Source organism: Leptosomus discolor, chromosome Z, assembly GCF_034619465.1.
Source record: "Leptosomus discolor isolate bLepDis1 chromosome Z, bLepDis1.hap2, whole genome shotgun sequence".
NCBI lineage: Eukaryota > Metazoa > Chordata > Aves > Leptosomiformes > Leptosomidae > Leptosomus > Leptosomus discolor.
In genome coordinates, this window is record NC_141419.1 from 60,737,308 (window position 1) to 60,881,486 (window position 144,179).

Consider the following 144,179-nt stretch of genomic DNA (forward strand, 5'->3'; position numbering starts at 1 on the left):
TATATGCTGAAAGGATTCTTTTTATGATGTTAGAAACATGTTGGTCTGTGTAGACTATTCCACTAGGTAACACTACCTTTGTAAACAGCCCAGATCCACAGGGCTTTCCCATACTCTCATCTGTGCGGTATAAATACCGGTGAAGGTACATGTATGTGTACGCATGTGTACTCCCACATTTGTTCTTCTTGTACTTATGATATAAGGATAAACTATAACCTGAATGTGCTCATAAAAATGGTTAAAGGATGGAAAATAACCCTCTTATGTGGAAACATGTCTGTAAATTTACTACAAACTCCACATCCATGCAGAAGAGAAGCATCAGATTTTGTAATGAGTGTATTATTTTAATGTTAAGATAGCACATTGATGAGAGCTACTAATTTTCTGGTGCAATGAGAAATTGCGTAAATTACTAATGGATCAGTAACACCATCACTGTTTAAAGGCAAGATATTTTGCTTTAAAAGTAGTTACATTTTTTTTACAAGTGTTTTTAGAAAGCGATTATTAGTTGCAATTTCTGAAACGTGATTTCCTTTGAGCTGTACATTTTCAGCTTTACTAATGTGTATATAAATAGAATATCTGTCCCTTTCAGTTTATTGCTCACCAATTTTGATGTTGACAGAAGTCCTTTGCTCTACTGCAATTGTATTTTTGAGGTGATAGATTTCACTAGCAGTGCTACTATAACTACAGAATGATATGAATAATTTTAAGATGTGATGAAACGATTTTCTTATCTTGCTTAATGACAATGCTGCCTATGCAGTGTGCAAAATTACCATTAAGGGATATTTTAAATCACTTCAATAAATCTTAAAATGATTTTCAGATATCACTTAATGCCTTCCAGTTGACATAACAAACTAATCATTTCAGATTTCATTGAAAGCTCTTTAATATATGTCATCAGCCTATTTTGAATAGTTTTAAAATGTGACAAATTGCAGTAAATCGTTCTGAGACACCCCAGCCATTTCTACAATTATAAAGTATTATGAGATGCTTTGTAAACCATTGTAGATTGCATATCAGCTTGTGGTTTTGTCACATAACAGAAGCAACAGCAATAAAAATCTGTCTTAGTGAAACATTTCTTTTTCCGTCATATCACTTTGTTTAACAGTTTCTCCTATTGACATATTATGAGTCTGTAATGAGGAGAAGAGTTAGTTTCTAAATTAATTTGTCAGAAATTTATATTGAATGATGAGATATGAAAGTGCTCATGGAAGAACTGACCACATTATTGTTGCCCACAGAACAATGTTAGAATTCAAACCTAGAAGAGTTATGGCCAAGAAGGAGAAAACACTTCCAAATTCTGTAGCTAATGAAAGCCTCTTAAAAATAATTTATAATCATTAAATGCAATATAAAAATTGCTGCAATTTATGTTTATTTCATCTGGACAGCATATGCAATACAGACTGAGAAATATTTTTATCACCTTGAAAAATTTTTAAACTAGGTAGTACTATGTAACAGCTTTCCAGTGGATTCTGAGTGTGACTTGCCACTATTCCATGCAAAACATACAAAGATTAAGTGCAAATATGCGCTAAAAATATCATTAAGTGCAATCTTATTATTTGTAGTATAACCTGAAAAATAAAAATACAGTAGAGTATAATAAATAACAATCCTAGGATTACCATTCAAATTATGATACATGACATTCACTAATAATACCCACTTTAAAAAAAATAAAAATTGTTTTCTGGTCTATTCTTATTTCATCATCTGCCCACAATTTAATATCCATTTTTGTCTTTTCTTGAACTGGAACTCTGATTAAATGTCAAAACCAACTGAATCTTATGCATATCACTTCACTGATGACAATGTTACCAAAAGATCAATTCTGAAAAATTCCTTTTGAAAACTTTACAGCTCTATCAGAAAACAAGTATTGCTTCTTCCAGACTCCAAAGAATCTCTTCAGATAGAGAAACATATTGAAAGCTATTAGCAGAGACGTAATATTAGAACATAGACGATACAAACAAATGCACATATGCATATAACCATTTCCAAGACAGAGAAGCCTGAGGGGATAGCGATACTATAATCTACAGTCAATACTAAAATAATCACAGAACTGAAATGGCAGGTACAATATCATGCATGCTAGTTTCTTGCACAGCTCTAACAATGTATTTCATTTTCGACTGTGAACTCTTACTTTTCCGGTCCTAAGACTCTCATAAGCACAGATTATCAGTCATGCAGAAATATATTCTGATCTTGTGATGTAGGCAAATGTTCACTGAAGGTTAAATTAAGAATCAAACACACTGCATGTGTGACCTAGTACAAATGTCAACACAAATTGCTAGTGGAGAAAGGCTGGAGCGTGAACCACCATGACATCTAGTTTCTTAAATTTAATGTCTGGGGTTTTGTTTTTAACTGCATTTTCTCTTCTGTTACTCTCTGTCAGCAAAATCAGGGAACTCGTGTCTGCCAGTGTTTTTGGCAAGACATATCAGATGTAAGAATGAGACCAGAAAAAGAGAAAGGCTTACCATTTTTGTTCTACATCTAGGAGAGCCACTCTTACCTCTCAGACAGAAAAGAGGTCTTCCAAGTTACTTTGTCATCATAGACACCTTGCTAGCCTGTATGAATGGAACATTTTCTGACATTTGTGACTTAGGAAAAGAGTAATATGTATTGAATTCAACTTCCATCAAAAGTGTTTCATTAGGCTAGAGGAAGAGTAATACGTTTGCTCCCTACACAATACATCATGTTCTTTCCTACAGAAATCATTTGTACTGTGAAAAACTACTACAAGAGAAGGGTAGGCATCAAACCAACAGCTGCTTTTGAGTATCTTCTGGTAGCGTAATTGGGAGGGAACAGGGAAGGCAGAGGCAAGTGATCTTGTATTAAAAGATCCATTGAATTTGGGTCAAAAAATAGAAAAATGTAAGTGTGCTAAGGAAAGCGTTTTTATTATTCCAATAAGTTGTCAATAGTGAAAAATCTGTGATATCAGGTTCATTTCAATAAACATTGGTTTCAGCATAGACTATGTATATATATTTTACTTTAATCCATTAGACATACTTGACATCTTGTTTTGCTTACAAGGATTAGTGTATCAGTTTTTTCTGGAAATAGCCTCTCTGGTCATTTTGTCCATGATTATCTTTGTAGTAATTTCTGCTTCAGTTTCCCTATGGTTTTATGGAGTTAGTTACCCTCATACAAAAATAATAATAATTCCATCCCTCTTTTATAAAGCCAGATCATCTGACTTGTTCAAACAGTCCCAGTTTGTCAGCTTTTTCTCCCGTCTTGGAGATACACTTTTTAAGTAGTTCTGTGGGAAATGGGGATTTTGCCAGGATTTCCTATTTAAGCTTAACTGAATTCACAAAGTATTCCGTTCATTCTTCAGGCCAGACAAAGACCAAGGAATATAATATTACAGTGACCATAGACTAAAATATTATAATTTCTCAGTTATTAGAAGAAACAGAAAGGGAAGATTTGGTTTCAAGATTAGCTCTGTTTAAGATCTTAAATTATTTTTGTGCAGAAGTAAATAGACACTGACAAAATTCACAGCTATTATTAGTTGGTAATTAGTTGTGAATGTAAATCAGGACAGAAAACAGACGTAAGTGACATATCAGCAAAGTGGGCAAAAATACCCAACAAATTGAAACTGTTTCCTGAGAAAATGAATTGTCTAAAGACACTCCCATTCTGTGTAGAAAATATCAGAAAGTCAGGAACGCTGGGAGAAAACCTAGAGCATATAGCAAAAAATACTGTGGAAAGCATGGTAGGTCAAATTATCACCAATACACTTCCCAATATTTTTATCTGAGGAGGATAGTTGTTTGACATGAAGTATCAAGGTTTTGCCTAGTTTGTGCTCTTCATGTACAGTTATGAATACAGTCTGCTGTTTTGGTGGACTTTTCCTAAGCACATGCCACTCATTGAGAAACTTAAAATGAGATGTAGACTTTGCCCACTGGTGTATTTGTTTAGATGAGAAAATTTTGCACAATCTGCAGAACATTATTGTGTGAGAAGATAAATCTCTGTTGCTCTTTTGATTCATTTTAATAGATTCCTTTTTCTTTAGAGTCCACAAAGTACATGGGAAATTCCAAAAGGTGTCAAGATTAGGGCTTGAGTCTATTATTACCTATGCTGTATTAATTTTAAGAGGACGTGATATATTAAACCAAGTTGAATCAGTCAGTCATAACTGACAATGCCTCCTATTTTAAGATCTTAATTATTCTGTTAACTCTAACATATTACCTGACCTGAATATTTCATTATTAACTTCTGCCCCACATCAAATTAAAAACTTTTAAATAAACAAAAAAGAAAAAAAGGACTATACCACTTCTTAAAGCAAGTCTAAGAGGAAAAGTTTAATTTCTCAACGAGTTTAAAGTGTTTAAAAAGTGCAACAAATTCTTTGAGAATTTTTGGCACCTCTGAGGTTTGAAATAGAAATATATGTGGCAGTAGGATATGAAGGAATCGCAGCTGATTTTTCTACTTACTCTGTTTTACCGATCTCCTCCAGCTTCTGAAAATCTTCATTTCCCACTTGTTTTGTAGAACCAAACTTATTTGCTAATAAAATTTCTGTGTGGCTTATCTGAATTGAGTATGCTTTAGGATGTTGGCACAGCTCCAACATCCATAGTATACTCATGCTTCTGGGCTTGGTTCAGTCTCAGAGACTTACCAGTATTTTGAGGAATGGTTTTTTTTCTGCTCATGCCTCAGCGCTGGCAGACCCAGAGGAAGCTGTGTTGGTCTGGGAGTCCAGACACAGCCTCACAAATAGTTAGTGTCTTCTCTTCAGCCCTGATTCTACAATGTTTTCTCATAATCCTTAACTCATATCCTTGCAGCTGTTGACTGCAACTCTTTGGATGCGGCCATCCAGTCAGTTACTTATCTATCTAACAATCCTTCCATCAAACCCATATCTCTCCAAATTAATGGCAAGAATGTTGTGTTGGACTGAACCAAAAGCCTTACAGGAGTCTAGGTAGATGACATGAGTTGCTCTTCCCTTGTTCACTGATGCAGTCAATCCATCACAGAGGTCCACTATATTAGTCAGGTACTATTTGCCCTTGGTGCATCCATGTTGGCTGTCTTTAATTATCTTCCCGTCTTCCATATGTTTCAACATGTTTTCCAGGAGTCTTGCTCCTTGATGTTACCAGGCATGCAGAGGAGTCAGACTGGTCAGTAATCCCCAGGGTTCTCTTTTACCCTTTTTAAAAATGGGTGCAGCTTCACCCAATAACCTTGTCTTTTGAAATATGATGGACAGTGGCTTAGTAACTACATCTGCCAGTTTCCTCAGGATCCTGGGATGCATCATGTTTGGTCCGAAGGTTCCTCATGTGATCTCATACCTGATCTTCTCTTATGATGGGAGCGACTTCATTTCCTTGAGGTTCAGGGGCTTGAGAGATGTGAGAAGTGTGATTACAAGTGCAAACTGAGGCAAAAACCCTGATGAGTACTTCAGCCTACTCCATGTTGGTTCTCACTAGTTCTGACTTACTTATTAGGAGGAGGAAATTTTCTATAATCTTTCTTTTCTGATTAACAGACCTCTTGAAATCCTTGTTATTATTCTTCACATCCCTTTCCAAATTCTGTTCCAACTCTGACTTAACTTTTCTGATCCCATCCCTCCACATCTGGGCAACATCCCTGTCTTCTTCCCAGGATACATGCCTCTGGTTCCACTGCTTGAGCATTTCCGTGTCATGTTTCAGTTTAATCAGGAGGACTTTACTCAGCCATGTTGGTCTTTTGCCTTTCTTGCCTGATTTCTTACATGTGGAACTTGAGAGCTCTTATGCTTTAAGAAAAATGCCCTTAAAAACCCTCCAGCTGTGTACTGCTCCTTTATCCCTGAGGGCAGTTTCCCAAGGGGTCCTATCCTCTAATTCCCTAAACAACTAAACTTCACTCTCCTAAAATTCAAGGTCTTGTCTTTGCTCTTCACCTGGCCCATGTCTCAAGATTGCAAATTCCACCAGGGCACAATCACTGCAGGCTAGGCTGCTGCCAAGCTTGATACTTTTAATTATTCCATCGATGTTGGTAAGCTTCTCCTCTGGTTTGGCTGCCTATCACCTGGATTAAGATATTATCCTCAATGCACTTCAAGAATCTCCTGGACTGCTTACAACTTACTATGCTGCTTTTCCAGAAGATGTCAGGATGATTGAAGTTCCCCAGCAGGAGAGCCTGTGAGTGTGATGCTTCCTGTAGTTGAATTAAGAATGCTTCAGTAGGCTCCTTTTGATTGGGCAGCATGTAGTAAACACCAACCACCAGGTTTCCTTTGTTGGCTTGCCCCCTGATTTCTGCCCATTAGCTCTCAGCCCATTCATCACTGTTTTTCAAAGATAGCTTTCTGAAGTCAATCCATTCTTTTACATAGAGAGCAACCGCCCTCACTCCTCGTTCCTTGCCTGTCGCTTCTGAACAGTTTATAGCCATTGGTTGCAGCGTTCCAGTCGTGTGATGCATCCCACCAGGTTTCAGTCATAGCTTTCTAGCTGCACAGTGACTTCCAACTCCTCTTGTTCATTACCCATGCTGCATGCATTGGTATAGAGGCACTTCAGTTGGTCTAAGAACCATGTCACCTTTTTAGAGGAACAAGCCCTAATTCCTTTGAGGCATTTCACAGGTAAACATCTGTGGTACATAATATATCTGCAGACCCTGACTCTTTGTTACGGAAAACTCCATCCCGTTCCCTCACTAAATCTAGTTTAAAGCCCCCGTTGTAAGTCTATCAAGCTTCTTGGTGAAGACCTTCTAATGCTACTTGTTCAGATGAGTCCCATCAGCTCATAACAGACTCAGTTTCTCAAAGGTAAATTCATGATCATAGAAGACAAAACCTTAAGCATGGCACCAGGCATTCACATGCTTCATTTGTCTGCTCCTTGAACTCCTCCTTCTGACTGGGGGGATAGAGGAGAACACCACTTGTGCTCCTGATCCTTTTAACATTGCTCCAAGGGACATATAGTCTTTTTTAATAGTTCTAAGTTGTCTCATCACAGTATCATTATACGCTACATGGAATAGCAGGAGCAGGTGATAATCTGTAGGGTTCGCCAGGCATGGCAGCCTGTTTGTTACGTCACAAATGCAAGCTCCTGACAGGCAGCAAATTTCTCTAGAGAAATTGTCTGGATGGCAAATGGGTGCTTCAGTGCCTCCCAGTAAGGAATCTCCCATTGCTAACACTTTACACGCTTTTTCTGGTGGCACTGGTTCTAATGTGGATAGGCGGATTAACTTTGCGTTGTTTGCTTTTCCTGGATCTTGTCTGTTATTCACATGCTTTTCATTTTCCAAACCCAGTGTTATATATTACGTAGTGTCGCTTTAGGGAAGGGGGAAGGTTCTTCCCTCTGCCTCAAGCAGAGGCAAGGGTCTAATCTCCTTCATTTTGTGGGTTACTTGAGTCAGTCAGCTTGAGGCTGAATTCAGGCTTAACTTCCCCTTGTACAGCCTTAACACAGGGCTGTTGCTCGGACTGCAGCAGTGCACACACAATACCATGTATTGATCTCCTACTCATATAATAAATGGATGGAAAATATTTTGGCATCTTATATGTAATTTTTTGACTGTAGCTATTACAATAAAAAAGCTACTTTTCCATATTTTTTCTGATTACAATGTTATTTTAATCAAATATTAAAAATTAAACTGAAAGCCAAAGCACTTGCAACAGTGGTGCCATTGTCTCTTTCTGCAACATGAGCATTGACTTCTTGCCACAGTCAATTTCTTACAATACAACACTAGATGAAGTAGTGAAAGCTGAAAATATGCCTCCAGGCATCAAAACACCAGGGGATTAATACTAATGTTTCATTTACATGCAAGAAAGGAAATGTTATGTTGCTCAACTTCACAGAGCAGCAGAGAGGGAGGGAGAAAGAAATCTATTTCCCTTGCATACATTAAGAAAAAGAAAGAAAATATTTTTTCAGACCTGAAAATATTACCCACAGCAATTAGCATTCATGCCAAAAGATACTTCCACACCAAATTCAGGTCTCAGGTTAAATACTAGGGACCTCATCATGTATTTCTAGGGGGGAAACCCCCCTGCCACCGTCACTGTATTCTTTCTCTTTGAGTAGTACTGTATCCTTTGTCTCCCTTCCCAGGCTTTGTAAAACGCACTGTAATGTCACCAGTCACAATATACCCCTTTTAATCCCTCAAGTAATGGAAGAAATGTGAGCAAGCTTAGATGAACACTTTGTTTTAGGGAGTTTTTAATAGTTTAAAACACAGAAAAGCTCTTCTGTCCCATGCATATAAATATTCTTCACTAGCTTTTTCCTGAAGAGACTGGAAAGCAGACTGTCTGGCTTTTTTTTAGCTAATGCTCTTTACTTTAGCAATGGCTTTTCCTGATATGACAGTCAGATTATGGTCTCTAATACAACATTACAATAATTCTTAGTTCTCATTTTAGCCGCTAGATCCAGAAAATGCATAGCTAATCATTCTTTTCTGCCTTTAGTAGGATCTGGGTTTGTGGGTTTATACTGCCCAAAGATTATGAACAGACAATGAGAATGTAATGTTCCCTTTCTTTGGAAAATAATAGTAAGCTAAACACAGGATGTCCATTTTAATTTCTGATTTTATTTATTGTGTTCCAGTTAGATCAAAATCATACAAATTACAAGGAATAAACATGATTGCTGTAATCTCAATTCTCAGACAGATCTATTTCTATATTGTGAGGCTTTTAGAGGCCTCTTGCCTCAAAAGGGTGCGGCCAAGCATTTTCTGAAGTTTTCAATTCTTGTTTATTCACTGTTGCTTATGCTACCCTCTCAAAATCTTGAAGAAAATTATCCCCCACCTCATCCAAGCCTGCCAGTTCTACAGGTTTCTATTTGGTAAGCATTGATCTTCCTTTGCTTTTTTTAACAGACCTAAATTTGACACTGATGTTTTGTTTGTCAGCAATGCACATTTCTATTTCCTGATATAGAGGAAACCTTATTATATGGAAACATCTGTGATCAACAGCTTGACAGATAGCTACAGAATGGGCTACACAAACCAAAAGATGTCTTTCATTTATTTGTCAACTGCAGCTCAGAAAAGCCAAAAGAGTGAGCACACCACATTGTTTTTGTGGTCCCATAAAAACCTAATAACTTTTACAAATGTTTTCATCTTGAACTATTTTTAAACTACTGTAGCTAGAAAAGTAGTTGAGAGAACTGTCTTCCTGTAATAAATGCGATTAGTTTGCCTCAGATTTGACTTTAGTTCTGAAAATAACCACAAGTATTTGCAGGCTTTTAGGGGAACAAGTTTATTGTTGTAGTCTACACACACATAAGGCATCTGTAAAATTGATCTTTCAACCAGAAATCTGACAAATGGTTTGCTACTTGAATATTTTTTTTAATGGTATGCTTAGGTGAAAATAAAATATCTAGGGGTGGTGGCAGCAATCCTGATTATAAAGTGTCATCTTTCTCCCTTGGGGGGGGGGGGGGGGGAACTAGAATTTAAATTCTGCAGTACATGAAGCTGTAATCTTACATTTGGTTAAGTACAAAGAAAAAGCACTGAAGCATTCAAAATCAAACATTTCAGTAATTAAACAAGAGAACTGGGGCTCTGTTTCTATTCTGATATTGTTTGTTTTTTATTAATATAGAAAGGATTTAACACATCATGAAGATTAACTTTATGTGACGAACTGGTGAAAAAAATCAATCCATTTTTAAGGTTTAAAAATATCTTACAGTCAGTCTGCAATAAAACATCAAACAGATTTTTAACAGTACATAATGGAAAAGTGTATTCTTAAACTAAGCTAGGATTTTCAAAATTATCGAAATCAGTTAGGTCTGAAAAGGCCAATTTTCTTTATAAAATTATTTCCCTATTTTCACAGCCATTTACCATACACTTTCAGTAGAAAGGTCACCTTTTGTTCCTGACATAAGCTCTGCAAAGATGTATGATACCTCAAAGCTTAAACACTTTATTTTCAAAGATTTATGCATACAATTTCCAGTCATACAAATGGGAAGATTTTTGTTAAATACTCTGAGCATTTTGTAAAAGATGCTAGACTCTAGAAGACCCTCAAATTCACTGTAGATTAAATACATTAATTTTATAAAAGGTCATTTCTGACTTTCAGGGTTTTTTTCATCTTACCGTTACGCTGTTTGACAGACAAATATTTTAGCAGTCTATCCAAAGCAAATTATTTTTTGTTGCCTTGAATTCTTTCACTTCTGTACAAAAGCAGATGCACAAATCATTGAGAAATATCCAGTAAAATGACTTGCTTGGCACGCATAGAGATGAAACCTAATGTAGACACTCTTTTGAGAGTTATTAAGCATGCCAATAGGAAAAAAAGTCAAACAGCCAACAATACAATTCATAAATAGAAGATCAGGATGCAGAACCTTTTAGCCCATGTTCCACATAAACAGAATATTCATTAGTATTCTGACTACTGCCCTGGATCTATTCACTGTCATCAGTCACTGATTATTTTGAAAGAGATCGTCCTGTGAAGTCAAGGGGAAAGACTTCTTAAAAAGATGCTCTAGCCCCATGATTTTCTTCATGACTGAAAGAACTCACAAGTGAACAGAAAATAATAATAGCAATCCTGATTTGTTTTTGAATGTTTGCTTTCTGCTTTGGAATGAAATTAAATATTCTGGAAGTTTTTAATAAAAAAGGGAATTGGGCTCTGTAGAGGTACTTTGCACTTCCCCAGCTTGATGGTATTTGATATATGACAGCTACATCAAGTTCCTTTTTAGCCCATTGTCGCAGGGAATATTTTTTTGAGCCAGGCGATTTCCGCCTGGGTGATCATTGCATGAAATACCTGTCTCATCATTAGACTGAGCTTTTAGGTTAGCATCCCAAGAAGGCCAGATAATACTAATAGTAGTTATCACATCACATATAAAATATAGCCAGTAGTCTTCATTCTGTGAAGGTGTGTTCGCATCCATACACAGGCATTTTCCTAGTTGTACAGCTCCTCTGAAGTTGTTTCTTTTCTATCTTTGATTTCCTTATCAAAAGATGTAATGCCAGGACTTGTTCGCATGGCATTAAGAAAATGTTTCACTTCAGTATTTAGAAGAATGAAGAAACATAAAAGCTTAGGATTGTAATTGAGAGCCTGTGCTAAAGACTTTGATTTGTTCCTGGAGTTCATGAGGTTCTTGCTGGGTCCATTCTCTGCCTGATGAAAAATGATGCCAGAGCAGATGCTAAGCAGAAAGATTTTACAAAATACAGCAATAGTTTTTCTTCAACCTTCTTTGTCTTTTTTCTTCCCTGCTAACCCAGTGGGTTCCCGTCTAAACACAAGCTCCAAGTCACAGGCCAGTCAAGTCATGGGCCATGCAGAAACCTTTGACAAGGCAAGGTCAGTGACACCAACTTCTACAGAATACAGCACATTTGTTTAAATAAGACTAATTAAGAAGTATGATAGCAAGGTCACATTTAAACACTGAGAACAAACAGCCAGAAATAGAACAGCTGCTGTGACTATATCGTACACATAAAGAAAGCTGTATTCTCACCATCTCTATTCATCACTAGAAGCAATTGAGGAATTATAACATTTTTCCATTCTTTAGTCTTCCGCCACAAGCAAAGCTTTCCCTAGTCTAATGTCACATGATAAAAGTTCAGCCTGGTAATTTTGTTGCCACCCTGAACCTTCACGAAAGGAAATTAGTCCTGGAAAGTTCATGATGAAATATTCTTGACCTACCTCTCGCCCCACAATGTCAAAAGAGACCTAGGTTCCTGCTTGTAAAGGGCAGAAATTACACAGGTAGACAGGAATAGGTAATCTTTTGTTTTCTACTAAAATTGTGATTAGTCCCTGGTGATTAATGAAATTGTCATCCTGTGCCTGAGACACGGGACAACTGAAAAGAATTTTTAAAATGAGTGCAAATATTCATGGAGCAAAAGGAGCACATTTTGCACACAGAAAGAGAAACTAAAAACATATATAGTGTTCTATGATTTTTTTTTTTTTTTCAGAGCGGCATTAGTTAATGGGAAATCTATTAAAATGTCCTGAATAGTTCTACTGGAGTTTTGCAGTGCCCACTTTAAAAAGTGACTGAAAGGAGACTTGGATTCAAGTGTAGTTAGTGTTTCATGCTGTATGTACTTTGTTCAATTCAAAAACATTGTTCGAACATTCTTATACAAAATTTAAATTCAAATAGAGGTAGAGAGGACTTGTGGTGTAAGATATGAAGAGCAAAATAACATAGTTTTAATTAAAACTTCACATAGTGCTTTTCACACTGTAGCATTGTAGCTGCAGCTCTTTGCTATCTTGATCTCTTAAGAAAAGTGCCGTGTAAAAGACCTTCATTTTACTGTACATTTTTACACATTAATGTTTCCTAAAAAGTGAATAGATTTTAGCAAAATGTAACATCTATTCATCAGGAAAATTCTTAAAATATTTATAATATATTTGAAATTTTCATCGTCTCCAAAGGAGAAATCGTTTGTGTGCTGTAAGTACCTGTCTCAATAGCTTTCCCTCGGTAGATTAACCAACAGGACTCAAAGTAATAGAGCTTCTGCTCAGTCTGCTTTAATTAGACTACTTAACACTCGATCATCTTAATACATTGAATAAAATATGATTGACAGGATACCATTTTTACAGAAATTTGCAATGGGTGTAGAAAATTTCACTTTAAACTCATTAAAAAGAAGGATGTTGCAACTAGAATCAGCTTTGGGCTCACCAAAATGTTGTTGATTGTGTGACATATGAACAATGGTCCATGTATGGACTTATGAATGGATAATGACATATGCAATATTACTTAAATGAACAACTACCTGTGTTTGCAACCATCAGTTTTGCATAGGTTAATATTGTTTTGCATAGACTGTTAATTTATGTATGTGCAGTGACATGAGCAGTGCTCTGCCTCTTACTAGAGTAGGCTTATTGCATATATGAGCCTTGATAATCAAGTGTTAATGTAACCCAGAAAAACCTAAATCCAGCACTATTTTATCAACCGAGGAAATGTAACCGTGAAGTGGTTTTGGAGGTGGGACTTACAGTATGTCACACAGGCAGAAGGAAAGCAACTCTGGATTTAAGATTCTTTGGTAATGCTCTGGCGCATCATTAATGGGGTCTTTATTCAGAATTTATAAAACCCTTTGTAGATAAAGATGCCCCGATTCTTTGTAACACTTATTCCTCAGTACAGAAATTTAAGATAGCTGTTTCTTTAGCCTGAACACCTCAAAAAAAAACCCACCAGAAAAGCAGAAAATGTGTAAATCACTGCTTCCTATTAGTTACGGTTAAGTGAGAGATATCAGGAAGAATTTTCCACTTTAGTGTCGAAATTGCAATGACCTTAAATGATCGCCAATGTTTTTTCCTAGATTTATTTTTTTTTAAATAATAACTATGGCAATACACTGCAAGGTCATTTTGGAGGGGTTATTGCAGTGCACAAATCTTTATAAGAAGTCAGGAAGCATTTAAAGCTTTAAACTAACATATGCCAGGTTAGATTTTTGTATCTAATATGTTCACAATTTGGAACAATTTGTATTGTAGAACAAAGAAATTTTCCCTATTTCCTGTGTGTATACATTTTCCTATTCTCTGTATCAAACTATGACACCTGAAATTTTCACAGCGGAAAGGAAATCTTAATAATTGTTACAAACTCTGTTTCATAAAGGAAAGAAGATGTACCATCTTGCACAGAAGCAGGCTAAGAAGCAGTGCATGACAATTTGTAGAAGATCATGTATTTGATATTTGAATATTCTTAAGTAGCAACTAAGATAATGTTCCAGACAATGATCTATGCTGGATGTAGTTGACTGTGCCTTCAAGTGTGCAGACTCATGAACAAACATAGCATCAAATTGTTTGTTCCTCATCACCATTCTGGAAATATGAATCTAAACAGATTCAAAGCATGAATTAAAAGCACTTTCATGTTTCTCACTTCTGCAGTTTCTGTTAAATTTACAAATTAATGTTTTCAAATATCATTTCCCTCAAGCCAGTATCCCATTAAGTCTCTATATAGCAGCACTGGAGCTTCTGTTGTTGAATTAGTTGTGTGAAGGATCTGACCCAGTAGCATAAATAGCATAGAGAATTAAAAAAAATAAGGAAGAGACAACAGTATTAGTCTTCTGACAAAGACCACCTTCAACTGAAATTAGCAGTGAAGGCAAATTCATTACTTTAGGCATTTTTAGGAAAGAAACCCATATTTAATTTATAGGGGCAAATAACAAATATTGTTACTTTTGTGGAAACTGTGTATGTTCAAATCCTCTTATGTCCAAGTTAAGGAATAGCAACTAAGAAGATTAGCAAAAAAAAGGCTTCTCTCTTTTTTTTTTCTTTCTTTTCTTCTCACTGAATACCCCACGATAATGGAAACCATGTCTGGTAACAAGTCATAACAGTCCTTAGTTTTGAAAGTTGAAATTCTTTTGCAGTTTCCTCCCCACTGTGAAAAAAATAGCCAAATTATAAATAACATTATGCAACCACCCTAGACTGATATTTGTAGTGTAGCACTGATATGCTGTGCAAGTAAGATTTCCATCTTGTTCCACTGTATAAATAGGGCTGAAATCCAGCTAGATCTACCAAAAAATAGCACAGTTTGAAAGTAGGAAAAAAATTAACATAGACACAACGATACTGTGGAGTTTTTTTCGTAGGCTATACACTCCTACAAGCCCTATTATAAGCAAACAGACAGGTCTTGTTTACACCAACATTTTGAAAAGTGGATCTACATTTTTTCCTTTATTATTTAACAAAAATAATTTTATAATTTATTTTCTAATCTCACTTGTTACACACCCATGAAACTCACCTGTTTTATTAATGTGTTTTACTATAATGAATACTGGAAGAAAAGATAAAGCACTGTGTTAACTCAGGAGTACCTTAGTATAAGGCATGTTGCCTGTGTAGCTGGAAACTCAGCAAATAAACAAATACAAGAAAACTGGAAAATGTCGTTGTGCATGATTGCTAAATTTATGGTAAGAATCTTCACATTATTGCTCAATTAAAAGTAGAACGAGTACCATTGTTCAAGGTTTGGGCAGCTTCGTTTACTTTTCGTAATTTTGGTTTTACGTTTACTGTTTTGGTTTTACATTTACCAATGAAATGACAAGACCCAGAATGATACTATAGAAGGAAAAACATCTCTAAGAAAATGTAAGTTAAAAATTAAATTTGATTTTTATGACAGCCATGGTGATCAGACATATGTAAGCTATAACCTGGATAAGGTCATGGGAATACTAGGAGTGAAACAGAAACACTGATGATTTCTTATTTACGTTATCATAAAACTGATTTAAAAAAAAATAATATTAAATACCAACAAAAAAAGATTCTAGGTGAGGCTATGTTTTGAGAGCAAGTTCTTCTATGTTTATACTGCTAACGGCTAGATACAGGTTTTAATGTTGCTTAGGGGCACTAAGAATTCTGTGTTAAATTCGGGTGTTTGAACTTGAATGTTTCCTCCATGTAATAATACAGATGAACCGTGACAGACTAATACATACAAAGAAAGATATATTTAATAATATATCCTCCAGACTTCTAAGGGCAGTTCTTCAAGGCATCCTTAGTCTAACACTGTATAAAACACTAATACTAATTTAACACTGATGTTAAATCTGAAGATTACCGTTTGCATTTGTTAAAGCATACACACACACGCATGCACGCACATGTGTATGTAGCATTTATTTTGAACAAAAACCATGTTTTTCAATTTGCATTTCCAAAAAATGTTCTGTACACCTGTCTTTTTAATACTTAAGTGAAGATGTATAAGAACTTCACAAGCAAAACTGTCCACCACAGAGCTGGTAAAGTTTTATTCTTCATATGCTTTTCCCGTTTACAAGAGAACTATCCACATTAAAGAACTAGCCCCAGTAGACTTGATAATTAAGCCTCGGCTGCAGCAGAAGGATAAATCTCTTTAAGTTAAAGTGGCATTTAAAAGACCTGAAGTACTAAAGTGTTGTGTCAGATTTGTAAAGGATTTCATTAGTTTTGTGTCTTTGTCTGACTAAGAAACAGTTGTCAATACTCATCTGCAGCTCTTCAGTCAGCAGGGAACCTACGTTAACAGAGCAAGACTGCATCTTTACACAGTTCAGGACTCTTGTCAATGAAAATAGAACAAGATAACAAAAACTTGGGAGTCTCCTACCAGAAGTGCAGACTATTTACAGGGTTAATTCTGATTAATGTCTCTGTGCATCGGTGCTATTTAAAGACCCCCTGAAATGTAAATACCTGGCTAAAAAAAAAAAACAAAAGGTAGCAGAAGACTATTTCAGTGTGCATTAAGTGTGAAATCATGTGCTTTTTCATCTTCTTACCTTCTGTGACTGTCACGGTTTGAGGCTGGGCCAGGCGCTAACAAATGACATACGCTTTCTATTAACCCCTCTCCCCTCCCAAAAGAGAAAAGGAGAGAGAACAAGGGCGAGATAGACTTTCCAGTTTGGAAAAGAAAACTAAAACAGCTTTAATGAAACAATAACAATAAAAGAAAAGTAATAATAAGAATAAGGAAATAATGATATATATACAATATGTACAAATAGACACAAACAGATACAAAACCAATACTGAACCCAACTTCCCCCACCCTGATGACAATACATCACCACTGATGCTGCAGTGCTGGCACTGGGGCAGTCCCAGGCTGGACTCGGCCGCAGACAGCGACGGGATGCAGGAGCTGGACTCAGGCACTGGATTCAGGGATGCACGGATTGGAAGGGACAACAGAAGAACAGACAGAGTCCTCCTCAGATATAGGCCATTGAAGAAGAGAGAGAGACCCTCGTGATCTCTCAGCTTTGTACTGAATATGACATATATGGGATGGAATACTCTGTTGGTCAGGTTTGGGTCACCTGTCCGGTTCGCTCCTCCCTGCAGGTGTGACCTTTCACGTGCTTCCGACCCTTTTCACTCCCGGCACCCCAACACAGAGTACGAGATTCAGCAGTGACCTTGGTCACTGTAAGAAAAGTATAAGCAAGGGCCTCTCTGCACACCATTTCTTGGTACGAACTATAAACATCGGGCCTTATCACTGCTAGAAGCAGTCATTGTCTCGAAAAACATTCAGAAGATGCCGTTAGTTAGGGGAAACTTAACTGAAAAGTTAAAGCACTAAACTAGGACAGTGACAAACAGTTAAACGGGAACAGAAAAAGGGTAATTCTTAGCATATATGTTTCAGATACAGCATGCCCTAGCATGCACAGTAATTAAATGTATGTATGTATTTTAGCAAAATGATAAGAGTAAATTTCTGGGATTCTGTACTTTATTTCTAACAGACAAAAATTGTCTATTTTTTGGTTATCATCTTAGACCATCTTTCAGCACCAAAGATTTTTTCATCCTTGTCTACATTTGTTTTGTCCATTAACTAGGAATTCAGTGATCACATTGAGGTCTGTAGAAAATCATTAATTAGGTCTTGGAAAGCTTTGCCTTCCTGTCTTCCAGTGAAAAAACAAAACCAGCAAATGGTGTTCCAGTACAAATTTTGTTATGAGAATGAATAAGTTAAATTCATTTTTCCTTCTTTGGGCATTTTATGATATAATGAAAATAATGTCTCTGTGTTTGTATTTATGTGGATATATTTTGTGGCACTGGGTATTTAAGATCTTCTGTATATGTTAACAAGTACCCTTATCGACCACAGTTCTCTCTTTCACTAGAATAGTATTTATGGTGGAACATAAAATTGACTGGGAAGAATGACAGAATCTGTGCACTGAGAAGGGGGAGGGAGGGCTGTGGGTTAACCCCAGCAGGCAGATGAGCACCACACAGCCACTCACTCACTTGCTCCCCCACACCCCTATTCCCAGTGGGACAGTTGGCAGAGGAAAGGAAGAATAAAAGCAAGAAAACTTGGGGGTCAAGATGAAGAAGAAGAAGAAGAAGAAGAAGAAGAAGAAGAAGAAGAAGAAGAAGAAGAAGAAGAAGAAGAAGAAGAAGAAGAAGAGGAAGAAGAAGAATTTTTTAATAAATGAAGGATAAGTGGAAGAAGACAATAAAACAAACCAAGGCAAGTGATGCAAAGGCAATCACTCACCACCTCTCATGGTAGACTGATGCCCAGTCAGTTCCTGAGCAAAAGATGGTTAGCCCTCCTAAAACTCTCTCTTTTACCTTTTATGGCTGACCATGACGTTATATGGTTTGGAGTATCTCTTTGGTTAATTTGGGCATCTGCTCTGTTGTGTCCCTTCCCAAACTATTCCACACCTCCAATCTATTCACTGTGGGGGCAGAGTGAGATACAGAAATCCCTGATGCTGTGCAAACAATGTTGAGCAAAAGCTAGAACATTAATGTGTTATCAGTACTGTTTAGGTTAGAAATTCTGACACACATGAGCTGCTTTGAGGAAAATTAATTCTATCCTAACCAGGCCCAGTACAGTAGGGAGTTTGTAGTAGAGACCGTTCAGAACTTTACCCCTTTTCTGAAAGTGTCAGATACTGGAATCATAGAGTAATGTGGAAAGCAGGGCTTTCCCCACCCCACCCCCCACCCTAAGTATATGTCTAACTTTCATGGGTATTAAAAAACAACAGCAATAAAAGTAATTATGGCATTTACCTAAATATGGAATTTTCTAAATGTAGTAGTAGTGGAATACATGCATGTGCCAACATCAGAAGGGAAGATAAAAGAAACTAAGATTATAAATTTCAAAAAGCCTTGCAAGTGTTTTTTTTACTTCATGACATTTTGAAGTACATCTCAAAATCTTAAGAAGTTTTGAGTTTAAATTTCAGAGTTTTGCTCCCACAGAAATGGGAACAAATATTTCTACTGATTTGAGTTCACTCTAAACTGTCTGCAGTTATATAGCCATATTAGAATATCAGAAGATTGCTTGAGAATATTTTGAAATGTGCCTAATGGCATTGATTTCCCGTTCAATAACCAGCAAATTTAAACCTTTTTATACTAAAGTATTTTGGAATTATGACAGTCAGATGCAACCTGCAGAAGCTGAAATGAAAACAGCTAAATACAAGTTAGACATTTTAGAAGCATACTGTATTATAAAGCTGCAGAAAATCAACAGTATGATCAGACTTACTATTGTCGCCATCATATACCAAAAGTTTATTTTTATTTACATATGCTAACATGTAGACATACGCAACTTTAGTAGAGCAGTATATACCATGGTAAAGATCTAGAAAGGTCAGCAACATTTTTTATATCAATGTTGACTCTTTTTTTAAATTTTCATTTCTAAAGTTGAAAGTGACACAAAGACAAATTTTAATCTCCTTTAAAAAATAAACTTTCAAGTGATATGAAATATTAGTTACACCTATTATAGTGTGCTGTAGGAAAAAAAAAAAAAAGAGGGGAAACATAATATCTGAATAGCCATGTGTCTCAGTGATTTAAAAGGCTTTTTGATCATAGGTGCACCTATTCTGTGCATATTGTTATTTAGAGGTCCAGGGTCATTTTTCAGTTATTATCACTGAACTAATAAAAGAAGAATCCCTTTGCTCCAACCAAGGCAGGAGATCTTTAAATCTGATTATTATTATTATTATTATTATACACTACTGTTAGTAGTAGTGAGCCTGAATCTACATGCTTCCATGATACGGTGACTCTCCACAAGTTTGTATGAGGCTTAGGGCTACATATCATTTTTCAGAACCAGGCAATCACCATAATTTCACCATACTTTGCAAAATCCATTCACATAAGGTCCACACAAGATTTAATAGTCTAAATGGCTTACTAACTCACTTTTCCAGCTGAGGCACATGTATGTTTTTAAACAAATAATTCTTCTTAGTCTCTTTTCCTGCTCACAGGAAGATTTTTCTGAGGTACTGCGAAAAAGAAGTACTGCCTACAATACACAAAACTAAACTGCAACCTTTAGAAAACATGCTTTATCTACCTAGTGAACAATTACTAACTTCTTTACATTTCTTGTGGGTAATACATAACTGGAGCATTTTTTAAAAGCCCTCAACAGTCAGCATGTTAGAGGTATGGTTCTATATACATCTATTTAAAGTATGTTTCCACAGCACTTGAAGTCAGGAAAATTGTTACTGATCATCTTTCCAGATTTAAACTGACCTAGGTGTAGTGGTTAAGGAAAGACACTCCTCGTAAACCTTTTAGGCTTTTTGTATCTGCAGAAAAGAGATGTCAAACAGACAAATACACTATATTTATATCCCAGGGCACTCATCCTCTTACGAGAAAGAATTACTAGATTAACAGTATATATAAAAGCTCATGTAATGCTGCCTTTTAGCACCAAAAATTCCAAGGTTAGGGGCTTCATATTTTCATGGTTTACTGATATCTATGGATTCCTGATTTTGCTACAAAAAATCACACATTCTGATTTTAGTTTACAAAATAATAGGGCATCAACATCACAGGCATCAGACTTTTATTGTACATGTTATCAAAAATTTGCTTGGGAACAAAGAGCTGGAATTATGATATGGAAGGAAATGAAGATAAAAATCTAGTTTTTTATGCCACCCTGAGCTTGTGAGGCATCAATGGTCATGTTTTGAGGACTCAAATATTGAGTATGCTTCAAAGAATCAAAGAATCATAGAAAGATAGAATCATAGAACAGTTTCGGTTGGAAGAGATTGTCAAAATTATCAAGTCCAACCTTTGTTCTAGCTCTACCAACACCACTAAACCTTGTCCGTAAGTACAACATCTACCCGTCTCTTAAACACTTTCAGGAATGGTGACTCCACCACCTCCCTGGGCAGGCTGTTCCAATGCCTGACAACCGTTTCAGTAAAGAAACTCTTCCTAATATCCAGCCTGAACCTCCCCTGGTGCAGCTAAAGGTCATTTCCCCTTGTTCTATCACTTGTTACTAAAAAGAACTTCCAAGAATGTTATGAGAAGTTCCTGTTTACTACATTTATTCATTGGGACTTATTTTTACCAGAGTAATGAAATATTCAAGAACTTACCTGATGAACTAGTCCTGTAATTTTGTATCTTTTACCCTTCTACAGTGTCATCTTGACAGCCATGAATATTCAGGTATGGGTGTGTGGATTAAAATAGGTACTCAGTCACTCTAGGCGTGCCACAGGGAGAGGAGCTTGTTTTACTGCCAAGCCAGGCAATGGGGCCTGCAGCTTTCCTGCACAGTCTGAAATTCTCTGTAAGACATGATTTGCACAAGGTGAACCCGCAAGTGTTGCTAGAGTGAGAGCAAGCACCTTCAGCAGTGGAGAAGATGGCAGAGCTGGGACTCAGAAGTGTTGTCATGGGCCACTGTGTGGGGGTCCCAGGATTAGTGATTTCAAGAGAAGTGCATTGGTCTTCTCCACTTTCAAAGTTCCTTTTAGGAAATCCTTCTACATGAGTAGTGACAATGGGATCAGAGTGGTTACAGTTTGGGTTTTCATCTTCATCCAGTGACTGCTGGGTGAGAAGGCCCCAGAGACCTACAGATACAAGCTGCCCCTAACCCCTATTCTGCTGAGCTTACCACACCTGGGCTGGAGAGAGGAGGTTTTATGGGACAGGTCATCAGAGACCAGACACAGGACTGCTTATGCTTACCTACACAGGACAGATGTTCTTCAAGCAGAGGCTAAGTACCTCTTTCTGTTCCTAGGTCTTCCATGACAGGGAGTGCTGTCAGAGGAGCCTTTTGCACATATTTGTGGCTTTTAGTTCTGTTGGAGTCTTATTCTGCTCTGTCCTCTACCTTTCTCTGCTGCCCAACAAGAGTTTGTGTTATTGCTTACCATTATCATTAAACTGAATGTCTTGTCTGCCTTAATACCAGCTAGGATCTAGTTAATTTAACCAGGCTAGTTCACCTGTGCCCAGTACTTTGACAAAAAACAACAAAGGCTGCCAACCAACTCATGTACTTTTGCAGTCCTTAAAGTTTTGGCCACCCTCAGTGGCCACCCTGAGCTCCCTGCACAAGACAGCAGATCATTACCTCAGTCATACATTAGGTGCAAGAAAAAGCTGCCACACTGGCACTGGTTTTGGTGATATCCAAATCACACCCTGAAATTGATTGCTGCTATTTTTAAAGCAAGGAGTAAAATTAGTCTGAAGAGAAGAAACAGGAGAAGACAGCTTATTCCAAAAGTCAACAGTAGCAACCAAGAAAAACTGACATATGCATTTGTGCTCCCCTGGTCTCTAGGTCTTGTGCTATGAAAGCCCTACTCTTGGCTTGTGCCACTGGCTCTGTTGCAGCATCTTGTCAGGGTAATGGTGAAATGCCCTAGCCACAGCACTGACTATGGGCTTCTGTGTTTGGAGGCTATCCTGAGGCCCAAAACCTTTTGGTTTTAACATGCATCATTCCCAGCACTGGTTCTCAGATTGGACCTTGTTCCAGGAGATATGCCTATGAAACTCCAGATCCATAAGTCCAGGCACAGTCTTTAAGACAATGATCTGGAGAAAAGCTTCCTGAATGTCCTAAATGGGCCTCTTCCACATGCCCAGATGCCATCAGAAAGTGTTTTATTGTGCGTACTGCTTTTTCTAACAGTACATCGTCAGAGAGGAGGAGGAAGAAAAGTATGTGGTGGATTGCAGTAGGGTAACAAATGAAGTATGAAGACTGTCCTAAACTAAATTAACAAGACAGGATGTACTAAAGTGCAAAGAAGCAGTATTCAAACATGAACTGTGTTCATTTCAAATTTTCGTAGTGAAGGGAGTCCACTATCCAACCCAAAATACAAAACAATACGTTGGAAGAAGAGGGGAAGGAAGAAATTTTAGTCTCCAGTGCAGTTGAAAGATAATTTGATCTAACAGAACAGGCAGAGTCTATGTACCTTCTCAGTGATTCTGAAAAAAAACATCCAAGAAACGTAAGAGGTCTTCCTGTCTATGGCAGAGCTATATGCAGAAAGTAACTTGAACAACGGAGTAACTGTAATGGCAGTGTTGGCTGCTTCAAAACACCTCATTTTCTGACTTTATTTTATAGAATGTATCCAACCCAACTTAAACATATAGAAAACAGTGGAAAACTATATTTGGCATATGTAAAATCTAGTAATCCAGAAGCGAGATGTAATCTTTACTCTTTAGTTGACGTGGTATAGTACTTAACTCGGACAAGTGGAAAAGTCTGTAACTTCATGCATCATAAAGAGACTAACCTTGTTGTAGCTATAGTTGAAGAGCAATAGTACGTAAAGTTATCAGGTCACTGCTGTTTTATTTTTATTTCACAGTTTTGTGTTTGTTTCTGTGAAAAAGAAAAGCATGCATGATAAGCCATGCTTACAAACCTAGTGTGTTATTGTTACAAAATTGTATTTGGCCCTTTTTAAAGAACGTGTTAGAGGTCTAGATGATTAGCTGTTAGCTGATCATTCACTCCTGCAAGTGAAAGAGTGTTTTAATGTGTGGTGGGTTGACCCTGGCTGGACACGAGGTACCCACCAAGCTGCTCTATCAATCCCCTCCTCAGCTGGGCAGGGGAGAGAAGATGTAATGAAAGGCTTGCCAGCCAATGTAAAGACAGGGACATCACTCAGCAATTACCATCACAGCCAAAACAGACTCGACTTGAGGAAATTAACTTAATTTATTTGCCAATTAAATCAGAGAACGATAATGAAAAATAAAAAAAAATCTTAAAAACACCTTCCCTCCGCCCCTCTCTTCTTCGTAAGCTTAACTTTACTCCTGATGTTTTCTACCTCCTCCCCCGCAGTGGTGCAGGGGCATGGGCAATGGGGGTTAGTGGTCAGTTCAGCACACATTGTTTCTGCTGCTCCTTCCTCCTCACACTCTTCACCTGCTCCAGTGTGTGGTCCCTACCATGGGAGACAGTTCACAAACTTCTCCAATGTCAGTCCTTCCCACAGGCCACAGTTCTTCATGAACTGCTCCAGCACGGTCCTATCCTTGGCATGCAGTCCTTCAGGAACAGACTGTTCCAGTGTGGGCTCCTCTCTCCATGGGTTCATAGGTCTTGCCAGGAGCCTGCTCGAGCACAGGCTTCCCACAGGGTCACAGACTCCTCCAGGCATCCACCTGCTCTGGTGTGGAGTCCTCCATGGGCTGCAGCTGGATATCTGCTCCACTGTTAACCTTCATGGGCTACAGGAGTACAGCCTGTCCCATCGTGGCCTTCACCGTGGGCTGAGGGGAATCTCTGCTCCGTTGCCTGGAGCATCTCCTCCCCCTCCTTCTTCACTGACCTTCATGTCTGCAGAGCTGGTTCTTTCACATATTCTCACTCCTTTCTCATAGCTGCAGTTGCTGCTGTGCAGCAACTTTTTTCAGCTTCTTAATTTTATCACAGAGGCACTAGTACCATCACTGATGGGCTCGGCCTTGGCCACTGTCAGGTCCATCTTGGAGCCGGCTGGCACTGCTTCTATCGGACATGGAGGAAGCTTCTAGCAGCTTCTCAGAGAAGCCACCCCTATAGCTCCCCTGTTCCCAAAATCTCACCATGCAAACACAATACTTAGTGTTTAAAAGATATAGAGTACATGTGCAATATAATTTGATTTTGCTTAAAAATCTAACATCTCTAACTGAACACTCAACCTTTTCTTCCACTGATCTCCCAGTTTATTGTCTGAAATCATTATGTGTGACATGATTTAGCTGTTGCATATCATTTAAAAATGTACAGATATTAATGTTCTGACATTTTTATCTACAGTATAACAAACTTTCTAGTATCTATCTAGTGCCCTTACTTTCACTGAAGTTTGATGAGGATCAAAATATTCCTCACTCTGCAAGCTTTTTCCTGTTGTAAACATTCATTATACACTAAATCTTTGGAATTTAAGCAGGACGATATTCTATACACCTTAGAGTACTACCCTGCAGACCTTGGCCAGTGGTCATAACACTTCTCAACATGAGTAAGCTTTGTTGATTTCAACATGTCTCCTTATAGTAGTAAATGCTTACAAAATTGAGCCTTTAGTTTGTATTTTCACTTCCTTTGTCTTGAACAGTAATGACATGCTGTAGAAAACCTGGTTATGTTACAGCAGCAATACATATAAGATGAAATACCAGTCAGACTGCTTAAAGTCAGTAAATATAAGGGAAAAAGTGACCAATTTCCAAGAATAGTCATCTAATACTGCTATGGCAGGGAAACTAGTAGTCCAAACATTACCTGCAGCTAAACTGGGGAAGGTGTATAGGAATATGATGTCAGCTGAAGGAAATAAACTCACAAAGATCAGTGTAAGCATCTCTCTAACAGGTACAATGTTAACCATATCTCATGCCAAGAAAGATCAGTGCCAGGTATGTAACATGTGACTAATACCGGTGTTGCCTTTGCAGGAAGGTAGTTAGGAGAACTCTGAATTTCACCTGAAATTAGGGTCAGCAACACAGAATAGGGGAGGTGGGGCATGAGGGAATTCAGAGCAAAACAAGATGTGGGATTTAAGCTACAAGACTGTTATCTGTTACAAGGATGCTACAAGGATTGTGCTTATTCCATATTTCATTCTGCTAAAGGAGGAATATTATTATTACAATTTTTCTTATATAACATCAGCTATATTGTAATGTATAAAAGCAAGGAGAAAAAGCCATGTGAATATTTCGTTCTTTGTTTTGCCCAGTTATTTCTGGTATTAAACAAATACTGATATTTATACTAAAGCAAACAGACTGAAGTTTGGAAAAGAAAGTGAAAAGATATTAATTGCAAACATATCTTGACTTTCAGTGTTAAAATTCAGCAGTGTATTCAGGTCATGAGCAAGGCACAGACCTCTTGGCAGCAGTGTTACATTTATTACATCTATGTTCAGCTAGCTGGTCAGTACCAGAACAGCTCAAGCATGGGAGTACCTAAACCTGGCATTTGCATATTTGTATCCATAGAATTTTTTATTGTTTTATATTTAATATGTGATACACCTTGGTTCATAAAATTATAGTAAAATTTTTGTATTCCCATACAAGAACATTAACAGCTAGGCTCCACATAGTGTGATTTAAATAGAAACGACTGTTAGCTATGTTAAGTATGGGTTTGGAAGCAAATAGTTCAGTATTAAGAAAAGTATTCTCCCATGGTTTTATTCTCACTCAGGACAGAACATTTTGTAAATGTCACTAAGCCTCTTCCCTTGTGTAAGTATATTGATTGCATATGTGTAGCTCTTTATCTCTTTTGCAAATAAATCTCATGTACTGGAGAAATAGGAAATGCAAAAGACCATCTGGGCGTCATTGACCCACTCTTCTCAAATCTGTCAGACAGTTGTACAGCATAGAGTTTATTTATTTCAGTGTATATATTCCACTATCTTGATACCTCAGAAAATGTACTCAGGGGAACTCTGTATTTTTTTAGTGTGTCAGCACAGAATTTTCATTAGAATTTCACTCCTGAATGAGATGCTTTGTCCAAGTGTGTGTTTTTAACCTTCGGATTTTCAAAGCCTCACAAACAACCCTCAACAATAAAGGCATTTGGTGTTAGAAGCTAGCTGCGGACAGCTGAAAAATGAATACTTAATACCCTGTTTAATCAGTCATTTGTTCTGGGAGAAAATGCGATTAAATTAGTATTAGATGACTGTATTTGGATTTACCTTAAGTGCATACCAGCTTCTCCATTTGCTGGAGAACCAGAGAGAAGTAGAAACATAATTTTATATGTTCTCATCTCCCCTATTGTTTAGTCATATGCTTTAGTTCCCTAGGTTAAAAGTATATTTAGACAAAATTACTGATACTAACATCTTATTCAACAACAGATAAAATTGTGACAGTGTTAAAAAACAAATCTGAATTAAAGTACATTCTGCTGGATTTTTTTGTACTTGGAAGAAATTTAAAAATAGTCCCAAACCCCAAAATGCTTCAAACTCTTTGAATATTCTTTTTGATTGTATGAAAATTAAAGGAAATTCTGAACACGAAATCATTTTAAAATAATATAGCTTGTGAAAAAAAAATGCACTATGCATAAAATGACTGTAAGAAATAAAACATAATTGCCTCTAGACCAAGAAAACCATTATTTGTTTGTCTGTAATCATCACCATTGTTAGTTCATTGTCAGAAATATATGCCAAGCAGACATACCATAAGACTCTGGGACAGATTTTCATTTATGACCTGACTGTTTTAAATATTCTGGTTTTGGGAAGAAAATCAATTCTGGCCATAACACTGAGCAGAAAATTCCACTAAGGTGAAGGAAAGCTGAGAAAAATTAATCTAGCTTCTGCACAATGCAGTGAGATATGGTAGGCCTCTGCTCAATACTAAATCCAGGAAGGGTCTCAGATTGGTTTTATTCATACTGATACTTGCCTTACTCAAGTTCTGTCTGGTATAACTCTTATTTTAGAATAAGTTGGCCTAAATGCTGAAATACTTTTGCAGCATCTTTGTACCAGAAGATAGAATAGAGTCATGTTAGGACTTTCTTGTCCCAGTGTGGGAAATAAAGCTTATCATAGCTTGTCAGTACTGCTGCTTGCACAATTTTTTGGAAAAGAACTGCTTTATTATCTTCAAGGAGCAATGAATTAGGTGGTAAGATTTCTTGGAAATACGGCCCACTTACATATAATTAATTTTTCTTGTTTTGTGTCAAGGGAAATTATGATCTGTCCTGACTGATATTCTTTTATGACATTGTGAAAGCCAGAAAAGACTATAGATGTTACTGACAGATTGGCCAGAAAAAAAAATCAGTAAGCTAAGAATAAAATATGACACAATTACATTTTTACTTTACTGTTAGAAATTATTAAGAACAACAATTTCAGTCACATTTTATCTACTGTAATCTAACGTATCATTAAAGGAGAGTTTTCACTTTGCTAGCAGAAGTTGCTCTCACATAGGATTCTTCCTAAGAGGAGTAAAGTAGTGTGAAACCAGCCAAAAGGAAGTTGTAAAGGATTAGAAGAAAATGCTTTCTTCTGCAGTTTTTTATATTACTGGCTCCATTGGTTTTCCAGCAATAAGACTTCAATACATGACTTTTTTAACGTATACAAAATTAATAGCATAAGTATGTTAATATTCCGGGAGCACAGGTTTCAGAGTAGTAATACTTCAGATGGCTTTCATTCTTGTTTGACAATAGATACTCATAAAACACATATTTGTGAGGCGCACCTGATGAAAAAATGCTTTCTATAGTCATTGTCAAAATGCAACCCATATCAGGATTGTAAATCCTGATAGTCTCACATTTTTGACAATGAAATCATAGCTCTCTTCTATAACTTATGGGAAACCTGAAAATCCTGGGAGTCTTATTCTCCATTGCTTTGCACATAGCAGTTACAGGCATGTTGTTTAAAATAACACACAAAAAATACAAGAAAAATAAAAATAATTATATTAACTATGTCCCATATCCAAGACAAAAACACTCCTGAGTACCTCTATCAAGACAAAAGAGAAAAGAGAGCTTTTAATGTAATATATTATTTAACTGAAGGCATGAAACCAAGAGAAGAGAGATCTCTAGTTTCTTTATGCATATCCTGAACAACAGGTAAATTTACAAGAGGTGTGATTCCATACCAACACAAAGTTTAGACTTTTAGAATAGACAGAAGGTAAGACAGAGGATTCTGCATATTCTTGTGAGGATACGCATCCAGTGGGTGATTTTAAGTACAAATTCATACAGAAAAGGAATACTTTATTCCCATAGGTAGCTATCTCAATATCAAAGGACTCACAAGGGACAGTGATGACACTGAGAAAAGCAAATAGATCCTGCTTGTCAGCCTAAGAGAGAAAATTAATGCTGAAAAAGAATTCAGCATTCCAAACCAGGAAATCTGTGGAAGAATGTCACATGTCTGCTCCATTGTGAGAGGTTTTAATAGCTGTTCTCATAAGCTCCCAGCAAATGAAAGAGAGGAAATAAGTTTAGGACAGCCTCCTAAGGCCTTCTTGAGAAAATACGGCATATGGGCATTCTGAGATCTGGCCACAGACCACACTCCCCTGAAAGACTGAGGCAGCATGTCAATCTTCAGGGCAGCCCACTGAGCTGGCAGAGAGCTCTGCACTGAAATTCTTAGATAGGCTTGCAGAATGCTTTCTTTTCCAAAATCTGTTCTCTGTTTCATTTGAGATCCAACATCGTAACAAGTGGCTCACTCGTTATTTCAGGGGAATTTAGGCAGGAAGATTAATTAATCCAATTCCTTTAGGGAACAATAATGGGAAGTTTCTTATCCCTTGAAATGTTGTATTAAATATACAGCCTATGCAAGCTAACAAAATAAGCTAGCCAGCCTGGAATGACTCATTGCTAAACTAGAAAGAACACAGTGCTTAAAAACTAAAGAATAAATATTCTTTTTTAAAAAAAAGGATGAAATGAGACCAAATGCATAAAATGAAATACATTAAATCAGACTGTAAAATATTCTAGATCCTCAACCATTTTCTAATTGAATGTGGTGCACCATTTTCTCATTGGTGTATTTTCCTAAAAAGGAAAAGGGTATAGTATTACACAGCTTAGAGTTTTACATCCTCCCAGCATCTCCCCAGCATTTGCCTTCTGTTCACACAGAAAAACTGGAGTGTAACAATTTCTATTCTGCTGATGACAAGGAAAATTATTTCCTCTGCTCGAGCTCCCTATTTCTTTGTTAACATCAATTCTAATGTTCTCTTTTGCTGCCTCTGGTGTTATCTTCTGTCCTCCTTAACAACTTTGTTCAGTTCTTGCCATATAGTGACATGAATGTCTAGAATCTTCACTTCAGTTCCCCTTCCTGGGTTTCATGTAAAGTAACACAGTTAATCATACCTTTCCAGATGTGTTTCTGCATAACTGCCAACAAAAACTTTCTGCTTTCAAGAATATCATCTACTTTTAGTTATTTCTTCCTAAGCCTTCTTCAAACAGAAACACTTCAGACATCATAGCACCTGGAAGGTTGTTGTTTTACCCATATTATTTCCAGCAGGCAGCAAGGGTAGGCACAGCACTGCAAAGGAAGGTGAGATGAGAGGTAGGGTAGACAGCAGAGTGCCCCTGTGCCTGCCCAAGTCCAGCCCAGCAGGTCTCTGACAGTGGACAGGGTCACTGGGAGCCCAGCAACCACCAGGCACTTCCACAGTGATGAGGCAGATCCAAGTCCCAGCTAGGAGGCCAGGTCCCCAGGTCAGCATCAAGCTCCTGGCAATCACTACTGAGGAACCTATTCGAATGAGATTTCCTCTGCATTGTATTATTTCAGTATATTTTGATAGGAACTGATTCTGCACTTTGAGTCAGATGGAAAAAAAGATGAAGCAAGAAAATTTTCTTTGGTATGGGATCTGAATGGCAGGGTTGTTATTCTTTGTTTCATGCCGTCTGGCTGAACTCCATATACATGTATGTGTTAACAGAATTAAAATATTCTTTGTTTAAAATAAGACTTTTATTCAAATTTTCCAAAAATATATGTTGACTTAGTCACAGGAGATCCTTAAAGGAATATTAGAAAGCAAATTCAGTAAGTTTCCAAGATAAAATGGACACAAAATGGGGTTGGGGTGGAGAGGTTAAAGACATAGTTTGCTGAGGTCATTGAGATATTCAGTATTCCACGTGGTTTCACTCATTGCAGTGTTACAGGCTACAGACAAATGTTTGGAGTGGTTAGTGTGACATCTCACTTTCATTCTCTGTATCCCATTTCCTTAATTTCATCCATTTGCTCACCTTTTATACCACTAGAGAAGCCCAAATTTAGCAACTGAATTTCCTTTCCCTATTTCTTACTTTAGATATAGAGGTGGTAACAAAATCATCAGAGCTGGAAACACTTTCTTCTCATGCTCCAGGTTTTTCTAGTCAGCTATCTAGTTTCCTGGTCTTTCGATTTTCAATTCTTTTTCTTCTGAGAAAATTGAGATATCTTTGCTCCCTGACCATGGCAACAATCAGTAAAAAAACAATTAGGACTGACTACATTTATGTCTTTACACAGAGATATCACGTTCAGAGTTTCTAAAATATGTATTCTTGAAGTTAAGCTTTCCAGATAAGCATCTAGAGTGTCTAAGGTTTTTTTACATTTAGGAAATCTGGGCCAAGATGTTTCAAATTTGGCTTTTACCTTATTTTCTAGAGTAGAATTAAACTTACTCCACAAGAAACTGGTAGAAAATCAGAAAGAAGTTTCCCAAATAGGCCACATGATATGTCTCTGATCACTAGGACCAGAGCACTTTCAGTCATCTAAGGAGAGGTAAAACCTAAGCGTAGAAACAGCCATAACAGATCTTTCTTTCCCTCCTTTATTAAAGAAGACTTCCTTCCTCGTAACATTGGGCATTGTTTTTCTTATTTTGAGAAATGGCTTATAAAGTCAATTTTAAGAATACTACCCTGCTCCATTTTCAGAGGGCAAGAGAATGCCTACTAGAAGGTTCAAAAAGCAAAAGAGTTCTCCAGGATGGTTCTTGAAGGAAGGAAAAGGGAACAATGGTTGACCATTGTACCATTTTTGTATGACTGCTTCATAGATACGGTGTCTATCCACTGTTTTACAAAACATTTGTGAATCATTCTTGATGAACTAAATGAATGAAAGAGGGGTCATAGCTGTGCCTTGTATCCTCTCAGAGCAATGAACATTTGAGTCCTTCGCAAACCTTTCCGTGATTTGCAGCATCATGCAGCGGGATATATTTATTTTGTGTTAAGCAGAGTTTTTCAGCTATCTTTTGGTCTAGAGTACACAGTGTATGCACAGTAATTTCTACAGAAAGCAATACTAACCAGAAGTGACAACCTTCTGCTGTCCCACGCCAACAGAAATTGTGCACTTTCAGAGCACTGTGGAAATGAATGCATATCACTGTTACAACAACACATGTTACCAAGGGTAAAATTCCAAGGCACCTGTCTGAACCCAGTGTTTCTTAGTACCTTTGCTTTTTCTCATGAATTCTAATGCCAAAATTGAGGAGCTGCAGAGTTGTAGTCATATTTGGGAGCAGATGGTCAAACCCACTGCTGTGTCCAAGTAGGCTGGTGGGCATAGTTATCCAATGTGTTTAGGAATACAATAGCAAGCCAAGCATCTCTCTTTACTCACCACCTAGGGATACACTCTCAAGTAAAGAGAGATCCCCCTCCGAGTAGACTAGTTGGCAGATTTAAAACGTTTGCTGAATGTTTGGTGAATTGCATTTGTCCCTAGAAATAATACTATTTAATATTCTCATTTTCACAGCTACTTTTTAAAGTGCGTTCCTAAAAAGATGCTAAGTGTAAGCTTCACATTAGCACTGTTCTGCATTTTGAATATTGCACAAGTTTTGCCTAAGAAGAGATGCTGTGACCTCTGTTCCATGACATAATTGGACATCTGCTTGCTAGGCCAGCTGACTCGTTTAATTCTAAAAGTGGTTCCTGGTAGAGAAGAGGAAACTACCGTTGGTGATTTCCTGATGAACTTGTCCAAGTGGTTATTCCTAATTTCTGTCTAACATAAGGCCAAAATAAAATTTTATTTTCTAAAACATGTTTATTTGTTGGGGTTTTTTTTGCAACACTTTCCAGCCTCATAATTGTTACTACCTCCAGATCTAACTAATTCAGAGCAGAAAAGCATTGTGTTTGATCTCAACTTGTGGATGACAGTGAGTCATCCAGTCAACAAGATGATAATTGGTTTTTACCCAATTCTATCCATAGAAACCCCATCCCACAAAATAGTAGCACTTGTGCTGTACTTCAAAGCTGTACACTTTTGTTCTGGGAGACATAACTCAGAACTATGGAAGTGAGTCTTGATATGCAAATGTCACTCTAAATGCTCTCTGAAGATATACTACCTTTGAGGAAATGGTGGTATCCACTTGTCTACATTTAGCCTGTACCCAGGGCTAAACTACAACAGTTTCTCTATCACCCCATGAACCCTCACCAACCAAGGAGGGGAATCAAGAAAAAGAAGAGAAAACTCACAGGTAAAAATCACAACAGATTTAATGTAGTCATCACCAGTACAAACAGAAAAATACTTAGATAAATGAAGATGCTGTTGTCAGAATCTACTACAGAGTAGTCCTCAGCAAGAGCCAGAGAAGAAGCCAGAGGAATCCCACAGGAGCTCCCTCTCCTCATCAAACCTCCTCCCTTTATAATGACCATGATATTATGGGATGGGCTACACCTGTAGTTAACTCAGGTCAGCTGCCCTGGCTGGCTTGAAACTGCTAATCGCTGGCCTATGTTTTTATCCCAGCCAAACCAGGACGCAACTAATCAGCCTTTGTGCTGTTCAGAACGTACTTAGCTGCAAAAAAGTTTCTTAAGACTTTATAATCAAATCTGAGTATAAGTGTTTTCAGATAGCTTAGGACTGAAATGTTTTATTTTTAAAATATCTTTATCTAAGACTGTTTAAGGTAAGATCAGACAACATTTGGAAGTGATAGAATCAGTTAAATGGATTTCAGCTACTGTTTAGATGTTCATCCACAATACGTGGAAAAATTATTGATTAACTGTGCAGTTAGAGTTAGAATTATACAACAAATTATGATTAACCTGAGAAGTCAGGTAAATGTACTCTACTTTGCAGGATAGCAAGTTGCGCTTGGAGGAAGCGCTTGTGAGAAGGCTGATTGCTTAATACAGGACAAGCTGTTGATCCATGCAACTTCTAATGACACTCTTGTAACACAGGCCAGCGAAAATTAGTCTTAGTTCATGATACAAGTAGGTGCTTGTGAAAGTTACATTCTATGTTCAGCCTTCCTGCAGCAAAAATCATGTGAATATGCAAGAGCTCACTTTGGCTCTCAGCCCAACCTTACCACACATGACAAAACTGTGTGGAAAAGTGTATATTACAGTCTTTGGTACCAAGACATACTTTGGATTTGCTTTTATTGTGGTCTACAAGAGCAAAGTTTGCAAAGCTCCACATTTTCATTGTTTTGATTGCTTATCTTTGTTTATGAAATAAAACACCAGTAACATTCAATACTCTGTCATTATCTGACATAGCATTTGGCACATAGGAGAGAGCAGTCTGAATCACCTCTAGCTGGTTAGCTATATGAAATGGCACGTTGTTAATTATCTTTAACTGTATTAACATATGTAATTAATATTCTCATTAGAGTAGAAATGCTCTTTTTATGTAAATAAGTGTGTGTGGCCTTACAGCTTTTGGTAATTTAGGAGTATTAGCAGTATTATCACCTTACAGCACAAAGAGGTTATTTGAGCCTTACATAAGCTAAAGTGTGATGTATAGTATTCAACTATAAGCTATCCCATTAGCTAAATATGAATCACCTCCATGCATTCTACAGTAAGGGCTGAGAAAGTAATATGCAGTTCCAAGCACAATTCAGAACAGGTTTTTCCACAAAATCTTGGTGCTTAGAACTCTACAGCTAGTGAGTCACCATTTAGTGGAAAAACCTCTCCCAATTTCCCATTGATGCTCATCGTCTTTCACAAATATTTACAGAAGGAGAATGTGGAATTAATAACACAACAAATTTGTTATGAGAGTTGTGTGTTGGAAGAACAAAGGAAACCCAAGTTCCAGGTTGAAGACCATACTTAAGTCTCTGGCTGTGTGCATAGGATAGAGTGTGAAAACAGTTGTACTGAAACAGATGGATTCAGGCTTCATTCAGCATTACCAGCTACATGCTACATGTAAGTTGCCTAGTGACATATGCTTCCTAAAACAGCTAAATCTAGCCTTCTAACAGAGGGTTCTAAACTGTTTAAAAGGACATTAACTATTTCTCATACAGCTGGGAATTGTGGCAGCCATTCTATCCAAGGGCATACAGCACTGGTAGCACCAATAGATGCAGTTGTAGAACTACTAGGGATAGGCAATTATTGCTTGTGGTGTCAAAACCTACGTCATTTTTCTTGCAAACAGTGATTCAGTGAAAGCCAGAATATCTTATATATCAATATCAGAGTTTTATTTCTGGATTTCAATTTGTTTCTTCTTGTAGTTAAAGCTCTTGTATGCAAAGGGCATGGGACAGAGCATAATCAAGGTAGCACACGTGCATTGCGTATTTAATTGCGTTTCTCAAGGAGGAGCAGGAACTCCACAATGGAATGCAAGTTGATTGTTGTCAGAAAAGGGGTGATTTTCTGTTTGATTTGTTTACTTGTTTTTCTTTCAGTTCAAATAACAAGAGCAAAAGTCGTGCTTCAGCTTTATTTCTTTCCAGAACGGATAATTTTTTTTTAAATGTATATTTATTGTCTTTTGAACAGTTTTCTTAATCAGGACACCTTGAAAGTCTGTCCTACATATTTAGTAGAATGGCAAAAGATAGTTCATGAGTTTCCCCGTTGCCTAAAACACAGAATCGTTTGTTGCAAAGCAAGCAGCATGTTGGTTGAGTCTAGTGATTCAGAGATGAGGAAGCTCATTATAGGTAAATTTACCCTGAGTAGTAGTTACCTTTGCGTCTAGAAAAAAGTAAGAATTTCAATAAACAGTAAAAAGGACTGGCCTTCTATGTCTACAAGTACTGAAAAATCTGTGCAGCTTTTTCAAAAGAAAAAAGGATTGCAGTTGCAAATGCCTTGGTGTATTTGTGAGGCAAACAGGCAGTTATAGAGAAAAAAACATTAGGACTAAATGCCAAATGTTGGTGATCTCATTGAATTGCAGAATTTTTTGTAAATTGCTTTGATTTCATACTAGAGTGCAATTGATAATGAGGGCATTTTTCAGTTAACACATAAAAATACGGATGCAAAGATTTACAAATGGATTTATTTTGCGATTACAAAAAAAAAAAAAGTCATTCTGCAACAAAGTGTTGAGCCTTCAGGTAGCTAACAAATCATTTTTACTCTCTGGGCTGTTTTATGAATAAAGCAGCTACATCTTAAAGTGAGAATTACTGCAGCAGATTTTCATGTTTCTAAAAAATATTTAAAATGATTGCTGCGATAAAATATTCAATTCTACTTTCACCCCTCAACAAATGATACCTTATAATACAAATTTTGATAGAAGACTATGCAACTTTTCCTTTGAACACTAGGGATATTCATACTTATATTACCTGCTTCTGGGAATGTTGTGAGAGATGATTATTAATGCACTACAGCAATAGAAATCATTGTAGTATTGAAATGTGAATACATAGGCAGTTTGCACATTTCTTTATTATGAAAGTGTCAGTTCCTTCTTAAAACTGAGTTGAAATTTGCATAACATAATAATGTATGTCAGTAAATGTTGATTGGTAAAGGAAACTTTTACTCAGATTAATTCATCTGAGTTTTCTGATTTCTATAAATAGCCATTTGTAAGAAAGTATGTTTATATAAATCAGGAACATCTCTGATTAGATTTAGCAATAAATCCAAAAGTTAATTTATGAAATTTCAATTTCTAAACTCATTAATTTCTTCAGGTCATTTCAAGCAAGTAATAAATTAATTTATCCATATTATTCAAATAGGATTTCTTTGTTTCTCAGATCAGATGTAGCAACTTAATACTGTTCTTTTAGCAAAAAAAAAAAACCCCACAGACTGTTTAATTCTTTTTTTCTTCACTCTCTTGCTTGACTGAATGGAGCATAGAAAGGCTTTTCATACAGTGTTTCAACATCTCTCATTTTACCATCTAGGAACCTGAAGAACAAGATGACAATATGGAAGCTAAGAGCAGTGGAGAACTCTACAGAAAATGACTGTTTTTCAAGCATGCTGTACCTCAACCATTTGAAATAAAAGTGTGGTAGAGAGGGTGATATGGAAAAGTACTATAATATGAAACTCGAAACACTACAAAATTCAGGCTAGAAAAGTAGTTTCAAAGACTCCCTTTACTTTCCAACCAAGATGATAGCTGCATACATTTTGCCCTAATTAACAGGATTTATGCAACCTAACTTCAGCTGAATAATGGTGTTATTTCCACGTCCACTTGGGAAGAATTTCAATAGTGCAGGAATCCTCATGGTATTTCACAAGGTTTCATTAGCTAAGCCCATCAGAGAGGTTCAGATCAAAATGGGGTTTTTGTATTTACAAGGTCTGGGCTTTGAATTTCACAAAAGATAGCTTTTGCAAGGTAAACATTGTGGTATTACTGATACATCCATTCAGAGGTAAATATTAGGAACACAGTATTTCACATAGCAGTTCAGCATTTCCCAGATCTTTATTGGTATCAGAATTGGAAGACACAGTGAAGAAAGCATTGACAGGATGACTCGTGCTTGATGAAAGAACCAGTTTCGTTGCAATTTCACACTCATCAACCCTCTTATGCAAATTACAAACATTAGGAGAGAAAAAGTACTGTTCTTTGTTGTTGCCTTACATTAATTTGTTAGGTGTTCATCATTGCTACAGTTCTTCAACCTCTAGTAGAATGTGTTCTTTGAAAAACGTGTGTGTTAACTTTTCTGTCTCTAGCTTGCCACAGCTTGTCAATTTGTGCCCCAAATCGTGCTTGCTAAGCCCTCCTTCAGTCTCATCTTTCCTTTTCTCCATCTGGCATCTAAATGTGGACTATTTTTTTGCAATTCAGATGATGTTCAGCTTTGCTTCCTCTTCACAAATCTTTGTGGTTGGTCTTCCATCACTCACTCTTCCGTCACAAACTTACAGATACCCTATTAACCCAAAAATAACAGAAGATATACTTTGCAATATAATTTTTCCTTCAGTCTTCCTTTACATTTTTTGTTGGTTTTTTTTTTTTTTCAAGAATTAAGAGATATTGATATTGAGTCCATGAGAAGCATACATTCAGGTTGCACTTTTACTAAGTCAGCAGGAAATTTTATCATCAGAGTTGGTGATAGCAGAATAAAGTGAGCATGGGTACACCTGCATTTTTACTTTTAATTTACACTATAAATTTCCCAAGTCAAAACTCTGTCATTACTTGTGAACTACTGTGTGCAACAATCCTAGTGTGTAAATAACAATGCCACTAAATTTTTACTATTATCATATGAAACAGAAATATTAAAGCTTAACAATGAGGTGAATAGATACTTTTTAAGGTCTCAAACTATTGTATTTAATTCCCCAAAGAGTTCTAGAAAATATGTTCTGCTTTCACTGACTCAACTATTATGAAAATTAACAAAGTGAAGTTAAACAATTGTTTTCAGTAATCCAATACTCTCTCTTCTTTGGCAGTATATAACTAGACTGAGGTTTTTTTAATATAAACACAGTAACTGGATAGGAATAAGGATATTTACATAGATATTCACTTCAAGGTAAAATCATGCTCTCACGGAAGGCACTGGGAGTTTGAGGTGCTAGTCATTTTCTAATTGATTCATTTGAAACTAGGTTTCAGCCCTCCAGGCACAATAGTTGGTTTCAGGGGTTAAGGACAGAATGAAAGTTTTTAGGCTATCATTTCTGTACATATGTGAAAAACAGGGCGTTATTTCATTCATAGACGCAGAAGGCAGAGGCAGGGACTGACAGAATGAAGAACCAACCACTGCAGGAGATCAGGTTCAAGACCATCTAAGCAGCCTGAAGATGCACAAGTCCATGGGACCTGACGAGATGCACCCACTGGTCCTGAGAGAACTGTTGCTAAGCTACTATCCATCACATTTGAAAAGTCATGGAAGTCCAGCCAAGTTCCACTGACTGGAAAAGAAGAAACATAACCCCTACATTTAAAAAGGGGAAATACTAACACGTGGGGAACTACAGGCCCATCATCAGCCTCACCTCTGTGCCCAGCAAGATCACAAAGCGAATCCTCCTGGAAACTATGCTAGGGCACATGGAAAATAAGGAGGTGATTGGTGACAGCCAACATGGCTTCACTAAGGGCAAATGGTGCCTGACAAATTTGGTGGCCTTCTATGGCAGGGTTATAACGATGGTGGATAAGGGAAGAGCAATCGCATCAAAAGAAGTGTGACAAGCAGGTCAAAGATGGTGATTCTCCCCCTCTACTCCACTCTCCTGAGACACCACCTGCAGTACTGTGTTCAGCTCTGGGGCCCACCAGTGTAAGAAAGACATGGACCTGTTGGAAGGTGTCCAGAGGAGGGCCACAAAGATGATCAGGTGGCTGGAGCACCTCCCCTATGAGGGCAGGCTGAGAGAGTTGGAGTTGTTCAGCTGGGAGAACAGAAGGCTCTGGGGAGACCTTAAAGCAGCCTTCCAGTACTTCAAGGGGGCCAACAGGAAACATGGGCAGGGACTCTTGATCAGGGATTGTAGTGATAGGATGAGGGGTAACAGTTTCAAACTGAAAGAGGGTAGATTTAAATTAGATCTTAGGAAGAAATTCTTTACTGTGAGGCTGGTGAGACACTAGAACGGATTTCCCAGAGAAGTTGTAGATGGCTCATGCCTGTCAGTGTTCAAGGCCAGGTTGGATAAGGCTTTGAGCAACCTGGTCTAGTGGACGGAGTTGGAACTAGATGGTCTTTAAGGTCGCTTCCAACCCAAACCATTCTGTGGTTCTATGATTTCAATCAACTCACCATCCAACTTCTGATCTAGTATTACAGACTTAAAAGTTCGACTTAGAACACAGATTATGGAATTTTACTCTGTAGATGAATATTTCCTTAATCTTTAGCTATAAAGGAAGAGAAACAGTTGAAATACACTACAGAAAATGGTGTTATTGCTTTATTTTCCTTTGATGGTAAGGGATTGTATTTTGAATTAACTTCTTGGTCATTCTGAATTTGGATACAGTACCAACGAAATAAACACATTTAATTTGAAATCTTTAAAACTCCTGGACTCACTATGAGACTTGAGAGATTATTTATTTTTAAGAAAAGAAAACATGGAAGTAGGGAAACATAATAAAATATTTGATGGAGACTTGAGCAACCTGGTCTAGTGGGAGGTGTCCCTGCCATGGCAGGGGGGGTGGAACTGGATGATCTTTGAGGTTCCTTCCAAACCAAACCATTCTGTGATTCTATGATTCTATGATTGAGTAAGAACAAAAGAGGAAAGGCATTTTGTCACTTAACACAATTGTATATTACCATAACTCTGGGGAGAAATGGAGAACAAATAAACAGCATGCAGTCCTTCTATTCACAGAAGGCTTCCTACTGCAAGATGAGCTTTAAAAGATACACCTTGATTTGGGTTCTGATAAGCTGACATGTCTGAATTACAAAAATTGTTTTTTCAACTCTTGTATAAATCTGACTAATCAACTGAAGCAAAGGGATAACCCAGCTAATTCAGACAAAGATTTAATTGTGAATAAATAAAATATTGAAAGCCACACTGATCAGCTAGAATTTCAGAATGGGCTGATGTGAAATATATTGCTAACACATCAAGGTCTTTACTGAAGGATCATTACCTTATAAGACTTCTAAATGGGGATTCTGCTTACAATATGTAAACACTTCACAGAAAAATTTATGAAGGAAAAATTATGAAACAGGTTATGAACCATGAAATACTTTATAGAAAAGTCAAGAGATGCTGGGATCTGGCATCTCAAGTATAGTATTCACATTTTTCGATATTCTATATTAGCTTTTAACCTTTACTGTGTCTGTGTCATTAGCCCCAATACTGTCCACTGGTCCCCCCCAACCTGATGTCATCTGCAGACTTGGTGCACGTGCCCTCCATCCCTTTCTCGAGGTCATTGACGTAGATGTTGAGCAGGACAGATGCCCAGACAGACCATGCAGTACCCCTCTTCTTACCTCCAGGAAAAGTATGACCCATTGACCATGATACTCTGAGACTGACTGGCCAGCCATTTTTTCATCTGGTTACTGTTCCCACACCCAGACTTTAACATCCTAGCTTGGATCCTAGAAGAATATTGTTGCAGACAGTGTTGAAAGGCTTGCTACAGTCTGGGAAAATTGTTCTCCTCTTGTCCACAAATCCAGCCCTTTCATCACAGAATGAAATCAGGTTAGTTAGGCACAATTCACCCTTGGCAAATCAATGCTGTCTGTTTCCACTCACCTTCTTCATGTGCCCATAAATACTACTCAAGAATATTTGTTTCATAACTTTCTCCAGGACCAATATGAAATTGTCCAACCTGTAACTTTCTGGTTTATTCATTTGGACTTCTTGGAAGATGAATGCAACATTTGCCTTTCTCCAGTTGTTGGAGACATTGTGTTTCAAATAACCATTTACCATCGAAAGCATTTAAGAAAAAATTATGATGAAATTTATACTCAATAAATTGAGTCACACATACCTTTTTCTAATGTTCATTGGAATCCTGTTCCAGAAGTTAAATTTTATTTCCACAAGAATATGTTACTTTTGACTTTTTTTTTTCCAGAAACAGAAAAAATTTTCAAATTCTGCTTTACAGTGTCTTTATCTCCAGACCTTTTTTCACTTTTCTTCACAGTTTCTTCTTTTTTTTTTTTTTTGGTTTAATTTGGAGATATAATGTCTAGCTTAGACAAGAGTTTGATTCACTAAAGAGCAGAGCCATGGTCATAGCCTTGCATCTGATTGGGCAGAAGGGGCAAATGAGAAGTTGGAGTGTATGGGCATATAAGTACTAAGTTATTTAAGAGCTTGCTTTCCTCTATATTATACTTGTAAAATAGTAATTCCATGGATTTTTTTAAGAATTAGGACAAACGAGAAGAATCAGAAAACAAACAGCATTTGACATGAGGGGGAATCTCTGTTAGAGGCTAGTAGTAGGGATGAGTAGTATGACAGGAAATATTTTCTCTTTGCCATCCAGGCAATTTTTTGACTCCTGAGATGCAATACTGAGAATCAGTTTATTTCATATATGCATTGTGCTACATGAGACACAGCTTGATGAATAACTGCATTAGCTTTAAGAAGTTTTAGTTATTTGATTACATTTGAATTTCATTTGATTTCATTGGAAACTCTTATGTCCATTTCCGGAACCAAAAAATGCGCAGATTCATGGTAATATTTTGTCATGAAAGTTCATCTTCAGTTGAATTTTAGTTTTCTCTCCTTTCCTTTCTTTCACTCGGAAGTGTTCTTTCTCTTTGTTATCTTTCTCATATTTTTCCCTGTTCCAGTATATACATAATTTTTCAGTATATGTGTAAAGGAGTCTTTCTTTCTTCAGTTCTTTCCATTCTTCTGGTTACTCTTCCTCTTTCTTTCACTGTTTTCCTCTTCTCTTCTTCCTTTGTCTTTCCCAGTCTCTCTTGTTTATTCATTTCCCCTCTCTAAAACTGTTTTAATTCTTCCCCCTTTTCTACTTCTCTTTGCACGCCTTCAGTTTCATTCTTGCTCTTACTCTCTTTCTCCCTCATTCCCAATTCCCTTCCCTTATGCACATGCAATCTCTGTTCTCTTCTTTCATTCAAAATTTATTTTCTGGAATTCTTCCATCTCTGAAGATTTCTGTAAAACCCTGAAGAAGTCAAGCAAGAGTCTTCATTTCCACTCATAGATTTGGATAAGGCCTTATGTCTCAGAAAATTCTTGCCTGTGAAGGACTCAGTTATTTGTTTAGAGTGTTGAGCAGCTTAAATTCAGTCTGGAATTTAAGCAGCCAGACATATCATTATGTGACCTGTGCCTTTCATTCTCCCCATGCTTTCTTGTGTTCAACAGTTCTCTTGACAGCTCATGGTTTGTTTCGTCTTAGAACAGGGTTGTCTTGTAGGACGAAAGTTTTAGAAGTATAAATTGCATAGATTTGAAAATGCAAATAAGACATTTCAGTATTATTTCAGTCTCAATAGGCCTGTAGTTCCACTCCAGCCACAAAAACAGAACCTGAGGTATGACAAGTCTGATATTAAAATATTTTGCTGTGGATCCAGACTAAACACCTGATTTTCAGTTTTCTCTTGGGACGTATTTGCACAACTTGTGTCAAAAACTAGTGCTTAGGTCAGATCTTCTCACATTTTTCTCTCAACAGCTGCTCTACACCAGGCAAAATCTACAAAACCTAGATGTCATGTAGCTAGGAAAGCATCTTAAAAGGAATTATAAAATAAAAGTTATATGAGAAATTCATGGAGTCCCAAACTGTTTGGTGAGGTACCTGTTTCGCAGTAGTGCAAAGATTGATGTTGACTTTCATACTGATGTGGCCGTCAGAAGAAAAGCCAGACTACCAATGTGGATATCAAATTTTCAATATATTCAAAAGTGGAGCACAAATGTTTTGTCTCAGCAAAGAGTTTGGGCAGTAAACCTCTCTAAAAATGAAAGCTTCCTTGATGTTGTATTTATGTTAATGGTTGGACTTGATGATCTTAGAGGTCTGTTCCAACCTACTGATTCTATGATTCTATGTCTTCTCTTGAAACTATGGACAAAAATGTCTGCTAGTGTCAGCTGTGAATCTGTAATGTAAGAAACTGCAAAGAAGCTTTAGTAAGATCAAGACATTTTATGGTGGAAAAAAAAATGAAACAGCTATGAGACAGCAGTTACTTTTAGTTACTCTGGCAAATGTTTGAAATTGGCTGCTACCTATCCCATATTTTAACATTACTCCTAGGACAAGCTATCCTTTCCTCTGTTCCCCAGAGAGAGCAATTCAAGAAAACACAGTTTGTTTTTTGTCAGGCTGATACACAGACCCCAGCTACAGTTTTTACTACCATGTTGAGGAGTTTATTAAGCCTTTGTTTGCAATATATTCCCCTTATAACGTAATTGTTATTTGACTGTTGATTTGAGTTTTAATTGCCCGAAAAATTGAGTGTAAAATCCTATAGTAGGAAAGGAAATAGGAGAAAAAGAGGATGGTGCTCTGGCAATTCAATGTAAAAGCATTTTTCTCCTTATAAACAGGAAACATTTATATAAATTTGAGCACAGGGACTCTGCAGTTCTGGATGGCACTACTTTAGAAAGCCAAAAGGGTAGAAATCTACCCTTTTGAATTCTTCCATTATGGCTTTTCACAGTGCTAGTTGTTTTGGCTATTCTTAAGGAAATTATTAGAAAACAGTATTTGCTGGTTATGCCATCACTGGGACCATGTAAATTTTATTAATATCCTGCTGTTTTCATTAAGGACCTGTTCACTGATCTAAAGTAAAATGCAGTGTTGACAGTTTTTTTACATATGTAGATACTGCCTGTACAAAAGTTTGCTTGGGAAGCCAGTCAATTTTGAGATATAGCCTTTGAGATAAAAAATTATAGTCAACATTTAAAAAGCCCCAGGATCTGCCACATGCTGTAAGTTTTTATTACTCTTCTGTTTGTGTATTATATATCTGTGTACATTATTATTGTATTATGATTATTATTTATTTCTTAAAACCAGAAGCTTCTTTGTTTTATGCCGTTTGGAATTTCTTACTTGATTTCATTTTTTTCCCTTGGGACTGTGGAAGCTGGTTTTGTTTCGTTTTGTTTTGTTCTGATTGTGACGCGATCTGTCTGAACTCTGTTTCCACATATTAAGGAAAATACACAATTCCATATGCCTCATGATTTATTTGATGATATATACGTATTCTTTATGTGTATGGAAATGTAGAAGATATGCATATGTTTGATAGGTATGTATGTGTCTTGTCAGAAGTGAATGGTTTACTCTGTGCTGGAAGAACAAAGAGACCTGTATGTTTACATCATAGTATTTTCAGAAAAGAACACAAAAAACCCTCTCCAGCCTTCTCTCCATATCTTTCTAGAGCATATCAGAGGTCCTCCACCATTATCTTGAAAGGGAGATGATCAAACTTTGTATTTTGAAGATAGAAGAGACAGCTGGAAAACCATTTTCTGTGAAATGCATCTTCTTTCCCTTAAGATATGTCACACAGAAGTCATGACTCCAGTTTGTTCCATACTCTGGGTAAAAGATTTGAAAGAATGGAGCAATTTATGTGAATCTTCATTATGAACAAAAAACCCTTCATGGCTCTTTTTCAAGCAGTTGTGAGCAATAGAAGGTGAAGAGCTTAGGATATACCAAATAAAGACAGGACACACGACTTGTCTCCTTCATAGGGTGATATGTATGATCCAGTCATCTCAAAGTATGTTAACACTTCAGTATGTTATTCGGTACAGTACTGATCTATCAAGTTTATGAGCAGATCGCTTTAAAGTTTGCTTTGATGACTGCTTTCAAAGGACATCCAAAGAATAAAGCAAGAAGCTTGAAAAACAGCTGTGTAGAGAGGCATCAAAATAAAAGGGGGTTTCCATATTTTCACATGCATCTCAGAGAATCAGCTAATGTTTACAGTTCCAGAAACCATGAAAAACCAGAATGGTCTGTCTAGAAGATCTGGTTTAACTCTTATAAGAAAGCATGAGCTTTCCTAATTGGCTCAGTACCTGTGGCAGTACATTTTGATTTTGACTACCTCAATGAATCCTCTCAGGCTTTCTCAAAGACTGAATGAATGTGTACTCTTTTTGTATTGCATCACCCAAGCCTCGCTAGTAAGCAAACAAAATAGATGTAAAGGTGTTTGATTTATTAGTGGCTCTCTCTTGCCAAGTTTTCACTAAATAGATGTACTGTTTCAGCCTCTAATCAGCAAATTATTATACTAAAAATTACTTATGAATACTAATATATATCCACAGGAGTAAATACTAAATTTTTTTCACACAAATACTAAAATTACTCGTAACATAAGATTGGCTGAGATATTTTATCATTGTACTGTATCTGTTGTGATCTCTGGTGCTTTTCTTCTGCAGACTTCTGAATTCTTTGTGATATTGTCATCCAGAGCTCCTATATTACAATGTACATCGAAACAACCACACCAACCAGTCACTGCAGTGCATTTAATTTGAATTAGGCCTTGTATTCTTGTACATATCACAAAAGCATAATGTATAATGGCACACGGATAAAAGACAGAGGAACACAGCAGGAATGTTATATTCGAGTTTGCTTATTTTCTGATGGTAAACTACAGCAATTTTGAGTTTAAACCAGCACTTCTCCCTTACCTGTTAGTAGTCCATTGATCTCTACAAGCCAACACGAAACAGCTGTGTTATTCTTCACAACTGTTTTTCACTTGGGGAACATCATTTCTGAATGCAAAGGAAATAGGTAGGCAGTTAGCATTGAACACTACAAACTGGAACAGAAAATATCATTCTCATGCCTCTAGATTCCATAATTTGCAAGAATTTCAAGATGTTATCTGGAGCGGTCATGTTTACTGGAACTGTGGAACTGTTAGCATGTGGCACTGTAAAAGTGACTTTTCTGTTTGGACATGTGTAGCTATGTAAGTCTCCAAATGAAGTACAGACATCCTCCTAGCAATTCCAAAGTCCTTCTGGATTCTCCAGGCTCCTTAGCTGCATACAGCACTTCTGTTCTTTGCTCAGGCATCAGCTGTTTCCAAGAAAATTAGTGAGAAAAAATGGATCTATCTTCTCAAGAACAGGACTACTCTTTAAACCCTAACAAATCTGCTACATATCTCTGATGATGATCAATAGCAACACTTCAACTGGAAACACTCCCAGGGATGAACAATCAGGTTTCACATCGTATGCCTAAAAAAAGGCCAGCACATTTTCTTCAGTCACCGGATAGCAGGGGTTGGGCAACACACAGTCAGGTGAGGTGTAGGCCACTCTCAACCACTTCAGAGTTGTTGCTTGGAAATACCAAGCTGTGTTGAATGTGAAAGATGACACCATTTGTACAGGGGACTACTATCAGCAATAATTTATCTTGCCCAAACAGGTACAACATGAAAGGCTGTTTAAGAGAGCTACCATTTCTGATACTTCCTTAGCCTATGCAAAGTTTGCAAACGCAAAGGATTCTGGCAGGTGATACCATTGCTGCTGTCTATGTCAGTTAGACTTGCTGTTGCCTCTTACTGTCAGGAAGGGATAAAGAGTACGGGCCTCATGAGCAAGGCAGGACATTAATACACCGCTACCCAGCAATGTCATTCCCTTCCACATAACAGGTGTTCATTTAACTTCACTTTCTGCAGCACGGACTGCAGATCCAGGAGAAGGTGAACCTCCCTCCCAGTGCATCTCGTTAAAGACCAGCCTCCTCTGCCATTTTGTGGAGGCACTGCCTCCTGCAAGCCATCATAATTCATATAAATAGTTACTCACTGTTAATTATGTATGCACATATTAATGGACTTCTGCTAACGTATTTTAATACTTGCATTCCGGGTTTTGAAATGCAAACATGTTTTATAACTTATAGAAATATGAAGGGGGCATGCATGGTGTGTTGCGTGTTTCCCATCTAAAATGAGGATATTTTTGACGGATGCAATATGGCAGAATATATTAAGATAATTAATTTATGTTCATTCCAGGGTTTTTTTCATTTCTCAGCAAGACCTCTGTTTCATGCATAATGGAATGCTCAAAAATGTGTTATTTTATAGACTGAAAACAGTTTTATCTTCCCATGGAAAACTTATCTAGTCTAAGTTGGTTTGTACGTTGATTGATGGAAACCATAATAATTTCTTTTACTTGAGTCAAACACCCTGACTAAAAAATTTCAGCACAGTCACAAGGTTTTTGTTGTTTTCACAGCTTTCTGATCAACTACTTTTATTTCCACTTCTTTTCTCCACTTTTTTTCTTCACATAAATAAAATCGTTTCCAGGACCCAACAGCTGGCACTTTTACTGGCTGAAGGAATGAACAGAAAGACAGCGTGTTCGCAGGATTACAGAACAAGCTGAGAAGGAAAATTTATGCAGAGTTTTGTGAGCTTAGTGAGGCAGAAAATAGATTGGGGTGCAAAGAAGAAATGATGTGTCAGTCAAAGCTGAGCATACAGACATAAGCTTCCACAACACAAGAGCAGTCATGTGCTTGCTTAGGCTTTGTGACTTCAAGTTACTTCTGAGTTTGGGTAGAACAGCAGACAGATGTTTTCTAGAGATCATACTCTTAAATGACTTTTTGCAAGTCTTTCTTGAAGCCTGGCAAAAGCAAGAACAAACCTGCCTTGAAAGACATGAGAGATGGTAGAATGACTTCAAGGAAGGGTCCTAAGGAGGGAAAGAACTTCGGAGCTGAACACTGTAGCTTGGACATTCCATTCCCTTGTGTAAACTAATTTTCTTTATAATTTCATCTCAATATAATAATTTTTTTTCTGCAACTTGGTGTATTGTAATAGGCTTTATCAAGTCAGGATACCGAAACTTTTTCAAGCCTTCCTGTGTGGATATTTTTGTCTAATGGCTTCTGCTGGTCTCCTTTCTCTATTTGATTTATAAGCAAGAATCTGCTCCCTGAAATGGCTAAGAACGACAAGATTTTACAAGCGAGATTATACTATGAAGTATTATTGGCACTACTATGCAAATTATCAGAAAAGCATTAGACTGCAATTTAACTAGCACCTAAGAAAGAATGTCTGATACACATGACACACAGCAATTAAAGAACCTGCTCATTTGCATTCAAAGTATCTGTTTCATTATTTTACTTGAAGCATATTCTTAGCTGCTTTTGAGATAATGATACTCAAATTTCATAACAATATAGAAGAAAGAACAGCCTGAAAGGATCCCTTTTAAAGGTAAATGGGCAATGATCTGCTGTCTTTGCTAGTCCAAACTACAGACAGGGCTATCAGCTGACTCCAGTTATATCCCCCTCAGTAACAGTTTGATAGGTTCTGTTGAATGCCTGATTAAGATTTATTTTCTATAGAACACAATGTTCATTTAATAGTACCATCATTATTAAGTCAGGTACCTTATTGATACTTTTATGGGTTAGAGCTCGTGTGAACATAGAGTAAGCGAAGTCACTTCACTGTTATATGGTGGTTAAGAAATAATAGGTCATCCAATTTCCCAAGACATGTTTCTCCTATCTCTTAACAGCACACTTCTATCAACATATTTAGATATTCGTGGCAGGTTAATATGGGCCGTTTTCACCTGGCAACAGCAACAGCCCTTAGCAACAGTACATATGTATTCAGACCACCAGCAATACTGAGCCAAAATGGAAGATCAGACTATAGAAAACTTCGGAGGATGTATGTCAGGAATTTTCAGGTATTATTTCACCTTAGCAACAGTCTTATTTCTTTACCTAGCAACGTGAATATAAACTCAGTTTTGCTTCCCTGCTCAAAATTACCTCTTGGGAACAACTAAGAAGATTCTCTTGTTAACTTTAATGAAATTCAGTGTTTCACTTATTCTTAGTTTAAGATAAGTGGCAGAATTCAGTATTGCCCAGTAGTGCTCTAGATCTATGCAGTATGTCATGGCTTGAGAGTTATGAAAATTAAGATGGTAGAGCAGTACTTGTTATTTTTCTTTATACATACTTGTATAAAGCTGTTATTTCACAAATTTTTATTATAAATGTACAAAAATCGTCGCTTTCATCCATCAAGCTTCTTGCATCCTGCTCAAGCAATCTTTTATATTGTTCAATAACAAAAGTTTACATATTCTTCTATTGGAATCTTTGAGGAGAAAACACCTTGTCCCTGAAGGCAGTAGTAAGTCTCCACTATTATTTTATTGTTATCCATATGTATCCCATCTACTTATTCGTTGGTACAGAAGTATCACCTAAAATTATACAGTAAAACTCTTTCTGACGAACATCACCTTTGGTTGTGGTTAGATGTCAGCAATATTTCTGTAGTGTGGCAGACAATTATCTTGTGGTAGATACTTATAGAGCAGTGATTCCTCAGTGTATTAGCATATTAGCATTAACATGTACAATTTTCATTTTCTGCTAGTATCTCACTATATTGAAATTATCCAATTTCTCTTTTTCTCTTTAAGGAGCCTTCAGGACTCTGTATTTGATTATTTAAAGAAACATGATTCTATATTGTGTTCTTAAGAGAGAGTAATTGACGTTGTGTTAAAATGTATTTGTGTATACAGTAGAATTAAAACAAGAAAAGGAAAGAAGGTAATGAAAAGCAATGTGAGAAATCACAGAGCTTGTCAGTTCCATTTGTGTCTTCTGGTTGTTACCAGTTTCCTTGTCCCACTGCAACAACAAACCATACATATATATAAAGGGATACAGGTAATGGTCTGTGTTGGATACAAACTTTGTCTTTTTTTCAGTGCTGAATTTTACTTACACACTAAAATTCAGTGCTGAATTTTACTTACACAGCCTTGGTAGTCTTCATAAGAGTTTTTTAAACAATGAAATGATTTTACACACTCAGAGTATGTGTGCTTGTAAGAAAGTTACTGTGTCACTGTTAAGTGACTTGAAAGAAACAAGAAATGTGATCCACAAACACAGCAATTTTTCAGGGTGTTTTGTAATCCAGTCTTTAATTCTGTGACTTAGGACTTGCCCACATGCTAAGTAATATTTTTCCTCTTATCTCACCACACAGACTGATCTGTTTCCAAATCTTATTTATAAATGGTCTTCTTTTATACACTATACACACCGAAAAGATATACAATCCCTTTCTGCATATGCAGTCACTTCTACATATCCTTTCTGCATCATCCACCAGACACAGAGGGCACTGCTTGTTGTTATCATGGGTATGCTTTGAACTGTCTCCATTCCCCACTGTCATTTCCACTTAACAAGACTTAATTTCTCCTTATTAAAAATAGGGTCCTCTTGATCATAAAATAGCTCCATAGCAACAATAAGCTACTGTACAGAAAAAAACCTCAAATTCTCTCTTAATTAAAAGTAGCACATTTGTTTGAATAAGAAAATATATGACAAAACGTGGTGAAATATATTATTTATTATCAATATTGTTATACTTCAGTCACTCATATTCTTTTTGTATGCTGTTCTTTTTGAGGTATGGAAATTCTGCTAGTGTATCAGACAAGAATGTGATTTCTTGTATGACAGTTCTATATATGTGTACAGTGTTAATATATCTGATTATGTCCCATGTTCATGTTGCCACATGAAGTCACATTTTTCAGATGAAACAAATATACCAACACACACAATTATGCACATATATAAATATATTCTCAGATACACACAGTCTTCAGATAATCAGGAGAATCAGTCAATATATTGTGAAATCTGACCTCAGGAATTACTCATGAAGAAACAGAAGTCAGAGTTTAATGATATCTCATTACCATAGAACCTACTACTTCCTCTATTCTTTCTGTAAGAACTTCACATTTAGTTTAGCTTCAGAATACCAAAACTACAAATTTTGCATGTCACATCTTTAATGAGAATCAAGGAAATGATATCATGTAATCCCTCCTCTGGATATAAAGTCAGGTTAAGACACAATTAAATGGTAGTTTATCAAAAGAAATAGATAAAGCCACAAGTGTTAAAAAATGGCAGAGGTGTTTAGCACCACTTACAGAAATAAGTGAGATGCCATATTAAAAAATTATTCTGATTAATTTATCTTTGAAGAAAATATTAGAAAGAAAATGTATTGGATATGTGATTAGTTTATCACTTTGGGGAAAACAGGTACAATAGCTTTAGTCTTTCATAACAGAAAAACTGGAAAACTACTATGTGGACAGAGATTTCTGGCATGGCTGTGAAATAGAAAACTGATTTAAAATTAATTTCTGGTGTCAATTAGAGGCCTGATTCACACCCCCTCTTGAAGCTCAGGGAAATTCATTCATTGCATTCAGTAAATTTTGGAACCAATCTTATGACATCTCTACCACAACAGAAAAATGCTGGATATAATAATGCAGATTTTAAAAAGCAGTTAAAAAGGAAGGATGAAAGATTAAAATGCTGATATCATTAATATGGTGACAGAATCTTAAATCAGGGTACAGACATTTATTTATGTATGTATCTGCAGTTACGAATAATTCCCAAACTTGGAGAGGGTACTCAAAGATAGTTCTGAGATTTCTCTTGATTATAGCCAGATTTGGGGAGGTTCATCACACTGGAAAACAGTCAGACAAAATAACACAATAAGAAGATGGAGAAGTACGTAAAACTTCTAGATGACTGGAAACATTTTTAAATGGGAAACATAGGCAATACATTTTTGCAGAAAATGAACCAAAATAGTAATTGTTTTCATTAAGTGGAAAAGTCTTGCCATGTTCTACACAAGTCGGCAAAACAACTGTTGCTGTAGAATACTTACAGACATTGTTCTATAATGCCATATGCCCCAAGAGATTTAAGGGTTTGAATGTCACTGATCGGATTGCAGCTAACATGAGTAAAATAATTTTCCTGGAGTGGATAAACTTTGCTGCGGTGTGTGTTGCTGTTGTTAATCATATATTCAATAAAGTTTATCCCTATGCGGAGGATCTGTCCAATACCCAAGGAGAGAAATTAAAACTTGTTCCTGCAAACACTTAGGCATCTGCTTATTTTTGCATGAGTAAGGAGGTCTTTTCAATTTTAGCAGGCTTGCTGATATATATAGACTTCAGTGTTCATAAGTGTTTCATAACATCTCTGAATATAACAGTCAAGACTGTGTTCTAAACATGTCATGCATTTATCTTATACTGGCCTTCAGTTTAATGGTGAATTTGCATTAAGTAAACTGTTTGTTCTTCAGAAATATAAAAAAAGGTCGATTGCTTGATTCCACATATAATATACATTGTGAAAACTAAAACCATGATCCTACAGTCTGAACTTTTGACTCAGAGGAAATATTTTACTGGCAACAAATGGACAAACATGTAAAGGCATAATACCACTGAAATTAATGGAATTGTAACTGATACTGTATCTAATACTAGACTACAACAGCTTAATTTGGTGCAGTGTTTTAGAGAAAATTATTGCTTGAAGAAAAACTGCATCCTTGGATTTTTCCAATAATAAATATAATAAAATATGAATAATTGTTGAAAAATTTTGGAGTATCAACTCTTATGTGCAATACTGTCATTGAAAGCCTGAAAGAGAAAAGTGGGTTAGAAGGCCTACAAAAAAGGACAGGTATCTTGATACTGAAGACAGAATCTGGGTGGTTTTTTTTTTAAAAAAAGGGTAATTTACAGAGAGCAGGAGAAAAGGAAAGGATCAGAAAGGCTGAGCTGCTCCAAAGCCAGTTAATATTTTTTAACTGGTAGTTGCTATGAGTAGAGAGAAGGAGAGACCTATTGAAATATGAGGTGAAGAGAGAAAGAAAAGTCTGATGAATGATAAAGAGAACACATCACATCATTTTTACTGGAAGAACTTCGTATGAAGTAAACATCCAAAGGGCAAATTCTGATGAAACTCTTCAGTAGTGGAGGTCTCCAAGAAGAGTTGAACTGGTGCTTTGAAACTATTTTGACAAGTGGAACAGAAAATTCTCTGGGAGCAGAGAAAGAATTCTTCATTTATCTTAATTACATTTTAGCTCTCAAGTACAATAAAGGCTGTACTCACTGTTTGACCATTAGATATTTTATTTATGCAATTGCAGCATACTTAATTTACTTTTCTAAAAATACGTCTTCCCACTGAACTATTTTTTAAATACACTTGTATTATTTATTTTTATGGTTTTGGAAATACATGTCCTAAATTGCCCTAGAGATCAGTGACATTACTTTGCTCAATATATTTAACACTCAGTTGGTCACTTGTATTGAATGCTTACTGAAGGAGCTAAATCATGTATAATTTATGTCTCTTACACTGTCAGAAAATCTTCACTTTGACTATTCACACGTGAAAAATTACTCATTCATCTAAATATGTTCAAAATATTCCCTTGAGGTTAGAGGGTGGGAGGTATTTTGGGGGTCAACTTTTTTTCTCTGTTTTATTGAATTTACTGATGAAAGGAACAGCTGGAGTAGTAAAAAGCACTTTTTTTGTCTTTAAATGGGAACTACTGTTTATGACATATTTCACTAAAGCACCTGGAAGCATGTGATGAGAGGGTGGAAACTGCAATGAAAGCAAGAACCATGTTAACATGCTTTCTGAAGAGAGAATATTAAAAATAAACTTACCTAGATGTAGTGCTAACTTTAAGTCTTTTCTTTTGTATGAATTTACCATTTTAACATTCCTGAGAGAGTTTTTTTCTCTGGCAAGTATCAATGAAATATTTCTGTGAAGAGCAACTTTTACATGTTCTCTCTTTAAGGATTTCATGCATCTCCTAACAGCATTTCATCAAAAACTAGTATAAGAGAACTGGCAAAATGTACGGTAATAAATGGTTAATATTAGTTTAGAATAGTGTTCCCTTAGATGTCTTCAAAAATACAGTAAAAGTACTGTGGAGACATAAAATCAGATTCTCTTCGGGATCTGGGAGCCAGAGCTAGATCCAGGGCCAGATTAAAATGAACAAGCCATGAAGCTATTTTGTTGAGCTTGGCCTGGCACAGAATCTTCCATCAAAAATGAAACTACAAAGAACAAAACAGAACAAAAAAATGTGTTGATGGTGGCAGTGTCTCCTCTTGAGCCCTGGAGCATCTGTTGCACAGAGAACAGATGCTTGGATTTGCTCCTTTTGATTACCTTCTTTCCATTTTTTGTATCTGCTACTGCAGTCCCATAAACTGAATGAAAATTGGCTTTATCCATATCTCTTCTGTTCATTCTTCTTCTTTGGCCAGTAATGTGGTCAGAATATGGGAGAAGGGAACATGGTGCACATACGATGTATCCTCTGTTTCCCAGCTATGGGCAAGGTTCCAGATGAAGAACCAGCAGGATGAGGTATACCTAAGCCAGCCCATCCTCCACTCCTGTAGAACAGGAGAGTAAAAATAGTCAGGGAAGGCAGGAAGACCCAATTGCTCTGTGTTGGACATAAACCTACAAGTATCAGAGGCCTTCTGCAAGAATAAAATCATGCCAGCTCCACTTCTCTGCACAGGATTTTAACATTCACTGACCAGGTATCCATAGCATTACTTTAATTTTTAGAATTTGAAATATATTGCTAAGGAAAACTGCAACAATCTTCTTGTTTCTATACAAAATGTAGGAAGTCGAGGAGTTCTTCAACCAAAGAATTTGATTGCTGCAGAAATGTCCAGCAACAGTGTAATGTTAAAGTACCAGCTCTCCTCTCTACCCAGGTTCTTTTAAGATTAAGAAAATGCTAACAACTTTAGTAGAAAATTGAGGTTGAGTAAATCTTCTGCTGCAGAAAATATAATCAAAGAAAGATTTCTAACCAGCATAAGTCCTTGTCTGTGTTATTTACAAAACCAAAAGTCTCTTCTCTGTTTCACTGCCAAAACTTATGGAGAACAATTCTGTAATTGTCTTTCAATTAAATAAACAAAAGGACACTGACTTTAAACCTTCAACTGCAGTTCAGAACACGAATTTAAACTCAAGATATTCTGCCTCTGTCTCTTGAACCTGATAAATCCTCTGTCATTGTTACATCCTTTAGAAGGAAATATATCTGCTTAGTAGAAATGTGCAGCATCTTTTAAGAGTAACCGCCACTTCAAAGCTTTCTCCAGACATCATAGAGGGAGCCTCTGTAAGATTTTTCACTACATTAACAGTGTATGGGATCAGGTTCTTTATTCTACATCTATTCTTATCTTTATACTTCCTCAATTTGAAATTGAAAATATTGATTGCATGCAAAGAACAAGCATAGTACCTGATACATTCTAAGCATCCAGTCTATAAAAAATGCTTCTCTTCCCACAGACTACGACACTGAGTATCCATTTTGATGCACTAAAAAAGACTGAGTTTATGTTTTTATAAGTCATAACTGGAAGGATAATTTTTCTTATCTTTTGTATTATACAGATTTACTGTTACATAGATTGAAACCAGAGAAAGTATGTGTCCTTTTAAATTGTTTGTTTGTTGTCTCTTTATTAGAGATTGAATATTCAATACACAGGATGTTCTCTTCACTTGGATACAGAATTAGAAAGTAAAAATGAATCTTGCTTGTGACAATTTTTAACTTAAATTCTCCAATGGAATAATACATTATGCATTTCACAAAGTTTTATCTTGCCCCTTTGTTTTTTCTTAGGTGAAAAATTCAGTGGACAGAAGCAAAATCCACAAAGAATCAAAGTAAGATTTCACATGCGCTCGCTTTCTAAATGTTCATTGTTACTGATTTTTGCAATGTTAATTACCTCTTTCTAAAAAGTCTATGACTTCTTTTGGTTTGTGTTTTGTGTTATAAACCACAAACTTTCTTCTACTTGGCAATATTTAGTATATCTTGGAAAGTGTATAGCTTTTGAAATTCTGAGAGGTTCGTTCAGTCATGAAACAGACCATAATGCTTGGATCAGCAGATCGTGTAATAAACTCTTGCAGATATCTCCTAAGGTGCAGGAGTGAGATCATAGTTCAGATTTTGCAGTGTTGGAACAAAAGAAAGTCTTAGTGCTATGGTGTGATTCCTAAAGTGTGTTAAATTAAATGGGAATTTAGGGAACACATTGAATGAGTAATAGCAGTAACAACAAAGTGTACTGAGCACTTCTAGCCTTTCTGTTTCATGTGATATCTCACACTATCTTTTGTACAGTGAATAATACTCATCTGTAAAGGCAAAGTAAGACTGGAAATCAGTTCACTGATTCTGGTACGAAGGTATTCTACAAACTACAAGTGTATGAAAAAGATACGTCAAACCTTTAATACTCTTTCTTTTGTACAAGATGATATGATGTTTAAGCACATATGACCTGACTTATCTCTTTTTTGATGAGTAAGGCAGGGTATCCGTTGACCTGGCTATGAAGTAGATCAGTTCCTAGTGAGAAAACACTTTATGGCTACTAAAGCATCACAGCAAATTTGTGATTGTTTTATACATGTACAGAGAGTTTGGCAATTTATGATACATTCTATGTATTATATAATGTATGTGTGATAATATATAGGAAATTTGGCGTTGTTGATCACATTATAAAACAGCTAAATTATTTCTGTATTGAAGGTGTGTCTTCAAGTTTCATACATTAACCCACTATGTTTAGCACATTGATAGCAGAACTGAAAAAGGTGGTGAAACATAATATCGCACATTTTTCTGGAGATATTAGGCTATTTAGAGAAGTAAAACTGCTGACTTCATTGTGGATAAAGACAGAAGAATCCTAAGATGATCAAATAAATGGACAATAAATTGCAGATGAAATTCAGCATGCAATAAACATGAACTGATGCTCCCTAAGAAAAACAACCCTAACATTGCAAGCACTCACAATTTGAAGGTGGTTAATTTCCATTCAGAGTTAGATAATTCACCTCAAAATTAAATACAGCAGAATTGGGCAAGATAAGGAGCAGGAGAAAAAGGATAATCAAAGTAATAAGACAATTTTTGTATGAATAATGACTATATACCTAACATTCTTCAATCTGGAACAGAGATAAACTGAGGAAAGACCAGCCAGATGTTTAGAAAATCATGTCTGGTGTGTAGAAAATAAAAGAAGGGAACATTCATTTTTTCTTCCAGTACAAAAAAATGTAGTCCGAAAACTGAAGTATACAGCTTACAGGAAGGATATGAAACTCCTTGCAAAAAGTTATTGGGAATTCAGAATTTTCCATAGACTCAAGGGAAAGCCAGAAAAAAATGTAGAAGAAAATCCCACAAAGCTGTAAATACACTCATACTCCTCTGGCTTCAGGAAGTCCCTAAGATGCAATTACATAGATACATGTCCAGGAGTAGTATCACTACATATTTGTGCTGTTCCCAGAATTTCCCAAAATTTCCATTAGTAGCTACTCAATACCTCATGGGAGCTATTGTGTTGCAAAGATGTTTGGCCATTCTTGCTTTTATGGTGAATCTTATAGAATATGCTATCAATTGGAAAGTAAAACATAGAAATACAGCTAGTCAGTTAAGTAAGTTACCAGAACACGTATTTTAGCCTGTTTCTAGCCTCCCTGTTTTGATGTAATTTTACACTTTAAGTCACTCTCAACCTTGTGTTAAATAGCAGTGGCAATACCAGAATCCTAGAAAAGGCTTTCTGTTAAGTATCAAGTTCCAACACGATTCATACTTGCTTAGTTAAATTGTGTTGGATATTCACAGCAAACACAAACTATGTTTTGTACTGACCTCAGCAGAGGAAGCCATAAAAGACTTAATGAAATGTCAGTATTTTCTTCTCAAACATTCCTCACTGAAATGTCTACACACAATAATACAATGGGGAAACTGTTACAGATAAGGGCTGCAAGATGACGATTGGGGGACCAAATCCCTCCCACTGTAAGAGATCAGGTTCTAGACCACCTGAGGAAGCTGAACAACAAGCCTATGGGACTTGATGAAATGCATACCAGAGTCCTGTGGGAACTGGCTGATGCAGTTGCCAAGCCACTCTCCATGATATTTGAAAAGTCATGGCAGTCAGGTGGAGTCCCTGGTGACTGGAAAATGGGAAACATTGCACCTATTTTTAAAAAAGTGTAGAAAGGAGGACCCTGGGAATTACTGACCTGTCCTCTGTGCCTGGGAAGATCATGGAGCAGATCCTCCTAGAAGCTGTGCTAAGGCACATGGAGGACAGGGAGGTGATTTGGGAGTGCTAGCATGGCTTCCAAAAAGGCAAGTCTTGCCTGACCAACCTAATGGCCTTCTATGATGGAGTGACTATATCCGTGGACAAGGGAAGAGCAATGGATGTTGTTTAGCTGGACTTCTGTAATGCCTTTGACACGGTCCCCCACAACATCCTTCTGTCTAAATTGCAGAGGTATGGATTTGATGAGTGGACTGTTTGGTGAGTGAAGAACTGTTTGGATGATTGCATCCACAGGGTAGTGAACCTCTTGAGGTTCAACAAGGCCAAGTGCAAGGTCCTGTGCCTGGGTTGGGGCAATCCCTGATATCAGTACAGGCTGGGGGATGACGGGATTGAGAGCAGCCCTGCTGAGAAGGATTTGGGGTTACTGGTGGACATAAAGCTGGACATGAGCCAGCAATGTGTGTCTGCAGCCCAGAAGGCCAACCATATTCTTGGCTGCATCAAAAGAAGCGTGGCCAGCAGGTCAAGGGAGGAGATTCTCCTCTTCTACTCCGCTATTCTGAGATCCAGCCTAGAATACTATGTCCAGCTCTGGAGACCTCAGGACAAGAGAGAGACACGGACCTCTTGGAGCGGGTCCAGAGAAGAGACACAAAAATGATCAGATGGCCAAAACACCTCTGCTATGAGGAAAGGCTGGGAGAGTTGGGCTTGTTCAGCCTGAAGAACAGAAGGCTCCAGGGAGACTTTATTGTGGCCTTTCAGTACTTAAACAGGTCCTAGAAGAAAGACGGGGGCAATCTTTTTAGCAGGACCTGTTGTGATAGGGCAAGGAGTAATGGTTTTAAACTAAAAGAGTTTATTAAAGATTTATGCACTTATTAAAGTGCATCTATTTTTAGACTAGATACAGAGAAGGAAGTTTTTACGATGAGGGTGTTGAAACACTGAAACAGGCTGCCCAGAGAGGTGGTAGAAGTGCCATCTCTAGAAACATTCAAGGTCAGGCTGGACAGGGCTCTGAGCAACCTGATCTAGCTAAAGATGTGCCTGCTCACTGTATGTGGGTTGGACTAGATAAAATTTGAAGGGCCCTTCCAACCCAAACTAGTCTATGATTCTATGAAAACAGACCACACCAAGTAAGAAAGGTTCTTGTGGCTCTAGGAATAAAATGGGGCTTATGAATATGAGAAAGAGAAATTGAAAATGATAGACTAACAAGAATAAGCAACCTAACTAAAACACACCTCTGTGATCAAAATTCAACTGATACTTAACTTTTGAATAGAAAAATCATTCTTCAGAGTTTTCTTTTTAAGAGGTATGTAACAACTGGTTTTATTTTAGAGGGAGACTCTTTTGTTTGTTTGTTTGTGGAAAGAAGTGAGTACTAAAAATCACAATATGAAAACACTGGATAATATGTTCTTCTCACAATACCTCTCTTGCTTTTTACTTTTATTTTGCATATTGGCACTAGCTAGACAAGTTTCTGTTCTTTCTGGATTATATATTGACGAGGCATTGATGAGCACACACATCACTGTGCTCTTGGACAGGGTCTGTCCAAGGGCTGTTTATCTGCAAGGGGTGCTACTTAATAGCGTCAACCTTGATTAGTACAAGGCATGAATTTAAAATTTCTTCTCTCTGTCTCTTTGTTTCAAGTCAGAAAGAAACAATAGACAAACACTGGAAGATGGTGTCTATAGCTAATTGACTAACATATTTAAAGTGGGTTGTGGTTGCTTAGAAACATTTATAGCCTTCAACAGAAGCCTGATTATTAAATAGTCTGCAGGGCAATGTAGGACAACATGTTTTTACAAGAGCAAGAATCACAGTGAAAGATGGTCTGTGGCTTAATATTAAAGGGAAACATATTTACAAATAGTATTTCTTTAAAGCCAAATTAAACATTACTGAACAAATTTTGAACACTTACGCTGGTGGAGTAAACTGAAACTCAGTGTCATGACAGCTGTGGGCCAACTAGCTGTTTATTCTGTAAGACCCTCTGTTAATTGCAGCAGTAGTTATTTCTTCTCTGTAGCTGATCCTGAGAGCTTGCAATTTACTTATTAAAGTGCATATTATGTAGGAAGAAGCTAATTATGGAAATCAAAGGACACTAAGATGTCTAAAGTGCAGCAGCCTTTGATTATACAACAGCCTTACGACAAAAAATCTCACAGTGAAGGAATACTCAAAGTCTGAATTCTGTAGAGGTTAGGATAAGCCTACAAAGGTACTGATATTTCCAGTACAGATGAGTTATTAAAAGTATCTGAAATAAATCTAATCTGTAACCAGCTATATTTATCTGTTGAAATCTCATTGTCTAATTACATATTTCAAAAAAATATAAATAACATTTGTGATGTCATTTCTTTTGGACTCCTCCATGACAAAAATATTCAGTGTTTCTAAAACAGGACTCAAATTTCTTCACATAACATTGTTGAAATCTCAGGGAACTTTGATGCCCCAAGTAATGTTTTTCTATTTCCTGCTACACATGAAACCATTCATACTTCTGTTGCAACACTGAGGTCACTTAAAACATTGAATCTTCACGAAAGACATGGATATTGTAAAAACTGACAGCTTTATAGTAGAGTTTTTTCTTTCCTGTAGCCTAGCACAAAATATTATGCAAAAGGTAGGATGAGAAGAATTCTCTATTGTCTGGCTGAGATTTAGATTTAGACTGAAGTTTTGTCAAGAAAAATTAAAATCGTAGGAAGATTACAGGAAGTCTAGCCTGTACATGAATTAGCAATCAAGGACAGTGATTTTAACATGGACTTTTGTACTAGGCAGATTATTCCACTGTTTCTAATTAAAAAAAAAATCTAACTATTCCAGAGCAAATTAATAGCTGTTAATATCCATCACACAAAAATAAGGTAAAAGGAGTGAGAGGAAGACAAGCAGCACAAATAATTAACAAATCAGAAGCTTCAGTGTTAATCAAAACATACACGATCAGGGTTTCAAATTAAATGCAATCATTAAAATATGATTCTTCTAGCCTTCTTAGTTATCTGTCTTGAGAAGACATTATAAATGATGAAAAAAATTCAGTAGCTTATTATTCCTTTAGTTAAGATTCTGTAGAAATAGCCAGCTTTCTGAGCCCTAGGCACTTGTACTGCAAACTTGCTTCTACCACCACTAGCTGGGACTAAGTCTGCAATGAAAACAGAAAGAATATTTAACCATAAAATGAGTGATAATAACTTCACACGGAACTCTGCCACACACATAAAATGCCGTCATGTATACAAAGTAAACCACTGGAAAACTGGAATTCAAAACACCATCCAAACTCCCTATTAATCAAATCGTTATTTGTTGCCACATTATACCAACAATATTCAGTAGCAAACTGTATTAAAGACCATAGTATGTTTTTAACAAATATTACAGAGTAAACAGCAAAGTAAAGTGGATCTTATTTCCTGTAGATTAAATCCTTTTTGTTTTCTAATTTGATGAAAGGGCATTAAATGAAACTATTATTGGAAAAGATATAATCAGGAGCTCTATTTAGGAGAACTGCAGTTAAAAGCATATTACACCTCTGGACAGCAGTAAAGGAAATGGGCATGACTCCTTCAACCTCAATGAGTCATATGTCCTTTCGGGCTTGAAAAAATGATCATTTTCTGCAAAAGGTTAGGGGTTGTTGTAAGATAACTCACTGGGGTCATAAGATATTTCAGAAAATATAATCAGTCTTATTGTTTAATATTATTTACTTGGTATTTTCACATCAAGAACTTCATTAACCAAGTTAATAGATGTAATTACTGATTTCCATCAGAGAAGTTATTAGGCTCCCAGGATTACAGTACTGAGTTACCTGGCAGTTACCAAAGAGGAAAAACTCTTCACATGGTTTCTGTAGTTTTATATAATGTATTACTCCAGTTGTAAGAGTTCAGTGTGGGAATTTTTTGCTTTATAAGAATGGCATATTCGAAGATGACTTAACAGTTTGTGGGATAGTAAGTAATAACTATGTTCCACTCAGACAATTTTTAATTTTATTTCTACTGGATCAGAGCAAATAAATTATTTTTGGTGATTTAAAAAAAAAAAACAACAAAAAAAAAACAGTTGGAAAGGACAAGGAATAATATCTTTTCAGTCCACATAAAAAGATTTACAGTATTGTGCTTAGATTTCATGATCACTTTAGTCTTTTCCTGACTATGAGAAAGTTTCCAAGTTAATTACCTTTACAAATAAAAACAGTGTAAATATTTTTGTGTAAAATAAGTTGGAATTATGTACCTTAATCTTTTGGAGATATTCTTACATTGTTGTTTTCCATAATTTGAACTAATTTGACTATCCTAGAATGAACTGATAAAAACATTTCTTCAATGGCTACTGTAATAATAAGATTCTAATTATCATTATTATTTAAAAAAAATACAGTAAAATTTTGTAGGCCTTAAAGTGTACCATATTTTATTCCCTCTGTCTTAAGCTAGATGGTTAATGGAAATCCAGTATTGAAAAAAAGTCTGTAAACTGTACCATCATCCTACAGAAGGGATTTTATCTGTCTCTTCCCTTGAAATTCATAAAGAATTTTTTTGTCGACTGGAAATTGAGAAGAAAAAGATTTCAGATTGATTTATTAAAAGGGCATGGCTTGTGATTTATCATGTTAAAAATTGGTTGGAAAAGACCATTAAGACAATTAAAATAGGAATAAGTACACAAGAACAAAAACAAATGGCAAGTTGTGCCCTTTCCCATGTTATTGATTAGCTCATTATACTATATTGCCTGTAGTGCATGACCATTTACATAACTAAAACCTCTTCCTGTCTAAGTTTGCATAAAGGCACCAAGACCCCATTTCTTCAGCCATTTTACTCTCATTACTGAGTTCTGAATACATGATGATACAACCAAGGGAGACATTGCTCTCCTTACACACATTTGAGTTCAATATGAACTCCCCATTTGCACAGAAGTAGAACTGACTTCCTGGTAGGATAAGAATTGCTATAATTCTCCTTCTTGTATGAATATGTAACTTTTATTACAGTGAATATCTAGGTATGATCTACCTTTTCATCCCTGGGCAAAAACACTAAAGTAGATCTGATGATACCTTCAATGGATACCAACATGAAGTAGTTTACAAGCAACCGGCAGAAGTTTCACAATTGCTAGCCCTTGTCCTCTTGGGGGACTTCAACTTACCAAGCATCTGCTGGAAATACAAGACAGCAGAGAGGAAACAATCTAGGAGATTCCTGGAGTGTGTGGAAGATAACTTCCTGACACAGCTGGTAAGGGAGCCTACCAGGGGAGGTGCCTCACTTGACCTGCTGTTTACAGACAGAGAAGGACTGGTGGGTGATGTAGTGGTCGGAAGCTGTCTTGGGCTTAGCGACCATGAAATGGTAGAGTTCTTTATTCTTGGTGAAGTAAGGAGTGCTGTCAGTGAAACCACAAACATGGACATCCATAGGGCTGACTTTGGGCTGTTCAGGACACTGGTCAAGAGAGTACCTTGGGAGACAGTCCTGAAGGGCAAAGTGGTCCAGGAAGGCTGGACAATCTTCAAGAAGGAAATCTTAAAGGCACAGGAGCAGGCTGTCCCCATATGCCATAAGATGAACTGCCAGGGAAGACAACCGGCCTGGCTGAACAGATCTAGAACTCAGGGAAAAAGGAGTGTTTAACACTCTTGGAAGAAAAGTCAGGCAACTCAAGAAGAGTATAGGGATCTTGCTAGGTCATGCAGAGGGAAAATTAGAGACGCAGAAGCCTAACTAGAACTCAAGATGGCCAGTGTCATGCGAGATGGCAAAAAATGTTTTTCAAAATGTATTAACAACAAAAAGAGAGCCGAGGAGAATCTCCACCCTCTGTTGGTTGTGGAGGGAAACATTACCACCAAATATAAGGAAATGGCTGAGGTACTTAATATTTTCTTTACCTCAGTCTTTAGTAGTCAGACAAGCTGTCCTCAAGGTAATCAGACACTTGAGTTGGAAAAAGGGGACGGAGAGCAGAAGAAACCCCTCATAATTCATAAGGAAGCAGATGCTGACCTGCTATGCAACCTGGACATCCACAAGTCTGTGGGGCCAGATGGGATCCAACCAAGAGTACTGAGGGAGCCAGCAGAGGAGCTGGCCAAACCGCTCTCCGTCAGAAATGCTGGTTAACAGGGGAGGTCTCAGATGACGCCAATGGGATGCCAATCTACAAGAAGGGCCAGAAGGAGGATCCAGGGAAATACAGGCCTGTCAGCCTAACCTCAGTACAGGGCAAGATTATGCAACGGTTCATCTTTAGTGTGCTCACATGGCATGTGCAGGACAACCAAGGGATCAGGCCCAGCCAGCATGGGTTCATCAAGGGCAGGTCCTGCTTAACCAGACTGATGAGGGGAAGGCTGTGGATATTACATACCCAGACTTAAGTAAAACCTTTGATACAGTCTCCCACAGCATTCTATTAAGAAACCTGGCAGCTCATGGCCTAGACGGGTGCACTCTTCGCTGAGTAAAAAACTGGCTGGATGGCCAAGCACAGAGAGTTGTAGTGAATGGAGTTAAATGCATCTGGCAGCCGTCACAAGCGGTGTCCCCCAGGGCTCAGTATTGGGGCCAGTCTTGTTTAATATCTTTATTAATGATCTGGATGAGGGGACTGAGTGCTGCCTCAGTAAGTTTGCAGATAACACTAGGTTGGGTGGGAGTGTTGATCTGCTAGAGGGCAGAGAGGCTCTGTAGAGGGACCTGGACAGGCTGGATCGATGGGCTGAGGCCAATGCTATGAGGTTTAACAAGGCCAAGTGCTGGGTCCTGCACTTGGGTCATAACAACCCCATGCAGCGCTACAGGCTTGGGGAGGAGTGGCTGGAGAGCTGCCCGGCAGAAAAGGACCTGGGCGTGCTGGTCGACAGGTGGCTGAACATGAGTCTGCAGTGTATCCAGGTGGCCAAGAAGGTCAACAGCACCCTGGCCTGTATCAGAACTAGCGTGAGCAGCAGGAGCAGGGAAGTTATTGTGTTCCTGTACTTGGCACTGGTGAGGCCACATCTCGAATACTGTGTGCAGTTTTGTGCCCCTCACTACAAGAAAGACATTGAGGTGCTGGAGCGTGTCCAGAGAAGGGCAACAAAGCTGGTGAGGGGTCTGGAGAACAGGTCTTATGAGGAGAAGCTGAGGGTATTGAGGCTGTTTAGCCTGGGGAAGAGGAGGCTGAGGGGGAGACCTTATTGCTCTGTACAACTATCTGAAAGGAGGTTGTAGTGAGGTGAGGTTTGGTCTCCTCTTCTAAGTAACTAGCAATAGAACAAGAGGAAATGGCTTCAAGTTGCATCAGGGGAGGTTTATATTGGACATTAGGAAAAATTTCTTTACTGAAAGATTGATCAAACATTGGAACAGGCTGCCCAGGGGAGTGGTGGAGTCACCGTCACTGGAGGTGCTCAAAAAAAGTGTTGATGTAGCACTTGCAGACATGGTTTAGTGGACAATGGTGCTATTAGGTTGACAATTGAACTTGATGATCTTAGAGGTCTCTTCCAACCTAATGATTCCATGATTCTATTTATTCCATTTAAGGACTGTATCAGCACTGACTGCATAATTGCAAGACATAATCCAGAGGTTCCAGTGATTCTGAATTAAGCTGACATGTTATCTTTGTGTTTACCAGACAGGAAATTAGCTGAAGCTGTGAATCTAAACATGTTTGGGACTGATTTCATGCCAGTTTTATTAAACTTGTCATTAATATACTATTTCCTTTTTTAGATGGATTAAACTTTTGGGGACTAAAAACCAAATTATGGTCTAGACACCAGCAATTAATGTTGCGAGTCCTGTTCTCTTGCTGTGGGCACTGTGTATCTTAATAACATGTTTAAAGTTTTAGCTTATTGTTTCCCTTGGTTGGATGCTGCTTTGGACTATTTTTTTTATCCTGCTGTAATCACAGACATTAGTTCCTCTGACTTCTTCTCAGCAATCAAACTGATTATTATTAGACTGCTTAATAATACATTTTAATGCTGATTTTACTATTTGTTCATGGAGATATTTTTTTTTTCCTGTAACTACTTTGTCCCAGTTTTGTGTGAAATAAAACATTCACTGAAGCAAGCTTTCTGTGATTCAAAAGCAGTACATCACCAAATATTTTTTTATAACCATTAAACAGTGTCTGTTTGATGTAGGAGGGCAGGGTTGTCAGCCCTATAATATGAAACCTAATAACAAGAGAAGTCATCTTCACTCTTATTAAGGTCTTGTATTTGCTCTGGACAAAAAGGCCTGGCATCTAACTAATCGAAGAAGAGGGTAGGAATTTATGTTTGGTCATAAATAGAGTGTATGCTGAAGTGCTGTAAATATGAGCAGGTTAATGAATTGCTAGTATGGATCAGGTGAAATGTTTTCAGAAGAAGCAAGTATTTAAACACTAAGAATGCCTTGCAGAGACTCCAGTTAGAGTGCTACGCAACTCTCAATGTGAGAAAAATTGTGTGAATTTCTCCGATGGGGCACCACTCAATTTCTACTAAAAAAGTTTCACTACTAGAATCCACCATTTGGCAATCCAATGCCCACTTCTCCTCATGAATCTGTATGCCTACACTCCATACCTAAGCATGTTTTGGAGTCTTTTACTGAAAGGTAGATCAAACACTTCACTTTGTTTGGATTAGTATTAGTTATCCTAAAGAGATGACATAACTCAGACAAAACAGCATTTCCCTCAAGCTGCAATTTTCTGCCAATATCTTATTGACAGATTATGACAGATATATAGACTAAAAATAGTAAATAGATGCAGGTGTGAATGAGTCTCTAACACAATTAGGAAAATGGACACCTCTCTCTTCAGTATATACTAAAAAGTATTGGCTTGTTAAACTTAGTACAATAAGGACTGAGAGGCCAAATAAATTTGTTATAAATACACTAAATAAATGTATGTAGGGGATCAAAGCCAGGTAGGAAAAACTAATTTACAAGTTATAATCCTGACATAAAATGAAGTAGAGTTTAACAGATCAAATTAGTATAAAAATTAGTAGGTGTTTGTTTTAGAGTTTGTGTTTTCGTTTTTAACTGTCAGATGTGTGAAGTCCTGGAAGAGCCACCCAAATAGTGATTGGGAAGAACCAACACAGTTTCAAGACAGAGTTCACTAAATCTTTGAGTGGCTGACTGACAGAAGAAGGGACATTCAGGCTGCTGGTGTGAGACTTCAGAAACTGGGTTTGTTGAGCTCCCCAAAGGGGAAAAGGCAGGATAACTGATTGTCTCACATCTTGCATTACTTCAGAAATAATGAACACAGATTTTGATGCACTGTGTTGTACTAATCTCATGCTCCTTCATTTCACCACTTGTGAGAAGAGGTCAGAAAGATGCTGATCTCTGCATCCCTCATGTTGCACAGCTTGGCTTTGAGGCTCGGGAGTATAGCATTTCAATTAATCAAAGAAGAGCAATCAAAGAAGCAGTGATTGCCCAGTCTCAGGATTTTCTTCTCCCGGTGTCCCTCAGAAGAGCTGCCTGTTTGGCATTACTGTTGGGAAAGCGGTCTGAAGCTGAATTATGAAGCACAGGGAAAAGTGTGGATCAAATTTAAGACACATTTGCAGACAGCTTTTTCTGATATGGCCTATGCCTTCCCTTTCTTTTCTGTTACCTTACCTTCTTACTACTTACACATACTATTTCAGAACACAGACATCCTTATCACCGAAAACCTGTTTTGCTTCCTCTAATGGCAGTAACACTAGTGTTACTAATGGCAGTAACTACTAATGCTTCTGATGTACATAGAATTTTTTTTTCACTTGATTTCTGTTAGTCATGTTAAAATCTAGGTTATGTGTTGGTCTTTGTAGAGAAGTGGTTAGTTATTCAATTCATTATATATGACAAGTTATTTTGGTTTAGGCTCAAAATTAGCAAGATAGTATTGCTGTCAAGTCTTATCTCTGGCTCTCATTATTTTACATTTCAGCTAAAGGCTTTCTGGTTTAGAAAATGGAAAAGTGAATGACCATGGAAAACAAAGCAGCAATTCACAGTTATGATTAGGAGAAAAGTGGTCACTCATTTGTGTATATAAACACAATCTACAATTCCTGAATAATTGCAATATTAATATTAGCAATGAGGGCCATACAGGTTTAACATGGTTACCATCTGTACAGAATTTGGAGGACTACATAAGGACCTTGATCTACGGTAGTGTTACACTATAAATTATTCATGTCTTCCTGTCATATGGAATACTTCCTGTGCTCTGACCTTCTGTAATTACTGATGCTAGTATGTCAGAAAGACTCTCCTGAAGCACAAAAAGAAAATACTGTAGTTTTAATCATTCATTAAAAGACTGAAGACGGTAAAAACAGTCCTTTGACCTTAGTTATAATAGCTGAGCATTAGATATCTGCCAGTGTCTGTATGAAAGAACAAAAGCTTTGAATGTCAGTGTTTCTGATTATAAAACACACCTCTCTCTTGAAAAAGGTAAAATCAGTAATCTTCAAATAAATGGGCAACTATTTCACAGTGAAACAAAAAAAAAGATGTAGGCATGTTTACAGTGCCCAGTGGGTCACAGTGCCAAGGATGCCTGCACAAGCAGAAATTGCCATCAGGAAGTCCATGGTGCACAGTGCAAAGAGGTACGGGTGAAGTTACTTACCTCTAAAAGCAGAAAGGCATGTTCATGCAGCATTGCCCCTGAGCTATTGAGCTCTAAAAAGTGCCAGGGCTTGCTAGCTTACAGACTGTGCCTTGCTAGCAGAGCCATACTGCTTCTAGATGAGAGTTGGCTTCTGTGCAGTTCCCATGCTCCCTGGTGCTGCTACCATCACATTAGGATGGGTGAAGTGGATGCAGGTGTCTTGATTGCTACAGTATGGGCAGTCTCGTTCTTACAGAAGAAGAAGATCCTTGTGCTAGTGCTTAATAAATGCTGTACCACAGCAGAAATGGTATCTCAACATTGAATTAAAATGATCATCGGCATTTGGTACAAATACCAAATTAAATAAGCAGTGTATTTGAAATAGCCTTAAATGATGTATAACTAATTATTGGGCTATGAGTTTTTCCCATGTGTCCAACCAGTTAAATGATTTGAAGAACTAGACAGAAATTTAAAATTGCATAGCATCTATTTATTCATATATATATAGATGATATTTCTTACCTAGAAGTATATATTTAATATTATAATTTCATTTAAAAAAATCAAACATTCTTTTCAGAGTTAAAATTTTTACAATATGTTTTTATTAAATTTAGTATTTTGTATCAACATTATGTTTCATAACTGAGCTGCAGAAAGCAATTTCATCTTCTAAAGAAATTCTTTCTTTAAGTATTATAGCCACTGGCTACTCTTAATTTTAAGATAGGTGTATTCTATCTTAGAATATGTCAATGTATTATTTATTCCTAGAAGTACATATTACTGCTACTGGTATTTCAAAATATTTAATGAAATACAAGGAATAAGAATAATTTTGAAGATTAAATGTAAAAAAATTCCCAGAATTATTTTCCTAAACTAACATTTGTCAAAAATTCTGTTTCAAAACACATTTTATAAATAGTTATTCTTACTCAAGCAGTACATTGGGAAACACCTGAATATCTTAATCTGAAAGCAGAATGCCAAGATAGGACTGGCGTCTGTTGAGCTCCAGAAGGGAAAGTATCAGTCTTCCTCGAAAACTTTCTTGTGTTTCCCTAATAATATTTTAAGTAACAAATATCCATATTTAGTAGAGTATACAGAAATAAGTTTATCTTTTTCCATTTAGAAATTGGAATTGACATATTTCTTAAATTGCTTTTGCTTGAAAGGCTAGTTTGTTGTGGTAGATCTGTCTTGAGACAGGTGTCAAGAGGATGATAAGGAGAAAAATATGGTTTCCTAATTTCTCCACTACAATTCCTTAGCTGATGAGAACTATCAACTATCTTTTCAATACTATTGTTGATCTGTAGACCATTTCAGTACTTACTCTTCTAATTATCTCTGTGGGGTTCAAAAAGTAGTAAGAAGTTTGGAGTCTACATTTACTGCCTATCACATGTGTGCCTCTGTGTGTGTGTGTATTGTGAGATCGTTTTTTTCCTTTGTACTACGAATAGTTACAGATGCTTTTTTGTTGTGCTTTCCAATCTTTTATGGTTCAAAATGTATGCTAAGGGAAAAGTGTGGTTTGTATTGGAGACTCAGATTTCATTTTAGGTATGAACTTTAGCTCCACTCACTAGCTGGCCTTTAAAGGGTAAGATAAATACCCATAAGTGAAAAATGATGCATTTGTATTATTTTTAAACGAACAGAATTACGTGTTCTTAAAATCAAAGGTCATCTCTCTTTCTAGCAGCATTTCAGCTTTTCTACTCTTTCTTCCATCACAAACCTAGGAGTTATATTCCATTACCTAGTTTTCATTAGATCCAGTCATTTTTTGAGCCTTATATACATCATTAAGACCATAAGAATTTTGTTCTTTAATTTTCCTGGAATTGCCAAAGTGAAAAACTTGCAGCAGAAATCATTTAATGTCAACTTAAAACAAAGTTAATGCATTATAAAAAGTCGAAGAGCGTGTTTTGTTTAAACCAACAAATTTTTCCAATGGAAAACATTTTCTTCTCACATTTTTCTTCCAAGTTCCTTTCAGGTGAGAAAAGCAGAAAGAAAAACAAAACTAAGCTAAATAAAAAATGAAACAAAAAGCAAACCAAACCAACCAAACAAACAGACAAAAACAACCCCCCAAAAAACCAAAGAAAAGCCAAAACCTCCAACCAACAAAGCTTTAGCCTTATATAAATGCATTAAATTCAAAAGAATTAGCACTTATTGAAAGTATGAGCTTATTCCTAGTACTCAGTCAGTCCCATATGTACTAAAACCTACCATGCCTTCTTACATCTGTTCGCATACGCCGAGTGCACCCAGTAAGACTGTACCATGCTTCACTGAAACAAAATGCAAAGAATGTGTCCCAGACTTTGAAAGCCTTTCATTGTCTAAATAAATAAATGGAATAAAAATTAGTATTTTGTAGTCACTAACTTCAGCTGAAGCTGCACTTACAGATCATGGCAGACGCTATCTTTAAAAACTAATAAGAGCTGTCACCTTGGATCTTTTAATCCTGCTGCTCTTTTTCTTATGTAGACAGCTACTTCTGTACGAAGTCTTATTGCACCCTGGTGCAGAAATTTTCATTAGTTCTCAGCTCTCTCCTGCCTTTTCCACTGGTTGCATACTTAGAGGGAGTTTATTTGAACGCTTCCAATCCAGAAATCACTGTGTTAGAAACAACCTTTGAAAGGGGTACATACTGGTTCTTATTTTGCCTAACTAAATTGGTAGATTTCTACCTTTTTTCTACAGGGATTTTAGGTGGTTAAGATCCAATTGTTCCTATTCAAGCTTGTTAAGCACAGAGGCTTTGATTTATGTGTTCAAAAGTACTGTCAATCTAAGTCCCCATCTATAGCATAGCTATTCTGGTCCAGGGTCTCCTGTTGCAAACTTTGATAAAGTGCAAAGTCCCTGGAGAAGGGGGAATTAGAGAGAACAGAAGGTTTTATTACTGAAATAGTCAAAGGAAAACTTCAACGTTTGGTTCCTTTTTGCTAACCTTTGGAAAGGAAAGGAGGATGTGCAGCACAGAATATCAATATTTTGTTCCTTCTCGCATTCCTCTAAACACTGACACAGACAATAGTGATTGAAACACTTTTTCAGCAGAAGCGTTGTCTAACAGTAACTTTGGTCCTGTATTTGTATCTATCAATACGGACACTGTAAACAAACAACACTATTGTGTAAAATTTTTCAGAAGGAAGAGCACAAGACAGTTAAAAGGTTAGTACACACCATATTTCTCTCAGTAACTATCAGCATTTATAACTATACTGAGGTTTGTAGAAAACATTTCCATTGTAGTTTTGTTAATCCCAAATTAACTTTTTAATGAGGGAGGAAAAAAGGACATAAACTACCTCTAGTATGTTTGCTTATTTCTTTCTGAATTTGCTGTTTACAGAGTTATTGTAATATGAGAATGTGGGGAGGTTAATAGTTCTTTTTTCCTCCTAGTAAATACCATTAAAATAGATCTGAGGATAAACTATGCAGATTTAAGAATGGAAGAAAAATAAATGCTGTTTCCTGATGGTGATAACACTGTTATGAGGCTTTTCACTCCACAAGATTCCATTTAACTACAATTTAAAAAATGTTGGAATAAACTGCTAATCAGAGGTATACAGGCACATTTTCAACAACACTTTGAAGTTTAGACATCATACATACTATTTTTAATTACTATACCAGACAGATAAATATCATAAAAGATGTGCAAAAAGAAATATTGCTCACTGAAATTATTACATCATTTCTTGTCATGCATTATTGTAAAAATAGTAGTTCATTTCGTTTTGTAATTTTTATCAATATATGTAAATCACATATAGAATAACATTTCTGAATAAGTGTTGGCTGTTCTCATTAGTTGTACTCTATACTTCTGAATTGTATTGGCATTTTGGCAGGCAACTGGAGAGAGTAAAATAGCAATTTGCCAGCCAAAGTCTCAGCAGATTTCTGTCCTAGTGCTGATCTTAACAGGCATCTAGGTAAGATCCCTTTCAGAGTCTTGTCCTTCTCAAGCTATATTGTTATAGGTTAGGAGCATTGCCTAACCTCAGGAACTTAGCACCACAGTACCTTCATGTCAATTGTATTATCATACTAAATACAAGTGACCAGACAGTACAAGAGTACTGTTACAGTAGACAGTGTGAAAGATGGGTTTGAATTAAAACCAGGAGACAAATTTTCACTCTGGTCAAAAAGGCTGATGTATTAGATGAACTGTTAAAATCTATTTTCAGTACTGTACCTTCTTTATTCTGAAATTCTGTATTGCTGCTTTTTTATTCACAAGTTTCATAGTCCTTAGTCTGGCATTCTCCTATGGAGAGGGACAAAGAAGAGAGAGCAGTGCTCCCCTCACACAACAATTATTTATGTAGGTGGACTCAGAGGCTTATATATAAACACACTTTATGGCAAGCAGGGTTTTTAATTGTCAACAAGATTATTTTTGTTTCCTTGTGCTTTTTCAGGAACCTGCAGCCATCTAATATTCCTCCGTAAATTGCTTCATCTCTGTGAGAGCTCTCTTGTTGTAGCTTTGATCTGTCAAGACAATTAGTGATCTGGGACCTGCTTCAAATGTTTGCTATATGTTTTACCACGTGACGCGTTGCTGTTTGTCACAGAAACCTCAAACTAGAGCTCATTCTAGTGTTCAGGCAAACTGAATAATTGTCCCATTCTACACTCCACAAAGTAGAATTTAATCTAAAGCAAGGTTTCCTCATTTCTGGCATAAAATACTAAACTCCATAAAATTACCATGGAGGAATTTCTGTGATGCAATGCTAGTGAATAATGATGTGAATTCAATTAACACACTTTATTTAGTCATAAAACTCCTCATTAATGACCAAAGAACTGGGCAACTATGCCCATGTTTCACATTAGATTTGGTTTTTTCACTGATGCTGTTTTTAGATGAATGGTTATACCATTGGACTTTGTAGACTTTACAAAACATAAGTTTCTGACTTATTTAATTTCTTTCTTTCCAGGACATGAATTGACTACTTATACAGAGAAATTAAGGTTTAGGGAACATAAGTGGTGCTAGAGAAAGTCGCTTTTGTTTGTTTTAAAGAATTTATTTTAAACACCTTAATAAATAAATATCATAAATATAAATGCAAATTAATAGGTTTTCATGTAGAGATCGGAGGATTTTGCATTTTATACACATTCCATTCTAAACAGATACTTGGGAAAGATAACTTTTTTCTCCTGATGTTTCCAGAAAAATATAAAATAAATCCTAAACAAAATTTCCCAGAAAACTCTGGAATTCTCTGTTTTAAAAAAACACACCTCCATCTCTCATGCATATTTTGTTAAGCTAGAACAAAAATGTTTGTTTAATGCTTTATGGGGAAGAGGGGTTTGGTGAGTAGACCAGCTTTTTAGTAAAATTTGCTGTAGCTTTCTCATGAGCAACCTGACAGCTTTGATGACAAGGAGCCTTCATAGACTGCTCTGTGCATAATAAAAGTCCCTCATTTAAGAAAGGACTATCAGGTAAGAAACTGACAACAGTCAGATATATCACTATGTGAACTTTACTACAGTAAGATTTTCTTATTTACAGAGGATAGTATGGATCTTTATTCTCTCTCTTTCTCTCTTTTTTCCAAATATCAAATATATCTTAATTAACAGTACAGCACACTGAAGACCCTGCCCCTCTTTCTTTTTGCATGTCAAAAAACATTTACAAAAAGTTGTTTGCAAATTAGTCCCCCCTACCTCTGAGGCAATCTTAAGAGATTGCACCAGGACTTAACTTCCAAACCACTGCACAGCCTCCAGCACAGAGGATAAAATATGCTGTGATTATAGTTCAAATAGTCTCTTGCATGCTGAAGGCCCACCTTTTAATTGCTGCTCTAAAGGATGCATAAATGAATTTTAACAATGAAATAGCAAACTCATCTAGCAAATAATGCTGTTTCCTGCATGTAATAATGAGTATAGCAGCTGGCGGACAGTGCACATGGCACTAGAAATTAGAATATTTTAGCTTTCTTATTTGGCCTGCTGTAGAGCAAGACTTCAGTTCAAAAGGAATTCTTGTATGCTTAAACATGCACCTACATAAACAGCTAAAACCATACACACTACATGTCCATAAAAATATTTTACACTTGACATTGTTCCATCAGTATGCTTATTTATCAGAGTATCCTTTCTTTTGCATAAAAAAAGATGTACAATCCTTATATTCCTTATCAAATACTGATACTTATCAAAGCTTGAATTTTATCCCAGGATAAATTTCTTATGCATAAATATTTTCATTCTAGTTTATGTAATCTCTTTTCCATGATATTCTAAAATATATTCCTTTTCCTTTTTCAAGACGTTGTTTTGCAAAAAAAAATTTGGAAGGATGTGACACACTTATTGCTTATAAATCTTAGTTAACATTGCAATCTTTACGACAGCATAGAATAAGTAATTAAAGAACTAACTGGCAAAATTCAACACAGAAAACCGGTTCAAAATTACAATACTTTTTTAATAAAGTTGCTTAGAAATTCACTTCAGAATGATAACAATTCTTCTACTTTTAAGTATTGTTTTAATACTTCAAAATATTTAAGTAAATATTTTAAAAATACTTTGATACACTGTGATTTCAATAGAAAAAAAAAAAAAAAGCCTATTTTACAGGGGAAACCTGAACAACATTTGAAAAAACTGAGAAAACAGGTATTGGTTAATTGAAAAAAAAAAAAAAAAATACATTCAACATTCTTTCCTAATGCAGGATAAGTTGGATAACAATGGGAAGGTCCACAAGATATCATCAATACATTTTTCCCTTCTGGCAGTACTGGACTATGAAAACAAGAACTGCTTTAAACAAGAGATTTGGATTTAATGAAGTAAGGCTGTGGATCCGTAACAGATGACAGATGATGGTGTGCTTAATTACTTACATTAGCATTCAGTGATCTAAAGATACTGCTGTTTCAAATAGTTGATGTTCTGTTTGTATAGGTGTTATAACACACTATGCAGACACAGGGAGAATATGGCCTGCAGAAGATCAAGATGGTAAAAACAGAATCAAAGAGTTTCGAGTTGGAAGGGACTTTAAAGATCATCTAGTTCCACTATCCTGCCATGGGCTGGTACACCTTCCCCTAGATCAAATTGCTCCAAGTCCCATCCAATTCTGCCTTGAACACTTCCAGGGAGGGGGCAGCCACAGCTTCTTTGGGCAACCTGTTCTCATCTCTCAGCACTGTCACTGTAAAAAATTTCTTCCTTATATCTGATGCAAAGCTACATTCTTTCAGTTTAAAACCATTGCCCTTTGTCCTGCCACTATAGGCCTTGGCAAAAAGTTTTTCCCCATCTTTCTTATAAGCTCTTTTCAGTATTGAAAGACTGTAGTAAGTTCTTCCCAGAGTCTTCTTTTCTGCAAGCTTAACAACCCTAACTATCTCAGCTTTTCTTCATAGGAGAGGTTTTCCAGACCTTTGACCATTTTTGTGGCTCTCCTCTGGGCCCTACCTGACAGGTCCATCTCTTTCTTGTGCTGAGGACACCAGAACTGGATGCAGTACTCCAAGTGGAGCCTCAGTAGAGCAGAGAAGAAGGGGAGAATCACCTTTCTCAACCTGCTGGCCACATCTTTTTTTTTGCAGCCTAGGATACAATCAGCTTTCTAGGCTGCAAGTGCACATTGCCAGTTCATATATAATTTTCATCTACCAATATCCCAAGTTCATCTTTGCAGGGCTGCTCATCACCCAGTCTGTACTCATACTGTTGATTACCTTGGCCCAGGGTGCAGGACTTCGCATTTGACCTTGTTGAGCTTCATGAGGCATTTATCAAGCCTGGCAAGGTCCCTCTTGGTGGCGTCCCTTCCCTCTAATGTAACAACTGCACTGTTCAGCTTGATATCATCTTGCTGAGGATGCATTCGGTCCCATTGTGTATGTCATTAATAAAGATACTGAGCTGTACTGGTCCCAATACCGACTCCTGACAGACACCACCTGTCACTGATCTCCACTGGGACATTGAGCTGTTGACTGCAACTCTTCAGGGGTGACCATCCAGCCAAATCTTTACCCACCTAATAGTGCATCCATCAAGCCCGTATCTCTCCAATTTAGTGGCAAGAATGTTGTGGGTGACCATAACAAAGGCTTTATGGAAGTCAAAGTAAATTTCATCGATTGCTTCTCACTTATCCTCCATCATTACCCAGTGCAGTGGGTGCATCGTAGAAGGCCACCAAATTATTCAGGCACAATTTGCCATATTGGCTATCTCTAATTGCCTTCCTGTCTTCCAAATGCCTTGACATAGATTCCAGGAGGACCTGCTCCATCAGCTTAACAGGCCTAGAGGTAAGGCTGACTGGTTGATAGTTTTCAGGGTCCTCGTTTTTACCCTTTTTAAAAATGGGTGCAATATTCCTTTTTCTCCTACCACTGGGGACTTTGAGTGACTGCCATGACTTTTCAAATATCATGAAGTGTGGCTGAGTAACTACATATGCCAGTTTCCTCAGGACCCTGGGACGCATCTTCTTGGGTCCCATGGACTTGTGTATGTTCAGTTTCCTCAGATGGTCTCAAACTTGACCTTCTATGATGGGTGGGACTTCTTTCCTCCAGTCCCCACCTTGAATTGTTGAGTACCTTAGCCTTGTCCACATCAGTTGTCACCAGATCCTGTGTCTTATTTATTGGGGGCTACAATTTATTTTGTCTACCTTTTATGAGCAATATACCTGTAGAAGCCCTTCTTGTTATGCTTCACATCCCCTGTCAAATTTAGCCCTAGCTGTGCCTTGGCTTTTATGATCCCATCCATACACTCCCAGGCAGTATCCCAACTTTCTTCCCAGGATGTATGTCCTGCTTCCACTGCCTGTGCCTTTCCCTCTTATATTTCAGTTTGACCACGAGGTCCTTACTCAGCCATGCTGGTCTTCTGTCTTCCTTACCTGATTTCTTGCACATGGGAATCAAGAGGTCTTGTGCTTTAAGAAAAATGTCCTTAAAGAGCTTTCAGCTCTGTTCTGCTTCTTTATCCCTGAAAGCGTGTTTCCAGGTGGTCCCATCCACTAGTTCCTTAAACAACTGAAAGTTCGCTTTCCTAAATTCTAGGATCTTGACTATACTTTTCACCTAGCTTATATCCCTTAATTCCACCATTTAACGTCCCATGAATTCCACCATGGCATGATCACTGCAGGTCAGACTACCACCAGTCTTGACCTCTCCAAAAAATTCCTCTATGTTGCGGAGAAACAGGTCCGGAAAAGCATTTCCTTTGTTGGGCTGTCTATCACCTGTATTAAGAATTTATCCTTGATGCACTCCAAGGGTCTCCTAGACTGCTTGCAGCTTGCTGTGCTGCTTCTCCAGCAGATGTCAGGATAAAGGCTTGTGAACAAGATGCTTCATGTAGTTCAAAAAGAACACTTCACCAACATCCTTGTCTTGATCAGGTAGCTTTTCGTAAGCATCCGCCACAAAGCTTTCATTGTTGGTTTGGCCTCAAGTTTTCACCCATAAGCTTTAGACCTGTGCATCGCTGGTTTTCAATCACAGCTTTGTTTTTTGCATAGAGGGTACTTGATCCCTTTTTTTTACATCGAGGGCAGCCCCCTCACCTTTCCTTCCTTGTTCCTCCTGAACATAGAGGGAAATCATCCCTCCTGTCTGTCCTGAACAGTTTATAGCCATCGACTATAATCATATGCTCCAACCATACGGTTCATCACACCAAGTTTCAGTGATAGCGATCAGATTGTAGCTTTCCAGCTGCAGTAGTGGTTTCCAGCTCTTCCTGTTTGTTACCCATGCTGTATGTACTGGTGTAGAATGCTTCTGTTGGAATGCTAACTGTCTCACCTTTATCCACCTTGTTGCTTGTGAGTAGACAATTGTCACAGCTTTGGACCTCGGTCCCCAAGTTCATTAGTTAAAATATGATTCAGTAAGTCAGCCAATCTGCCATAATAAATGAATAATGTTCATGTAATACTGCATATCCTGTCTGTGTTTAACTAGCAGAAATATTAAGTTATTAATGACAATTCTCTGCAATTTTTAGCAGTTTGTCACTGGTATTACCCATCAAATTATACAGATGATTTTTCTTTCATGTTTCATGTTATTTAGAAGCATATTTTAGTGTTTACACACCTACAGGGATGACACTTCTAAAAATTAGAAAAATTCTCTGTCTTTAGTATACAATGATACTTCTAAGTTAAATGAACCAGGTTGTAAAGTAAACATTAAAAATTAAGAGGCAAAGCTTAAAAAAACTAGATATGTACCTGGTTAAGTGTCAGCTGAGCACTGGTTTTGCATGTGTCAAATGAGGGACCTCAGCACTTTAACTCTAATCTTCAAGGGATTGATACTTTCGGTATCATTTTGATTCTGAAAATCCCTGTTTGTTCCCTCATTCTACTTAAAACACTACATCCACAGAAAAGCAAGATGACATAAACAGTGCAACAGACTGAAAACTGTCTGCATGAAAATGCTAAAGAGTAAGCAGAAATTACCTTTGGCAGTTCAAATCTGAATATGCCAAAACTCTGAGTTGGAGATTTGTGTCTATCAGAGATTTGTGTCATAGCGTATCCATAGTAGATGACTATCTCACAAGCTGCGGATCTCCTTCATTCTTTCCCTCTCCATCATTCCAGACTCAGGGCTTCCCAAATGTTTAATTGCCAGATGGTTTATTGACATCCTGAGGTTTGAGTCTTGTTCTAATCTATTTTATTAGAGAAAGTGCTGGTAATCTTTTATTAATTTCTCTAAATCAGGCCCAGGAGTCTGCTTTGCTTCCAATCCCCTGACCATTTGCACATTCACCTGCGTGGGCCATCCCTTGACTTTTTTCGAAAGTGTCTCTAAACCTAGGATTCCCCACCTTCACCAGAGGATGTACCCACGTGATTTTGTGAAATGCCTTGAAGCCTATAGGTCATTTCAAAGAAGGTTAATGGACAACAAAACTCTTCTAAAACTAAGGCAAACCCATTTCCAAGAGTTGTATTAGATTTTTGGCATCTTCAGTGGTGCCTTAACCATTTAAAAAGAACTTGGGTACTTATTTCATCTGAGGTCGTTAGCACTTCTTGTTCAACAGCAGCAGTGAAATGGTAGACCTAGACAAGGCAAACCTAGAGAAGTCAGGTCACAGGATTACTCACAGCATTTCATAAATACTTGTTATCATCTGTATTTCTGTATTGGAGTCTACATTCCTATGAAAATTGCCCAGGAGGACATTTTTGCCGCTTTGACGGAAGAAGCTGGTGAGGGATAATGCCTGCCCCAAACATTTGGCAGAAAGTCACATTGTTGATGAGTTTCCTTGATTCTTTCCTTCTTCATTTGGTTTTTAATCAAAAGCCCTGGAGACAATGGCATGGAGTGGACACCATGTCAATGGTGACTTTCTCCTCCTCTTACATATACAAAATTCTTCCTTTTCCTTTACCTGCCAGCAAAGCTGTCTGAAAAAAACCCCATTTTTCCCCTTCCAGTGCTTTCCTCCTACTGAAGCAATTTCTTTCTTCTTCATCACATCCTTGCTCACTATGCAGCAAAGAGCAATGCAGTCCATTTTTCTTCCTGAACAGTATAACCACAAGCTTAAGAAAGTATGCCCAGACATAGATGCAGTAGTTCTTCTCTAAAAGAACAGTGAAATAATCAGGTATGGAATATTTATCATCAGATTAACCAAACAAAACAGCTTATTCTTTTATTACTGCGCCCACTAACCACATTAATAGGCAACAAGTGCAAATTATAATTTAAGATGAAATTACAGGCAGACAAAGAATAGAAATATTAATGTCATAAGTTTTATTTTAAAATTTTAAGCATCTGCCTTAGATCTAAAGCACATGTGACAGGATCAGGGAAGAGTACAAAGGCAAAATGTGGACTGTCTTGAGCAGAAAAGAAAAGTGGAGAATGGTATGGTAAAATTGCATAAGTCAATTACGTGTTTTGTGAGATGCCAGGTTCTCATTCTCAGGCAGAACAAAAAGTAATGCTGCTTTGGACTCATCTATGCAGTCTAACACAAGTGCAGAGTATTCCAGCACTGTGGCACAGAGCTCATTTTAACTGCCATTTGGGTTGCCCTTGGCCTTTTTCTTTATATCTGCTGCCTAAGCAGAACGTGTGTAATATTTCTTTCCACACAAAACCTTTCATCCTGGAAGAAATAAATGCAGAGTAATGGAGATGATCCTTCCAATATTCAGACAAGTCTAGTTTTCTACTTTTTAGATAATACACAGTATCAAATAGGTAAATGGCAACATGGCCAGGAAATACAGTTCTTACGGCAAGAACTGTTGGCAACCAGAAACACAGTCAACCCCTGCTCTGCAGCTGCTGTGGTAGCTGCTGAATGACACCTGGCAGTAGTCAAAGCTTCATGAGCCAGAGTGTCATACTCCATGCCCAGATTCATCAGCCAGGCCATCAAGGGGTTTGCCAACCATTCTCAACAATGTGGTTGTGCTACTGGCTTTGCACAGCAATGATACATGAAAATTGCTAGGATCATGCTCTCTGGCAGACCACTTGGACCAGATGACAACAGTGATAAAATTCCTGTGGTACTCCACAGTGACTTCCAGGACATGAGAGAGAAGCTCCTTCCCTTTGGTGCAGAACCCAGATATGTTGGCAAGACAGGGGACAAGCAACAAATAAGCATATACATCCTATGAGCAATCCTTTTACATGAGGCAACCTCTTGAGAGTTAAGCATCTGTATCTGTGACCCACAGATGGCATAGACCATACACAAGAGCCCAGGCTGGTCATCCCTCCCATATTGTGGTGATTTGGCTTTACTGAATTGTGAGGTAAGGTAGTGGGCATTTGAAGGCTGCTGACATTTGTATTTTTACTGCCACTTTATTCTCCATACTGAGTAGATTAATACTGGTTGTGTGGCTAATCAGAAATATGGGTAAGTTCATGAACCGGGATTCATATTTGAATACTGAATGGGAGTCAGTGGTTCAACAGCTATAGCTATGACTCTGCTAAAACATTCCACAGTTTGAAATAGCTAGGATAAATACATAAAAAATAAAGACTCTTCAACTCTGTAATAATAGAGGCCAGTCAAGAAAACGAACTATTACAAACTATTTCTTTTCTCTCTAAGCGTTATTTGGCTGATTATTACATTATCCAGGAATCACTTATCACTATACTTATAAATGGAACTGAAACATACAGAGATGAAACACAATTGTTAAAAGGAGGAGGCTGAGACAAAGTGACCCTATGGAACTATGGCTTCAACGATACTCAAGAAAACACAGATCTATGGTACAAGAATTCCAGCTCTAAGATTTTGTGTTCTGTTTTCTTCTGTGTTCTGTTTTCTTCTACAACTTAATGCCACAGACTAACATTAATTTTGAATGTATGGTTAGGTTAAAACCGTTCCCCTCCTCCCTAAATTGCACTTTGTACTCTGTTGGTGCAGTGAATTATGTTTTTGGTTTGAATTAATAAGTCTGTCTTCCAAATATTATTGAACAGCAAGTATATTGAAGTCTTCGGTTTTCTAGGCATTCTTTATGGCTCTTTTTCTATCGCAGTTAAGGTGAGCAATCTAAACTGATATCTACAGTGGGGCATATTCAAGTTTCTGAAGAATTAACTATTATGTTCCAATTGAACATTTTCTTCACTTCTTTCTTCCCTGTCCTAAAGGCAAACCACCTAGCCTAAACAGCTTGAACTTTCTCTGTACTCTTAAATAACATCTTCAGGGATTGTCAGATGTAGGCCTAGTCAATCTTCCATCTATTCAATCAGACCAGATGTTTTTTCTTTCCCTAGCAATGGACCCTGCCATATGTATCACCTTCTAGCATAATTCCAAATTACTACATTATAGTAGCATGACCATTTCCACCATTTGATTCAGACAACAAAATTATGTATTAGAGGGATGTGCATTATGAAATAGCACATCAATTTAATGCCCCAGAAAACTTAGATTTCACAGCACCATGCCCTCAAAACAGACTAAAGCCAACATTTCCAGAGGTAAAAGCTTGACGATGCTTCAGCTGTTACAGAAAACTGCTGAGCATGTGGGAATTGAGTTCATATATATAAATATTACATACCTTAAAATTCTGTGTAAATATCAGAAAGAATGTGACTTAAAGTAATAAAATCAAGGAGTTTCATGTTACGGAAGACACATCCCAGCTCACATTGCTATGAATAGGAGGGTTAGTTAAGGACAATCTTAACTATGTGTTTTCAAGAGTTTGGGCTTTTTTTTTTCCCAGCCTGTCAGATCCTTCATGGTACTTAAACATAGTTTAAAGCATTTAATTTCCTTGGTGGTTTCCTTAAAGTAAATCTTTCATGGAAGACTCTACAAGTATTGTATTATTTATCTAAAGCTAATCTCCCAAACTGGTCTTTTGGATGCATATGCAATGGGACATACTTTTAAACCTGACTTTTATTAAATCATAATTCATTTGAAACCTCCTTTGCTCACTTCCTGAGCAAATCATCATGTATATCAAAAAAAAAGAAAAAAAGAAAAAAAAAAAAGAGCTGTACTATTGGTAAAAGGCATGTATCAGGTACTTCCACAAAGTATATCATCAGACATTGGAAGAAAAATATCAAATTTTAGCCTTAAAGACTACAGCAGCTGAGATTGTAATTAGTAATTGTTTTATTGACAGAGTATATTTTATACCCGTTGTTTTTAACTATGTCAGCATAATTTTCCCAAGATATTATTGGAATCAGATCTCACTATAGCATGGATTACTGCTCAGGTAGATGTCATTTATGAAACTGAATGGTCATATTTCCACTTAAGTTTCTGTTTTCTCATAACCAAAAAACCGCAGTAATTAAAGGCATAGTAAATATATCTTCAAACACACATACACAGGCAGTATTCCACAGCTGGGGGAAGTATCCATTTATTGGACTTTTTTTCTGTTAGAGGAGTAGCAGTCTGTCTGCCCTAGTTCTCTGAATAGACACTTTCTCTTGGCATCCTTTCTTTATACATAATTACTTTTGACATTAAAAGTGTAACTTCCCATGGGAAAATGAACTTCACATTTCAGCAGTCTGAGGAGACAGTATAAAATAAAAATGATTAACACTTTAGGGAAAAACACAAACATATAATGCTTTTGTTTGTCAGGGAGTCCTGAAAACATTCTAAGTAGCTTTGGGTTTTTTCCTGTTGGACTGAGGGCTCATTCCTGATTACACAGTGTCATAAATTTTTTCTAGATTCAATGTTTTCGGTAAGAATTAACTCCAGGAATTGCAGAGCTTGATATTTAGTTGGTTTCATACATATTTTAACGTGAAAGCTTGTTTCTGGTTTTTTTGGCTACCTTTTAGCTGTTCTCCTTCTTCTTATGTGTTTCCTATTGCTCTCCTCTTTGAACATCTAAGGACTCTCTCTTGTAACCTATTCCAAAAAGCCAGACAAGAAGGAATGAGGAAAGTTGTTACTCTTACTGTGATTAAAGACTACCATTCTACAACATGTTAAGAGGAGAAATTGAGGTTGAAACTTTATTTCTGTCAACTTTGCTACTATTTGTGATGTTCTTTTAAGGTAAATGTAGCATAGGAGTGCAGGCGGGTATTATTATTTAAAAACAAATATTTAAAAGAGCATGCCAAGTGGAAACATACTGGCAAGACTGTAATTTTTAAGTCTTCATCATGGATCTTCCCCAGCTGATGTTTACAGCTGAGAAACTGACAATAGTGTGATATTGGTGACATCCCTTCATTTCCTACTGGATAGCACCTATAAAGGCTGGCTGTAAGTCCTGCACAGGTACAACAAAATCCTGAGACAAGAAAGACAGAGGTTTCAGGGAAGTTTCCTTAGAAAAAATGAAAGCTGGGGCTCATGAGTCTTGAATTACTCCTTTTCCAGCTATGGAAGACCTGGGGAGATAGCAACAACAGATCTTTCTGTTCTTCAACACTCTCTTTGTTCTTTTCAGTCTGCCCTTGTCTTACTTACCTGGTTCCACTCTCTACTGCTTCTTATTCCATTCCTCTCTATTCTCATTTTACATTCAAATATCTCTACCACAGCCACTCATCCCAGTATCTCCCTTCTTTCCTACCAACTTTCAGTCTTAATTATGCCTTTCAGTTTGTTCCCACTACCATCTTACCCACCTCCAGTCTACCTCTCATTTCTCTACTTTGTCTCCCATGCAGCTTTGGTACCAGCAAAGAGACATTGAGGGCTTTAGTGAGGCAACTTTTCTGCTCTTCACACTGATACTCAGGACCAGCTTGTCTGCAGCAGAAAGCAGCTCAACCCCTACAGGCTTAGACTGCAGATGGCATATTTGGAGAATTTGATTGCCAAGTTCTTAAAGTCAGTCCTAATGATAAATGAACACAGATTTTTCAGATCCTTATAATTTAGACAATTTGCTTAATTTTCCTAAAGAGCAGCCAAAGAGTTGTCCTTAACATTAACACATTCCCTTGCCAGTCTTTGACTCTTGCTCTGAAACACAAGCAAGATACAAGTGAACAGCAGTGGTTTTGGGATTTTTTCTTCTTCTTTAAAACAAAGTAGAAAGCATGTTATCTTACAATGTGCTTTATAAAATTTTCCATCAAAGACAGTGAATTCTTAGCTCTAAACAGTAAAAAGTTTGCCTAAGTTTATTAAAGATCTGGTAAAACAATCCAGCAATAGGATATCTTACACTTACATAGCTGTAGGCTAAACCTCTTAAGATTCAGACTGCTTCTTAGCCGAGGACAATGTACAAAGATGAAGGAAAAACCTTTCTGTCTTGCAGACAGATCCAACACTGTGATAAGGAAGCGAGTACTCCCACTACAAGTAGCTTCTCTAGAGCTGAAAAGACCATGCTTTTTCAGGACAGGAATCAGACAAAGTCTCATTGGAACTTCTTTTCTTCAGGACATTAATTTCTGTTACCATAAAAGTGTATGCCATGGGTATAGTCTAAATTGGAAGACTGTGTCTTGACCAGTCCGACATTTTGAAAAACACAAGAATATGAGATAAGGTCCTTTTCTCCTGAAGAGGTACTATACGTCACTAGTTTAAGCTTGTTTTGGGCATACTGCTTGGTCTTGCTCAGGAGGACATTATAGTAAGGGGACAGAAATCTTGAGTCATGTCAGGCTTTCACAAGCCTGTATTTTACAAGCTTGTTTAACCTTGTGAGTTTTTTCACCTTTGTCTACCTCTTCCTGAGGGTGTTTGGTAAACTTATGTTATTATTCCCTACACAGTTTTTAAAACTACTGCTAAAGAAAAATCTGTTGCCATTGATTACACAATTATTAATTATTTAGATATTGTAATATGGCTATTGCTGTGAATAGAGTCGCATTTCATCAGCAAAACAAAGTACAAAAGTTTGATTGCACATCACAGGTTTTATAGTGCACACATTCTGAACATCATTACAGTAGTATGAAATCAAAACACATTTTTTGTGTTGTTTCCATGACATAATACAAGTAACAAGCAAAACTGATCAGAACATTTTTTTTTATAATAATACACTAGTTATGCAAAAATAAATATTTACAGTTTGAACCTGGTATAAAACTTCTTAATGTCATTTTAGAACATGATGCATCACCTTTGACAAAGGGAATGGATAAGAGATGAAATAAAGATGAGATTCACCAGAAAATAGCTTTTCTGACCTCATCTGGCTTTTTTCTTTCCCTGCAGAGCTGCATTTCCATGCTGTCCAGGGTCACTGTTAAAACAAATTGACCAACTAAAGAAAACTTACATACAAAAAATACTAAGATATTCTTCTTTATGTGTGGGCTGCACATAATTCGTTTTCCTTAGTCTGCAATATAAATATTTTAAAGTAAATTTGTAGAGGTAGATGCATAACTCCATGGGACATAATGTACCTAAAATTCCCAATCTTCTTGCACCATTCACTAGGTAAAAGCATGATGCTGCAGTGACTCATAGCCTTTACAAGTATGTGTAATCCTGTTTTGCTGCTGTCCACAGCAGTAGAGTTAAACACAGAAGAAATGTTTGCAAGCTTCAGGCTCAAGAAAATGCAAGCCATACTTACGTCAACATAGAGAGAACTTAAAATAGAATTCTTATGTTAAAATAGATAATATTTTTCTATCTTTTTAATGGACATATATTGTATTATATTTTATAAAAGGTGGTGAAGAAAAATGAGAAAGCCACAATGAAAATGGGGAAGAGAACAGAATCTTTTCCCCTTCATCTAACATACAACAGCTGTGATTTTCCCCTTTTTCAATGTGCTGTCAAATGATCTTTTCTGTTGATTATTTATGTCATTAACAGGTATGGAAGAGGAATTTTTAATTATTTTTCTTCTATCTGTATCATTAATGTTTCATGATATAGTGAAAATTTAAAGCTGGGAAATTCTAGAATGTTTTGATCATATACTTCCAAAAGGTGATGCTTGAATTCTCTCCTTATCTACAAGATCATTGTGATCTTAGTTTTGACAAAGAAAACCTATGTTTATCATCTGGTATCTGTTTTAATTAATTACTGTTTGCCACATCTTTTGTAGCTCCCTGCAGAAATGCTAGTTGTGATGCAATATATCAGCATTGTTCAGCCCTTCTTGTTAAGTACTCTACATAATAGGACAGGACATATGTTTCAGCCTTCCTCTGCCTCATCAGTATAGCTATTGTGCCTAAAAAGCAAGGTTGCTCTGCATGTGTGCTGAAGGCTCCCTAAAGTATGGGGTTTATTTTACGTATACACAGAAGTCCTCTGATTTGCTCCTCATAACGAGAGTGTGATTTGGCAGCTAGCTTGCACAGAGAGAAAAAAATCATGCATCCTGTTCTATCTGCCCTCTTTTTTTAGACACGTGCAAGAGAAGTAAAGGAATAGATGAATTGCCATGGTGGTGGCATCTGACAGTCAAATACAAATTTCCTGGGGAGTGAAAAAGGATTTAGCTGTGCACCTCTGCACAGCTCTGATCAGTAAGCCCAGTATGACAAGATATGAGCTGAAATGACCCTGAAGTAAGCAGTGACCAAAAGCAATTCACCTACTTCTCATTAGTCCTTAACCCCTTTAGGATCTTTGGAAGAAAAGAATCTTCAGGCAGCAGAACCCAGCTAGATAAATTACATCTGCAGTTTGCAGATCACCCAGGATGACAGGCGAAGAACCCTCAGTACCCTATGGCACTAAACTTTCTTGAGAGGTGTGCTAGACAGCCTCTCATGGAGGATTTTGAAGGTCATGTACTGCTACTCTTCTCAGTGACATGCCCATCTCACAACGAGTGATGTTGTGGTCTCTGTCATATGACAGAAGTAGAAGCAAAATGCTCTACCATCAGGAGTGCTTTGGTCACATATCACAAATTTGTCCCTGGCTCATCAGCACATTGTGCAAGCACCCACCACCAGACTAGGTCTGACCAGGCATTCACGCATAACTTGCATACACTCACCATTTTACTGCACAGGCATGACTATGTTTGAAAAAAGGCCTGTGGAACAAAAGTGGGCTGCAAAAATAATTCACTGTGCCTGCTGTGGTGCAAATGTGAACTAATGCAAGTAGAGCAAGCTGCTAACTTACACAGCCATGTCTTTTCCTCCTTGCAGTTTAAAATAGATTTCTTAATGCTAGCTAATCCTCTAAAATTGTAAATGCCAATAGATTATAGACTGCATAATGCAAAAAAAAAGTTTATCTACTCTAATGTCACAGTTTAACCCTGGCCAGCAACCAAGCACAACACAGCCACCTGCTCAGTGCTCCTGCCACCATGGTGGACTGAGATGAAGACAGTTTAATACATAAAGCAAAATCTGTGCACACAAGAAAAGCAAACCAAAGAATTCATTCACCACTTCCCATTGGCAGGCAGATGTTCATCCATCTCTGGGAAAGCAGGGCTCCATCATGCTTAACAGTTACTTGGGAAGACAAATGCCATAACTCTGAATGTCTCCAGCTTCCTTCTTCCCCCAGATTTATATGCTGAGCATGATGTCGTATGGTATGGAATATCCCTTTGGTCAGTTGGGGTCAGCTGTTTCAACTTCTTGTGCACCCCTCCCAACTTCTTGCACATCCCCAGCCTGTTTGCTGGTGGGGTGGTCTGAGAAGCAGAAAAGGCCTTGACTCTGTGTAAGAACTGCTCAGCAGTAACAAAAATGTCTCTATTTTCATCACAAATCCAAACATCAACACTGTTTTCAGAAAAAATCCAAAACATAGCCTCATACCAGAAAATTGCCTCTATCACATCCAAAAGCAGCACATCGAGCAAAACTGAAAGGAAGACTTCTACTTTTAGGTTGTTAGTTTGATACATTTTTTCTTCAAAAGGGAGGTGACATTTCCACTAGCTAATACATAGCACAGTTAAGTTTCATGGTCTGTAGATTCAATGACACACAGAGTTTATATTAATAACATTTAGGCCTAGCAAGAGTGCCACCAGATACCCCTGCAAGGGGTTTGAGCATATCACTTGAAATGGATAGGCTCTGAGACACCTTACAGGGAAAGGAAAAAAGGTGGGTTGGCAGTGGAAGTAGAAGGATACACCACAGATCTAGTTCAATTTTTGATTTAAAACTTTGGAAAATGCAAGTAATATTCAGTTTTTCCAATCACATTTTTAGCAGCCATGAAATATACTGAAATCTCATCAAAGCTCACAGGTTTGCATAACTTTGTCAGTAGTCTTATCAGAAAATACTTAAATAACTTCAGTAATGTTGCCTGTGTTTGTACAGCATATGATAATATAGAGGCATATAGTATATAATGTTTAAAAGTATGGGCTAAAAGTCAGACTTCTTTTGTGGTATAAAAATATGATGTTTTTATGAGATAATATATGAGGACTTCATGGACGTAGAAATATATGTGTTTTAATATAATTTAAAATGTCTCCCGTGTTCTCCCAGTATCCCTGCCGAATTTACCCTGGTGTATTGATAAACATTCTTCTCTTTTATATACCAGGGTATCCTGGTTAATTGCATTTTTGTTCTGAGGTGCTTTATAAAGGCATTTCAAATATCTTTGAATTGAAAAAAAAAAAAATAAAGTGCTGCTGCTGGCAATTCTGCATATCTTGTGTCCATGGAGAACATGGAAATATGGTACTGCATGAAAACAAAGTTTCAACTAGGTCAAAAGACTTGTTTTCTTGAGAATCCCATCACTTTCAGTGTCTTTTCAGGTTCTGAAGGCTACAGAAGATGACTCCTGAGTAAATAAAGTTTAAAACATAAAATAACCAAATGACTGCCTTGGTATAACAGAAAGAGAAAAGGAATACATGTTAAAAAATGAATAGACTTTATTAAATGTATCATTCCTGAAACCACCTATTCATGTAAAATACATGAGTCCCAGAAGCAAATTCTATTCAGGGATCCAAAGTGCTCCTCTGGGCAAATGTCCCATTCAGACCAAGTTTTTATGTTTCTGCAGAGTTGTTTTGACATGTACACATTGTGCATGATTCTATATTCATCAACACGACAACATAATTCTTAAAACCCCAAACCTATAAAAAGAAATGGTCCAGTTACAGGTTGCTGATCATTGAGAAGAATGAGAACCTTAAATACTGGTTCACCAAATATATACACTAGGATTGTTCTTAATATGTCACATGGAACAAAATAGAGATTGTAATTTCACAGATTTCCTTCCCTTATTTTACTCTTTTTTTTGATTTATTACTAAGATAGTACTTTATTCCTAAGTAGACATTTCTACAAATAAGCTCTTACAGTCAGAATAAGATTAGAAATAAGAACAGCAAAAATATAGCATCAAAAATACATCCCAAAATGTTTTACTCTTGTTAGCATACTAATATATACTAGTACCGTATATATTAGAGATGAGATTTCTATAAAAGTGATGTGCTTGATTTATTATTACATGTTAAAAAATATTTAAATATGAAACATAAATCCATAAGGCTCAGGAGGTAATTGCAACTTTGTTACTGGAAAAAATACAATATTATTAAAATACAGTTATAATAGTTAAAATATACTGTTCTACAGGTACTCTACATGAGATCACCTGAAGGATTTCATACATCATTGATGTGGTCTGAAGCATTCCTCACTACACTGTTGGATAAAGCCCAGCCTGTTTTCACAGGTTAGGTGTTGAGTCGTCTCTCACTAACCATATCATTGAAACATTCAAGTTTAAAGAAAATAAATAAATTGAAACATTAATAAATAAATAAACAAAAGTAAAACTGGGTAGTAGGAGAAGACCAAGTCTCCTTTATAGCACAGACATGTAACTCCTTGATGTCATGAAGAAGAAACAAAAAAATTCAACAGAACGGTAGGAAGTATAAGTTCTTATACTGACTTTGTTTTAAGTGAAATTCTGTAACACCTTCCAAGGTGATTTAGGCATAAACTGTAGATTTTTACTTTTTAATCAAAGAATATGAATGCAGTGATTAAAATATTTGTTGCTAACACATGTTTTTGATGTTTATAGGGTTCTATTAGTGTAGGGAGTTGGTAAAATTGTGAAAAATCTTGGTGCTTCACTTTGGCTTTCCATTTGCTATAACTTTTACCTCAGAATTTCCTTTAACTTCTAAGAAAGATATGTTTAATTTTGTTCTAAACTAAATGTAGTGTATCTTGACAATTATTTTTTTTAAATTTTTCAGCTATGAATATATTTAAAAAACATTGTTAGGCTTACCTAAACAATTTTGAACATTGTTCTAGAAATTCAGTAAACCAATAAATCAGATTGGTCTTGCAGCTTTGCATGTATTGTAAACAAAAATAAACCTAAGATTGCAATTAGGAACTTCCCTGAATTAAAGTTTCAACTAGCAGCCACTACTGGAGAGAACCATTTTGTGTAATGGAGTTCACTAACAGACATAAAGCATGTAATTTTCAAAACCTATTTGTGCACTGTGAAAGCTAAAGATATACAATTACTAGGGTTATTGATTGCCATCTTTAAGCTTTTGCTGACCCGACCTTGTTTCAAGCACAAAAAAGTTTAATATCTGCCAACGGTATGGAGGTAGCATCACCCAGTTCAGTTCTGGTGAGCCACCTCTTCATGTTGCTGTTTGGGCATGCTATGAGGGCTGCACTGCATTCTATTCTGGCTGCGCTTCCACCACCCATATGAATTATAACACATTTACCTATGCTATCTCTCATAATTTAGTATGGCATTGTCACCTGAAATTGTTCTCTGGCCTACATTTAACTTTTGCTGTCATGGCAATGTTGTTCCCGGTACCCAAGGTGGCACATTTGAAGTTGTCTGTGATACTCTTCCCTAAGTTCTATTCTGCAGTCTCCAGTGTAGACCAATATACTCTCAAATAACACCAAAATACTCTTCAGTGTCTTTTGAAAATGCAAGATCTTTAACCCACTTTGGTATGGGAAAGCAGGCCAAATGAGAATGTACTTCCTTTCTTTTGCTTCTTATCTATTTTTGCTGTATCACTTTGCATAGAGCTACATCATCTTTGTAAGAAGTGCTGACCCACCAGCCTTCTACTAAAACACACCACATGCCAGGGCTGAACTCTGAAGATGTGGTTTATGCAATGGTGGGGCTGAAATGTGGAGGAGGAGATCATTGCTATCAATTACACTTGAAATGCCCAATTTTATTTCTTCATACTTGGGGATATTATCATATTCTAAAGACAGCATCTGATAGAATTAGCTTAATGTTGCATGATGATGGAAACAGCAAAACCGAGAGACAGCAAAACTGACAGCAACTGCGTACAAAACAATCCTTACACTGGAAGAAGCACACACCGTTTTCATTGTAGGTGTAATGTTTCAGAGTGTTATGGGATTTTTGGATATTGACTGTGACCAGAGAATTACTGATTAGAATACAACAGTAGTATGATCTATAATGTTTAGACTGTCTAAAAACAAGTAACATAATACAGTTTGATTCACTTCCCAGAAACTCAACTGATAGTTTACATTCTAAAGGAGAAACATCAGTGCTGTACACATCCTCTCCAACACTACATTTGCCCACTTATATACCGGCATTCTTATTGCAATCTGACTAGAAAAGACAGAAAACATAATGCATGCAGCTTACAATTTGCATGTGAATAGGGGCTGTCAATTTGAGAACAGACCATGGCCTTGGACATTGCTGAAACTGTCAAAAGAAAAAAAGATGGCTAAGGGATTTATGGTGTGATCAGAATAGATTATTGAATCGAGCAAATCACAAGAAGCAAGGAAAATAATTAGAAAAAAATGAGAAAGCCTGGGAGGTTAAGCAAAGTGTAAGTATAGGCTAGGAATACAGTAGCTGTATTTGACCTAACAGTATACACAAGACATCATTTCTAACATAATATCTTTTATGAAAAAATGACAGTGTTTGGGGGCAAAAAAAGGGTGCATACTTCCAGCACACATATTTTTGGGAAGAAGTGTCCACCTGAGTGCCCAAAAGATTGCTATTTCTGTTACAACTGAAACAACGTGTTAAGGCTGTTAACAGATGGCCCAATGAAAATCCTACATTTTCGTAGAAGCCCAGCTTTGCTGAGGTAAATTACTTAAGTCATTCTGACAAAGGATACTTCATTATATTTGTAGAAAATACTAGGATGTCATTATAGGATAGAAGGAATCTGGGTAATATTTTTATCCAGCAGTGTAAAAAGAAGGTGTGAAGTACTATAAACTATAGGCTTGTCAGTTCTCTTCTGATCTTTTAACTTTTTTTATAATCTTTGTTCCCTTTAAAAGAAATTTAATTCTTAAATTCCTCTGTAAAAAAACAAGATTGTCAGCTTGGTAAGAACTCAAAGTCAGATGCTTAAGCAATTGATGTAGGACACTGTCAGAAACACGTATTAGCATTAAAAATGGTCCTAGAGTGCTCTTTGGCTCCAACGGTAACTTAAAAACACTGGATCCTGGCTAAATTCCATCACTATGATAATTCTAGGAAAGTTCACACAAATCAAATGATAACGGAAGTCAACTCATTAATAAATCTGTATTTCCTTTCTTCATAAAAGTGTTGAGGTTTGCTAGTTAGTTAAGATTGGAACAGGAGAATTCAAGGTAAAAGAGGGTAAATAGCCAAGTATCAGTGTATCAATTCCAACAGATTCACAATAAAATTTTAAGTAATATTTCAATTTGAACTCCAGAATCTCACTTCATTATAACTTGTGTCTAATATGGTGTTTCCTTCCCACAAGCTCCTCAGCTGAAAAATCTGTTATTGAATGTGAATGATATAAACTACTGTCTTTGAAATAAAAGGTGGAGAATGGATGAATAAAAATTTCTATCACTTTCTAACATTAATGTTCCTCCTTTTATAGAAAAAGTAGTCTTTTTTTCCTGTGTAGACAGGAAGGGACAAAGACTGTAAAAGAAACGTTTTCAGAATATCTTACTAACTAAGGATCTGCTTCTGGAGAGTTTTGTTTCGTACAGTAACTCTTCTTTATCACCTGCACTTATTGCGGCTTCTTATATATTTTTCATTTTTCTTCAAATCCAAGGATTGTGAAAAACGCTGAGTGTTTGAAGGGAAGTGAAGCTTGATCTTTCTCTTACATGCCCCTGTGATGGCTTACTCACACAGTAGCTTGCTCTGAAGCCTCTGAAGTCCACTGGAGTTTTGGCAGTGACTCATGCTGGGCTACATACCTGCAGTGCATACATACACAATTGCAGTTTCTCAGAAAGAGACACACCATTTCCATCCAGAATATATGGTCACATAGTTTTGTCTATTATAATTATGGTTTTGACTATTATAATTAACTTTACTCAGGCTTGTTCACTTCTCTTTCAGTGAAAGGGATGAGGTTTTTAATTTTCTCAGGGGTTTGGTTTTGTGTTTTGAATATGTGCGATTGTGTGTGCACTTATTTACATAAATGTAATGTGCTATGCCCTTGTTAGAGAAGCTACATCAGAGAAATTTTATTGCAATACAATAGATTTGTAAGAGAGCAGTGTATATGACCTTTACCACTTTGGAGATCTCATTTTCCCAATTGTTCAAATTCAGGGATAGGGGGAAATGGGAAGACCACTGCTATTAGCTTGTGGTATTTGTCCAAACATGCACATTATAAAATAGAAGTAGCTGATCAGACGCTCTGTCTTTTGTCATCAGGAGCTGTAAACTGCTTTATCCCTGTAGTCCTGAATAGTCACATTGGGTCACATTCTCAGCACACTTCACACATCTTTATGCGATCTGTAGAATAGGCAATGGAGTGATAAAGCTGGGAAGTGGCTGGCTGAATACACGTAGGTTTTAATTAATGAAATTGCATTTATCTTTGTTATAAAGTTAATTGAATGATATTGTGCTACATCTTGGACAGGTATTTTTAGAGGGGACCATTGAAATGTCTATGTTTATAACACTTTAATCGCATCTCTAGCCATTAAACATGTAAGCGAGATAGCACTATATTTAAAAAAAAAAAAAAGAAATTTAATCATGACTATTTTCTCTTCGTCAGCTATTTTAGCAGCCAGTGTTCTGATCCAGTATTTGCTACACCCTACACTCAATTAGTTGCTGCTGTTCCATGTAGCAGGTCATACTGTTACTTCTTGTGAGATAGTAATTTTTCAAGTAAAGCTTCAATACCCTGTTTTATATGGTAGGAACTTTATGAAATTTTATTTCCTGAAAATTCATCATTAGAACTACAATTTTTGTGAAGCCAAATGAGGTTTATTTTCTGACATATTAAAGAAGAAAGAAATATAGAATAAAAATATAGAATTCACTGTAGTGAAGCCATTCGCTTAATGTCAGTTTTGAGCTAAGTAGAGTTTTGTTTATTTGACAGCGCTTGCTGACTTTCCACATGCTGTTTTGATTGGAAAAGAGTAGGCTTGTTATAAATAACAAATAAGTATGCAGTATGCATTTATATATATGTGTTTACAAGACACAGATTTCTAGTCAAATGTGAAAGCCTGGGTTCCTAGAAACGAAACTTCTATCCTAACAGAACTGTTTTTAACAAAAAAAAAAAAAAAAAAGAAAAAAAAAAAGTTATTTTCAGCAAAACACTTGCAGGTACCACTGAAATCAAAGCACAGGATGCCATGATATTTTACAACATGAAAACGTGGGTGCAGGGGTGGAAGAGTCAGTAACACAACCTTTGCACTATTAGCTTATTTCTGGTTTGTGTCTTTCTAGTCCATTCAATTTTCTCCTTGCTCTGCAGACACAGTATAAAAGCCAAAGATAGAAGAAAACAATCTGGCAGTATGTATTGTTAAAAATGCCATTTATTTTTCATAGAAATTCCAGCAATTCTAGATGTTGAAATTTCAACTCTTTGTCCCAGTCAGAAGAAATTCCTGTGTCAATGCAATTAAATATACCAAATAGTACTTGCATGTAAATACACACTTATATAAACACACAATAATATCATCTAACGATTCAGAGTAAATGGGAACTAAAAAGTTAAAATATTTTCAGGCATTGGGGAAACTATACAAGTAGTCCAGGAGAGATATTAATTTGAAAGTCAATAAAAATAAATCAAGGAATCAGTCACAGTAAAGGCAGTTAAGACCATGTCCACAAAGAAACCTGCCAGATTTGATATGTGTATAGGTGGTCTAGCCATGGAGTAAAGGGAGTGGTGTACATATATAAGCTGATGCCCATCTTAATAAGATGCACCTCCAGATAGCAATTTGGGCTACCATCTTTCTAAGCTAACTTTTGGAGATGCCTGTTATTAACTTAGACCATTGTCTCTGTGAAAGTCTTCATGAAAGAACTTAAAAACTACTTTTATGTCTTCATGAAAGAACTTAAAAATTACTTTTATGTCTTACATACTTCAGTAAAGTACCTAGTATCGGGTGAAATGACTATGAGTCTTTATTTAGAGGCAAAATGGGAATTTTCTACAATTGCCTCTTCTCTTCAACCCCGTTACCTTGTCCCTGGCAATATTTTTTACATAATCTGTACCCTGCTTAATTTCTGTGAGGATCTTCATTTCTGCCTAACCCAATTGGCAATCCATATCTATCTCCTATGGCTTCTTTCCTCAAAAACAGCTGTTAGCATACTGTTCATCTTCAAGTATCTCCTGTATAACACAGATGTTAGTTTTTATGCCAGATATGGGGAATTTAGCTCTTTAAAATGTCATTATAGCTGGCTTCACTTAATTCAATAGCTGAGCTTTGTATTTCTGTAACGAAAAATTTTTATTGTTTGTTTAGTAAAATATAATTTCAAACTTAACCTCAGGGAATACTTCACCACGTGTTTTAATATTTTCCAGTCTAACACTGAAAATTCTAGAATCTTATTACCTTCAGATACACTTCAGAAACATTATATTATTATCCACTACATTGCTTTAAAAAAATCCTTCAAGAATAGCAACAAACAAACAAACAAAAAACACCACCAAAACCCAACCAACCAACCAACTCCAACCTTGAATTATCGCAAAATAACTTCATTTGCCTAGGAAGGTTTCAACAGTAATCCAAACAGAATGAATTCTAGGGAACATTTCTAGGAATTATAAAGGTTTTTAAGATTGTCTGGAGTGTTTTGTAGACAAGCTTTTAAGCCAATTTTAACATTTTACTGAAAGTTCATGATGGTAATTTCACTGTATTTTCTGTTCTGCCACAACAAGACTTGCTTTTTCTACTTAGTTGTTTTTCTCCGCCCTCTTTTAAGTGTCACATGTTTTCTTCTAAGCCCACGAGCAGTATTAGTTAGATGGAACTCTTGCAGAGGTTAAACTTAATATGCAATCAGTGAAATTTATTTTGTTTTAATCAGATTTGCTGTATATGAATAAAACATGTTGTGAAGTTACTCCTGTGGTACTGTATTTCTGTTTGAAAAATTTCGTGCAAGTTGTCTTGGAGAACCGAGATCCCATATCAGGTTTTTACTCCCTTAACCATGTTTGTATCATACACAAGATAAAAGAATTCTCTGTAAAAAGAAATGTTCTACTCTCTGGTAAGAAAAGCCTGCCTATGTACACATATATATATGAACTCATACAATACTAGTAAACAGTTTTTCAGAACATACTTTCGATGCACGGCTTGCGCAGTGTATTTCCAGTCAGCTTTCAAGGCCCTTTTGCCTTTTCACAGTTATCTCAATGCGTATTTTTTTTTTATATTGCTGCATACTTGACACTGCAAATAAGGAAACTACAATTACAGATGTATTCACTACATGTCAAATGTTTCCAGGGGCCAGCTAGATACATATAGATGTCATGCATCATCCGAATTATACCAGCATCTGGGGTTCTGATTTCGTGTCTGTCTTTACTCGGAAAGGTTATGTTCACCAGGTACTGGAAATTGTGATGTTCTGTTCATCCAGGGTGGGGGAGAATGATACAAATTACTTAAAAGTAGCCTTCCCTTACACTGCTGTGGCAAATATCTTCAACTCTGAGTCGACCAAATCTTCTAAAGTGGCACAAAAATGAATTTCTGACTCTTCAAGCCATAACCAAAACTAAACAAATCTTGCAGCTAAAAAGACAAATAGCGTATTTTAGTATAAGTAGTAATTAAAACAAATTGAGATCCTTCTTAAATTTAGATAATCTTTTAATGATTTTTTTTCTGTCAACAGGATGATTTCAAATTTTAATAGAAATAGGTTTAACAAAGAAACAGATCAAAAATCCACTAGGTAATCTAGTCCTTTCACCTACAGGTGGATTGGTAAGTGAAAAAAAATTTTGATTCTGCTACTGCCTAGACACACACTTGTCTTTAGTACATACACTGGTGTGGAGGCTTTACATTTGCAAGGAGTATTTACAAAATCAAGGTCCGTATTTAAGCATTAAAATTTCATTAACATTTATTATACTTTAAATAATGGACCACATAGAGAAAAACTAGTATGTGCTCCCAGTGTTCTCCAGGGTGGCTTAGGATGGGTTTTCCACAGGTAAAACACTATGTATTCCTGTCTCTGGAAAGGATTATCTATATTTAAGAAGGAACATAGATAAGGTGCTCTGGGAATCCAGATTCTGTTCCCAGGGCCTGTGCAAACACACTTTGCCACTTTCCTTTCTCTTTTCCTTTCCACATGCTCCATCTTGACAAATTAGAATATACACCACTTAAAGCCATCTCTCATATAGCCCAGGGAGCTCTTTTATGTTGCTGTAGTATGACAAAAAAAGCATCCATGCAGAAGGAAATTGCACTCTGTTGTGGACCAAAAATTGTGGACCGGGGAACAAAAAAAATCCTAAAACAGTGAACTTTGCCACACAAGACTTGCAGCATTTCGTGTTTGCTTTCATTAGGCTGTCTAGACAGCAAGTGATGAAGACTCTAAAGGAAATATTTTCAAAATATCTTACTAACTAAATAATGTCTTTAAAAACCTTATCTTAAGGTGTGTTTTACTAAAAAGTCATCATGAGTGTGTAGTGTTGTGTGAGAGTTGGTGTAAGCCTGAATCCCTCTTAGAGCTGACCTACCGCCTATGTGATCTGCCCAGTGCCCACCACTGCAGACCCAATCTTAGATTCATCTTTGAGAGACCCCTTTGAGAGACTTGTCTGTGATATGCAGCCAAAAAGACACATTGCTATTTTTTATCTACTTCCAGAGTCAACCCTGCATGCTTTAATGAACAGAGCTGTGCTCTATTTGTATTTCTAGACAAAAGGGTAAAATCAAGCCTATAAATTCATACTTAAGCATCTAAACATGTGGTTTGTTTCCAGAGTTCTGAGCTTCGAGAAGCTCTGATTTCAATAGCATAGCTGACTGTTCATTTTTAGTCAGTTATTCAATTTGTTTCTTTACATTTATCAATGACCTGGATGCAGGAGTTGGATGCACCATTAGCAAGTTTGCTAGTGATACCAAACTGGGAGCTGCTGTTGACTCTTTTGAGGGACAAGAGACCTTGCAGATGTATCCAGATAGATTGAAGCATTGAGCAACAATTAACGGCATGAAATATAACAAGAATAAATGCTGGATTCTGGGACAGAGTTACTCTGGGCGTACAGAGAAGTGGCTGGAGAGCACCTCTGCAGAAAGTGACCTGTGGATGCTGACAGACAGCAGGCTCAGCAGGAGCCAGCAGTGTGCCCTGGCAGCCCAGAGGGCAGACCACATCCTGGGGTGCATCAAACACAGCGTAACCAGAGGGTCAACAGAGGGGATTATCCCGCTAGATTCAGTGTTGGTGTGCCCTCACCTCGAGTACTGTGTGCAGTGACGGGCCCTACAATTTAAGAAGGATGTGAAGGTCTTTGCATGCGTCCAGAGGAGGGCAACAAAGCTGCTGGAAGGGCTGGAAGGCATGTCCTGTGAGGAGCAGCTGAGGAATCTGGGCATGTCTAGCTTGGAGAAAAGGAGGCTGAGGGACGGTCTCATTGCTCTCTACAACACCCCCTCCTGAAGAGGGGACATGGAGAGGGAGGTGCTGATCTCTTCTTCCTAGGATCCAGTGCTAGGACATGTAGGAATGGTTCAAAGCTGCGCTGGAGAAGCTTAGACTGGACATTGGGAAGCACTTATTTACCACGAGGGTGGTCAAATACTGGAATAGGCTTCCTAGAGAGGTGGTCGATGCCCCAAGCCTGTCAGTGTTTGAGAGGCATTTGGCCAACGCTCTTAATAACACAATTTAACTTTCGATTGGCCCTGAAGTGGTCAGGCAGTTGGACCAGATGATCGTTGTTAAGTCCCGTCCAACTGAAACACTATTCTATTCTATTCTATTCTATTGATTCTATTCTATTCTAACAGTCACACACAATATTTGAATGTTGCCCATTATTGCTTCTACAGTGCTTCATCCCTTTCCATTCCTTCTCTTCCATAAATGAGAAAAGTTGTGGTTATCAGCTTTGCATTAAAGTCTTCCATGAGCTGTACACATGTGGGAAGATGTGCATGTAGAGGAGAGAATTGTTTGTCCAGGAAACTTGAGTATCAGGAATACTTTCTTTGTGTTCTGTGTAGTACTTAGCCTGCACACCTTGCTTGTAAAGGAAAGTACACATCTTTTACTTCAAGGGGAAATCAACCAAAGGGGAAGCCTTTGGAATGGTTTGGGGAAATTATCTCTATTTTTCCTTGCCTTTGAATTCAAATAATCTATAAGTCTTATTATAGATTACTTGTAATATTATATTTCACATTCTTCTTGCTCATCTGCCCACTACAATTTCCTACACACTTGGCAAATCAATTCAACCAGCTCTAGAAATGCTCCTGGAGAGAGAGTTATAATATGAGCCTAAAGAATATTTTTAAATTAGTTTATTTTCCTGCTTTATGTGTTTATGTGAAGTCAATGTGTGTTCTGAGCACATGTATCCCTGTGTGAATGCAAAAGGCCTACTGTTTTTATTATTTTTTTTAGAAGTCTGTAGTGTGAAGGATGTTCTGATTCTACCTCCATATTTGCAGTTATGCCACATGAGAGATATTTATTTCAATATGCATCATACATAATCATTCATATCATTCATCTTCAGTCACTCACATGAAGTGAATATAATGTGTTGTTTAGAAATACATTTGGCGTCATTCCTGGAAACAACAAAATTTTGAATGTAGCTGAAGCTCTCATTATGCCATACTGTAGATACACACTGTCAAACACTGTAAATTCCCAAGTTACAAATATCTTGAAATTTCACAATAGTTCTCTCTAAACAATGCTTTTTGGTCTGTTGGTTGGTTGGTTGATTTAGAGCAAACAGTTCAAATCTACATTTACAATAAATACTGGATATTTGTAAGTCCTCTCACTCTGTTATATATTATATTTCTTTTTTTTTTATATTTTGCGTTGGAAGTTTTTGCATAGACCAAGTTTATTCAGAATGTATGAACAGCAGCAGTTATTGATAATAATTTGCCCACGTACCTGTTTATCTTACAGAATGAAACATCTCTAATCAATGTATTTGTCCTGAGAAGTCTTTTTTTTTTCTCTCATGTTCAGAGGTCACTGTATGTTCTTGACACCAGCATTTATCGTTGTGTGAATATCTGAGTATTTGTCCAGCTGGGCAATTTTGATTTATCATCATTTAGGAGTAACAGTTACAAAAACACTAGGTGTATCTGAAAGATCAATTTCACTACAGCAAGTTACTACAGAGACCAGGATAACTTGAACACAGTCAAGGATAAATGCAGATAAAAAGAATTTATCTGTTCCGTCCTACATGAGTGTACCTATTTGTTATCTATCCCACAAAAACAATGTTTCCCACATCCTCATTTGTAACAGTTCCTCCATACAAAACCATGCATATATTTTATCGCAAAACCATGAAGAAACTGTAAAAAGAACAAAAGGGGAGACCATTATATTTGTTCCTGATGGGAGAAGCATGTAATTCTGAAATAATATCTTCTGTACATCTTGGAAATACACGAGCAACAAATCTTGACTCCAGGAGCAGAGCTTCCAGTTGACCATTTCCTGGAAAGGTATTTATTGAGGTTATACTTTTAACAACATCAGAGTCAGAGATAATTTTGATATTCTCAAAATTTAATTTATCCTCTGCAGCTTTTTAAACAGTAGACAAACCAGTGAAAGTTCTAACAAAGGCATCCAAATCCTTTAATTGCCTTCTTTCCAAATGCATTTGGCTTAACAAACTCTTTAGGATTTCCTAGCACACCTTACAAAGATTAAGCATACTGTCTTTGCATATTAAATAATAAATTCTTATTACCATCATGGCAAATTACTGAGCCAGACTGCCTGGATTTAAATATCTATTAATTAGCATAGTATGGTAAGTATGTAAAAGACTGTAAATATTGAGCATCTTCTCAGTATTAGTCTAATACATTTTTAAGTGAATAAACTTTTCTGCTATCATGGGCATATAAAATCCTCAAATACTGCACTATGCTGTATTAATAAAGGAACCAAGAAAATATCATTGACTTACAAACATGAAACGTGAGTCTTACTATCTAGGTTAAAAATTATGTAGAAAGAAAAAAATCCAGAAAAGAGACAGAAATAATAGAAGGAATACAAAGATATCTATATCAACACGACACAGACAATTATCAGTACTCAGTAAATTTCAGAGGAAACTGTGCTGAGGACTTGCTTAGGCATTTTTAGAAACCCTACCTATGTGATCAAGAGGGGAAAATATTGCAATATCATTATCAGCAATATATTTCTCAATATATTCCTCAATATATTTTCTCAATATATTGCTCACAATGATAACACATTTATATTCATTTACACAAAATAGGATTCAAACAATAGCTAATTAAATTCAAAGGGTTAAGAATTTAAACTGTTGAAATATCTGTGCATATGCATCTGTCATATATATATATACCAGTATCTACCTAAGTTGATATATATCAACATCTAATGCATCTATCATGCACAGTGTAAGTTTAAACCCCATATCCACATTTTTGTAATAAGACAAAGGTATTATTTAGATCTGGATTTAAGATTATATATTCTTACGAAGAATAAGATTTTCTTCAATTCAGTGGCTTATACATGAATTTCTATGCAATATTTATCTTTATTCTCAGAGACATAAGCTAGCCATTAACTTCACAGTTTTAGAACAAAATTTTATTTTAAAGATATGTTTTCTCAATTAGCTCCATCAGATCTTATATATCTCTTTTGAAATATACATTTTTCTAGAAATTATACAAGAGACTCAGAATACAGGACTTCATGGAAAATTGTTCTGAATTGCTGTGGTCATACATATTTTAGCACCCAGTTCTCATTCCTCATAGCTCTTACAAAAACTATTGTATTACTGCCTCATGCATCAGTATTTTACAGCAAGATCTAAAGAACTAAAGAAGAAGCTAAAAGTGAAACAAAATACGGTAATAACAAACACACAAGAAAGACATACTAAGTTGAGATTCTTGAGTGCTGCAATGAAGTCTGTATTCATATACATAAAAGACAATTGAAGGGGCAAGTTGACTAACTGTTTAAATGCACAAATGAGCAAATTGAATAGTGCAGTACCCAGATGGTAATGTCCATGTTTATTTTGCCAAACCCTTTGAATTGTCAAACATCTTAATGCACTAACTTTTTCCAAAACAGTGAAACAGCTGTAGGATCTCAAAATTTTGGATAGATTCACAGCAAACACTGAACAGTTGTCTGAAATGAGTCTTAAACAATATCTGTTCAGTGTGCACTCAGAGTAGTTCTCAGCAGCTACCACTGAGCTCCTGAAAGACAGAATAAAGAATCCACTTGAATTTCACCAGATGTTAGTGATTTAAACACTTCTCTTCAAACATCTTGCACATCCTGTAGTGCTGCAGAAAATTACCCCTGTTGCTTCTCCACTGGGAACAAGTAGGCAGCATGCTAAGAAAAGTATATGGCTTTGAAATCAACCTCAGTGTGATAAGTTTTTGAATGTTTCTTGTTACTGCAGTCTGTTGGCAAATGTCAGAATATAGTGAGTTAATTGCTACTTCCTTTGCGGCATGGGAATGAGTCGCTAGAGTCCATCCTGATTTGGAGCAAGGGAAGAAAGCCCTACCGCAGAAACATATAGTCCAGGCAGATATTGCGTAATTGGAGTCTAAAAGGAAGTGAATTAGGGAAAACCAGCACAGTTAGGATTCCTGTTACATGATAATTCTGTTTTTCAGCATGACTTCACTTACTGAATGTATCCAAATCATGCTGGTTCTGAAGATTTGTAATCTTAAGTGGGCACACAAATTGTTAAAACACTTAGTAGCTCTAGGATCAAGTTTTGTACCCGCTGGAATATTAGTCATTGATAAGAGTTTCAGCAGGACTGTATATCCTCTGGTGAAAAACATAGATTTGCAAACACCAAAACATTTTGTCCATTCGAATGTTTGGCAAAACAGCTCATATCAAAAATTGTAAAAGCTGAGGGTTTTTTTTTAAATTAAATATTTGAATTAATATTTTGGCTTTACATTTCCTTTATCTCTTTAAGCCTTTATAAATGCTCACATTTGAAATCAAATACTCATTTTGCAGTAAATATTTCATATCATCCCAAATAATTCCTGTTTGATTTGCTATTTGAGCTGGAGGATGAACTAAAATTCACCTTGCAGTGCCTGAATTGCTCTTTTCTGAATTGCCAATGAACCAAGAAATCAGTTATTTGTTCAAGTCTATAATTTAGCTATATATAATAATTTTCTTAAACTGTCTTCCACTCTACAAAGATCCCCCTGGTGAGTTTGCTTAATCCTAAAAATGAAAATGCTTGTAAAACTCTGAAAGACAAAGTTTTTACAAGGCTGAAGAGAAAAAAATAAATTAAGGTGCATCTTATGTTATTTTGTTAGATGGAAAAGATCATTGGTTCTAAATTTTTGTTCACTCTGGATCCCTGACAAGATGTGGTGGTAATTATAGACGTTCTCTGCCTCTGTTAGCATTGAAGGAAACAACCACCTAGACTTAGTCCATCACAATTCTTTTGCATGTGTGGTTTGTGTTCCCATTGTTAAACTAGATTTATTCTGGTTCACTTAGTGAAGTATAGAATATATCTTTTTGTGATAGTTGTGGAGAATACATGTTAGAGAGGTTCACCTTAGTTTAAGACAGGCAATTAGTACAGGATTACTATAATAATTTTGTTTTATATCCAGTTCAAATTTTATTGTGTTTATACTTTAATAAATGTGTAATCTAGACTATTATTTTTCAGTAGCTAGTTTTTCAGATGTAAGAGCACTCACCAACATGTATAATGTGGCAGAGTTAGTGCAGGGGCCAAATAACCGCAGCATTTTTAAAATACATTACAGTATTTCAGTTCTTTCAGTTTTATACCTAACATCTGACAACAAACAAAAAGCTTCAGTGTGCTCTGAATATTAATACATTAGCTTGGGTGACTTCATTACTCATGCAAAGTAAACCTGCTATAAAATATCAAGGCCCAGCATATACACACTTATGTTACTTATTTTACCAACATTATACTATAGAAACCTTTAAAAGAGTTACATTCTTTTTATTGATGACTTGTAAAGGGAGGTCTTTGTGCTGTGAGGAGAAACTAAGAAAAATGTCAGAAAAATAGTGTTTTCAAGACATGAACTAAAATAAATTTTCTATTTAAACAGCCGTTCTTAGAACCGTACTCTGTTTGTCCTGAAAAAAAAAAAAACTAAATTGAAGTTTCCTGCTTTTCCAGTTGGATAATGCCAGTGTTCCTAGCTGAATTAGCTTGTGACTACCAGTCTGACATGCATGTACTACTTAGTAGAGAACCTTTCACTAGACTGTCTGCCAGCGGTGCTTACTTTAATCTGACTCAGGATCACAGTTGTCAAATATAAGGATGGAAAAATGGCAGATAGAAGGACACCATTTTAAAGGTAGATTATTTTTAGATAACCCAGAAAACGGTGAGTGTGTAACAGCTACTTATAAGACAGGAGCCTTAGCACTGATGCCAGTTCAGATTAGTAAAGCAAAATGGAAGGGAAGGAAGACATTAGATTTAAAATATAACATGAAAAATATTTTTTTTAAATTTGTGTAGCCATTCATTAAATCAAGAAAAAGAGAGTAACCAAATTAATTCATCATCAGCTACTTCTAGAAATATTTCAGTGTATCTCACATCAAACCAAACTGACTTCTAGGCACTTTCTATGCCCTTCTGGTAAAATAAAGCGATTTCAAAAATTCAAAATTAAATCTCAAACACTCACTTGGAGATTTACTTGCACACATTTCTTCTCTTTTTCCTTAGTTATTTAAGATATAGTGTTGCATGAGAGTAGAAAAATTGTGCAGTTCACCCACTTCATCAAGGTTAAAGGACTTTTAAAGACTATATTTAAAAAGCCAGCTATTTACTATTGTTAGCATGGCTGGGAAGCCGCAGAACCTGGAGACAGCTTTGCGGTACAGCTTTTGAACTCATCTTCTTACTTGTTTTTACTTCACACTCTCCAGGATGTGGTTCATTTTCTCAGCCCTCCTCTTCTCTTCCCACCTGTGCATCTTCCAAGTGTGTCTGCATGTCCCATAGAGTTATGCATAAGTGTAGAAGAGCTATCTGCTGGCAAGATACTTCACCAAAGTCCAGCTCTCCATATAAGATGATCTTCAAATGAAGTTTAGTGAGGAAGTAGGGGGGAAATTGGGACAGGGACAGGGAAATTGGGACAGGGAAGTAAGAATAAACAAAATATAGCTTAATGCTAATTCCTCACACCTACAAGTTGCTTAAAATTTCTGCTCTGTTTTTTTTTTGTTTGTTTGTTTGCTTGCCTTTTGTCAAATGATGTATCTAAGATAAATAGCACTGCAAATACCCCAACAAGCAGTAACTGCAGTGTTATCTGTGTTCTCTCCATGCACTGGGCAGAAGATTTTTAATTTCATACATCATTTATAACTTGCTGCAGTGATCCTACACAGTCAGTACCTCTCCTTATCACAAGGAAAAAGAGACTGGTAGCATTTTACCTCTGATCTCAGATTCCCTGGTTGGAGACTTCTTATTAGCACTTGGGCTGCAATCCAGTGCTGACACTTCAGAAGGGCACGGAGTCATCCAAATAAGATAGCAAAAAAAGCAGCCTTTAGCTCACCCCCAATGATTGCCACAAAAGTGGACATCAGCCAAACTGCATTATCTTCTGAGAAAGTGAAATATATTTGTCTCCAGACTTGAAAATCCCGTTCTTTGTCTATAACTTTATATTTATTATATATATTATATATTTACATGTTAAAAGTATATGTTTATATTAACCCAATGCTAAATCTAGTCAAGTGCCTTTCTAAAACAAGACCTGATATGTCATCTGTCTGTTAAAAGCAGACAATCTTAAATCAATTGATTATTCAGGCATATTTGGATAGAGCATGTGCCACAGGAATAAGTAATATAGAATAATAAATAATAATTATTCCTGTTCACCTCCAAAAGTTATTAGGGAGTGCATGCTTCTATATAAGCTCTGCTGTATGTGGTAAACACATTGGCAAATAGTTTTCCACATTTGTTTCATACACTATACCCTATATTTCTGATCTGTAATAGACCCAGTGAATCTGTTTGGAAGATTTCATTACCAAGACACAGAGCAACTGCAGAATTAGTTTTAGGAGAAATCATGCAAGTCTGGGAGCAAATGCAAGAGACGGAATAAGATTGTGGGAGTTACTTCAAGACATAATCTTAAAGGACAGTAGAGGAGCGAAGATATATGAAGCTTACAATGCTGACCTTGCATGTAAAGAGTGTAGAAACCAATAAGTGTTATTTTCCCTGATCTGTTAATGACAGAAGAGATTTTCCAAGGCACTGGAAAGGGTGTGATATAACCCATCATAAAAAGAGAGCAGGGACAGATAACTTACAATCGAGGCTTTTTGGTGGTTTTTTTTTTTTTTTCTTTCATTTGTTTGTCTACTTCTGTGTTAGACCTTCATTTACATTAGCAGAGTATTGGCAGAAGGCTAAACTACCAAGAGAAAGGAGGCAGAGGTTTTATGAGATCAAATAAGATGTTTAAGTACTGTTAGTTGTGATTTTAGTTTTGTTTTAGCAGGTACAGTTAGAATTGACATTGTAGTTATGTTCCAGTAACATCTAACAGCCACATAAGAATCTACAAGATTTTTTAAGTATAAAAAAATCAAATATTAGAGCTTCTGCAGCTCAAGTAGTTGTCTAAGATGAGTGACAGTGCATGAAATAGGATTGCCAAAATGTGAATCATCTGTCTGTGTTGCCTTAGAATAACAACATTGTGGGATAGATCCGTGGATAGAAGACGTCATGCAAAACGTTTTCCGGCAAACCATACCCTGACAATAGCTGATCGCATTAATGTCTTTCTTAAGAAAGGCTACACCTTAGTTTTATACTTAAGAGGAAAATTAAAGCTCTGGAGCAAATCCCACAGGTATTGAACTTAAAGACAAAATTGCTGAACCTTACAAGGTCTTCCAGCATATTGAAGCTTCTATGAATAGCAGCACTGCCCTCCAGTGTATTAACCTTTCCCCCTCAGTTTGATGGTGACCACAGACTTGCTTGGACCCCACCACCTAGATCTGTAATAAAGAACGTCAGCTGTTCTCCCCCTATCCATTGAGCTGGATAGGGGGAGAACACCATAGAAGGCTACCAGGTTAGTCAGGCATAATTTGCACTTGGCAAACCCACAGTCTGTTCCCAGTCAAGTCTTTGTTCTTCAAGTGCCTGGAAATGGCTTTAAGAAAGAGTTGCTCATTCATCAGCTAGGGATTGAGGAAAGCTCATCGACCTCTAGTTCCCCCAATCCTTCTGCTTGCGCTACATAAATGTGAGTGAGACGTTTGCATTTCCCAATTGAAACTTCCCTGACTGACATTCAAAGATGGCAGGAAACAGCCTTTCAGTGACATCAGTCAGCAGTCCAAACACCTCTGTCCCATCCCCAAATGGGTTGTGTTTCTTGCTCTACTTTATTCTGCTGTAGGTACTGCTACACAACTTCTCTCACTAAGCTCAGGAAATCGGGGAATGAGATGGCAGATGTTATCACCAAAAAATATGCAAAACAAACACCAAGTACCTCAGCCTTTTCTCTGCCTTTGTCAGTAAGTTCACTTCTTTATTGAGCATCAGCCCCACATTTTCCTCAATCTTTCATATTATTGTCCTTCATTTCCCTCACTAGTTTCAACATTTGAGCTTTAACTTTCCTAATTCCATCCATGCATGATAGTTTGTCAAATAGTATGTCTGCACACAGTTGCAATATCTATGTGTTTATAAAGAAAAATTGCGTCTTACTTGGCAGTATCATTTGATCATACTAGCAATGCTGAAACACTGAAAAATGCTGCATGCAATCACAGAAATTGGCAGTTTTGTTCTGTGTACATCATCTGGTGATATAAGTGATTGCATTCCGTTTACATACTCTGGTGTTGATTTACAACCTGCTAGAATATGTTCTTCTAATTTACAATGCTTCCAAAGAATGGGAAAGTTACTTTTCAAAAGAATTGTGATAATACTTGTTTTCATATCCTAGCATTTCTTTCCAAATCTAGCTAATTTGAATTACAAAATGCAATTAAATCTCTATTTTTCCACTGCATACAGTATCTTTTAATTTTTCATCATTCTCTGACCCTTTGTGGAATAAGAAATCGAAGATATCATAGGTAAAAACTATGCAACACATATCTTAGGAGCATCAGGGAACACAAAGTAGTAACAGGCAGGTTGACATCAGCTAGATCAGCAGCAACAGGAACCACATGGTAATATGTTTGCTTTGTTTCTCAGAAACAGTAGAAAAAGATTTTGTAAGCCATATGTTGCATTAGTTCTGTCTGGGCAAGCTCAGTAGGCTTTATTACTGGGAAAAAGGTGTCTCCATGATAAAATAACTCCCGGTGTGACCACAACAGAGGTCTTGATTCAAGGAGCTGTGATATGGTTATTGGCTGTTGCAAATATTACTATTTTTACCTCAGCCGTCCACCATAAAAAACATTCTCAGAGGATATCTTGAGAGCTGCTGGCAGTGCTGTGGACAGAAGGACTTTGCTTAATGAAGCCAGTGTGAGTGTCTCACTTATTAACAGATGAATTGACAAAATGTCCCAAATGTTATCCATCTGCTCCTGTCTTTCCAACCTGTTCTAAAACAAAGAATATACACCTCTTCTCTAGGGTTTACCTTTATTGACAGAAACAAAACAAAACAAATCAAAAAACTTAAAACAAATCAAAAAACCTAAAACAAACAACAGAACAAACAGAAAATCCTTCAGTTTACTCAAAACTAAGTCCAGGATATTGCCTCAGGGCAGAGCTTTTCAGCAATTCAGATTTCATTTGAACAATGACTATAATTTTCTTCCCACACATGCAGCCTCTTTAGTAACTATTTGTCTACTAAGCCATTACCTGTCTTGAAAATCTGAAGAACCTGTGCAAGAATCATGAGGAAGGGAGGAGTCTTGCGAGGTTATCTAGCCCACCCTGTGTATGAAGGCAGGACATATGCAGCATTCCTAGCAGATGTTTGTGTCATCTATTCCCAGAGACTTTGGTGACAACCTTGCTAAAAAAATATATTTTTAAAAATTATTTCTACCTTTTTTTTCCCTGTGACCTGCATTGAAACTTGTTTGGTGCAATGTATACTCAAGTCTATTTGTCCAATCAGGAATGGACATGGAAAATGTGAAACAGATTCTTTCTAGAAGGGTTTTTTTCCCCTCTTTTTTAACGTATTTACAAACCAGGCTGTCTCAGGAAAAAGAAAATGTCATTGGATTCTCTTCTATGATAATAAAGTTTTGACAGTTACAAAATACTGAACTTTGCATCAGTTAAAGATTCTACTTTTCTAAGAAAAACGTATTTGTTCTACTCTGTGCATGTAGGTGTGGGACGCACGAGGAAAAGATTGTGTGTATTACTGAGTGCTTTGTAATTGCTTACATTTCTCTTTACTGATATGGTATGTATTGACCTTGTCATGTAGAAGCAGTCAATCTTATATGAACTATTGAGAGAAAAGTCTGATAACTTATTTTAATTTCTGAGTCATTCCCATTTTCTGGGGACGTGAGACACTTCCAGCACAGAGCAGATCTGTGGTCAGATTTGTACTGTTTGCTTTTCCTGTGAAATTTCCTATCTAAGTGCATAGCCCAGAGTTGTTAAAATCAATACTAAATCTTAATTGGCATAAGTGGATACTAGATGGGCCCTACATTTTTGTATGTAATGTATGTCCAAGCTGATACCAAATAGGTAAACTATACAGACCTTCTTTATTGTTTCTTTGTGATGGCAGAATTCTAGAGCCAGAGGAAAAGACCAACTACAAATTCAACATGAGATTCAGCACCTCAATCTTTCATGTGCTTTCTTGTTACAGGAAAACACATCAAACGACGACTTCATGTACTGTTTTTGTAAGAAGGCTACATAGATTCCTTCAGTGACAGTACAGCAAGATGTAGCTGCTACTGGACTAAACTTTTCTGTATAGAGCTAACAATTCTATAGTTTGCAGTTTTCCAAAGCCTTCTAAATGTGATAAAAATCAAAATTTGTTGAGTAAGGTAGGTTGTGAGCACTTTCCGTGTTAAGCTGCAAAGATTGTACATGTCATATGTAGGAAACCAAGAAACCCACCCAGCAGAGAAAGTGCAACCAGGATCTCAGCAGGACTTCATATAGAGAGCCCAACATTCAGTTTGAAAAGAGAGACCCCAGACCAGTACATTTTGTAGTGAATGAGAAAAGTAAAGCAGAAGTACGAACTGCTTCACAGAGCACAGGAATACATGAGCACAGCTGAAGTATTAAAAAGAACATTGGTCATGAAAGATGGGAGACTCTTTCACAATGAGGCACACTCATCCTGATATGTTGTGCTGCCCTTGGAGGAGACTCAAAGCAAGGGATCTGGAAGGCCACATACTCAAACTCACATTAAAGATCTGGTACCTGGGCCTGCACTACACCATTTCACTAAGAATAACCACAATGCTGGCAGTGCTTGTTCTATTGTATAGTATGGTGTTTTCTGCTACCACTTATTTCTGTATCTGCTTTGATGTCTCTCTGTTGCTTGTTTATGGAAGAACATTATGTTGTAGTTGATATTGGACATAGTGCGTGTTGGAAGAATGAGAGGAAACAAGATTAACAGGCAACAAATTTAAAATACCAGATCTAGATAGCTGTTAAATCAGATGGTGTTTAGGTGGACTTAGGGCACTCAATGGTTATTCTGCTGCATTAGAATATATATTGCAGTTAGGCAAAACTAATTGCCCTAAATTGCAGTTCTTGCGCTTATCATAGTGAACCTCTAACATCAGTGTCTTGTAAACGTACATTCCAAGTTATTATTTTAAAACTACAGTTTCTCAAATCAATATAGATAAAGAAGTGATCAGAAATAGTGTCCAAAAATTATTGAAAAAGAAATAAACAATGTTAGTACCTTAGCTACTCAAAAAATTGTATAATTGAATGCTGAAATGCTGGCATCAGGCATTGTAACTTCAGAATTATTTCTCTGCTTTGTCTCTTCTGCTTTTTCCAGGAATTTTTGTTTTCCTTCTAAACTTCTGGGTTTTTTTGGGGGGGGGAGGACACACACAAATAAGCAATTAATTCCAAGGACTGTTGATTTTTCTTTATTGGGTGGGTAGTCCTGAGCAACCAACCAATCAGAACTTCAGCTCAGCTGTAACCAACATTGGTTAATAGATGTCTTGCAGAACTACTTAATTATAATCTCCATCATAAAAAGAGAGAAGCTTTTAAGGAAATCACAAAATTTTGCAGATTATATTTGATTTCTTAATTTTTGGTATATTATTTAAAATAATGAAATTATTTTTATCCTCATTGACTTATTAAATCAAGAATTAAAGTCCCTCATTAATCATCTATTTCTAATAATTGTTTCTCTTACAACAAAGATTGAAATAATATTGTAGAGAAAATGTTCATTTAAGAAAAAAATTACTAGTGTTCATGTAATATACAGCTAAAATATTTTTATGTGGAAACATTTTCCTGATACTAAAACAAATTGCAAACAGAAGTAAAATTTTGCATCAAATTAGATATCTAAGTGGGAAAATTATCTGTGCACTGGTCATTCAATTGATAGGCAACAATTTCATGGAGTCTTCCACAGAGAGAAAAACATGCATGAAATAATTATAAAATTATTATTTATTTATATTTTATTTTTATATGAAATTTTATATGAAATAAAAAATTTCTACATGAAGATGCTACTTAATGAGCAGGTAAAGGTCTGACACTTCATATTTGATAGTAGTGACAATTAATTTTTATTGTATTACAGAAATTAATCATCAAACCAGACAATACGAAACCTTTTAAACATATCAATTAAGATTTCTGTAGCCTGCGAGTATACACACCCTTCTTAAATGTACTCCTAGAACTGACAGCAGCATTGTGTCAAACTGGATCAGCAAACTTTTCCCTCCACTTCCCACCTATTTTGAAGACTGTCCTCCCCTGGAGAAACGTAACTCTCCGTTTAACACTCCTTTAAGAGTGCTGCTCCATTTCTTTGGTACCAGCACTGCTTAATGTGCAGCCTACTATCTAACCTCAAGACAGCAGAGGATCCCATACTTTTTAGTGTTCATCATCTCCTATGATGTGACTTCACTGTGTCTGCTTGTCTGTTTATCGGAAGTACAAAGAAGCACAATGCAAACAGCTGGCCATAAGCAAGCCAAAGTACAGAGCACATTCGTTCATGCACAGTACCTCATATTATGTGTGACTGGTTATAGAACTGAGTAGCTAAGTCAGTTGAGAGTGAACTGAACTTCCTGATTGCAGAAATTTACTCCCTCAAAGTTTTCTGCCAAGTTCTTTTTTGGAGTCACCCAACTCTTTCCATTGACTATAGTGGTCTAACAACAGCTTTGTAATGTCAGTGAACTGCTGTAATATTTTTTAGATTTACTGATGCCAACTATGGATGCTCTTAAGCACTCACCATGGCTCAAGCTCTTTCAATGAAACAGAAAAGACCAGAGAAACTTAACTGAGTGAGAAATGTATCAAGGATATTCACACACTTAAATCTAATAACAGCATACTGTAAGAATCTGCAATATTGGCAGAAAATGTAATAAAAACGAAGTTTGACATGAGATGGATTTCTTTTGTAATAGGCTTGTACAATCCATATATATCTATGAATAGTGAGTAGAAAAAATTTCTGCATATTCTGTCTGCCTGTCGCATTACACTGTAAATACTCTTCAGTGAAATTCAAAGAGGTGATTACTGCATTGCTGTCAAGGTCAGTGAAACCTGAGGTAATGGTTACGTAAGTGATAATCATTTAACATAAATTGGCCTACAGGGTTATGGAGAATGGTCATTCAGGAGTATTTCTGAGATCCCACAAACGATAGAGAGATTTTTACTTTATTTAGCTCCTCTCAGCTATTTTTTCTGACTAATATTGGTGTGTTGTCCTGCTAGCAACTGTGCTCTTGAGATTGCTTAATAATGGTCCTGTTATGCATCCTGGTCCTACCATGCTCCACTGCCTTTGATCTGTGCTGCATTTGCTCCCTGACACAGGAAAAGAAATAGAGGAGAGAGGAGTGGTTTTGTTTTAAGGAGCTCAGTACATGCTACAGCACTGTAATCATGGAGTGAGGAAGCTGCTTAAAATGACCCATCGCTTCCTTTATCTCTTGAGCAGTAAGAAGCTACATCATGGCAAAAACAAACAGTAAAACAAAATCAGTGATACTAACAGTGAAAAGAAAAGGAATGTGTAGGGGTTGCACAGTCCAAATTTTCTACAGAAGCCAAAAACAAAGTAGGCATTTACTTTGCAGCCTATTGTCTTGAGGAAACCAGAAAATAATGGAGGTGGTCGCATTGTTCCACTTCTATAAAAAATCTTTAGCTTCAGATAAAGAGAAATAGCTGAATGCCAAGTATGTTTCAAAGGAAAAGAAAACTTTATTTTTTGAAAGAATCTACAAAAAAAAAGTGATTAGAAGAAGATATCCAAATTTTGCCACATTCTTTCTGAAACTAAACAAAGATTAAAAGTATAGCAGATGTATACAAGTCCTTAGTGTGCTAGTGATGCTTTTTACTTGATTTCTGAGACTGACAAAACGGTAACTGAGGTGCTGTAAAGAGAATTTTTGAGTTTGGCCCAGTATATTCCTGTCAATACAAAGGGAGTTAAATCAATAGCATGTTTAACAGCATTGCATTTTAAACATCGCTCTTTATTATTAAAGAAAGAGAAACTGGCATAAGATTTAATTTTTTATTTAATTGGGCAACAACAGACATGGCCTGTCTTAGGCATACAATCAATCCCAAACTGTAAAAGACAAGAAATAAATTAAAATGAAAATCAAGAAATGAATGTGGTGGCAGGGGGCCCTTTCTGGGATAAATAAGACCTGTATCTTAAGCCATTAACCTTACTTACACATTTGATTTTATGGAAATAAAGAAAATTTAAATCTTTGGTTACATTTAAGTGTATCTCCCCTGCTCACTCCTTGTCTAAACTTCATTTACACGGTCAGCTGTATCGAAAGAGGATTATATGGTTTTAGTCCAGTAAAATTAGCAATATCAAAGCCTGTTCCACACAAAGGGGAGGTCCAGTGACACTTTGTGTTGGCTGGCAGTATTGGTTTACTTGCTTTAAATCAGCTTTAGCTTCAGTGCTTGAAATGTAGGTTCAGTGGATGGAGACCAGGGTGAAAATGAGATATTGCTATGAGTGCCTGTCTCAAGTCTGTGCCCTGAGTCTCATGCTATCATTAAGATATTATACTGCTGGTGAAAGTCAGAATAACTCACACTGATTTTTGTTGAATGGCAGTTCAGAAATATAAAAAATGTCTGTCAGATTGGCTACACTCCAGAGCTTCCTTTCAGGATGCAGGCTTTGCACTTTGTTGGATATCTTTAGGCAGATAAAATAAGGAGTAGTAGCCTATAGCACCTGACAGACAAAGCTTTGCTGAAGGATTTAACCTCCTTAACATTGACACTCAAGAATAGCATGTAAAGAGTTGCTGGTATAATTTCAGCTGATATAATTATAGCTGGTGTTTTACTGTAAGCAGAGAGTAGCAGGAAACTGGCGGTGATCACTAGTGCGATAGTTGTTCAAAACAAGAGTAGGGAAAGATGCTACTTCTTCCTAACTTTGTGTTAGTGAGATAGGCAATGACTTCGCAGAATCACTGCAGCAAGTTGCAAATGATGTATGAAATGAGAAACTCTGCCCACGGCACAAAGGAAAATCTATAGTTAGTATTGTGCAGTGGCTGTGGAAGTGTGTGGTGTTTGCTGCAGCATTAAACTTGGTCAGACTGATCACAGCCATACAGAATTTTAAGGAACAAACAAAGTAAAACATATAAATGAGTTTTTCAATTTCCTGTTTTCCCCCTGCTTTAACACAAAGCAATTGTCATTCTGAGGTAGCTCATGTTACATGACCATTTAATATTCTACTCGTCTATACTTAAGTGAAATCTATCTGGATACACCAATTTTCTCTTAAAATAAATAACAGCAATATTCCACTTCTTTTAAGAACAACAAGAAACCAGCATTACATTAAAAATATATCAAAAATTACAAAATATCTATCAAGGTTATCTAAATGTCATGAAGAAGTTATGCTTACTAGAGAGGGGAAGGGAATTATTAAAGTGTCAAACCCAAAAAAGTCTGCAGATGACATCAAGCTGGGCAGAACTCTTGATCTGCTTCAAGGTAGGAAGGCCTTGCAGAGAGATCTGAACAGGCTGGGGATCGATGGGCTGAGGCTAATTGTATGAAGTTTAACAAGGCCAAGTACCAGGTCCTGCACTTGGGTCACAACCACCCCTCGCAGCGTTACAGGCTTAGGGAGGAGTGGCTGGAAAGCTGCCCAGCAGAAAAGGACCTGGGGGTGCTGGTTGACAGTCGGCTGAACAGGAGCCAGCAGTGTGCCCAGGTGGCCAAGAAGGCCAACAGTATCCTGGCCTGTATCAGAACAGTGTTCCTCAGCAGGAGCAGGGAAGTGATTGTGTCCCTGTACTTGGCACTGGTGAGGCCACACCTCAAATACTATGTTCACTTTTGAACCTCTCACTACAAGAAAGGCATTGAGGTCCTGAAGCGGGTCCAGAGAAGGGCAACAAAGCTGGTGAAGGGTCTGGAGAACAGGTCTTATGAGAAGCGGCTGAAGGAACTGGTGTTGTTTAGTCTGGGGAAGAGTAGGCTGAGGGGAGGCCTTATCACTATCTACAACTGCCTGAAAGGAGGCTGTAGCAAGATGGAGGTCAGTCTCTTCTCCCAAGCAGCAAGTGATAGTACAACATGAAACAGCCTCAATTTGTGTCATGGGAGATTTATATTGCATATTAGGAAAAATTTGTTCACCGAAAGGGTTGTCAAGCATTGGAGCAGGCTGCCCATGGAGGTTGTGGAGTCACCATCACTGGGAGATTTTAAAAGACGTGTACATGTGGTGCTTAGTGATATGGTTTAGTGGTGGACTTGGCAGTGTTATGTTAATGCTTGGATTCGATGAGCTTAAGGGTCTTTTCCAACCTAAATGATTCTATGTTAGAGATACAAGCATGTATTAGGTAAAGGTTTTTTTTTTCATAGAACTATAGAATGGTTTGGGTTGGAAGGGACCTTAAAGATCATCTAGTTCCACCCTCTCTGCCATGGACAGAGACACCTTCCACTAGACCAGGTTGCTCAAAGCCCCGTCCAACCTGGCCATGAACACCTCCATGGAGAGGGCAGCTACAGCTTCTCTGGGAAACCTGTTCCAGTGTATCATCACCCTCACAGGAAAGATCTTCCTAATATCTACTTTAAATCTACCCTCTTTCAGTTTGAAATGGTTACCCCTCATCCTATCACTACACTCCCTGGTAAAGTCCCTCCACATCTTTCCTATAGGCCCCCTTTAAGTACTGGATGGCTGCTATAAGGTTTCCCCAGAGCCTTCTCCTCTCCAGGCTGAACAACCCCAATTCTCTTAGCCTGTCCTCATAGGGGAGGTGCTCTAGCCCCCCTGATCATCTTTGTGGCCCTCCTCTGGACCCACTCGAGCAGGTCCATGTCTTTCTTATGCTGGAGGCCCCAGAGCTGGATGCAGTAGTGCAGGTGGCATCTCACCAGAGCAGAGCAGAGATGGAGAATCACCTCTCTCGACCTGCTGGCCACGCTTCTTTTGATGCAGCCCAGGGTCTGACTGGCTTTCTGGGCTGCGAACACATATTAATGGCTCATACTTTTTCATCCACCAACACCACCAAGTCCTTCTCCCCAGGGCTGCTCTCAATCCACTCATAGCCCAGCCTATATTTGTGCTTGGGATTGTCCCGCCCCAGGTGCAGGACATTGCACTTGGCCTTGTTGAACTTCATGAGGTTTGCACAGGCCCACCTCTTCAGCCTGTCAAGGTCCCTCTGGATGGCCTCCCTTCCCTCCAGCATGTGGACCACATCACAAGCTCAGTGTCATCAGCAAACTGCTGGGGGTGCACTCAGTCCCACTGTCCATACTGTCGATAAAGATATTGAACAGCACTGCTTCTCCTTCTCTCTCTTAATTATGAAATAGTTAAAAATTCTTCATGAAAAATCCTTTGATATTATGCCTCTAGATTTTAAAGTTGTGGTATTCAACAGTACTACCATGTATCACAAAATCTAGTGTACATAATAACGGACACTAAAAGGTACACCTCAGCTGTACTATTGCAGAGAAAAGTCTAAACTGTATATGCTGGGTAAAGAGCTCCTAAAAGTCCCAGATCTAGCTGCCAAAGTGTTCCTGTAATGCAAGGGATGATGAAGAAGATAACCAAGGCTATCATAAAAGATGAATCCAGTCCCTCAAAACACTTGGAATTTTTTAAAATCATTAAATTCATTACAGTAACAGATTATGGATTTCTTTAATTGACACCTGATGTGCATTCAGTTCACATTTGCATATTTCTTCAGCCAGAAACCTTTTTTAAGAAGACGGGTAGATATTTCATAAATGGCTTCATTATGTGAAGTAGGTCTTTGAAGAAATTACAACTAGTCTGTGTTCTAGTAAAAAATTATAGAGCTGGTAGATGAAGGACTTTTTTACCAGGAACACTTAGGAAAATGAAGACAAGACTACCAAAATTGCAAAGGTTAAAATGCTTAATTAAAGCACATCAAATCTGTTTTGATATTCTCACTTGTCCTCGAACAAGAATTAAGGTATAGCCCTTTAACATTGCTTTACTTCTGAATGATATAACACACTTCAATCATCCATATTTATCCTCACAACTTTACCTGATTTTTCTGAATGTTCCCAAGTAGATAGGGTTTGAAGGCACTTATGCTATGCATCACGTTATATAATCATTAGGAAATGCTGGTTTCCTAAACAAGCATAACTTCTAAATTATGACTTCTGGTTTTGACCTGCAGGAGGATTTCTTTACTTCCTTGGATGTCTGCAAACTCCTTTTAAGGATCTAAGTTAAAATTTTGTTGTATTAGAAACAAAAACAGGGAGAAGGAAGAACAAAAAACCCAGTGTGAATGAACAATGATTTATAGGTGGGCTCTTTCTCTCCAAGACATATGTGAACATATTTTAATGTCACATTCCTTCTAATATGATTACACAGCTCCAACATCATCTGTTTTTTGTGCCCAGATATACTCTCTACTCATCTGCAATTTCCATGTTCTCTTTCCCATATCATCTGCACTACATAAAAGTTGCCAAATGCAGGCAATTTTTACCTACTTAGCAATTACCTGAAGCCATGTTGTATTTAATCTATTTTTTTCAGTTCTGAAAAGACGAAATGAAAATTGCAAATCTATTCTCCCAGGTACTTAGTCTGTTTAGTTGTAAGTGAAAGCTAACAATCATTGTAAAGAATGACAAGCACAATGAAAAATGTTATTTTTTAAAAACATTCATCAATGGAATTTTAAATCTAAAACTAATTATAGTATATTACTGCTATTATGTTATTATATTTTATAATTATTCTAATTTTATTACTGGTTTTTGATATATCCAAGAGTTAAGAGAGAAGCAGGGAAAGGTCATGTTGTTTCAGTGTATTTTTATTACCTTTTCTCATCATCTCTACACCGAAAATCAAGAATGCTCAGTGTCACGCCCGTTTCCAAACCTGAAATCAGAAAACTGTTAATCTATAATCAAAAGAAACTTGAGGGAAAAGTGGCCAATACTGTCAAAGAAAACCAGACATTTGCTCAGTACTATAGCACTGAATCTCACATAACGGTCACTATACTGGGATTTATTATGGTTATGATTTTTTTAAATATAAGTTAGTCATCAATTATGACATTTTCTTCAGGGCATTCATTGACAGATTATATTATGATAAGTAAAACATTTATTTTCTGTATTTGGCTTTTTCCCTTACCTAAACCCACACTTAGTCAGGGATCAAACATATAATGCAGAAAATAATTCCTCAAGTCAGTGACCGTCTTTCCTTTTTAAAAATACACAGACGTTGCACTTCATAAAAAAGCTCTTAGCAGCTAACCACCATTTGTTTCCTAGTACTTCTGTGACAGAAATCGTCTTGAGTGACTTATTTATTTGCTTATTCATTTCTTGCATTGTAATATTCTCTCAATTTGAAGATTAATGCTACAAAACCTCAATATTTAAAAACAAATCTGAAAAATATTTATCTAATGCTGTCATGTAACACTTCCTCCCTTTGTCAAGTACTATGGAACCTATAGTTCACTGAGGAAGTAAATCAAATCACAGTTTGGTAGTATTGTTATTTTGAAAGGAAATTTCATTCTAGAAGTCTCGGGCCTTCATTTGATTAACAAAAATAAGCATCAATTTCTTAAAATAAGTTTGCAGCAATGTGTTTTATTTTCTTTTACATGAAAGTTAATTCAAATGTGTTTTCAGGTAATTTTAAAATATCTTATGTTTCTAGGTTCCACTTGATTCTGATCCTCAGTTTCATTTGTTCACCTATACCTCTTTAACACTTAAGCATTACTAAATACAAGTATCTTCTTATATATTTATAAACATGCATTTAGTAATAATAATAAAAAATTCTTCTTCAAAATGCAGAAGTTATTTATGACAAGTAAATTAGGTGGCATAGCAGAGAATGGAGATTTAATGGACATTATTTGAGAAGCACCCTAATCATGAAAGATGATCTGGTCTTCTCACCAATCTTTTTAGTTGGTGCAATGTAAGAGTAAGTGACTGGATCGTGGCTGCCTTTTGCATCACAGGTAAGGGAAACTTAAATTTAGTTTCCCAAGACTCTCTACAGAAATAACCAGGATAGACTAGCAAATAGGAAAAAATTGCCGATATACATGCATTCACATATTTAATCTTCTGTTTATCCTTACTCAATTTGAGGGACAGTCAGCTCACTATCTTAGTTGTAGTATTTTACTACACAAAAATGAAATGCACAGCTAAAAATATTTCCTCTGTGAATGACCAAATATGATTACGCGCAAAATTTTTATGAGTTCCCAAAGCATTGTTCCAATCATTCCAAACAATTGTACAATTGTGCAATATATGTTACCATTAAGAATGTGGTGTATATTATAATGACAACAGCAGTATTTATCTGCCTCCTCTGCCTTTTGCCTGTTTATCCCTCAGATCCTGAACTACTCTCCAACTTCCAAAAGCCTATTTTTTTCCTTTTTAAACAACTCCTTGGAAACATACAAAAAAATAATTCTTTAAACCTGAAGTTCCTCTTTTCCCCCATCTAAGCCAAATAAAGTCCATTATTATCAAATTCTGCAGACAGGCAGAGTTTCTTACAGTCAGTCTTAAGCATCTTAACAGCTTTCAAAGAAAAGTTGTAGAAAAATAAATTTTCACTACTAAGGCAGAGACTTCCAGCACTCTGGTGGACTACCTAGCATTTGTTTCTAGGAAAGCATTATGATTAGAGCCCTAAATGAATGACATAATTTTATATTCAGAAAACTACTTTTGCACAGGATAATGGTTTCTAACATACAGGTTGAGTTTAGAATTCACTGAGACTTCTGTAAGTCACCACAGGGCTTTGAGGAAAGCATGGGTTATGGTAGAGGAATATTGTAAATAGTAACACATACAGAATACTAGAAAAAAAAAGCCCTGTTATGAAACAGATAGCATATGTGCAATGTAAATAGGTGTGGTATTTTTATCATATTCCTTAGAAAAATAACAAGAATTCAGGAAGCTTTTTTTATTGTCAGGAACTTAAGAGCTCAATCTATTAGTTTATACGGAGGGAACTAAAACCTGATTTCTCTGTGGCTCTTAAGCATGTAAGCGAAGATTTTTGATAGTGATAGGTGTCAAATTCTGGTGTCTCAAAGCCACCAGAAAGACAATCTGAGATGAAAAATTACAGACTCACTTTAAGGAGCAAGGCTACTCAGACACTACAATGACTTCTCCAAGAATATTGTGGATTCCCCATACAGCAAGTTTTTAAATAAAGATTAGATGCTTTTCCAAAATACATGTTTTTGCTAAGGCAGTGCAATGGTATGAGACAGGACTTGGGGAGAGAAATTCTGTATCTTCTTTTATGTAGTAAGTGAGAACAAATTATCAAAATGACCTTCTTCTGAAGTTCAGGTTTATGGATTGACAAATTGATTGCATGTAAGTAATATGACTCAGTAACAGTTCTGCTATTTTAAAAGTGTCATCTTTAACTTTGTCTTTTCCAGTGTATACCTGAAATTTGTTTTTGCAATAATTTTTTAATATATCGTGGAGATGATAAACCATAAACTGGCAATAGCAGTTTCAGGCTAGCATGCAGAGGAAGTGAAGGGAGCATGTTTCTCTGTGATTTGTGCTAACCATTCAGTTCTTGAAACGCTATTTGAAATACAGAGATTTAAATGGTATTTTTCCCTCTTTTTGCTTTCCATCACCTCTTCCTTCCTTCTACTTTGTTTGTTTATTTGTTTTTGAAGGCAAATTTCTACCTTAGGTACCTATGCTAACAAGTGTACACTTCTGTAAACCAAATGCTGACATTTAAGTTTGTGCCTTCATCTGTTAAAGCAAAAAACTCCCCATGCATTGCTCTGTCTTGGAGTTGTTCAGGCCTAGCATTTGGGATTGATGAACTGTGCGAGCACAGACCAATTTTCAGGTGCCTAGGTCATTCCCCACATGATGATTTGGCTTAAGCATAGCATGACTATCTTTGCTGAAGGTCAATTACAGCTTCAAAGTAATTCTATCCATAGCAGGATTTTCCTGAATTAGATTAGATTTGCTATTGTGTCCTGATCTGCGGCAGAGGCTGACACCTCTGATCCTTTTTTCGTATTTCCTCCCTCTTCACCTTTTAACACCATTACTCGTCATTTATAAATGAGTGAAATTGAAGTTGGCTGATTGAGAGGTTTTGAGTTTGAACTCATTGAACGCAGTTTTTGAACTTGGATGTCATTCTTCATAACTGTTAGCTATAAATGCTTGTTTTACAAGACCTAATAGCCTGCAGTCAGCAGAACAATGTGCTACAAACCTCCTAAGGTTCTGCTTTTCCAGAATTCAGAGTTTTCTTCTTCTAAATTAAAACAAAAATAAGTACCTACACCCCTTATTTAGTTGCCTCGTAACTCATCCAGGAAGTCATAATGCCTCCAGGAAGCTGATCACCGCGAGCTGGTTCTAGCATTACTGGGTTAAAAATACCTGAGGTATACCTTACAGCAGTCCTCTCTTCTCATGTAACCTATTGCTGGTTATCCCTCCTCCTTCAATACTAGGAAGATGTTAATAAATGTGCAGTTCTGTTAGTAAATTCTGAGGCACAGTGTGATACCCATTAGTCTGTGATGGGGCCATTTTAAACTCAGCAAGCATCTTAGATGGATGCTAAACTTCCAAACGACCACTTTTCATCATTTCCCCCAAAGAACCATAAGGAGTATGTTGATGTTTATATGCTGTAACTATTTACAAAGCAGTTTATTAAATATTTGACTGGTTTGCCTCTTTAAAGGAATTATATTTACTTTTAAAGAGTCATGACTAAAATATGATCCATGTACTTTAAAATAACTGTTAATTTTAATCTACCAAATAACATTTGAACAAAAACTTCATTGAGAATCATCCCAAATCTCAACACAGCAACAGTTCAGACAGGATGACAGAAATAAGAAATAACCAAAGGATGATCAGGACAAAAGATCAGGATGCTTGGTTTATATTTTGAGTTTCTAAATTTATAATGTCACCTCAGATGATTGCATGGAAACTGTCAGAGTAAACTACAGAGGGCAGCAAATATTAACCAGATATCACATGAAAGCCAATGCCCAGAAATAAGAGGACTTCCCCTTAGTAGTGCTTTAGTCTATTGTATCTTGCAAATTTTGGAAACTATTTGTCAAGACTTGTTACTAAAGAACTGATTATATTTAGAAACTAATCAAATTATTTTAATATGGTTTAGATGTGTGTTATGCAATTAAAAAGGGCACTGGACAGTACTTTGTTTTCAAAGCAGTTTTTTCTCTGCAACACCTGGACACTTTCACTTAATTGTTTCCATTATTCTGTTAAAGACTTATAAAAATCGCTTTTTCCTTTTCTATTAGCTTCGCATCCCAAAATTTTAAATAATGTGTTATGTTTTGCCAGTATGCACATTTACATAGTGAAATAGTGAGTCAAGTCCAGACTGTCTTATATATAAGAGTTTTTCTTACACAGAAATATACTTTTTCTTCTTTAAATGTTCTTTTCCACAGAGACTTGTTTTCATAACATGGATTGTAAACTTAGTATCAGCTTTCTGGTTCATCAACAAATGTAAGACTGAAATTCAGACTATTGTGACTGTATCGCAAGAACAGTTTGAACCTAATAAATGTAGCAAGAGACATCTAAGTTATTTTAATATTTTGGCCCTACCATGTGTGCACTTACTGATCTTTATAAATACCAAAACACAAGACACAGTGTTTGGGGTTTTTCTGACAACTAGTTTATTCAGAAAACTTAATCTGTAAAACTTCCTTCTTCAAAAGAATAAAGTTAGTAAAATGTAGTGGCTAAATTTGTTAACATTGTGGTTCTGGACAGCTGTTTCACGGTTACAACTATGCTTTCATTTTTATTTTATTTTTATAGAACAGATTTTTCAAATGCTGGAGTATCTGTTGGTATTTTCTGTTGTATATGCCATAGCATTAAAAATCCTATAAAACTTATTGAACTGGTTCTGTAAATCAAAGAGGCTTTGTCTTCTTTTTAATTTAATCTTTTAAATTACTAAGTGCATCCATCAAACCATACTCCTGTGCCTTCTGTTCCCCTCATTAAATTATTTTTGCAAGTGTCTATAGGAAACAATTACAACCGCTGCTTTTAGACACCCTACAATTCAGAGGGACCTAAAAATATCCTAAAACATAGCACTTGTCTTGCATTTCTTATTAACACAAGCAGTCTCATTACAAACACATTTGCAGTTTGAAAATCTTGCAAACCACATCTGCGTGTAACTTGTCACCTGACTATATAGTTGCCAACTAAAATTCATGTCAATACGCCCATTTCCAGAATTATTCAGAGATTTTAAAAAAATGTATCACCTTGTCAACATAATGTTTCATCATGGAATTCTGATGAGACCATACATCACATATATACACACACATATGCAAGATGTAAACATACATAAAATGTATTTACAAAATATAAATAGATATAAAAACCAAAATACACACACTTATATGGAAGTTGTTATGACAATCCCATCTTGTAATTTTCCCTTGACCACTACTGGGATTGCCTCTCTAGCGTGTAACACCTAGCACTAAGCAGGTGGTAGAAAAGTAGAGTGTCAGAGATGATCTGTCTTTGGACAAAGATGCTATCAAATGACAGTATGGAAGAATAAGAAAAGATTCTCTTTGTTAGCCTGAGCTCATCAAGCCTTCATGTCAAGGAATAAATTTCCTTCCACTAGGAAGAAAAACACTTCCACTTTGGAAAAACAAACAGAGCCAAGTGATACTTGAACAGATCTGACAAACAGCAATACGCTCTGACTTAGGAAGTGCAATTTTGCTGTATTTTTAGAAACTCACAGTTCTCTACCTCACTAGGTAGAGAACTGTTTTCAGGTTTAACTTTTGCCCGTAACGCCTTGGGCATATGTCATGAGTCTATAGAACACAGATGACAAACCAGATGTGACCTTTCATTCTGAAATTAATTTTATTGGTATTTGCACAGGTGGAAGTAGCATTGTATCTGAAACATAAAGTCCCTGCAGATATATGGGCACAGTTTATGTTAACGGTATGTCAAGTTTTTTTCTCAGAAAATATCACAAAATGTTAGAAATCACAGGACGTTTTCAAAAGTGTATATTGTTAATACAGTCTTCTTTGTCTTGTAATGTTTTGATGGAGGAGGGTTTTGATTTGGTTTGTTTTGGTTTGGTTTATCTCGTTTTCTTTTTTTTTCCTGACTTAGTGTATTGCCAACTAGTGTATTGAGGAGGGAACTTACCGGGTCACATCCTCTCCGTTTTGTAAGGCAACAAGTTCTACTATTCACGGGAAACATATAAGGTAGTCTTCCTAGGTAAATGGGTTTTTTTTAAAAAGTGAGCACATCTTTATTTAGTTAAGATTATTTTAACACTACATATATAAAAGTTTCCTTTAAAAGCATTATTTCACTTTAAGCTCTAGAAATTAGTTCATGAATTTCTATTCATGAAAGATGATACACTATAATTTTTAAAATTTCTTAATGTTCCTAAAGCACTAAAATGTTTTTACAGTTCTTGAACCTGAACTTATTATTATAATAATACAGTACAAATACAGGATTTATTTCAGTACATATATAAGTATATAAAGCTAGTAGTTGTTAATGTAATAAAGAAATCCCTAGTAGATGAACTCTTCTTACCAAAACAGAAAGTGTTTTAACTTTCATTCCAGTTAAAGAATGATAGGCCTTGGTAAACGGTCTTTTTTTTTTTTTTTTTCCTGGAAAACAAGGAAAGTTCCACCGGCTTGAAATAAACAGCTAACAGTGAATTGTAAATAAAAAGTTTTTTATGACATGGCAAAGTTTGGAACAGATTAAACCTAACAATACACCATTGAAAACTGGAAGGAATAGTCAGTCATAGCTTTGTTTTACACCCAAAATTTTGTCAGACATGGTGACCCCTCTGGATATGTGAGACCTGAGAAAAGTATCAGGATCTTTTCATTTGCTTAACTCCAAGAAAAGAAAGCTTTCTAAACCCAAAGCAGTTCCAGTTCTTGGAGAACAGGTGGTGAACCATGCTGGCTTTAAGACTTTAAATTCTTGGTGCTTCTTTTGACTGCGGCTGGATTTAGGGAGAAACATAAAGTCTGAGGGAGTGTAGAGTCTTGCTATGACTTTAAAAAGCAGAAAGGAAAGATGGACTTACATCTAAGAAACATACTGCAAAAGAACTTTTTATCACTTTATGACCATTCATAAATGCAATTTAGAAAATTTAAAACTGGTAAATTAAAAAGCTACTGCAGTATACAGATCACTTATTTAATAAAAATGTAAATAATATCACTCCAAATATGCATGGCAGGAAGTGACTACAAAGTAACCAACATTTTATACACTGTGTATTGTGACACGAGCGGGCCTTTACAATATTGCCACGAATTTCTAAATAGTTGTGTAAGAGAAAAACTGGAAAAAACTTTTCCGGCATATCTTAACCCCAACTTTGGCAAAGGGGTGAATGCAGATGAACTGATTTTCCCAACAATAATAAACTGTTTTTTAATTCCCACTTATGATTTCCTTTTTGCCTTGTGCATGTTCTTTCCACGCATTTGCAATATTGTTTCATCAATCCCGGTCTACATTAAAACCATTGTAAAATTGGCTTATTTTTAATACAGATATAGTCATAAATTTTATTGCTGTCTCATTTTGCCTGTCCTCTTTTCTCAATGAGCTCTTTAAATGCAGACTTTCTATTACACTGTGTTAACAGTGCCTATCTGGTTACCTCCATTTGCAACCAGAGCTGTTTGCAAGGTGCAGAACCTTGCTGCTATCAAGTGTTCAGACCATGCAGTTGTGATTTCATTGCTGTTATAATGGTAGGATGAAGCTAACACATGTAATAATCACACTTCATTTTACTTTGTAGGAGTATCTTTTAACTGTCAAAATTATAGAAGAACTGGAAGTCATCTCTCTATTGGCACACCTATTAGTTATAACAAATCCCTCAACACAGAAGTTGCAAGCCTGTCCATAGGCTATAAAGCTGTCCAAGAAAGTAGATGCTGACCTTGGGTTTTCACATCAACCTGTCTCTTTTTTTTCTAATTCGGTTATGTCAATCTGCTGGTGTCACACAGAAATCTGGATGTCCTTAAACTGATCTGGTCTTTGCTTGTTACTATTATTTATTACAGCTTGAAAGACAATTTTTGATACTAATAACTCAATTAGCAGTTGCTGCTAGTTGCCAGAAAAGTGCTATGATAGTCACAGTTGTACATGAATATGAAGGAATTTCACTAAATACCTAGGATGACAGTGGTCCAGTGGTGAAGAAAAAAATTAGAAAGGAACATTTGGGAATTGTTTAATCCAAACAAACTAGCATCTCCCATAATCAAATTTATGATTGGAAACTGTAGTGGTCAAAGTTCTTTCTCAGGATGACTGGAGTCTCTGATTAGGTCCATTACGCAGACCTCTATTCCTTGAGTATTAATAGAGTAAATGACAACAACAGTAAGCTGTCATCCTCCAGAATGATCAACAATAGATGCACACACATTATTTATCACTGTATTTCTCAGAGACTTGTTGGCAGCAGTAGAATAGAAAGGGGAAATAATTCTGGCTTCTGTTCAATGCTGTGAATGATAGTATGCTTATGCTTGAGATCTTTTTCCTCGTTTATCCTAAGATCTGTGACCCAGGAAAATGTCTTTTTCTAATACTCCAGTCTTTCCCTTCATCCCTATTTTCTTTGGTTACCTAGATAGAGCCCAAATATTTCCAGCTTCTTGTCCCAAATTCAACTTTATGCAGACATCCACATGGAATCTTTCTATCATAGTTATGTTTTGATGATTACAAGCAAAGGAATTGTTTCCTTTGCCTATAATTAAGGACAAAAGCTCATTACCTATTGAGGCATATAATTTTGAGATGACCCTGTATTAATTATACTTTTGGAAATAACAGAATTGCACAAAATCTAATTGCCTGTTCAAGAAGAGCTGAACAAAAAATAACCCTGTGTCACTTGCACAAATTTCTACAGTGAACAAACAATTAATGGCAGAGTTTAGACTTTTGTCAGAGAAACTTTCATTCTGTCAGTTGTCTTCTTCTGCCCTCAGTGGCTCTCTGCTACCAGAAGGCATCAATGTCTTCTGCAAGCACAAGACATCACTGGAGAAAAGTCATCCAGAGAACTACAGTCATCCTGGCACACCACACCTTTACCTTTCTACACAACAGTTTTGCAGAATTTAACAAAGAAAAAATTTACAGTTCTCTGATTTACCTAGAGTAGATTTTAAATGTGTTTATGTATTGTATTTGTAGAATAATTATGACAAATGGCAAGAGAGCTGTACATCTAGAAAAGCTATTTCAGCTAAGAAAGTGATAGCAACTGAGCAGTGTGGGTAAAGATATGAGGACAGTAGTTCTTCATTAAATAGTTCTTCAGTATACGAAATCCTTCTTCCCAGCATTTTCATGTGTTTAGAGAAAGAGCGGACATTGGAGGAGTGCTGTCCTGCTGCTAGAAGGCTACTGGCAGCAGCAGGTTTTTTTACAGAATAAATCCTAACTTAACAGTAAGTAGGTAGTGTAAGCAAATGCTCTCCCAGTCACATTAAAAGAACTCTCCTGCACTTACCTGAAAACTGATACCTATAGATAGATGATTGTTAAAGGTAACAACAGAAGTTGGTAGTTCAGAGTGTTCTGAGTTTGTAGTTCTTCTGAGTGGGTTGCAGAAGTACCTAGAATTTTCAGAATTTATTTGTTTCAGAATTTCTTAATGATATTGTCCAATGTGGACTTCAAATCTGTGGCCTGCAGGTAATTTTTTTTCTTATATTTACAAAAAGTGACCTTAAAAGGGACACATGAAAACATGGTCAAAAGCTGAATGATTTTTTTTTCTCCTAGCATGCAGCAGTCTGTAGTGATTAAATACGAACTTTGACTCACTGTTGTTGAACTGTCTTCTATGATGAGAATCACAGAAAGGTTGAGGTTGGAAGGAGACCTTGTCCATCCTGTTCGTGACCTTATCCATCCTTCCCCACTCAAGCAAGGTTGTCTATTGTTCAAAGCAGAGTCACCTAGGTTATAATGTCCCCTAGAAAACAGATGGATTGAGGGAGAACTTGCACTCAAATTTCTGGGTGCCCCCAAGTTTCTGCGAAGAACTGAAAAGCAGTTCTATTTCTGGAAGCTTTGACATAATATGAAGATGTCTGACTTTCCCTGATGCAATTCAGCTAGATTCATTATTACACAAACTGCATTATTATTTGTTTATAAGCTTATAAATTACTTATAGTAGATCTATGCCAACTAATAGGAAAATGCAAGGTGCCATGAAATGCCGTTGTTTGGACTAGTCAGTAGTAGTACTACTTTGGGTATTTACACACAACTTTAACTGAAACAGCAATTTTTGTACAACTAAGATTTTACTCCATAGGAATAAGAGCATTAAAAACATTAAATGGAATTTGATCACACATTGTATTATACGGTTACATCATAAGACACAAAATCCAACAAATAGATGTCTACTGATTACCTCAGGCAGGCAGGAGAAATGAAACTGTAAAGAGGACTGACTCTGTAGAAACTCCTGATCTGTGTTTCATTTCTGAAGCATTTTGCACTAGTAACTCCGTTTGAATAGACACTCTAAATATTACTGCTAGCTCTCATCCAGATATCCTAAAAGACAGACTAAATCACAGATCACTCTGGAATATAGATTTCTTATCTCTTAAGAAACTGTGTAGCTGTGAGGGCTGGATGCCTCCCTTTAATTAAGGGTGCCTCCCACATTCTTTCTCCACCCACACTACCTCATCTCTAAAATAGTTTGGAACATGAAAGCAAAAATAACTTCTGTTGTAGATTCTGAAAACATGGGCGATTTTAGGCTGTACTCTTCAAAGAGGTTTGTTTGAAAACATAATCTTTCCTCTAATGGAAATCTTCATTTTTTTGTTCATAGTTAACCATCTTGCCAACTTTAGAGAAATTTGAGGTAACTTAAGAGAGTTAAGGTGAGTTACTGCCATTCAGATACTCCATCTCACTCCAGTTCAAGTGCTTCTTGGAGGTCTGCTTAGTCTAAGCAGAGGCCTGTGCTCACTTCCAAAACTGGAAGTTTAGAACTGACTGACAATAGCAAGTACCAAAAATACTTTTTACTGCTTCCTTACATGATGTCCCATAGTGCTTTCTTTGTAATCGAATGATGGCACAATAATGGTCCTGTTCAACAAAGGACAATGTTGTTTATGAATTTCATCACTGTTAAGTTTTAAATAAGCAATTTAACCTTCAAGTTTATTGACTGGATGACTATATCATAAAGTTTATTAAAATATACATTAACATACAATATTATAACATTTCATACATGTAATATGATCCAACAAGTATAATTAATATTTAAAGCATTTAAATACAAAATAATACACTTAAAAAAAACAAATCTCATCATTCTGACAAAAAATAGTTTTCCTAAGTATCTTGCAGTTATTAAAAGCAGATGAATTGACTCATAAAATACATAGGATAATTTACTGTGGTCATAAATCAGTTTTCTTAAGGGATTAGTCTAACAGCTCCTATTTTTCAAATGTTTTAGTGAAGTATGAAAACAAAGAGTCCTGGAACGCCTTGTCAGTTGGAGATTAGGAGCTTCTAAAGACATTCTAATGAACTGTCTATACCGCAAATGGATTTACCTATGTTAATCATGCTTGGATCTTTGAAACAGAGACAAAATTTGCATTATTCATATTTCTTTTGACTACAGTAATTACAAATAGCTTTTATACATATCCAGAAAAACATATTTTCAGAAACATAGTTTTGAACTGGATTGTGTCAAGATTATATTAACAAACCTCTTTTGATCTGATATTAACGTCTGGAAAAGAACAGTTATTTATCCTTAGCCATTTACAGTAATTTTTTTTCCAATCAATAAGCAGCACAAAATGTACCAAGTTATTTTCGCAAGTGAGTTTCCCACATTTAAACAGATACCTTTTATTAACTTAGAATGCTAAACTAGTGAATGCTTCACGCCTGTGTGCTCTGCCAATAGCAAATAATGAAACCTTTAACCAGGACAACTGACAAAGCTCCAAATTCTTGAGAATATATTGCAGTGTTATTATTAACCCTGAACATTCACTGCAAAAGGAGATTAAAAATAGGATTTACAAATGTTACCTATTCAAAGGTTTTCCTCTAAAAAAAATTTAACCTTTTTACTCTCCTTAAAAATGCGTGGCGATTTTTTATGTACTGAATATAGTCCCGGTTATGCTGACTAGCCAGACCCCGTGAATTTCTCAGCGCACTCATATTTCCACTGGGGTTTCCTAAGGAGAGTTGAATCACTCTGCTGTATCATACCCAGAAGAAAGCAATTTATATAGAGGAAAGGGGGAGTGTATCCTCTGTAAATAATGAGGAGATGGAAATCACTACGGTTTCAGCAGTGAGCTCTGGGAATACCATCTCCTAGTATTTCTGTAAATGCTTTCCACTTGGTGACAGTATTTTGGATACATTTGGAACATGCTCAATTCTCATACTCATGAAAATATACTTTTCATAGGGCCTTTTAAAAGTTTCAGCAGACCAATTCAGCCTTTAGAGGGAAATGTAACTACATTTTTTATGTGTCTGCTCCTGCAAATGCTTATCCAAGTGCATCACTTTAAATAGAAGACTCACCTCATTTAGTGTAGTGTGAACACTAAGAGTCTGCTCAGAATTATGCTGTGCATAGGCACTGGCATGAGCCTTTGTCTATATAAGCTGTTTGATATTTACTGTATAGATAATCAGTATCACACCTAATACAAAAACTGCAGAGAGAGGTACAAAAGTGTATGCTCAGCTACATATTTAAAGTTTCACTAGCTATAAAACCAGTATTACATCTTAGGATACAAGTGAGTAAAAAAATTGTCCATTATGCCTTCTTTGAATTTTTTTACTCCTGTTTTCTTCAGGTTTGTATACTAGCATAAAATAGTGTACTAAGTACACAGGTTGCAATGTACAGCTTTTCAAAATCTGACTGGGGAAGGACATTCTGATACTCACAAGACACAAGGTATTTTCTTGTACTTCAGTTACTAAAGGACCAGAAACCATTTTAAGTCCTTGTGCTTTTTTAATGCATAGAATTACAATTATCACTGCTGCTGACGGTGCTAGGTAACTTTCCATGTCTGTACTGCTGGACCAGCTCAAAACAACGCAGTATGAAAGGAAGTATATGCCAGCTCTGGGAAGCTCTTTTCGTACATTACTGGTAGTTTTCTATCTTCCAAATCCCTTTGAAAGAAGATTTCTCCAGGCACTGCTTCTGCACAGATCATTAATGTAGACCTATCTGAATCATTAGGTAAAGCGAGCACAGATAAATGTTTGGTTTAAGACAAACAAAATACAGGGTAGAAACAAAAACTGTAGGCCCTCCTCACATGATACACAACTTTGTTTCAAGAAACAGGTCTCAAAAGTACTTAGCAGGGTCCTAAACAAGCTTACTTGCTCAGTGGTTTACAGTATCATATGATCCTAGTAAGTGCAAACAATCTGAAACTTCCTTTTGTGCTCGGAATTCTTCCTTTGGCTTTCTTCTTATTTAAAATGAAATGATCATATATAAACATATCTCAATCATTATGGCTTGTTATATCCATGGTCTTCACCATGATCTAACAGAGTAGGAAGAGGAGGCATGTATCCTTCTGCTGGAGGCATGTCTGTATTTTTTCTGCTTACTAACACCAGATTAAAGAGGCCAAAATATTTGTTAGGGTATGATGGACAGAATTCTGGTAGCTTTGAACAAAGGACCAGCTGCAGTGGTGTTTACATGCCCTGGTAACTGACATGGAGTTGATGAGCCAGTAGAACCTCTGAAGTTTGAAAGTATGGAACTGGTTGAAACATCTACAAACATTTTTTACTTTCATTTTTTTTTTCTCTTCGTGAATATTGTTCCAAACACACAAGAGCACTCTTGCTATTCTTCCTCTCTGTTTGAGGAATTATCAAGTAAAATAACTATCCTTGCTGAATGAAAACATTAAGTTGCAGCTTTATTTTTACTGTAACTAAAATACCCATTTTCTCTCCCTGATTGCTTCTTAGTGAAATCATATACAAAATAATTTTCATAAATCACTTTCCTGTGTCCAGAAAACAAGTACAAGCTCATTCCCTGTCTTTAAACCTACTATCTGGCTACAGAAAACTACTACAGAAAATGTCCTGACTGAAAGTACTTCTCCACATCCCAAGTTTGTCTTTTTCATAAACCTCTTTAGAACAGGGGCTCTGTGTGTGTGTAGACTGAAAGCTAGTTCTTGTGATGGAATGAGATAATGATTTATCTTGGATAGAACACTTTGTTTCAGATCATCCTGATGCTACTCAGTATATTGTTGAATGTGCTGAGAGCGTAATTACAGGAAGACACCTCCATCATCACTATCATCACTGCATTCTGCCACCTTAGGAGTCAGCATGCAAAGAAAAAAGATTACAGCCTTTTTTCAAGCTGCATCTCTTAAATAGTCTCTGCTCATCTGAGTCCACAAATCCAGCTGCTGCTCACTACAGAGTTTGCAGTTGCAAACTGTTATAAATGCCTGCAGATTTGGCATGTTATTTACTGTGAATTATGCAAATCCTAGGATTTCTACCTTCTTTATTATGTGAAAAGAGGGTTAATCATACCAGTGATAGTTGAATTAACATCTTTCTGATCCCAACACCATTGCTGTTCTTGGATGGGACACCTTCTGCCTTCTACTACTGTTCCTGAAAGCCCCCAATATGACACTATATTTGTGACCTACTTCTTACTCAGAACCAGATAAGACAGTGACTTACCCTTTTCTTCCCTTTGATGCTCTGTCTCCTCAAAAGCTTGAAGAAAACTAACTTCCAAATATTTGCTATATGTCATCTCCTTCTGAGATCAGTCTTACACCTTGCAGCACCAAAATCAATTGGATCTAGGCAGGGAGATGCAGAACAACTCTTAGCTAGCCAAGCATTCAGGTACTGAATGCTGTATCAAGAAGGACTATTCAGTGGGATGCCAACTGCTCCCAGCCTCAGTGCCTCCAGCTTCTGAAGGATGTCCTGTAGAACAGTGTAAGTACTGCATGCACTAAAGCCACGTATATTGTTGTACGGTATTTTGCTATAGCCTTCTTCTCAACATGTTGAGCAAGAGTGTACTAACCTGTCTGGGATCTCAAAAAAATGCTGCTTAGGTAATAGTATCTCCTTCCCCTGTCTCCCATTACATATGTAAGCAAAAGTGTACTTCTGGAATGAAAAGTGGAAGGATTTGGAGATAGTAAGGCTGATGGCAAGGATCTGGGAGATAGTAAAGCTGATGGCAGAGGTGTTTGGGGGAAGAGAGAATGAGGTAAATCTGGAAAAGAGGAAATGAATGAAAGAGGAAACAAATGATAAGGTAACCCATGGTCTTGGAATAGAACAGAGAAGCTGGAACTTGAGAAAGAAGAGATTTAAATGGAAGAAGGCATAGTCACTTGACAGAGAGAAAGGAGGCATCAGAAGATGTAAGAAATAGATGTTTCTGCAAAGGCATTGTATGTGGGTGGTTGTAAGAGAATGAAGAGACTGGTAGTTTCACTGGAAGGAAAGAAACCTATTTGAACACTGTTGCAAAGCCAAAGAAGAGTTCACAGACCCAAATCAAGAAGAGACAAGTGAAATTAAGGCTGTAGAAGGAACAATCTCTATTTCTTTGTCGTCTTTTTTTTTTTTAAATCATAACTGCATCCTGAATATGCATAACCTACTTGAGATTAGAAACTTGAATCATGTTGCCATCATTCTATAAACACTGGAGTTGAAATTTATTGCCCCTGTTGTTTCCTTTGTGCCTTCTCAGTGAAGGAAACAAATGAAAAAAAATACCAGCACATTCTTAGGCTGCAGATTTGATTTCCACCAGTTCATGTCTGTGCTAGCTCAGGTCTATATAAAAAAAATATAAAGAGGTCACTGGACTATATTTGCATTCTAAAAAGATGTCTGCTGAAGGTCATAATGAATGGGTTGTCATTTTATAACAGAACTTTGAAAAGTTTTTTTCCCTTATTGAAACAAAAAACCTCTGATCGGAAAACTGTGAGTAATATGCAATTTCCCTCACTGGGCTAGTTTAATGTGGAAAAGTGCTTTTCAACATTGGAAAACAAAGGACTTGGCACCCAAGCTTGCTAATAATCTGGATTCAATACAACAGATTTAATCTTTCCATTCCTTTTTCATGAATAACTTCTTTGGCTAAAATATAGATTTTTCTCGCAGTCCTAATTTCTGTTTTAATTGAATTGCTGAGAAGGAAAATGATTAGAGAATGCTGTGTGGTGAGCAGATTTGTTTGGATAATGTGGTTTTAACACCTCTTGTTCTGCCCAAAATACACAGTCTTCCTTAAAAGGATGTGATAGTACATAGCTTATATACTACATTCTGTAACAGAGTAAATGTTCAGTGGGCTTGCATTCAGTGATTAATGGAGGGCATGGAATGAAACATAAACTGAAAAAATGGAAAGGTAATATAAACGCAGTGATTAAAAGTAAAATATTTTTTCTGTTTCAGTGAAATTCTGTAATCTGTTTACACAGGTCAGTCAAGGTCATACTGTAGAAATGTTCCTTCTGATACCAGAATTAATGGAATTTGCAATATTTTATATTTTAAATAGAAAATAAGGTGAGCACAGTGTTCTTGAAAGAATGCTTATGAGAAGTGCTGGATTAATAGCACTCTATACTAAAGACTTCAGGAGTTTTTATCTAGATTGACCTGCCAATGAACTCGCAGATAACTCTGGAACTTGGAGGTACAAAATGTGTCTGGAACAACCACGTTTGGAAATGAGAGAATAATTCCATTTTCCATGAAATCCTTGACTCAAACATAATTATCAAATATGACACCATTTTTGTAATGGGGACACTGGTCCACTAAAAGCTGAGCTGAAATTCTTCCTAGCCATTAACTAATAACCAAGTCACAGACACTTTTCTATATTTTAAATTATGAAACACATTCTCTGAAGTTAACAGGAGTTATGTTAGGAGAAAAAAAAGACTTTAATCTGGTATGTACAAATTGAAAAGATTTAACAGAATAGGTTTAAACGTAGCCATCCTAAGACAGACTTAAAGCCAAGACAGAGCACAACAGGGACCACTCTAGTCAAAAAAAAATCCGCTTCTTTTGGTACTGTAGATACTTATCAATACTGTTGTTGAAGTATTTTAGGTCCACGGCAACAATGACTTTAAAATATTAACTGTAGGTAGTTGTAGGGAGACATATGCTGAGAAGAATTTTCTTTTACATTTTTCTTTTTCTTTTCGACATTCTATCTTGCACGCTTTCATAATGCAACACCTCTGCTAGGAAAGTCTGTATCTTGCCTCCCAGTGCTTATCTATGCCTCTTAATTTACTAAAAGAAAGGATGCAAAATAAGAGCGATGGAGAAACACTCCCTCCCTCAGATGACTTGAGCACCTTACTCCATAATACTCCGATATTCAAAAGCAAAAGGTTCTTGGTTAGGAAATGAACTAAGACTTTTCCTTCTCCTCCCTCTATCCACTGCTCAGCGCCCAGACAGCACTGCCATAGAAGAAGTTGTGATCTGAACCTCCTTGAGGTTTGGCAGGAGGGAACAAACATTGAGATTTATGAGGCTTCACTTGGACCAGTTGTTGTTAAGTTTGTAAGATCCTCTAGTAAGATCCACTACAAAGTGCTTTTGGAAACTTTTATATAAAAGAAGCTATGTAAACTAAACAGCAGAAGTCAATGTTCAAATAAAAGATTAAAGTTCTGTGAATCAGTTACAGCTTTAGTATCTTCTTCTTGTTCCTGAGTTTTACAACACGTGAATTCAGTTACTTGATGGCAGGACTTACATCAAGTAATGTTACACAGACTGTGATCTCTGACCCACAGGTGCAAAATGGTGCCTTTATTCTCCCTAGTGCATATTGAGCAACCATGAAATAATCGCACAGCAAGTAACATATGGTATTTCTTTCTGTTTGATCATTGTAAAAGGTATGAACTAGTAAGCTGTCATTTGGCTATTGATTTTCCTTTTTCGGATCCCCATTTTCCTCTTCTGACATTACAAAATATTCCTGATATTCTAGTCCTAGCTCTCTGCTGCTGTCATTAAAATTTAGGGGTACCTTCTTCTTGTGAAGGCTACATTTTGAAACCAGAAGAAAAAAAACAACCCATCTACTGTACTGTACTCAGATTGAAAGCAGATTTTGACACAGACCTCCTGCACCTGTGTGCATACATATATTATATGCATATGCATGATTTTTTTAAGAAGAATACCACATTATGTTCTGTATTCTAAGTCTAATCTTTCTAAAGAAAGAAAGTTAGCAGAGTTCTTGCCACATTTGAGGTGCTCCAAATACTCTATAAGTAAAAGACAAAGCTGTCTCCTCTGTCTACAAATCTTATTTACAGCTTTCCCTACATATGCTGCTGTTTATTTTCAGTTTGTGGCACACACTGTAGTGCACTCTGATAAAGCTGATCCTGCTTCATGATCTCCAAGTCCCTGCAGATTTTCATGTACTGTGTGATTAATCACTAGTTTTAGGCCTCTTGCTCTTTTCAGTTAAAAAAACCCACAACCCAACAACATACAAAGAGAGATATTACAAGTTGTTCCCTGAGAAGTAGAAACAACCAAGCCAAATTTTCTTTGCATTTATGTGCTGCATTGCCTGATTCTCCCACCCTTTTCCCATCAGCTAGCTTGGGTCTGTGGTAGGACATGTGGTGTGACAGGCTCAGTGCAATGAATGGGCTGGGACGAGTTTGCAGACCATCCTGCTCATCTCCTTTGTCTACCAAACCCTTCTTTCCACAGAAGAAAAAAAAAATAATTAGAAGAGGGTTTGAGACTTGTAGGATATGAGACCTGAATCCTTCTCTGCAATGGATTTAAAATGTCTGGCATATACAGAAGTTGTTTGCAATGCCAGGCAGATCACACAAGTGTATAAAGCCTCATCTCTTTAAAAAAGACACCAGGTAAAAAAATAGTGAATGTGGCAAAAATTACCAGAAAAACCTACATTTTTAAATCACTTTCTTCTCCATACCTCCGTCTCTAACCACCCAAGTTTCATCACTTAAAAGATTTATATGAATCAAAAACTATTACAAGATAAAGACAACCACTGAGAATGTGGGCTGAGGTACTAAATGAGCATTTAAAAGATGTGTATTCAAACTGTTTTAGCTGAATAAATTTTTGCATACAGACAACACGTGTTTACTTGTCTAGTACTGTTTTACTACCTTTAATAACAGGAGCTTACAGTGCCTGTGGCTTATAAATGAGACTTTTCAAACATCAGTACAGCAACTCAGGAATGTTTCTCGTAATCATTTTGTAAGACAATGTCTAACATACGCATCAATGCAGTTTTGTGACCAATAATCTGTTAGATTTCAGCCGACAGCATGTCATACGTTAATCATAAATAACTGTAATACATGGCTATAATAATGTATAAAACAAAACAAACAAAAAAAAAGAAGCAACTGCAGAGTAACCTTACTGGTCCCCTGCCCTTCCCAATCTTGCTATGTAGTAACCCAATGTCCACTGGTTCCAGTGTTAATGCAATGTCCTACTGTAATATAGAGCTTAGTGGGATGTCATTTACCAGGGACACAAGCAACAATCCAAGGCAGAACAGCCAAGAGAAAAATAATACTGCACACTATTACACACTATTAATAGATTACTATTTAATATATGAAATTCCAGAGACTGAGATGTGAAGGAGTATGGCCGATCCTTTACTTGAAGAGCTGTTGCAGAAGTCACGCAGAATATGGTTGCAGGTAGGTATTCAGACACACAGAAGGAAAGTCAACCTGTTTCTCTTCCTCCTTCGCTATGCCTTTTGAGTTTTAAACCTGCACTCACATCCTGCGCTTTGCGTCAAACTTGCACTGTTGGCATGTAGCCTCAATGACGACACTGAAAGCAGCTGCATGAGCAGGAAGAACAGGATTTAAAGAGTTAACTTCGAATGATGAGAGGAAGATGTCTCTTTTTATAAAAACTCTGAGGCAACACATGATACTTAATTCCAAATGTCATAAAAGACCCTTCTCCCTTCACCTTAAAAAAAAAAAAAAATTATCAGAAGATTCTTCCAAACCTAATTTAATTTCCATTTTACAGATTGTTCAGTGTTTTACAGGAAACATTTCAAAGTTAATAAAATGTGTAAATGCTTTTCCAATTCAGTGCTGTACTAACCTTAGAGTAACATACAGCTGTAATCCTGGCAAAAATAGAACACCAGTTTGGAATGCTGTGTTTGAATTTTTTATGTATTTTGGAAAAAAACAAATCCACTTCAGTGAGTAGTTTGTTACAGGTGAATTATGCTTCCTAATCTGCTATCTCCTCTTGAAAGGGAAGAAATGTTAAAGGTGTGTTACCAAACCACATACATACATTTATGTATGTATATGTGTACACTGCTGTCTTAAATACAAAATTTATGCTACTGAAACAGTAAGTACCTAGTGTTCAAATGATGTTTCATGAATTTAGGTTAATTTCTCATCTTTTTATTTTGCTTTAGCATCACTACAAAATCTGGAAATCTTATAAATAATATTCACAAGATCCAGTTTTAGTACTACTATAGAAAGAAACACATTCCTAACGCGTACTGTGTCACTGACTGAACAGAAGGCAGAGCTACCCAACCTGCTTATGACTCTAAGATAATAGAAAGCTAAATGTAGTCCCAAAACTCACATCCTCCTTGTGATACCACATGAAAAATATAAAATGCATGGGTTTATTGCTGAATTCTTCAATGTCATGCAAGGATCACAGCATGAAGAGCACTAAAACAGCTATGTATACTGATAAAAGCTGCTGGGATGTAACATTAAAACCTGAAATACCTATTTAGTATTGCCATTTCAAAACAAATACAGCCCTGAAGTCATTGGAGTCAATAGGCAAAGGTGAGGATTTAATTCTTGCTTTCTTCAACCACATTACGATAAAGATAAAATAGTGTTTTGTCCAGCTTTTGATTTTTGTTGTTTTACTTTGTAGTCACAGATGCTTGCTGAAAAATTAGTGTTTTACTGAATAGTTCTTTTTGACAAGACAAAAAGTAGTTATCCATGCTACATTTTGAATAGTCACCTTTTCATACGCAGCAAATTTTTTTACTAAGTCATCCTGTATTTTGAAAGACACTATTTGGAAAGGACTAGCACTCCTTTAAGTGTAAGATTACTGAGGGGGACCATTTTTCGTGGTGTAACTGACAGCATCAAAAGAAGACAGCAATTTATCTGACTTGGGGAGAACAAAGTTTATCTTCACTTCTGTCAGCCTTCATGTTGGCAGCACTACCTTCCAGGGGACCATAAAATATGATTATATGATAAAAAAGACCCAAATCCCTCTCCTCTGCAGAAAAGTAGCAATGATCTGCAACGATGGACCACCATGGCTGGGTTCAGAATCACAGGCTACACAGCTTGACCTGGTTGCAGCAAGACAGCACTAAATTCAGGACATGAAGCATCCGCCTGGCCCATGTTCCAGCTGCAGCTTCACACACGTGGAAGCTGGCAAGCCAGCTCTTGTGGGATCGGTACTAACCCACCACTACAATGACTGGACTGTCTTCATCCTAACACTTCACCTCCGTTTTACACAGGAGGCACTGTGCCCCGGTGGGCACATGCTCCGGGCTTCTGGAGATGGTGGGAAGCCAACAGTGAGGTTTCTCAAAGCGCTTCTCAGCTAAATCCTATTGTTCTCACATATGTTCTATGCGCTGATCCTTCTTTGCAGAGGGTCAGACGGGATGGGGGAAGAAAAGCAAGGACCTTTTTTTTTTAGCCCCACAGCACGCCACCGATTGCGCCAAGCAACACGTGGTGTCACTCAACATGAAACCTGACCATTCTTCAGGAAGAAAATTAGGGACTTGTCAGATCACAGGCGTGACTTGAATAAGTAAATGCCGCCGTGTGACACACACCCCTCCGGGCCCGGCACCCCCCGTTGATGTCACCCTGGTGCAAACGCGGACACGAAGTTACGCGTTTCAACTCCGGTGAATTTCACCTGCCCGGGGAAGTCGGGGGGATACCGCGGGCAGCCCCCCCCCGGGCAGCCGCCCGCCCGCTGCCCCGCTGACCGGCCGCCGCGCCCCCGGGCCGACAAGGAGTGACGTCACCCTCCCTTCCCCCTCCGCCCGGCCGCGCGCGGGTGCGGGTGTCCCCGCGCGGCGCGTGGCTCCCACCCTCGCTCAGCCCGCCGCGCCGCTCAGCCCAGGTCGCCCCCCCCCCCCCCCCTCGCTGCACCCCCCCGCGCACACACGCACGGGCACGGAGCTCGGCAACGCGCCGTCCCTGACGCTCGGGGTCGTACGGACCCTGTGATCCGCGCAGCGTAAGAGGATTAAAAAAAAAAAAAAATCCACCGACAACAAACCAAACCAAACAAACCAACAAACCCAAACCCCACAGCAACAAACCCACAAAAGGAGAGAGCGTCGTCTCCAGCAGTGTACCCACGGCGTCCTCATTCTCCCCCGGAGGAGGTGGGGGGAGGGCTGTTCGTGTGTTTCGGCGCTGGGGGACGGTTTCTGGGGATTTTCCCCGTGTCTCTGCCCTCCCCGCTCCGTTCCGTCTCCCCCCCTCCCCCCCCCCCCC